At 43.3% G+C, this 116,193-nt stretch overlaps 1 protein-coding gene across 2 annotated transcripts; it reads right to left on the bottom strand.

Moving 5' to 3' along the window:
• Positions 1 to 9,742: 9,742 nt before the first annotated feature.
• Positions 9,743 to 54,068, bottom strand: PAQR8 (progestin and adipoQ receptor family member 8). Of its 2 annotated transcripts, XM_007972266.3 has the most exons (3): positions 53,893 to 54,068; positions 49,629 to 49,810; positions 9,743 to 12,737 (listed from the first exon to the last, which is right to left on the bottom strand). In XM_007972266.3, exon 3 carries the CDS (start codon positions 12,683 to 12,685, stop codon positions 11,621 to 11,623), a length of 1,065 nt encoding a protein of 354 aa, XP_007970457.1. In that variant the 5' UTR covers positions 12,686 to 12,737; positions 49,629 to 49,810; positions 53,893 to 54,068; the 3' UTR covers positions 9,743 to 11,620. The 2 variants fall into 2 exon arrangements, with proteins under 2 accessions (XP_007970457.1, XP_007970453.1); XM_007972262.3 differs by lacking the exon at positions 49,629 to 49,810 and having other exon boundaries at positions 53,893 to 54,067.
• Between the last annotated feature and the right edge of the window lie 62,125 nt (positions 54,069 to 116,193).

The raw sequence follows: 116,193 nt of genomic DNA, 5'->3' as shown, positions 1-116,193 counted from the left end.
AGCAGATTAGGTCCTGAGAGCCACATTCCTGTCCTGTTAAGAATATTTATGTGAGTTTGGACAATTTACTTACCCAAGTCTCCTACTTTTCTTTTCTTTCTTTTTTTTTTTTTTTTTTTTTGAGATGGAGTCTGGCTCTGTCGCCCGGGCTGGAGTGCAGTGGCCGGATCTCAGCTCACTGCAAGCTCCGCCTCCCAGGTTCACGCCATTCTCCTGCCTCAGCCTCCCGAGTAGCTGGGACTACAGGCGCCCGCCACCTCGCCCGGCTAGTTTTTTGTATTTTTTAGTAGAGACGGGGTTTCACCGTGTTAGCCAGGATGGTCTCGATCTCCTGACCTCGTGATCCGCCCGTCTCGGCCTCCCAAAGTGCTGGGATTACAGGCTTGAGCCACCGCGCCCGGCCGTCTCCTGCTTTTCATCTCTAAAATGAAAAGCCAGGACCAGAGCTAATGATCATTGATTGTTTGAGGGTCATGGGATCATTTTTTAAAATCTTGTAAAAGTTTTAGACTATGGTTCCCTAAAATGCACATATTCACATGTACTTATAATTTCATGTAGTTCATGAAAGCTCCAGTGAGTCTAGAAATCACTCCATTGAGTTTTCCCCTCTCTAAAATCTATGGAATGAAAAGTCTACAATATAGTACCCCAAAGGCAGAATGATATAGCGGTAAAGTGTGTGGACTGTAGGAAACTCTTCAGACAAATGATTCCGTTTTGCCAACAACTGAATTGGAAAGGAGTAAAAAGACTGAGGTAGAAGGGAAACCTATAGATTAAAAAGAGATCTAAGTAAAAAGTCAACCAATTGCAGTGTGTGGGTCCTACTGGGATCCTGATTTAAACTAAATACTTTAAAATAATTATGACATGAGACCATTGGGAATTCAAACACAGGATATTTGATGGTAAGGAATTGTTCTTCAGTTTTTTAGACATGATAATGATATCATATTCTTGTTTAAAGACTCTTCATCTTTTAAGGATACATAAAAAGCATGTGTTGTAGAAAAAATTATATCTGGGATTTGCTTCAAAATAATATGGACAGAAGCAAGTGAGTAGGGATATAGATGAAACTAGATTCCCTGTGATTTGATAATTGTGTATGTGATTACATAGGAATTCATCATACAATTCTATCTACTTTTGTATATGTTCAAGGTTTTTCATAATAAAAAATATATATAAAAAAAGTATGGACTGCAGAGTCAGACTGCAGAGGTACAAATCCTATCACTTACCAGCTCAGTGACCCTGCAGAAGTTTCTTAACATTTTAATAGCCACAAACAGGAATAATAATTGTTATTCCCAGTTCACAAGGTTGTTGTGAGCATTAAATGAGTTCATATATGTTAGCACTTACTGCCGTGCCTAGCATGTAGTAAGCGCTCACTGACTGTTTGCTATTATCGTTGTCTGGGGGAGCATGATAAATGGACAGTTTGGTCAGTGACTAGGAATTGGAAAAATCATGGAAAATTAAAGACAGATTAAGGTAAAAAGAAAGGAGAAAGGGGGAAATATGTTGGGTACTTTAGAGAATGCAACATGTAGAAGGGTTTGGTTTGTGTGACTTAAGTCTTTCTTTCCTTTTTATGCACGCCCCCTACCCACCAACTCTGAATAAACATCTCTCACATACACACACACACACACAGGGCATCTAATCTCTTTTCAACATAGAGTTTATGAAAAGAGCACAACGGCTTTCTGGTGGGCCACAGAGGAGGCTAGATGGCTGGAGCTTTCTGCCGAGCCATGGTCTTTTCCCTATTTGTTTGGTTTACTATTTTTTAAAAAATCACCACTAGAATGCGAGGCAGACGGTGAATATAAAACCTTTGCACCCAAAGATGAAGGTGCTTGCAGGTAGATGAGTTGGTTGTGAGTACCAAGAGTAGAGGCAAAGACCCAGGTGGGAAGTTGCCAAGGTGCAACCCAGGAGCACCTGCTTACACAGGGTAGACTCAGATGGGAAACACAGCCACACTGAACCTGGCTGTTCACAACGTTTTCTCTGTACTTAACTCCCTACCACAGAGGTTCTATTGTATTCCTACATGTGATAAGCTTCCCATCTGTATCTCTTCTGAGATCTGCAAATCCCATTTCTCCCTTAAATAGGGTATAGATGGGGGGGAAGGAGTTGAGAGACCAAGAGCTACTTGTTAGGAAAAACTGTGTCAATTTCACAGGGAGGTAAAACTGAGGTTGGCCCTGGATGCTGTATGAAGTTTTCTAGGGTCATCATAACAAAGTACCACAAGCTGGGTGGCTTAAAACAGAATTTTTTTTCTGTCACAGTTCCAAAGGCTAGAAGTCTGAAATCAGGGTGCTGGCAAGGCCATTCTCTCTCTCTGCCTGCCCCACCACCCTAACCCACACACTCCATCCCCTAGCTTCTGCTTATTACCAGCAATCCTTGGCACTCTTTAGCTTGCAGACACATAACTCCCATTTCTGCCTCCATTGTCACATGGTGCTCTCCCCTGTATGTGTCTCTGTGTCTTCACATGGCTGTCTTTCCTCTGTGTCTTCTCCTCTTCTTATAAGGACACCAATCATATTGAATTAAGAGATAGTCCAGTGTGACCTCATCTTAACTGCTTACATGTACAACTACCCTGTCTCCAAATAAGGGCACTAATTGAGGTAGCAGGGTTTAGGATTTCAATATATCGAAGGGACACAAACACATAATAGATGGGAATCAAGAGGTAGAAAAAATGAGTACGTGGACCCGTAGGTTTCTTCTGTAGTCTGAGAACACTTGGGGCCATAGTGAGAAAGGGCGGTGCTGCCAGAATGTCTGGGTGGTATGTGTGAGTACCAATGCAAGGTTCTTCCTAATGCCTGGGAGAGTCTGTGATCATGGAGACTGAATGTCAGGGAAGGAATGTGGAGGAAAGCAAGAAATCCCCCATTTCCCGGGGGAAGATAAACTACATCTTATTCTGTTGTGGGTGGAGAAAAATCCCTCTCAAGGACACAGAGCTCCTGTTCTAGTGAGACGTCTGGGAGCCCGTGGAGAGTGTGGATGAATTTGTGCAGGATTCACAACAGCCTGCTCAGCGTGAAGTGATAGAAATAATGACTGTGGGCTGGGTGTAGTGGCTCATGCCTGCAATCCGACCACTTTGGGAGGCTGAGACAGGTGGATCATCTGAGGTCGGGAGTTCGAGACCAGCCTGACCAACATGGAGAAACCTGGTCTCTACTAAAAATACAAAATTAGCCGGGCATGGTGGCACATGCCTGTAATCCCAGCTACTCGGGAGGCTGAGGCAGGAGAATTGCCTGAACCTGGCAGGTGGAGGTTGCGGTGAGCTGAGGTTGCGCCATTGGACTCTACCCTGGGCAACAAGAGCAAAACTCCATCTCAAAAAAAAAAAAAAAAAAAAAAAAAAGAAAAGAAAAAGAAATAATGACTGTGTGATTACCACTAGCACTTTCTGAATACAAATTTTGTGCCAGGTACTGTGTGCAAAGGTATTTCTCCTAGAGTAAAATCAGTCAGATTCTAAGATAATTTGTCCTTGTTTAGAAAAGAAAAAACACTAGATGGAGATATTTTGCATGTTCCCATTGTTGTCTTTAAGAAATTGGTTTAGCCTGGAATCATGCTCAAATTTATTTTAATGAGGAATAAGATACATTAAAAGGTCCTAAAGATGAGAAAGTATTCACTAGAGTCATTTTATAAACATTAGAGAAGCATGCGAAAATAATTTGAAGTCAGTGGTTCTCAAAGTGAGTTTCTGTCCTTCAGATCCTTCAGGTCATTACAGAGGGCTTCTGAGACTGTTTATAATGTGAGTAGCTCCATGTTGTATTCTAGCACAAAATACACTTAGGAATCTCAGCCTTGGTACTATTCAGCAATAACAGTATAAGGACTTTTGCTTGGTTAAAGTGTCTAGAAATAAAATGAGAACTGCATCCTTAGGTTTACTTCATTTATCAGGGGTGGGGAGATGGAAATCTATGTTACACTTCCCTCTTAAACTTTTTCTGGTTCGCACAAGTGACAATGTGAGAAGTTAGACAAAAGAATCTTCTACACTCACTTAATTTTGGTGGCTAAGAATATAGACTCTGGATTCCAAGGCCTGAGTGTCTGTGAGATGATTCCATTACTTAAGAGCCAGGTAGTTGTGGGCAAATTTACTTTATGCCTCAGTTTCCTCATTTACAAAATGGAGGCAATATTAGTGCCTACCTCACAGGGCTACTATGAGGGTTAAATGAAAGAATCTAGGAAAACAGCTCGGCTCAGTTCTTGGCAAGTGGTGAGTACTAGATAATGTAAACTGTTATTATCCCCAATTTACAGGCTCTGCCCTAGACATGCCATTCCATTTCTGCCCAGAGGATTGTCCAGAGTACAAACTAGTGTCCAAAGAATGAGAAAACATTCAAAGACTATGTCGGAAGCAGAGGTCAACATTCTGGGCACTTTAAAAAGGCCCTGGGAGGAATCTGGGAAGAATTCTGCAAGCATAAGAGTGTGGCCACAGGAACACAGTTTGCTGGGCCAGGCCTACACATGGAATAACTTGATGCCAATCTGGTTTTGTGCATATTGCAGGAAATAGAATTTGCTCTGTTTTCTAAAGGCAAAGTAATGTGCAATTAGTAACTAATCCGTATCGATAGATAGCTACCCTGAATTTCCTTGGACAGAATTCTTCCCCACATACCCCATTCCCAAAGTCACAGTAAAAGCAAAAGTCTTCACAAGACCTATACAACCTGTTCTCTTCTTCTGCTGTACTCTCCCTCTCTGTTCACACTGGCCTCCTGGCCATTCCTGGCATGCCCTGGGCTCAGAGCCCTTGAACTTCTTCCCTTTGCCTGGGTGAGAAACAGAGCTGGCTCCATCACCTTTCTTGGTATTCTTCCCTGATCCTGTTTAAAATGGTGCACTTACCCACTCCTCCAGTCTCTCTTCCTTGCTCTCTGTTTCTCCTTGGCACCATCACCTTCTAATATATAATTTATTGATTTGGTTCACTGTTTCTCCATAAGGGCAGGAATTAGTGTTTTGTTCATTCCTGTATCCCGGGTGCCTAGAACAGAGGCTGATACCTAGTAGTGCTCACTGTGGAAGGGCTGTCAATGAATCTACATACTCACCGGTTCAATGGACCAGTCCTTACCTCCAGTGAAGGTATTTCTAGCACAGTCCTCTCTGAGAGCTTCATTCAGGAGAAACATTCCACACAATTCTTTCAACATGAGCGATAATGTATCATTGGCTTGGATTAATGAGACAGTATCAGCCACAACAACATCAAATTACCTATATAATGTAATGTCAGAAGGGAGTGTAATGTCACTATCTCGGTGCTCCTGTAAACTGAGCCAGATGGTTGATTTTGTAACTTAGAGAATAAAGTACTAACTAGGCTGCTTAAAATTTCTAGTTTACGGCCGGGCGCGGTGGCTCACGCCTGTAATCCCAGCACTTTGGGAGGCCAAGGCAGGTGGATCACAAGGTCAGGATATCAAGACCATCCTAGCTAACACGGCGAAACCCCGTCTCTACTAAAAATACAAAAAATCAGCCGGGCATGGTGGCGGGCACCTGTAGTCCCAGCTACTCGGGAGGCTGAGGCAGGAGAATGGCGTGAACCCGGGAGGTGGAGCTTGCAGTGAGCCGAGATCGTGCCACTGCACTCCAGCCTGGGCTACAGAGCGAGACTCCCTCTAAAAAAAAAAAGAAAGAAAAGAAAAAAATTTTCTAGTTTATTTTTTTTTCCAGGAATCTTTGCATGACACTGCTATACCTTTTACCATTGACAATATTTTGACATAAGTCTTATTTTTCCCTAACAGGGATTTTAGTTTACTGATGGGTCCAGGGATTATCTTTTCTTCCTACTTTTCTAGTTTCTTTAATAAGCATATATTGCTTTAAGAAATAATTAACGATTTTTTTGTGCTTTCTATTAAGTCTGCAAAACTCTTTCATATGGCAGAGAAACATTTTTAAAATCCCATGTTCAAGTTCATATCTCTTGTCAAAATCCCTGGGAAAGCTGACTGTTTAAAGAACTGACAATCCCATCAAAAGATAAAAGGGAGGATTTGAGATTTGGCAGGACTTTCTCATCCAAGGATCCAAACATATTTTCAGGAAACTGACTGGAGAGTAGGACTTGACTTTATAATCCAGCCACCAAGGGTCCATGGACAATGAACTTTGGGGTTCTGAGAAGCCTTTGTGATGCAATGAATGCTTTATTTTGCATCCAAGGATGTGAGTGGAGTGAAATCGCTTTAACTCAAAAAGAAATGATGCAACCCTGGCTATGCATGAGATATTAGGATCAAAAGTTAAAAGATTATGTCAAAGTGTACACAATGCATAAAAGTGCTTCATTTGCTGTAAAAAGCTCTGCAAGTATTTGGTGCTGATGTTTCTGATTGGCTGGACCATGAATTTATCTGAAGGAAAAATGAGTTTAAACGTTATAACTAGTTGTGTGGCTTCAAACCAGTCACTCTACCTTTCTAGTGTTTCCTAGTTCAATGGAGACCTGTTTGGCCTTACTTACCTCGTAGTTTAGAAGCTCACATAGATGTGGAAATGTTTTAGAAATCATAATGCACAATAAAATTTGAGCTGTTATTCTGTAGCCTTCCATATGGTCTGGACCTCCTGCAATCTTAAAATATATTGAATACCTTTTCCAGTGAGAATCCTGTTATGTAACAAAGGCCCTTACCATAGATAGATATGCTCCCAAAGTTAATATTTAAATGAATTATCTTTTTAATGCAATGATTTTCCTTCCATATTAAATTACTTCTATAATAATTCCACAAAGGATATGGTTGTTACTTTTTAAAGGAGGTAGCCAGAGTGCAGCATGCTGTTTTCAACTTACCAAGTCAGGAACCTGTACTCAGGTTGGAACCACACATCCCCTTCCTTGAAGGATGGGACTATGTACCTGGGAAGTCTCTACTGCTTGTGGAAATTTAGGGCTCCTCTCTCTGTTTGGATGTGTCAAGGATCCCCAGGACTGAGTTAAAACAAGTAGAGGGCAGTGAGAAGGGTTGGAGAAGTAGCAGGAGTAACAGGAAGTAGAGGCAGCTTTAAGGTGACTGTCTTGCTACAGGGGAAGAGGTTTTCAATCTCTGGAGGTAAAGGGGAGAGACAGCTTAATCCTTATGAAGAGGTTCTGGCCCAAACCAGGTCCCAGCTTCTTGGCCCTCAGGCTGTGATTGGAACCATGATCTAGAGAGAGGGACCCTCATGGCCCAAGGAAAAGATGCCGGCACTCATTTAGCAGACGGCAGACTCTGCCCACAGGGTGTGTTTTCCACACTGTGGTGTCTCCAGAGCCAATGTGGTACCTTTCACCAATAGGTGCTCAATAAATTCTTGCTAAATTAATAACTGAAGAGTGGTTAAACTAGTCACAGTAACAACAGAAGCATTTTCAAACTGCCTAGGGCCCCCCTGCTGGTGACAAACAAAGGGTTTGGGCAAGAATGACAACCATAATTCAACCAGTGGAGCCTCCAGCCATAGAAATGCTGTTTTCTTAGTGATTGTGATGGTACTATAGCCTGAAGCTGCAGTTGCTTAAAGAATCACCTTTTACACAGCTCTTGCAATCTGTGAAGGCTACAAAATTAGTTGATAGATGCCACATTTCACAACTCGTACATTGTAGTACCTGCTATAGTTGAATCATAGTATAATTCATCATTTTTACATTTATAAAATTGTAGCCAATGACTTAAAAATTTTGAAATCTTTTACACTATTATCTATGAAACTAGGAGTATTTATTTAATTACACTGAAATCTTCAGAGAAATCAACTTCATAGCATTTTGTGGGGAAGCAATTTGTTCTACTCACGAGTAGGTGTTAGGGTGTGTGTGTGTATATGTGTATGGGGGATGGGATATATAGTTTTTTTAAAGTTTTTATACTTTCCTCCTTCTTGGTGGAGGTAAAGTGTCCTGACCTCCTTTTCCTAGCAATGTTTGTATAAACAGAACCTTTTAGAGGGGGCCTCTTCAAGGTAGTCCTTGTTAGGACCTTGTCAAAGAAACAAGGTGGCTGTTGCTTTAAACTGCTGACACTACAACAATGCATATACAAAATCACTTTAATGGTTACTCATATAAGAAGATTTATATAGACAGAAAATAGCTCCATTTTTACTTTGCCAAGCAATCAAGAAAAACACAAGACCACTAGAATTAGTAGGCAGAAGCCTTGGGGACAATGGCTGTGCCCTTTCTAAGACATGAATGCCATCTGGAGGATCCATTTGAAACTACAGTGCAGTAACCAAAGAACCTAATGTTTTCAAGCATAAAGGTACTTTTTGTGAACAGGTGGGCAACAGAGGCAGGAATAACTACCTTCATTCTATGGACTTCAACTCCTATTTCTTTCTAGCTTCCAGTAGAAGACTCTTGAGAATATTGTTATTGAGTGAAGTACTTTCCGCTGAAATGGGAAATGAACCCCTAGAGTCTTACTAATATTATTAGCTCATCAGTAAATACAGGTCAGGAAGAATTAGGCAAGAGAGAAGCAGGCAAATGAGTCCCCAGTTTAGTGTGTCCTGCCATCTCCTCTCCCTATACTGCATTTCATTCATGAGAAGATGTAAATGACTGATAGTTTAGTTTTTTCAAAGGCATTTACATTTTCATAGGTTGAAAGTCTAAATTAACAGAGAGAGAAAGAGAAAGTTAACTAGCAGAATTTCCAGTAGACATGTTGGAAGGGCTATGGTGGAATAAGACAGCCATCTTCTTTATAAAATCGTTAATTATTCCTTTTAAATTAGGTCTGTTTTCTTACTGATACACTAAACTTTAACAAAAATGTTTCAAAAGGAGTAATTCCTCAAAAGTCTGAGTAGTTAAAAACAACTGCATTTCCTAGTTGATTTCTTAGAAGATTCTGATATTCTGAGGGCATGTCATAGAGTCTCCTACCTCAATGCCTCTCAAATATCTCCTATTAAAAAACTGTTTCTAGGGCGGGCGTGATGGCTAATGTCTGTAATCCCAACACTTTGGGAGGCTGAGGTGGGCAGATCACTTGAGTTCAGGAGTTCAAGACCAGCCTAAGCAACATGGCAAAACCCTGTCCCTACAAAAAATGCAAAAATTAGCCAGGTGTGGTGGCATGCACCTGTAGTACCAGGTATTTAGGAGGCTGAGGTGGGAGGATTGCTTGAGTTGGGGAGGTCGAGACTGCAGTGAGCCGTGATTGCACCACTGCACTCTAGCCTGGGCGACAGAGTAAGACCCTGTCTCAGAAAAAGAGGTTTAAAAAAAAAATTTCCAACCAGTTGAGGGGCCAATACTTGTATAAATTAAAACTGTATGGCAATATCTTAATGCCTCTTCCTGTGCTCTTCATGTCACAGGCCATTAACAACGTTCAGAGTGGCACTGGTCTGTGCACCCATCTGATCACTGCTCTATCTCCGGTTCTCTCTTTTTAAAAATACGTGGATTTGAACTAAAGATCTCTGCCCACAATACCACCAGTTATATTCAAGAGTTTGACTTACACCCTCTTCCCTTCTGCTCTCTTCCCTCCCTTCTCCTTCCAACTTTCAAAATAATACAGTCTTTGAATCCGTAATAAAGAAAACTTCAAACAATTTCTAGTCCTTAGTTTAAATTGACCATCTACTAACAACGTATTTGCACAATTCCCCCATCCTCTTGTTCAGTTCAACCCAGTTCAGTTTTGCTAATTTTATTTGCCATAAATTTGTCCTAGACACCAGAAGCTTGTATAAGACACTTGGGTAACACAGAAGTTCAGATATTTGAGGATTAACAGGAGAAATCCATCTAAGAAAACAATGTAGCTGACAAGAAGCATGCTTTCTTGATATAAAGATTATTGGAAAGCTTCAGTTGAATATCTGTTTTTGTTTGTGGCCGAAATACAGGTTGAGAAAGTCTTTTGATTAATAAGCAATTCTAGCTTTCTGAAGTTTCTTTCATTCACTAGTTGAAGAGCAATATATATTTTTTCTTATCCCAATAACCCAAAACAGAAAATTCTACATGGGCATATATTAAGTGTTCATACATTTCCATTTATAAGGCACAAAACCCACAAATCTCAGAGAAAGGAAGAAAACAGAAGATTTGAAGACAACAATGTAAACTCAGAGGAGGTTCATCAAACTGGAGTTAAATCATGTCCCTTTTTAGTAGATAAGGGACCTCATACTGACAGGAATCATTGCCTCTGAAAAGAGGGCTTCTGAGCCCTTCTTTTGCCACAGCCTCCTTCACTGGATTAGTGCAGAAGTCAATCCTCAGGGAGGGCTGCATGGCCAGAACACATCAATCCCAAGCACCACCTATCCCATAGAAACTTCTGGGCAGCAATGCTCCAAACAAACCAGGGTGCCTGGTTCACACGTTCTCACCCAAAGGAGGTTTCAAGGACAAACCCACAGTAAACACACATGCTTGCCTATGCCAGTACTTGAGTATTTTAAGGGTTCTGCTCTAAGCTGACGCAGAACTGCCTGCCTGAGAACCCTGAACTGGGTTAGTTATGTGGGTCCTTTGTGGGACAGCATCTATGTAGGAGACTGGACCTTGGGTTCCTCTTGAAATAATGAGGTCCCTAGAGGGATCCTTAGAACCAACTAATATTACCAAGAGCTTTTAAAACATGCTGGTCAAATATGGAGATTCCCTGGTGCAACCCCCAGATCTCCTGGTCTGTTAGGCAGCCCTGATAACTCCCAAGTAATCCTGCTGTCCACCGGTATAAAATAGAACGGGTCCCATGACACCATGTAGTATCTACGCTTATTGGCTGGGCCTCCTGGTGGCTCTTGGCACTGTAATTTCTAGTACTGTTTACATTAGTATTATATGAGAATAAGCTTTCTGAATGTCCACATGAATCCAAGCATTTCCTGGAAGTATGACTGCTTCCTAGTCCTTTATATCACCATGCAAGGTAGGGATGGGAGTGAACAGCACTTCAGAGAAAACTGCCAGGTAGACAGTTATCCTGAGAAAAGAGTTAGTATTATAGTTGTCGAGAAAGGAGAGACCAGAAATCAGATGAACTGAGTAATTAATTATGTCATCTTGAAGGCTTTTCCACTCTGGACAATTTGAAATCCAAATGAAATTGGGTCCTTGGGTCAATTTATTCCATTACCAAAGAACAGCATAGTAGGATAGCCATTCCAACAGGGTGAGGACCAGCCACCTACTTACTTTCCAGTCCGATTTTATTATCCATTCAGCTTTTAGGAATTGCCCCTGGAGGCCATAGTCAGAATTTTGCTAAATTTTCAGGCATGAAGACGATTCTCCTTATTTCAATGTCTCATGAATCTTATGAGAGATCCCTTCCCTTCCTGTGCCTTGTTAAGCTATGATCCAAAAGGAAAAGGAGTATTCCTTTCATTAACAACAACAAACTCTTAAATCCTTTGGCTTTCAAACACTGCAGCTATAACGTATCCTTGGATATATGTATTAATTTAAAAGCCAATCCTTTCAAAGTCAACTTCTATTGTATCAAGTTTTCTCCAAATTATGAGGGGCTTCCTCCACACGCTGCCCCACTTGCCAGCCTCAGGAATCTTTCTTGGTCAGTCTGGCCTTGACTTTGTGCCTCAGCAGGGCTGCGGTGGCAGCACTGCAGGCAGCCAGAAAGAAGAAGGAGAGGCAGGCCATGTGGACAGATAGGGGTCCATGGCGCTGCAGGAAGATCTCCTGCCGCCCCTGGTAGTCCAGGAGGATGGCCTCCAGCTGGGAGAGCGTGCAGATGGACAGAAAGGCATGGAAGATCTGATGCCCATGGCCTACGATGTCACAGGAACCCGGGAAGTACTTCTCAGGCACTGGGCAGGAGAAGAAATAAGCGCTAACCAGGAAGAAGAGGATCTGGAGGGTGTGGTACCAGGCTGCTTGCTCCTGGCAGCCAGCCAGGTGGCAGAGCGCCACACGGTGTGCCACGGGGCTGATGTCTAGGATGAAGGCCAGCCCTGCCGGCACCACTTGACAGATCTTCCTCATGACTGGGTAAGGCCTCCGGTAACGATATTTGGCATAGCAACAGCCAGCACAAGATAACCAGCCACAGAAGGCAGCTGCTGGCAAGAAGAAAAGCCAGAACCGCTCATACCAGGCCTGGTCAGAGCTGTAGAAGAAATGAGCCAAAGCGCTGCCATATTGGTAAACGCTCACGCCAACATAGTCCACAAAGTAGAAGGTGTAGTGGGAGAGCTCTGACTTGGACTGCAGCAGGTGGGCCAGAAGGCTGCAGGTGAGGTAAGTGATTGACGACAGGATGAAAAGGAGCAGGGGCAGGGAGTGGGTAGACGCCCATGGCAAGGCCTCAGCCTCGGCAAAGGCCCAGAATCGCAAGAGGACAGCCAGGGCTGCCAGTAAATGGGTCCAGACGTTGACCACCTCATTGTGCTTCTGAAAGAGGCTGAAGAAGTAGTAGCGCCACTCATGACCCGTGGGGCGGTAGCCGGTGCGGATGTAAGGCTCCCGGAAGAGCTGGGGCACATCCGTTTCCGGGACAGTGCAAGGCATCTTGGGAAGCCCATCCTCCAGGATCTTGGGCAGGCGGCGCAGCTGCTGCCCGCTGACCGACAGGGTGCTCAGGCGCTCCAAGATGGCGGTCGTCATGGCTGCGGCCCACCTGCGCTCCGTGCCACGCACTCAGGACAGGGGATGCAACCTGCAGAAAAGAAAGGAAAATTGGCAAAGCGGCAGTGAGACACGAATGCAGCTAAGATAGACAAGGAACTATGGCTGTTTTCTTTTCTTTTGAGACGGGATCTCATTCTGTCGCCCAGGCTAGAGTGCAGTGACACGATCACAGTTCACTGCAACCTCTAATTCCTGGGCTCAAGTAATCCTCCAGAGTAGCTAGGACCACAGATGCTCGCCAACACGCCGGGATAATTTTTTGTTGCTGCTGTTGTTGTAGAGACGGGTGTGTCGCTATGTTTGGACTGGGTCCAAACTCCTGGGCTCAAGCAGTCCTCCCTCCTCAGCCTCCCCAAGTGTTAGTACAGGCGTGAGCCACCAGGCCGGCTAGGATCTGTGGTTATTTTAATGGAACGTGGCTCTCTGGTACAGTAGAGGAAGCAAGGAGCTGCAGACAGCTTCTTTGAGCCTCCTTTTCTTCATCTGTAGAATAATGGAGTTGGACCAAGATCTCTTACTGTCCCAATATATTTTTTTTCTTTCTTTCTTTCTTTTTTTTGAGACAGAGTTTCACTCTTGCTGCCCAGGCTGGAATGCAATGGCGCCATCTTGGCTCACCACAACCTCCACCTTCCGAGTTCAAGCGATTCTCCTGCCTCAGCCTCCCAAGTAGCTGGGATTACAGGCATGTGCCACTACGCCTGCTAATTTTGTATTTTTAGTAGAGATGGGGTTTCTCCATGTTGGTCAGGCTGGTCTCAAACTCCTGACCTCAGGTGATCTGCCCACCTCGGCCTCCCGAAGCTGTTTTTTTTTTTTTTGAAACAGAGTCTCGCTCTGTCGCCCAGCTGGAATGCAGTGGCGCAATCTTGGTTCACTGCAACTTCCGTCTCCCGGGTTCAAGCAATTCTCCTGCCTCAGCCTCCCAAGTAGCTGGTATTACAGGCGTGCACCACCATGCCCAGCTAATTTTTGTGTTTTTAGTAGAGATGGGGTTTCACCATGTTGGCCAGGCTGGTCTCGAACTTCTCATCTCAAATTATCTGCCCGCCTCAGTCTCCAAAAGTGCTGGAATTACAGATGTAAGCCACCATGCCTGGCCTGTCCCAATATTCTATGTTTACTACACTTAGTGTGAGGCAAAGTTACATCTTGTAAAATGGAAATGTTAGCTACCCTAACATAATTTAGTGATATCAATGACTTAATGATTATCAAGATTTAATTATATCTATAAGTAAGGTAGCCTTTAAAGGATATGGGATTTTCTCAATATTAAAATGTAATAGGCTTTAATAGCATGAAATATCGTATTGAAATATAAGAATTACAAATCTTGATATCGCTAATGATAGACTGTATTTCTTTAGCACCTACCTAATCTTAAACTATCCACTAATTTCACTGGTACTTTGAAAACATGAGGTGAGCAACTGACTAAGCCTCATATTTAAGACAGGCAAATTGACTTATCAGTTAGGTTGGTAAAGAACAATGCACATTCTAGGATATCCTAACAGTTAAAATTAACATGTGACCTAAATTTAACATAAAATCTAATTGCAAAGACTGTTGTTCATTTTTTAAAATTATGCTCTGAAAAGCAAGTAGCTTTAGATTTGCCTCTCTTGGGTAATTAAAACTGTACTCGGTGATTTCAGGCTTCAGAAATGCTTAACTTACACTTGCATTTCTCGGTGACAGACGAATACAGCAATTATTTCATAAAATATTTCATAAAACTGCTACAAAATTTCATGTGAAGTTGCTAGGTAAAGAAATAGATTTTGAGCATTTCTAGTTACCTTATGTAATTATGTTTCCCAAGCTTTTTTCTTCAGAAAAATGCAATATCTGATTTATCTAAATGCACCCCTTCTTTCAAAGACCCTCAACTGGAGCACATACAGCAAGTACTGTTCAAGGTGCTTACTAATTTTAGCAAAGAAAATGTAATTCCTACTCATACATCTCAATCAACATTGAAAGAGAAAAAATACCTAATCAGGTAAAAAAGTGTAGGGCATGAAAATTAATAAAATGTAAAGAAGTTCAGGGAGACCTGGAGTCAAGCTCCAGTTTTGCCACTTACTGGGGTGACCTTGGGCAAGTTATAGAATTCTGTCAGCCTCAGTTTCTTCATAATTCTATATATTATATGGGTTGTATGATAGTTAAATGAGAGGGTCTAAAAAATGAAGTGCTTAGCACTTTGCCCAGCCCAAGATAAGTACGTAGTAAATGTGAAGTATTATTGTCATTTTTATTGCTATGAGCTGGGCTCTGTACTAGGTACTAGGGATACAAAGACTGGTAAGATACACTTCCTGCCTTCAAAGAGATCAAAGTTTACTGGGGAAACAGACATGTAGGGGAATCAACACAAAAATGTGCAATAAGTGCTCCATTAGAGACAAGTACTGGTTCACAGGGGTCTCAGCAAACAACCAAAACAGGGAAAGGATGGGGGTACAGCCCTCTCGAGGTGACCCTGAACTGAATCTTGAAGAAAAATCAGAATTCCTGAGAAAAGATAAAGGCGGAAGAGACTTGTAGGCAGAGAGCAAGGTCAAAGAACTTCTGCCAAGATAAGGGCTTGGAAAGCCTGGAGCATCTGAGGTCACTGTAGTTTGCAGTTATGACATTGGTGCCAGAGAGACCTGAGCGCACATCCTGAGCCCCACCATCAACAAGCTGCATGAATCCAGCCTGAGCTTTGTTATCTGTGGAGTAAACAACAGAGAAGCTCCCTTACAGGGCTGAAAAAGAACTATGTGACATAATGCCTGTAATGTGTTTAACAAAGTGCTTGGTTCCAAGTCTGCATAAGTACTTGCCATTATTATGACCATCACTGATATGAGATGCAGGAATCATTCATGAGGTCAGGGCCTAATGTCCCCTCCATACCTTGAACGTATTTCTATGGTAGCCCCTATAACCCTGTATTGAGGCATTCATTTAGCCAGCACCCATCAGACAGTGGTCTTCTACCAGGAATGAGCTATGAACTCATGCTCAATGTAGGAATTAAAGACACCAAGAGAAATGTATTAAGGATTACAGAGTCGGCCAGAAAGAGAAACACAGAAAGAGGGAGTGTGGGAGAGAGAAAGAAAATGCTAATTAGAATACCTGAATTCATTTAAAAACAAAAAGAAAAGAAAAAGCTAAGCAGTGCTTCTGCTATCAGCCAGCAGAGGGATCCGAGTGCCTGAGAGTTCAGTTCTGGATGGAGGTTTCTCCAACTGACCTTGGTGGACGAACTACAGGAATGGGCCCGGGACGTGGGATAATTTCTCAAGTTGTCCTGTTGCTGTTAGCAACATATAATCTGGAGGTGCTGGGCTTGTTGGAGTTCTGGGGAATTAAAGTGCTCTATTGTTTAGATATAATCTTCTACTACCCTCTTGTGAAGTAGAGAGCAAACCAGATGACATTACCAGTCTGATTTTATGGCTGGGAGAAATCAAAGTGAGTCACTGGGGTTATAAAGCTATACAAGAAGGAATCCCCAAAGATGCTCCCAGTAGCCCTGTCTGCATGCTGTCTAAAATCAAGGCTATTTCTCTCATCTTTGGCAACCCAAACCAATCAGACGATTCTTGCATCCAGAGTTAAATAATATATAACCACACAATTCCTACTTATTTTCATATCCTTAAAATAGCATATCCATCACATAGCAGGTTCTTATAAACTGACAACTCAACTGAATTTCTAAAGACTAAAACTTAGGGTTTTAGTAGTTTAGTGATCGGAAGAGAGCACAATTCAGATCTGAGAACTGGCATATCTATCTGTTCTGAGGGAGAAAGGACAGAACATGATACTGCCTTATTGTTGGTCTGCAGAAGACCAAGACTGCAGAGCTCTGACAGTTCCTTCTAGTTCTCACATCACCAGCCTCCCTCATGACTTTATGTTGATAAGTTCTTTTCTGGAAATTATTTCTACTTCACTCTTACAGAAAATAAAACTAGGAAGAGATTTATAGAACTAAGAAGCAGAGAGGTACAAGTCCAAAAGGATATTAACTTTAACTTCAACAGAAAAGGTGCACAGGGGAAATAAATTGGCAGAATCATCATTTCCCTTACAAATGAGATATTTAAAATGCAGCCACCGAGATCTCAGGGTCTTCTTAACAGCTCCACCTCCTGGAGTGTGTAACTCAATACCCACAAAGGAATCTGAGAGTCCAGGTATACAAATACCATGGCCTGTAACTCAGAATATGATTCCTTACCTCTCTCAGGAATGAGAGGGTCGCAAAGATCTGTCATCTGAGGGTAAAAAGGACTTAAATTTCCCAGCCAAGGGCAGTGGCTCATGCCTGTAATCCCAGCACTTTGGGAGGCCGAGGCGAGTGGACTGCTTGAGGTCAGGAGTTCGGGACCAGCCTGACCAACATGTTGAAACACCATCTCTACTAAAAATACAAAAATTAGCTGGGCATGGTGGCCGGTGCGTATAATCCCAGCTACTACGAAGGCTAAGGCAGGAGAATCACTTGAACCGAGGAGGAGGAGGTTGCAGTGAGCCGAGATCGTGCCACTGCACTGCAGCCTGGGTGACAAAGCGAGACTTTGTCTCAAAAACAAGAACAGCAACAAAGGACTTAAATTTCCCTTTGGTAGTGCGAGGTCGTGAAAAATTCTAAGGTTGGGCGCAGTGGCTCACACCTGTAATCCCAGCACTTTGGGAGGCCAAGGTGGGCGGATCACCTGAGGTCAGGAGTTTGAGACCAGCCTGGCCAATATAGTGAAACCCTGTCTCTGCTAAAAATACAAAAAATTAGCTGGGTGTGTTGGCAGGCTCCTGTAATCCCAACTACTCAGGAGAATCACTTGAACCCAGGAGGTGGGGGTTGCAGTGAGCCAAGATCACGCCATTGCACGCCAGCCTGGGCAACAAAAGCGAAACTCTGCCTCAAAAAAAAAAAAAAAAAAAGGAAAGAAAACTTCTAAACTTGTGGTCAGAAAGAGGGTTTGGGTTGTTTTTCTTTTTTCCCCTCTTTGTCATTTCCTTAGCAACCACCTCTTCCCCTGCCATGAAATTCTCCCTTTGAGAGCAGCTAACACAGCTACAAAAATGGTACCATGAGTTATAATTCTTTTATCCTCATTAACTTCAGAAGCCACTGTGAAGTGGGGTCTGCCCCCCTCCCTCTTAGGCCTCACTTTCACCAAGCAGGAATGGGCAATGCTTCCATGATTCAAAGGACGAGTTGCAAAGTTTGAGCCCGTTTTAGAGGAAACCACATACTGTCATCATGATGTTGAATCCTCCCAGCCTTCCATGTGGCTGCACTGAGTAAAGAGCCCCTCCCTCACTTCTGACCTCTGTTCCCACGCCCTCCTACCTAACCTGATGTGACTATCAGCTGACCAAGATTCTACCTTAGAACAATCTCCTTTGTACAGGGTTCACTCCAACTCCTGGACAGCTGAAATTTAAATCTTCCTCAAGAATTTTTATGAACTGGATAATTTCAAGTCTTATAATTTTGATCAACCAGAAATCTTTTTCAGAGCGAGGATTATCTGTTCAACACTATTCTAAGCTACAAAAGCCGCAGAAGAATACAATAAGACCCTTTACCTCAAGAAGCTTGGAAGAGTCAAACTTCATGCATGAATCAATAGCCAACACCAGATGACACACATAATCAAGTGTAAAGTAGAGTGAAATACAAATAGATCTATAGAAGAGAACACACTCGGAGTATGCTGGGGCAGCCTTGGGGGGAAGTCGGCTTGTGTTAGCCCTGGAAGGCTGGATAGAGCTCAGACAAGTGAGAACTGGGGCATTCTAGCAAAGAGGCAAAATAAGAGCATAGGAAGGCCAGGCGCGGTGGCCCAAGCCTGTAATCCCAGCACTTTGGGAGGCCGAGACGGGCGGATCACGAGGTTAGGCGATGGAGATCATCCTGGCTAACACGGTGAAACCCCGTCTCTACTTAAAAAAATACAAAAAACTAGCCGGGCGAGGTGGCAGGCGCCTGTAGTCCCAGCTACTCGGGAGGCTGAGGCAGGAGAATGGCATGAACCTGGGAGGCAGAGCTTGCAGTGAGCTGAGATCCGGCCACTGTACTCCAGCCTGGGTGACAGAGCAAGACTCCGTCTCAAAAAAAAAAAAAGAGCATAGGAATGGTATGACTTCCTGGTAGGTCTATGAGCAGAGGGCTACTGGGGAGTAATGAGGAAGGGAGTGGGCTAGGTGCAGTGGAATTAGTGAAAGTTTAGGTTTGATGTCACAGAGGAAATGGGAGTCATTTCTCTCCCCTGAAACTATTACCCTGTTTCAGTGCTCATCTCCCCTGAGCTCTGCAAGGATTCCCAATGCTAACCAATGCCTCCTCTCTTGGCTTAAGTGACAATGACACGACCTTCTCTGGCCCCACCTTGGCTTTCTTCTCCCACCATCCCTATCAATTGTGGTATCTGCCCCCTTTTCACCATCCACAGTGTCTCTCGGATGGGCACTTCTGCGAGGCCCTTAGCTTCAGCCAGCACCTGTATCCACTGATTTCCAAATTTGCCTCCAGCTAGATCTTTCCTGAGGTTTGAATTCAAATATCCAACTGCTCTAGATGTGTTCAAAAGAATGTCTCCCATGGGCACTTCAAACTCATCTTCAGACATTTCCTTCAACCCAGACTTGACTCATTCCCTACATCTAATCAGAATCAAGGTTTGCTGATTTTATCTTAACATTTCTGGAATCCATTTGCCTTTTCCATTTCTACTGCTCTCCCTTAATTTAGGCCTTCAAAATTAACTTATGTTAATGATGACAATAGCAGTCTCATAACTGACCTTTCTTCATCAATAATGGCTCTCCTAACTCACATCCCCAACCCTCATTTCATTCAGGGCAACAGTTTAAAAATGGAAATCTGATTATCATTCCCTCCTCAAAATTCTTCAACAGCTCACCATTGTTTGTTTACAATACAAATTCTAAGCCCTAATTATTCAAACAGATCCTTTCTCTGTTGACCTTCCTATTCCAGCCTCCTCTCCCAGAGCCCATACCTCTAAGGCCACTTTGTTGGCCCAGATCTTAATACTCTGAATACTGGGAGCTCCTGACACTGTATCTCCCATGCATGCAAACACAGTACGCTCTAGCCCAGCAACTCTGGCTCATTTTCAACACTCTACCTGGAAGTCGGCTCCACCAGGAAGTTTTTCTTAACTCCCAGACTGGCTTAGGGTTCTCTCCAGCCCTCATTAGACTCCCAGTTTGCTTCATTCATGGAGCTGGGTTCATTCATTTACTCCACTTACTTTCCCATTAGCCATAAGCTGCTTACAGGCAGGAACTGTTAGGTGCAGAAGTCCCCATGTTGAAAATAATATCTGGCATACACAGGACACCTTACAATTATTTACTGAATGAACAGTTCTTTAGGCCCAGGCTCATGGCACCAATTTCCCATACTTCTGCAAAGGTGAAGAAAAAAAGAAGTAATGGATTGGGAGTCAGGAAGTCTGGCTATTAGTATTTGCTCTACTCAGGTGTGTGACTATGCCTAAGACAATCAATTACTCAGAGTCATTGTCCTCATAAAAAAGGGTGGGTGGGAGGAAGTGATTTCCTGTCTATCCATTTTTAAGAAAGAAAACAGAATGAATAATAACAAAATGGTCAGTCATGGAACAGTACTTTCAAGAGGCAAAACATGCACATAAAGTCCTAGTAATATTTCAAATAAAGAGCCCACTGAAGGATATAACTTAGTAAAAATAAATCTATCCACACATATTTTCTACTTTATAATTGATTTTAATGTACTTTTTTAAAATCAAAAAGGAGTATTTTTTTTTTTGTAACACTTCTGGGAATCGTCATAATACTGCCTCCCTGGGTCAAGTCTGGGCTGAATGACATGTTTGAAAATGTTGAGTTTGAAGTGCCCATGGGGGACATTCATTTGGACACATCTAGAGCAGTGGGACATTTGAACTGCCCTATCTCCTTTAAGGATTTTTAATTAGATTCAGATTACAATGGAATTGGAATTAAAAGTTCTATTTACTGAGTATATGTACCATGAATTCACTTAATGTTTATAAGAAAGTGTTAGAAAATGTTGAATAATGCCTTGCGTTATGTAGGGATCAAATCTTTTTTTTTTTTTTTTCTTTTTTGAGACGAAGTCTCAATCTGTTGCCCAGGCTGGAGTGCAATGGCGCGATCTTGGCTCACTGCAACCTCTGCCTCCCGGGTTCAAGCAATTCTCCTGTCTCAGCCTCCCGAGTAGCTGGGACTAAACTACAGGCGCATGCCACTATGTCCAGCTAATTTTTTGAATTTTTAGTAGAGACAGGGTTTAACCATATTGGTCAGGCTGGTCTCAAACTCCTGACCTCAGGTGATCCACCCACCTCAGCCTCCCAAAGTGTTGGGATTATAGGTGTGAGTCACTGTGCCCAGCCAGGATCTAATCTTAAAGATTTATCTTAGAAGAGCCCTGCAAATTTTTTTTTTTTTAATGGAAAGAGAAAAATGGGGTAAAAATCCCAATTCATGGTAATAATTTGACATTTTAGCCAAAAATTGTGCATTTAGGTGTTCTTTTTAAAAGAAAATCACAGAACTAAGCTAAATACAGATGTTCATTGACATATGATGGGTTATATAGCCCAGTAAACTCATTGTTAAGTTGAAAATGCATTTAATGCACCTCATCCACTGAACCTAACCACTCTTAGCCTAGCCTACCTTAAATGTGCTCAGAACACACATTAGCCTACAGGTGGGGAAAGTCATCTGGCAGCAGAGGACACTGTAGGGTATTGGTTGTTTTGAGATCACATGGCTGACTGGGAGCTGCAGGTTACTGCTGTTCCCCAGAATTGCTAGAGTATTTCACCGCCTATCACTAGCCTTGGAAAAAATCAAAACCCCAAATGCAAAGTATGGTTTCTACTGAATGTGTATCACTTTCACACCATCCTAAGTTGGGGATCATCTGTATTCTTAAGGTTTGGTTTTGTTTTCCTAGTTCTGACTGATGGAAACTACCTAACATGCATTTCCTTTTCAGTAACTTTCAATAAAACAATGAAATGACACGTTTTTGGTGATAGTTGTTATCCCCTGAAAACACAGCAAAATATGTCAAGTACCCATAAGAGACCATTTAACCTCCAGAGAGGAACTTTATGGATAAGCAGAGCAGCACCTGGGCACATCTCCTATCACCTGAGAAACAGGTGTAACCGTGTCTAACAGGTATGCCCACTGCACTCACTGCTCCTGGCCATCTCCTCCATCTGCTGGATTCCCTCTCACTGGCCCCTGTCTGAATTTGAGTCCTTACTATCTCTCACAAGAACCTCTGTAGGATACAGGAGGCCTTCCTGGTCCCTACCTGTGTGTCTCTTTAACTGTCCCCAAAGCATCTCCCACTCTGCCACTTTGTGTTCCAGTTATTCTGCCATCCTCTCAGGACTCTGTCCTTCTGTGCATGCCTGGAATGCCCACACCACTGATGTCCACTGGCCAACTCCTACTCATGCTTTATGTCCCATCTCAAATGGCCCCTGTGAAGCCTTCCCCTCAGGTGCTCCTTCACCTAACTGCCACTGCACTTATAGTCCTTCATTATAGGACTTTCCTTACTGTATGCCTACATGGTTTGCATATGTCTCTGTGACCACTAAACTGCAAGATCCTTTGAGGGCTGAGAATATTTTTATCATTAGCATTGTGCCTAGCACATTGATATTCCAAGAAATCGCTGTTGAATGAACGAATGAATGAATGGATGGAATGAAAGTGTCCAAATCGACCAGGTACAGTGGCTCACACCTGTAATCCCAGCACTTTGGGAAGCTGAGTAGGGAGTATAGCTTGAGCCCAGGAGTTCAAGACCAGCCTTGGCAACACAGCAAGACTCTATCTCTACAACAAATTTAAAAATTAGCCAGGCATGGTGGTGCACACCTGTAGTCCCAGTTACTCAGGATGCTGAGGTGGGAGGACCACTTGAGCCCAGGAGGTTGAGGCTACAGTGAGCCATGGTTATGCCACTGTGCTCCAGCCTGGACAACAGAGCAAGACCCTGTCCCAAAAAAAAAAAAAAAAAAAAAAAGAAAGTGTCAGAATAATAGTATCAAACACTTACATGATGTCTAGCACATACCAGACAGTGTTTTGGGTGCTTTGAAAATATTAACTTATTTAAACTTCCCATCAACTACCTGACACCAGTACTATTATCATTCCAATTTCACAGATAAGGAAACAGAGTCACAGAGAGATTATGTAACTTGTCCGAGGCTACACAGTATGTGATAGATCCAGGAGGTAACTAAGCAGTGGACTCTAAAGTCTGGGTTCTTAACCACTATGCCTCAAAAAAACGCACTCTATGACTAAACCCCAGTATTTTTTGAAATACAACTTCAAATATGCTGCTGCAATACTGCTTTGCTTCATTAACAAAGATAACTTGCAGTTGGCCTTACAAAAACAATCAGTACTGCAAAGTTTCTCAGTGCTTTGACACTGAGTTTACTTGTAAATCAGATTCCAATGCTCCCTAAGAGAATAAAATGTGACTTCCACAAAATCTGAGTGGAATCTATCAAATAATCCAAATAGGTCTATTAGCCCAGATAAATATGATCATAAATCTGATGGGCCTCTTTCATATTAAAGAGACACATGGTTCATTGTGGCTAGCTTTACAGAACTGGTGGGGTGAGACATTCCAATCATAAACCTGAGGTCATTTATCAGCCTACTGGTGGAACGCACAATGGCAATGAGATCACTAAATCTGCTATGCATATAGCAAACTACCTAAAAAGCCTCTCCCAAATTAACAAAGTGGGGGAATTAAAGAAAAGCTCCATATTTGGGAACCTGGCATTGTCTGGTACTGAAGACATTTTATCTGGATGCCAAATAGAAGCACTCCAAAGCAATAGTGTTTCCTGACCTATTTATTACAAGGATGCTATGTGAATCTACCACAAACTTGGAATAGCTGATTCCCTGAAAAGAACGCTGGGCAAGAAATTAGAAGTCCCAATGTTTAGTTCTAGGCTCTACCACTATGTGACTTTTTTTTTTTTCTTTTTTGAGACAGAGTCTCGCTCTGTCACCCAGGCTGGAGTATGGTGGCACGATCTCACTTCACCGCAACCTCCACCTCCCGGGTTCAAACAATTCTCCTGCCTCAGCCTCCCGAGTAGTTGGGACTACAGGTGCATACCACCACACCCAGCTACATTTTTTTTTGTATTTTAGTAGAGACGGGGTTTCACCGTGTTGCCCAGGTTGGTCTCGAACTCCTGAGCTCAGGCAATCTGCCCGCCTAGGCGTCCCAAAGTGCTTTAAGTGACTTTTAAGCAAATTACTCAACCTCTCTATGTCTTGCTGCCCTTGCCCATAAGATGGGGGTGTAATCTATATAACCTCTAATAATGTAAAATTCCACAATTCACCTGGGCTATGTTTTGCTTTGTATTGAACATCAAGCAGCATGCTGAAATCACCAACAAACAGATCCTGTGACATCACTTCATGTCACTGTGTGTGGGACTCACACAGATGGCAGGAAAGTGACCTGCTGGTTGTTGGATAGAGGACAAACAAGCAGCAGTTCCTATCAAAGGCAGAAGAAATGCTTCCAGAATTCACAGAAGCCCAGCTTCACACATCACTGCATAACTATAAATGGCTGCAAAGGAATAGCAGCCAAAATGACAACCTGGTGTCCATTTATAAGGACTGGAACTGTGCTTTAAGCAGCCTTTGAGCCAGAGGTAGAGTTGGAAACAGCCTCACATGCCTCCATAGTCATTAAGTGAGAGACCTCTGGGCTCATACTGATCTTTACAGCCACATCTTCCAAGGAGCATATCACTATTTGTAAAGTGACATTTGAAAGAGTGGCACTACCAGTGCAATCCTATTATTAGCAGAGATCATTGGAACATCGGTTCAGATTCACCAATGGTCAGTGCATATTTCCCCCCTATATTTAACAAAACCTAACAAACAGAATCTCGACATCCAAAAATGGAGTATTTGATTGAGTAAATTAAGATAAATCTATACAATACTCTACACTTATTAAAATAACTAGCATATTGACATTCATTGTTATACAAAGATACATGATATGTGTGCTCCATTGGTTTTTCACTGTAGTCTCCACTGCACTTAGAAAAGTGATGGACTAGCACATTGTACATTCTCAAAACAGATTTCTTGAATGAATAAATGAGTCAAAGACATGTAAAGGAAAAAACAGACTTAAAGTATGTGTCCCACCCAGCCCTATTTTTGTAAATATACAAACATGGTACAGATGAAGTATGGAAGTGCATATAATCAAAACAATACAGCTATTAACATGAGAGGATTGTGGGGAATTTTACTTTTCTTCTGGAAATACTATCATTATAGTATTTTTTAACAAACATTTTATGACTTTTGTAATTGGAAAGCAAATGTTAGTACTACTCTGCAAACAGGAATATTTGACATAAATATGCAAAAATTGGCAAAACATAAGTTGGTAAAATATTAAGACCCTCCCCAATAAACACCCCAGCATTATAAAGGAATACATGCATACTTGCATTATTCTGTGAGTTCAACTAGTTAGCATACCATATTAATTATGAGGAGTAACCTAACTATACTTGCCATAGTGTAAGCCATTGGTCATGGGGGGTTTAAAGGGAAAAAAATATGTAACATCTACTGTTAATGCAGCAAAGATGTTCTCTTGGATTGGAAAAGCCAGTATACACGATATTGTCAAAAGACTTTTCCCACAACACACAAGCTCAAACGGCATTAGTAAGTGAGTCACTTCCTGACCATGTGGGTTTGTGGTACAGCTGAACCATGCCTATAAAAAACAAGTAAGGTACACCTTTTTGCCACAGATGTGGCAGCAAGATGTGTCCTTCTGGGCTCAGTGACCTCTCCACTTATGAATCTTTTCCTCTGTGGTGTCCTATAATATTCCTAAGAGGAGAAAGAAAAGACAGCCTTAATTTGTTGCTGTGCCCTGGGGAAGATGAGCAGAGCATATTTCCTCTGAGCGCCTTTTTCTCTTTGTCCAACTAGAACTCTCTAAGCTAGAATTTCTCGCTGTTCTATCACTTCCTATACTTTCCACATCTCAGCTAATCTCACTTGAGAAAGTACTGGTTTCAAAATGCATCATTACAGACACAGAATGCACCTGCCACATGGAACAAATAGTATCTGTGTTTAATCTGTCAAGTGGGAGAAGTCAGAGGAGCTGGGAACAATTTACTAGAACACACTAAGCAGTCTCCGGCCAATCAACAGTTCAGGTGTGAGGATCATGTTCCTCTGAGACTTCTTGTTTGAGTAAAGGTAAACTGCTGTCTGAAACTCCCACTAATTAAAGCCTAGGGACAGGTGTCTCCCTGGACTTTCTACATGAGTGTAACCATCGGCTTCGTTAGGTGTGGTTTGGCTTCAGTCAGGCAACCTCTCAACTAGATCTAGCTTCTCACCGGCAGGAAGCTTCATCATGATCTGCAAACCAGCTGGGACCTAGGCCAGCCCGGGTGAACATGAAGAGAGCTGCTCATTTCCACTGGCAGGAAATCAATCTTGGAAATGTCCTTTCCATAGCAGAAAAATCAGATAACAAGTTGAGCTAGGGTTTGGAGCACCATATAAAGAAAGCTGTGTTCCCTAGCAATTAAACATTAACTCTTCTGCAGTGACAACAGTACACTCCTGGTGGTTCTAAGACCCAGCATTTTTATTTGCTATAAAGAGTCAAGCAAGTCACTTTATTCTCCATTTCCCCTTAGATATCCCCAAGGCCTTAGTTCAATTCCAAATCACCACAAAGCCTTCTCCAGGCCATCTTGATTCCTTCCCCACACCCAATGCTTATCTATCTATTCCACATATTTTCGTAAGTAGAACATCGGGCTTGCCCATTACTTCACTACTGTGTGTGTACAGAGCCTTCTCTCTTCTGCTTATTGAGTTGCAAGCCTCTGGAGACAGGAACACTGGCTTACCTATGCTTTATTTCTATCAGCAAACAGTCAGAGGAAAGATGCCCCAGAATGTGTCAATAGATCATTGTTCAAAAACAAAGTGAAATGACTATCCTTTGCCTGCTTCTAAAGGTAAAAACCAGTGAGATCTAAGATAACGAAAATGTGAGTTTTCAAAAGAAAACACCATTTGAATTGGATCTTATTTATGTGGTTCATGCACTTGAGAGGTATCCACACCAATATTTAAATTGCTGGCCGAATTTCTAACCATCAGCTTGTTTTTGGTCTATCATCTCCTACCATTTGTCACTTTTATGACCAAGAATGCCTAAGCAAAGATTTAGGAAAAGGAGGGGTCAGGCAGAGAAACATAATGTAAAATAACACTGGAGCACTGTTAGAACTCGTTTTTATTCTTGTTACATACAAAAGGGCAGAACAGACTGTCCTGATTGCCTGAACAAGCCACACACTTGACATCGCCAATGTTATTGTAGCCTGCTGTGCCTGGCAAAACCCACTTCTCTCTCAAATTCAGGCTCAGATATAACCCCTCCCCTGTGAAGCTTAGCAACAGCCTGAAGTAGAATTCATCATGTCTTATTAAACCCTCTGTCTTTGTCCATTCACTGGTGCTGTAAGGAAATATCATAGACTAGGTGGGCTTATAAACAACAGAAATCTATTTTTCAGTTTCTAGAGGCTGCAAAAGTCCAAGATCAAGGCACCAGCAGTTTCGGTGTCCAGTGAGGGCCCACTTCTGGTTCAAACACAACTGTCTTCTTGCTATGTCTTTACATGGCAGAAGAGCCAAGGGAGCTCTCCTGAGTTTCTTTTATAAAGGCAGTAATGCCCTTCATCTAGGTCAGTGGTCCCCAACCTTTTCTGCACCAGGGACCAATTTCATGGAAGACAATTTTTCCATGTACAAGGGCTGGGGGTTGAGGAGTATGGTTTCAGGATGATTCAAGTCCATTACATTTATTGCTTTTTTTTTTTTTTTTCCCTGACACAGGGTCTCGCTCTGTTGCCCAGGCTGGAGTGCAGTGATGCCATCTCAGCTCACTACAACCTCCACCTCCCAGGCTCAAGCCATTCTCATTCCTCAGCCACCCAAGTAGCTGGGATTATAGGCATGCGCCACCACACCTGGCTGATTTTTGTATTGTTAGTAGAGATGGGGTTTCGCCATGTTGGCCAGGCTGGTCTCAAACTCCTGACCTCAAGTGTTCCATCCACCTTGGCTTCTCAAAGTGCTGGGATTACAGGCATGAGCCACTGGATCCAGCCTATTTCTATTATTTTTACATTATAATATATAAGGAAATAATTATACAACTCACCATAATGTAGAATCAGTGGGAGCCCTCAACTTGTTTTCCTGCAACTAGATGGTCCCATCTGGGGTGATGGCAGACAGTAACAGATCATCAGGCATTAGATTCTCACAAGAAGAGTACAACCTAGATCCTTTGCATGTGCAGTTCACAATAGGGTTGGCACTCCTATGAAAATCTAATGCTGCTGCTGATCTGACAGGAGGCAGTAAAGCCAGCAAAGCAGAGCAGCTGTAAATACTGATGAAGCTTTGCTTGCTTGCCCGCTGATCACCTCCTGCTGTGCAGCTCAGTTCCTCACAGGTCACAGACGGGTACTGGGGTTTGGGGGATCCCTAATCTAGGTGATTACCTCCTAACAGCTATACATTCTAATATCCTTACATTAGGGGTTAGGATTTCAACATATTAATTTGGGGAGACACTTCAGTCTATAACATCCTCTTAGCATTATGCTATAACTGGCTGTACATATGTCTTCCTTTAAATTGTGAAATTCATTGGGTTGCATAAGGAAGTTATTCAAAATATTTTTTCAAAGATTTTAGCTTGTGTTACTAGATTGTGAGAATAACTGAGGTACAGTGAATTTAAGTGACCCTATTCAAAGCCCTAAACCAAATCAGCAATAATGTATGGGCAGACCCCAATAATTCTGACCCGTGTCCCAAGAGTCCAGCCAACTGACTGTGTCTTTGGAGAAGAAGGTCTATCAGCTGTGAATGAAAAGGAAGTATTAGATGAGAAGATAGTGTTCGTCCATCTCTGAGCTGCTGATGGACTCGGAATCCCGACTCACTGTAGTGACCCAGGAGCACTATCCAGAGCCTCCTCTCCCAAGACATCCCATCAGGACTCTTCTCTAAGGGCACCCCTGAAGACCCTGCTCCACTTCCCAGTGTGGGCTTTTCTGTAATTAGAAGTAGTAACTCATAATCAGTAGCAGATCTGGTTAAAAATCATTAATTATTCCATAGAAGAGTTTCATTTGAAAAGTCAATCTACTCAGTTCAGATCAGTAATTGTAAACTATCACACAGCTACAGCTTTCAGCTCCATGATATTACAATTACCTACCCGCCTAACCTGTAGTATCTACGAAGGTAGTGATTATTTATCACTCAGAATTACTTCATTTTTAAAAAATTTCAACTTTTATTTTCTATTCAGTAGATATATGTGCAGGTTACAAGAGTATATTGCATGATGCTGAGGTTTGGGGTACGACTGAGTCCATCATCCAGGTAGTGAGTATAGTACCCAACAGGTAGTTTTTCAACCTTGCCCCAGTCCCTCCTCCCTTCTTGTAGTCCCATATCTATTTTTCCCATCTCTATGTCCATGTATACCCAAGGTTTAGCTCTTACTTATAAGTAAAAACATGTGGTATTTGGTTTTCTGTTTCTGCACTAATTCACTTAATATTGCTGCAAATTCCATTTTATAGCTCCATAGTATTCCATTATGTATATATACCACATTTTCTTTATCCAATTCACTGTTGATGGGCACTGCAGTTGATTCCTAGGTTGATCTTTGCTATTGTGAATAGTGCTGTGATGAACATATGCATCCATGTGTCTTTTTGGTAGAACAATTTGTTTTCCTTTGAGTACATACCCAGTAATGTGGTTGCTAGGTCAAACGGCAGTTGTGTTTGGTTCTCTGAGAAATCTCCAAACTGCTTTCTACAGTGACTGAGATTAATTTACATTCCCACCAACAGTGTATAAATGTTCCCTTTTCTCTGAAGCCTCACCAACACCTGTTACTTTTTAACTTTAAATAATAGCCATTCTGACTGGTGTGAGATGGTATCTCATTGTAGTTTTGATTTGCATTTCTCTAATGATTAGTGATGTTGAGCATTTTTTCATATGTTTTTGGCCACTTGTCTGTCTTCTTTTGAGACGTGTCTGCTCATTTCCTTTGCCCACTTTTTAACTGAGCTGTTTTTTGCTTGTTGATGTAAAGTTCCTTATAGATGCTGGATATTAGACTTTTGCATAATGTATGAATATTTTCTCCCATTCTGTAGGTTGTCTGTTTCCTCTGTTGAAATTTTCTTTTTTGTTTTGAGACAGGGTCTCACTCTGCCACCTAGACTGGAGTGCAGTGGTGTGATCATGGCTCACTGTAGCTTCAACCTTTCCGGGCTCACGTGATCCTCCTACTTTAGCCTCTCGAGTAGCTGGGACTACCAGTGCATGCCACATGCCCAGCTAATTTTTGTATGTTTTTATAGAGAGGGGGTTTCACCATGTTACCCAGGCTGGCCTCAAACTCCTGGGCTCAGGCAATCTACCCACCTTGGCCCCCAAAGTGCTAGAATTCCAGGCATAAGCCATGGTGCATGGCCAATAGTTTTCTTTTGCTGTGCAGAAGTTCTTTAATTAGGTCTCAGTTGTCAATTTTTTGTTTTTGTTGCAGATGCTTTTAAGGACTTAGTTATAAATCTTCCCCAAGGCCTATGTCGAGAAGGATACTTCCTAGATTTTCTTGAAGGATGTTTATAGTTTGAGGTCTTACATTGTATTAGTCCGTTTTTATGTTGCTGACAAAGACATACCTGAGACTAGGTAATTTATAAAGTAAAGAGGTTTAACTGACTCACAGTTCCACATGGCTGGGGAGGCCTCACAATCACGGCAGAAAACGATGGAAGAGCAAAGGGATGTCCTAAATGGCAGCCAGCACAGACAGAATGAGAACCAAGTGAAAGGAATTTCCCCTATTAAACCATCAGATCTTGTGAGACTTATTCACTATCATGAAAATAGTATGGGGGGAACTGCCCCCATGATCCAATTATCTCCCACCGGCTCCCTCCCACAACACATAGGCATTATAGAAGCTGCAATTCAAGATGAGATTTGGGTGGGGACACAGCCAAACCATATCATACATTTAAGTCTTTAATCCATTGTGAGTTAATTTTTGTATATGGTGATAGGTAGGAGACCAGTTTCATTCTTCTACATATGGTTGGCCAGTTTTCCCAGCACCATTTATTGAATAGGGTATCCTTTCCCCATTATTTTTGTCAACTTTATCGAAGATCAGTTGATTGTAGGTGTGCAGCTTTATTTCTGGGTTCTCTATTCCAGTGGTCTGTGTCTTTTTTTGTACCAGTACCATGCTACTGTAGCCTTTAGGTTACTATAGCCTTGTAGTATTTCGAAGTTGGGTAATGTGATGCCTCTGGCTTTGTTCCTTGTGCTTAGGATTGCTTTCACTATTTAGGCTCTTTGTTTCCACATGAATTTCAGAATATTTGTTTTCTAACTTAGAATTATTTTAGCTCCAAGATTTCAAGTTTGAAATTCCTCCTCCTTGATTAAAACACTCCTAAATTCCACCTGTAATATTTCATCACACCTGCTAAAGATACTTTTTGGGTGTCTCATAACCTCCAGTCTTCCAACCCTTCTTCTCTCAGTGCACCCATTGCATTTGGACTCACTGCCATCCCAACACAAACCCAACCCAGTGCTAGCCATTTCACTCTGCCCTAGCCAGCACTCCTCACCCTCCACCCGCCACACCTTTGCTAGGTCTGCCTGCCTTGCCCCACCTTGATTACACCTTCCATTTTTTCCCTCACCAGGTACTGTATACTGCTATAGAAAGCCATAATACATTGTGAAACCATTATGCATTCCTTTTAACCTCAGCCATGGCTTCACTACATATGTGTAGATGTCCCCCATCAGCACCTTAAATATTGTGTTTAAAACCAAATGTCTCCTGATATACATAGTTGTTATTGATGTAACCAATCTCCCAGGCATCGAGCCTTCAAATCAAGAGTGAAATTTATCTCATTTCCCTCTGGCTTCCCTGAAACCCCAGTCATCAAATCCCTATTATCAGTATTATTTTTAATCATAGCAGATGCTAAACCTGTCCCTTTTTTTCACTTCCCCTGCAGACCCATATCCTGTTCCAGTTACATTAATGGTGACAACCTCCTGAATGATTTTGGATCTTCCAAGCTCTGGCCTGTTCCATCTTTTTTTGATTTAGCTAAAGTTTAGCTCACATAACATGCCCCAAAGCCACCAGTGGGCCTTCCCTCGTTGCCAACTAAAGCTTACATTCCTGAGCCTGACCGTCAAAGCCTTCCAGGACCTAGCCTTTATCTGCATCTGTAGGCATCACCCACTGCTTGATATCATGCAGAATAGAAGAGCAAATAGAACATGTTAGAGTACATCCAATGTGTTAAGGGTAAGTCCTGTCATGGAATTTCTGGTTTCTAAAATAAAATGTATTTCTTGCCAAGGGTCAGGTTAAAGTTTGAGAATCACTGTTCTATACCATTTGCTGTTCCTAAACCTGAACTGTGACTTACTCCTTCATTTTTGTATTATGAAATATTTCAAGTGTAAAGAGAGGATAATGTAATATTTATCACGTTAACATGTGATGTTTACTTTAGATCTTAAAATATATATGTACATAGTATATGTGTTTATATGTGTATAAAATATATTAGTGTATCTATCTGTTTATCCTCTTCTCTCTAAAATAGATACAATTACCTGGGCGTAGTGCCTCCCACCAATAATCCCAACGCTTTGGGAGGCTGATCACTTGAACCTAGGAGTTTGAGACCAGTCTGGGCAACATAGGGAGATTCTGTTTCTACAAAAGACTTTTAGAAAATTAGCTGAGCATGGCCAGGCACTGTGGCTCAAGCCTGTAATCCCAGCACTTTGGGAGGCCGAGGCAGGGGGAGCATGAGGTCAGGAGATGGAGAGAGACCATCCTGGCTAGCACGGTGAAACCCCGTCTCTACTAAAAATACAAAAAATTAGCCAGGCGTGGTGGCGGGCACCTGTAGTCCCAGCTACTCGGGAGGCTGAGGCAGGAGAATGGCGTGAACCCGGGAGGCGGAGCTTGCAGTGAGCCGAGATCACGCCCCTACACTCCAGCCTCGGCGACACAGCCAGATACCACCTCATAAAAAAAAAAAAAAAGAAAGAAAGAAAGAAAAAAGAAAATTAGCTGAGCATGGTAGTATGTGCCTGTGGCCCCAGCTAAGGGGGAGGACTGCTTGCTCCTGGGGGATTGAGGCTGCAGTGAGCCATGATAGTGACACTGCATTCTAGCCTGGGTGACAGAGTGAGACCCTGTCTTAAAAAAAAGTGGATTCAACTGAAATGTAGCTTCGTACATCTACCCATTCCCTACATCTTCCTACATGAAAACATTATGAAATTATAGTTATATCTACATATAACGATATAATAAAGCCACAAAGTTTGTACCTAACATTCTTCTGCCTTTCATTTAATCTATGTTTTGTGTTTTTCCACATTAGTTGCTATATGATTCTCTAGTTGAGTCATTTTCTTTGCTGACTACTTCCACTGTGTGAATATACCACAATTCTTTAGTTCATCCTCCTGTGGATGGACATGGAGGTTGTTTCTAGTGATTTGCTCTGACACACTAGGCTGCGGTCTAGTTTGCCCATGTCTTCTTGGATATGTATGTGACTAGAAGGGGATTCCTTTACAGACTTTTGCCCAAGCTGTTCCCTGTACCTGGAATGGCTTCCTATCTCAGCAAACCTTATCTGTCCCTGAAGACATGCCAATTCTCACATGCCAATTCTTCCATGCCTTCCAACTTACCCGGTCAAAGTAATATCTTCTTCCATCCGTTCTCCTGCATCCTCCAGTTTGTATCACTTAAATGATGCCACCATATACAACCTTGTTCTGTAGTTATCTGGGTACTTGCAAGTAGGCCATAAGTTTCTTATGGGCAAGTACTATGTTGTATGGTACTAACTTCCCTCACCTCCCTGCTTAGACCCTAGCACAGATGTTTAGCAGAGTGGCCCCTCAGTGAACATCTGTTGAATCCACTAAACTCTCCTTTTGCTACTAAGTACTGCTATCATTATCTAATGATATGTATCTCATGACAATAATATACACCTAATGGCTGCTACATTCTCATGTGTTATTGTTTCTGTACTCTCATGGGGGTCTCCATCAACACTGTATGTTGGGAGAAACTAAATATTTAGGGTATACCCTGAGCTCAATGACCAGTTGGGGCTAAACGCCCATATAGAGCTGTGTATGCATAAAGATAAAGGAAAAATATTTCTCCTCCTTTATTGTTAAATCACCCAAAATACTACATTTTTATGCCAGTAATTTTATAAGAATTGTGTTCAGAACTAAAAGAAATCAAACATTGGGGGATAAGAATGTTACCAAAATTTGGAGAAGGGGGCAATTTCTGAGATTGGTGCTGAGTTTTTTTTTCTTTTCTTTTGAGGTAAGACCTCTCTCTGTCACCCAGGCTGGAGTGCAGTGGCGCAATCACAGCTTACTGCAGCCTCAACCTCTGGGCTCAAGCTATTCTCCCACCTCAGCCTCCTGAGTAGTGCAGACTACAGGCACATACCACCACACCTGACTAATATTTGTACTTTTTGTAGAGCTGGGTTTCACCATGTTGACCAGGCTGATCTTGAACTCCTGGGCTCAATCATTCCACCCACCTTGGCCTCCCAAAGTATAGGGCCTACAGGCCTAAGCCACCACACCCAGTCGTTGCTGTGCTTTTTAAATCCACCAATGCTTGTTGCCATTAGTGTAGAAAGGACCTATAGAGAGAATCCGTTTCCTTTTCCCCCACCTACCTGTCACCTTAACAATTATTCTATAAATGTGGCCTGGCAAGAGTTACAAACAGCCATGTGTGTTCTGAATGGCTGCTAGTGTGTGGCTTTAGAATTCTTGACCAGAAGACAGGATTGGGGAGAAGCAGGATTGGGGAGAAGCAAAGGGGCCTGTCCATCCATAGATATTAATTTACCCACAAAGTTCAGTGGGAGGAGGAGGGTGGGGGAGATTTCTTGCTGATTCCAAAGTCGAGATTTATGCTCAGTATACTTCTTTTTATTAGATCTAGAAAAATGAGATTAAGAAATTATATGTGGAAAAATCAGTTCAAGTATCCAAGGATGCAAACCTCTTTCAGTTTGTTTGTGAGTATAAAGTATTGGCTTAAATGATAGCAAGTTGATACCTGTTTGTACCAGCCTTATAAATTTATAATAAAACATGTCCGGGTCACAGGATTTTTATAAGCAGCTCACCATTCCATGCCATATGATCCATCAAATAAAGAATACATGAAATAAGGATTTTTAAGCTGCTGTCTTAGACAGGAAGGTCAGTTGAAGCCTGGAAAATCCTGGTCTAATGAAGGTGTTTAATACTCATATTGAAAAGTGTATGTTTTCTCAGCTCCCAAGGCACCACTTCTCAGGGCAAACAACAACATGCAAATTTTGGAATAACTAAAGAAATCAAACCCTTGGTGTTTGTTTCTAGGTTATAGGTTGATTTTAGAAAAGGTCACATATAAGAATAACCATTTGTCTTTACTGTAACATAACCTCAAGTCTCAGATGACATCTGATTACAATCTGTGAAGTGCTACCTGAGTGCCTGGATTGTTTTTCCAAATGAGTTGAAATGTCCACGTCCACAGCTGCCCACCAATATGTACTTGAACAGATATATACCGCTAGATTATTGACTTGCATTGCCATATCACAAGTGGACCCTGGCAGATGTAGACACAGATTTTAACAGCAGCCAAGAGACAAACAACTACTTCCAGTCTTTGCTCAAATCTCACCTCTTCAAGGAGGCTTCCCAACCACCCTATTGATTTAATACTGCATTTCTACTCTCCCTGGCACTCCACAACACCCAACTCTGCTCTACTTTTTCTTTGTTTTCCATAGCACTACTTATCACCTTGTGACTTAACATGTTATTTTCTTGCTCACACTTTTAAAAAAAATCCGGGCCAGGCAGGGTGGCTCATGCTTGTAATCCCAGCACTTTGGGAGGCCAAGGCGGGTAGATCTCAAGAGATCAGGAGTTCAAGACCAGCCTGGCCAACATGGTGAAACCCCATCTCTACTAAAAATACAAAATAGCTGGGCATGGTGGTGCATGCCTGTAGTCCCAGTTACTCAGGAGGTTGAGGCATGAGAATTGCTTGAACCCAGGAGGCGGAGGTTGCAGTGAGCGGAGATTGCGCCACTGCACTCCAGCCTGGGCAACAGAGTGATACTCTGTCTGGAAAAAAAAAAAAAAAAATACAAGTAAAATACACATAACATAAAATTTACCATCTTACCATTTTAAGTGTACAGTTCAGTAGTGTTGAATCCATTCACAGTGTTGTGCAACCAATCTCCAGAACTCTTTTCATCTTGCAAAACTGAAACTCTGTACCCATTAAACAACTCCCCATTGCTCCCTCTTCCCAATCCCCTGGCAACCACCATCCTACTTTCGGTCTCTATGAATTTAGAGAACACTACTCTAGGTCCCTCATATAAGTGGAATCATACAGTGCTTTCCTTTTGTGGCTGGCTTACCTTTTTTTTTTTTTTTTTTCTGGAGAAAGAGTCTTGCTCTGTCACATAGACTGGAGTGCAGTGGCACAATCTCAGCTCACTGCAACCTCTGCCTCCCGGGTGCAAGCAATTCTCCTGTCTCAGTTTCCTGAGTAGCTGGGACTATAGGCACCCACCACCACATTGTATTTTTAGTAGAAAGGGGGTTTCACCATATGGGTCAGGCTGGTCTTGAACTCCTGACCTCAGGTGACCCACCCACCTCAGCCTCCCAAAGTGCTGGGATTACAGGTGTGAGCCACCATGCCTGGCCAATTTTCTTCCTTTTTAAGGTTGAATAATATTCCACAAAATGTTGTTGTATCTGGAATGGGGTATATTTGATGCCCACTTGATAGCTCTACTCAGCTGTAACAAAGACACCTCAAATGAACACTACCAAAACAGAATCAAGCTTCTCCCAGTAACCCTACCTCTGTCCTATGCTTCTTGTTCCTATCTCAGTAAATAGCTGCACCCAGGTGCTCAAGCCAGAAACCAGATATATAGCATTCGTTCTTCACTGTTACCGTTCTTTACCCAGTTGCCAGTAATAATTACTAAAATGACTCACATATATTGAGCACTTACTCTCTACTACATATGGTTCTAAGTTCATTGCATGTGACTTAAATAAAACATTTATTCCTCTTAATTCTATGAAATGGAATCTACTATTTTTAGCTATTGTGCAGATGAGGAAACAGGTGAAGTCCCTTGCCCAAAATCCAGACAGGAAATGGTAGAGCCAGAATCCGTGCCCAGGTAGTCTGGCTCCAGAGTCCATGCCCTAAACTTTTACGCTATTCAGGAAATGCTTTCTGTTTCAACCTCGTTTATTGGAAATCATTCTATCAGTGTATTAGTCCACTTTCCTAAATGTGTAAGTGAACATAATTTTGTCCAGGTCCTTTGTTTCTTTCCATATGCAGTCTGGCTAATGGAGATACCAATGCAAAGAAGATAGGACTGTGTCTGTGGTAAGCCTAGGAAGTTTTGTTTAAGAGCTAAACTTAAGGGGGAAGTTAAGTTTCCCCTTTAAGTTTTGCTCTTAACCAAAACTAAGTTTCCCTTTTAAGTTTTGTTCTTAAACAAAACTTCCTAGGGTTTTGGGAAGTTGCTTCTTAAACAATTCCCAAGGATGTTCTCCCTGGGAAATTGCTCTTAAACAAAAGTTCTAATAGCATTTGATTTTCCTGTGTTTTGGTATTTTTTTCTCCAAAGTGGAGTATGTCAGCAAGTCAGTTTACTTGAAGACTGTGATTAATCAAAGTTATAATGTAGCAGATACAGTTATTAATATCAACAAGGTACATCAATCATAAGTACCATTAAAAAAAACTGACAACTTTCCTTCTTTGAGGCTGCATTGATCTTGGAGGCAAAGTGGGCTGGAAAGCAGACAGCCCCAGCCTGAGTCCCATCAGATTAAATGAATCACATACTTAAAATAAACCACAATCCTTCTGGTACCAGTAATGCCATCTGTAAACTGAAAAGAATAATAAAGGCCAACAACTTAAGATTTCTGAATTAAAGTTAAAAAAAAATAAACATGAATGCAATTACAAGCAGTAAGATGAATGCAGGTCGAGAAAGTGTCACTTTTGCATTTTAAGCTTATTCAGTGTCTAACACCCCATGTTATATAAGTTTGCCATTGAGTTAACATTCAAATACGGCACTTTAAAGCAAAAATATGCATTTTGAAGTCCCTAAGGTGCCTTTAGAAAACAGAGGATACAGTACCAGCAAGAAGCTATTTGGGCAAGTCCATAGATCATATAGGCTAGGAAGAGACAAGCACTCAATGTTACCAGAAATTCAAGGTCAGCACTTGTAGTTTCATTTCCGTCACCCCAGTACTTCCTTTGACAAAGGATTATAGTATCTACTGAAAAGTTGCATTCATTTCCAACTCGCTATTTCAGCGTCACCCACCACTCACCCCTCCAGAGAATTCAATTACTTTCGCATTCCCAAATAACAAGCAAATGATGTTTGGGGGGGGGGGCCTCTGTTTATATGACATCCAAAAAGATGCAGAAAATAAAGAACAACAGTAAGCCAGAAGTGATTTCGGCTTAAGTATGATTGTTACATACACATTACTAGATAAACGTATCCAATTAATGGGGTGGGGATAAGCTCTAAATCTTATCTAATTTTTAGAAAATACTTTTAAAATATTTGGCTAATCTAATGCTTTATCTAACCTATATGGGTTTTCCTTTCTGCTTTTCCTCACCCCATACCCAATATTCAGTTGAGGTTTCCAAAGTGGAAAAGTATCTCTGCCTGTCCTTGCTCTGAAATCCAAAGCATTCCAAAATGAGCCTCAGTTTGACTTTTCCTTGCAAAAAGAATGTACTGTTGAATAAAACAAGAGAAGACCACACCAGTGCATACACAGCCGATCTTAACCACCCAGAAAGCAGCCTGGCATCCTCTGTCAAGCCTCCTAGAGACAGGCAGGCCTGGAGCAGCCCACACAGCTTCTGCCTGCACAGCCTACCAGCTCATAATTTTGGTGACTCTGGACTGGCCTAAGCCATTACTGCTGTCCAACACATTGTCTATAATATGGTCATGAACACTTAAAACCTCGTCAAGGAAGTCTTTTTTTTTTTTTTTTTTTTTTTTTTGAGACGGAGTCTCGCTCTGTCGCCCAGGCTGGAGTGCAGTGGCCGGATCTCTGCTCACTGCAAGCTCCGCCTCCCGGGTTCACGCCATTCTCCTGCCTCAGCCTCCCGAGTAGCGGGGACTACAGGCGCCCGCCACCTCGCCCGGCTAGTTTTTTGTATTTTTTTAGTAGAGACGGGGTTTCACCGGGTTAGCCAGGATGGTCTCGATCTCCTGACCTCGTGATCCGCCCGTCTCGGCCTCCCAAAGTGCTGGGATTACAGGCTTGAGCCACCGCGCCCGGCCCTCGTCAAGGAAGTCTTGATGCGTCATAGGTATTATCTTAATACTGTCCAAATGTCTTCAAAAGTAAAGAGAATTATTAGGTGATAGCAAGTTAGTTATAACCAGGCACTGAGTTTTTTGCTTTCCCATCTCATTAAACTACACATAATCTAGATTCAGTTTAACACAACTACTATACCAGAGTAGGAACTCCTGCAGGACAGGCTCTGGGTTTCAATTCCTCTTCTTCCCCTTCAGCAATGCATTAGCATTCTGTTTCTTCCATAAGAATGATTTGATTTAGTCTTACTGACAAACCACTGAAGGACCTACTATAAGTTGCAAAGGGAGAGTTGTGACTTCCAAATCTTCCATGAATCATCAGTGTTTAAAGCATCCCAACTAGGCATGGTGGCTGACACCTGTAATCCCAGTGCTTTGGAAGGCCAAAGCAGTAGGATCACTTGAGCCCAGGAGTTCAAGATCAGCTTGGGCAACACAGACCCTGTCTCTACAAAAGAATAAATAAATAAATAAAAATTAGCCAGGAGTGGTGCCATGCACCTGTAGTCCCAAGTACTCGGGAGGCTGAGGAGGGAGGATCATTTGAGCCCAGGAAAGGAGGCTGTAGTAAGCTATGATCACACCATTGCACTCCAACCTAGGTGACAGAGCAAGACCCTGCATCTTAAAAAAAAAAAAAATTAATTAAAAAAATTTCCCTTTCTCATCTGTTTTCCAGAGAGGGTTTGGCATCTATGTGGTAAAATCAATGAATGAGGAGACGTGCTCCCTAGCTGTTAGGGACCTAATATGACCACAGGCTAAAAAGCTCACTGAATTTTAGTGTGGGAAGGGCTTTATAGACTACTTATTTAGGAGACGGCAAATAGATTTCACTCGTCATGCCAACCTCTATTGCTTGGTAATGGCTTCCTGGAGTCACGTGTTGAGTGGCATTCCAGGCCTGGACTGGATGGAGCTTAGAAGGCAAGGTGTTATGGATTTACAATGTTTGCCACAAGCTCTTGAGGGAGGTGGGGCTCAGGAGGGAGAAGTGGCACAGAACCACACATTTGCCACCCCTGAGCTGACTCTACTATAGACAGCTAAGTGACTTGTGGTCTACTGTTTTCCCTCTAAAACTATTTTAAAAAGTAGTGATCATATCAATAATAAAAAACTATTTCAAAATATTTGCAATAACATCTTTAAATATTTTCCCTGAAAATGTATTCCCCTCATTATCTCTAATAGAATTATTATATTATATTATATATATTATATTACATTATATTATATAAACAATATACTTATTATAATTAAATATTATAATTATTATCTCTAATAATAATGAGGTCCTCCTTGGCATGTGCAATAGGGAGCCAAAGGTGGAATTTGTAGGCTTTTCTTCAATTGCATCCTGACAACTACCATCTTCTAGAACTCCATGGGTAAGATGGTTAAAAAAGAGCTAAGAAGTTCTCCAGCAGTTATATGGCTTCTGTGATGGGACAGGACAGGTAAGGGGGAAGGAAAGGAAAGAGAGGTTTAGGAATCAAGAAAATACCTACAGGCTCATACCTATAATCCCAGCACTTTAGGAGGCCAAGGCAGGAGAACTGCTTGAGCCCAGGTGTTCAAGATCAACCTGGGTACCCACACAGCAAGACCCTACAAAAAATTAGCTGGGCATGGTTGTATGTGACAGTAATCCCACCTAATGAGAAGGCTGAAGCAAGAGGATCACTTGGGCCCAGGTGCTCAAGGTGACAATGAGCTATGATTACACCACGGTACTACAGCCTGGGCAACAGAGTTAAGACCCTGTCGAAAGAAGAAAAGAAAAGAAAAGGAGAGGCAGGGAGGGAGGGAAGGAAGGGGAAAGGAAGAAAGGAGGAAAGAAGGAAAGAATCAAGTAAATATCAGTGCAGTGATCCCAATGACAAAGAAAACTATTAAGCAGTCGATGTGATGTTTTGATAGGAAAAATGGAGAACCAATTTCTTGGACTTGACTAGTGTATTAGCCCATTCTTGGACTGCTATAAAGAAATACTGGACACTGGGTAATTTACAGAGCAAAGAGGTTTAATTGACCATGGTTCTGCAGGTTGTACAGGAAGCATGAAGCTGGCATCTGCCCAGCTCTTGGGGAGGCCTCAGAAAGCTTACAATCATGGCAGAAGGCAAAGGGGGAGCAAGTACTTCACAACACTGGAACAGGAGTAAGAGAGGGAAGGGGGAGGTGCCACATACTTTTAGATAACCAGATCTCATGAGAACTATCAGGATGACAGCTTCAATGAGGATGATGTGAAGCCATGAGAAATTGCCCCCATGATCCAGTCACCAGGCCCCACCTCCAACACTGGGGATTACAACTGAACATGAGATTTGGGTAGGGACACAGATCTAAACCATATCAACTAGCAAAGCTACTTGATCAATTAATCAATACTATTTCTTGCTGTCTGCTCTGTTCTTAATGCTGTTATGGACCATGTGGACACATCTGAGGCAAAAAAACAGATCCTTTTGTAGCCAGCTTATCCACTCTCTCCCTCTACCCTAAGGCAACCTTGGACACCCAGGCCAGGTCAGATCTCTAGAGAGGCAGAATCAGCCTCCCAGCATCCATTCAGTGTTGGCAGCCAACTGGCTCCCAGGTGAGAACATTTCTGGCAGTAAAAGCAGTACACAGCAGGCAAAAGACCCTAAGAAAGGGCAAGGGAGAGGAGAGAGGCATGTGATTCCAGAGACAAATAAACACAATTAGCTGTGCTAGAAACAAACTGAAAAGACTCAGTGGGATGGCTGATTCCTTCCGCCAAAAGAAAACCAAAGGATAATTCATTTAAAAGAAACCTTTTAGTTCCCTTGGCAGTTATGGCCCAATGACAGTCATATTTTCTATTAAGTCCTTTTTCATTGTGGATTTCTCCAAGATTTAAAACACTATCACAAGAAGGGTTTGACTGCTTTATCAGTTTTGTTGCCCTAATAGAATCCATTAATATTTCAGACTGGTTCTTTCTTTCTTTCTTTCAGGCAGGCCTTTCACAGCTATTCTGTCCCTGTGTACCTAAATGAACCCAATTTGCAGCAATGGGAAAATGGTTGAATTCACAGAAATCAATAGTCATGTCTGTGGGAGTTTGTTAATCCCAGGATCCAATTCTGTAATGCAAAGATTAGCTACAACAGTGGAGTCTGGCAGCAACCATATAGCATGGTAGTAAACAAGATGGGCTTTGGAGTTAGGCAACTTGGATTTGAATCCTGACTCAGTCAGTTACAAGTTAGGTGACCAGGGGCAAGTAATTTAAATTCCTTGTGTCTCAGAGCCTTCATCTGTCAAATAGGGATATAGTGATATCTAACAGGGTTATTGTGAAGTTTAAAGAATTATAATAAAAGGGTTCTCATCTTTTGGAAACACATTTTGGAATGTTCACAAATAATATGACATCTGGGATTTGCTTCAAAATAATCTGAAGATATATATGGAGTTGGCCATGAGTTAATATTTACTGAAATTGGTTGACGGGCACATGAGGATTTATTATACCATATTGTCTACCTCTGCCTGTTTGAAATTTCAATAATAGAAAGTTTAAGAGAGAGAGAGAAACAGAGAGAGAAATACATGTAAAACTCTTAGCACACAACATGTGCTAATTAAATGTAATCTGTTGTAGATCAGAGGTTTTGAGGGCATTGTTTCCAGGTTACAGAGGTGCCAAGAGACCAGCCTGCCTCTCTAGAAACATGGGTGGGCTCTGGGGCCAACATGAGGGAGTTAAACACATAGAGAATTTCACTGTCACTCTAGATCATCCATTACTGCCCAAACTTTTCACTATCAGTAACAATAGTAAGTTGATTATTGTTGGCTCTCTATGCTTTGGAAGTTTACTAAATCTCACATCCTTCCAATATTCATTACCTAGATCTTTTACAGATATACAGAATCCCAAGTTAGACTTCCAAGTCAGCTTTAGTTGAGCTGTTGGTGGCTCCAAACTGAGCTGCTGTCATCCCCAGCCAAAAGCTAAGCACTTCCAAGTTTTAATGGCACATGCAGCTGCTTGACAGACATGTATGTGGTTTCACAGGCATACGAAATAGTGAAAAAATGTTCAATGCACTCCATGCCTGCAATGGGTTCAGGGAACCACTTACGTCAATTCAGAGCCAGCCCCAGAAATTCCCAGCTTCTAGGATTTCTTAGATAGGATGCTGAGCTGCACAGACAGGGAACTCCACCCTTGAGTAACGCCAGGCTAGGTATGCACTCCAAGGAATCCCTTAATTACACCAGCATTTCCAAACTCGATTCCATGCCCCCACACAAACAAGGAATCTGCCATCCTTGCTCTGACACTAACTGTAATAGCCTTGCACTAGCCACTTCATCTGTTTCCTCATTTGTACTGGGATATCTCCCTCCTAAGGTTGTTGCAGGGACCAAAGGTAATGCAAGTAAAGTACATTGCACAATGCCTGGCACACAGTGATTGCTCAATACATGGTAGCTATTTTATGTCTTTGTATGCTTTTACGTATGCATGGATATATTATCACCTCCTTTGAAATTTGGTTAACCAGTGGTTCTCCAGGCCATGAGATGTATCAGCCACATAATTATAAACAGTTTAATATTTTCTTTCTTTTTCATGTAACAAAATTTTGTTGCAACTGCATTCAATCTTCTCTTCCAGAGATGATATATGGATCACTGTGTTATTGTCAACAGTACCTATGTGATTCGTGCTTCTTCTGTAAATGTCTTGTGACAATACATTTTAAACTTAAAAACATTTTATAGAAAGTAAAAAGGAGAAAAAAGTGCTCCAATTCAAGTCTAGCAAGACCACTGTTATTACTATTATGAAATACTTGCTGAATGTCCACTGTATATATATTGTTGAGAGGGTCAATGGACAAGACGAGCATAGAATAAAGCTGGAACTCCATTAGCAAAGACTTTAGTGGTCTTTGGCTTCTCTAGGGAAGCTAAGAGCAAGCTAATCTAAAATTTTACCCTTAACTTACACCCTTACCTAAAACGGGCACTCTCTTTCCCCTTATCCTGATTTATTATACTTCATAGCATTTTTCACTACCTAAAATCATACATTTCCTGATTTACTTGTTTATTGTCTGCCTCCCCCAAGAGAATATATGTTGCATGAAGGCAGGGACCTTGTTCATTTCTGTATCTCCTGTACCTAGAACTGTGCCAACCAAGCACATAGTAAAGTAGACCCTTGAAAAATGTTTTTTAATGAATGATTTAATTTTTTTCCTTTCTGCAAACACCCAGTTGCAAAAAGGTATCTATATCTGAGGTCCTGCTCTATGTATTCCTTATGTAGCTGACCACTGCAATCCAGTGCAGAAGATAGGGAATAAACACATACACACACACACACACACACACACACACACACACACACACACACACGTCAAGTGGTGCCAAGTGATATGAAGAAAAATGAAGCCAAATAAAGTGATTTCCTCAGGGCCTTACATACCATGTACTATTCTGATTTTTGCCTCTGTGCCATTGCAATAGGTATGTCTCCCACCATAAATGTCCCCCTTTCTGGATATTATTCTTTCAAGATCTCAGTCAGGTTGTTTCTCCTGAATTACACTCAAACCACAAGAGCCCCCATTGACTTTACCCTGTCTCACACTGAGCAGTACTGCACATACTACCAGTGCCTCAGAGTCCTACACACAACTATAAACATTCTAAAGTTTTCTCCTTCATGGAAAAAAAAAAAAATAGCAGACCCTTCAAATGTGTTAGGCTCCTTAAGCACAGAAAGACATGCTTTACACTTCTCTTACATCTCTCAAGGAATCTAACAGTGTTGGGTACTTATTAAGTGGACAAAAATATCCCTATAAATGAACTGACAAATTTCCTATTTGAACCCCACCTCTGCTGCTCCAGCCTTATTTCATTTATGCCCCAACATCTATTGCCTTTTTCTCCCCCTCCTTCCCTAGTGTCCCTCTGAGTTAGACTGATTCTTGAGAGCTACAAAAATCTGAAATATTGACATCCCATATGAGACAAAGACATTGTCTGAGACCCTCAGACCAGAAGTTTCTCAGAAGGTGGCAATAGTTCCAGAGATGTAAGTCATAAACAAGTCATTATTCAGTATGTTTTAAAGAGGGGAAAAAAAAAAAAAAAGGCCATGCAATCCAAGAAACACCTATAGCACTTCATGAATTAACCTGAACCTTTTCATCAAACCAATATTTGAGGAATCGGTTTCTACTTTCTTGAAATGCCACCCAGTTTCAATGACATTCTTGAACCTATCTGGGTAACATTTTAGTACTGCAGGCAATTGAGTATTAGCCCGTGAAACTAATTCCACTTTCTAAAGTGCTCAGGGTCTCTGACAACTCAAGGGAATAATAGTAATGCCTTTATCTTGCTTAAGTGCAGGAATCAAAAAGCTAAGATGGGATTTCTGGAATGAATTCACTATGGAAAATATAAATGTTCTAACGTGAGAGCCATTAAACTCCACCACTGACTATATACTATCTGCTCTTTTCATCCATATTTTATACAGATTTACCAAATTCTCTTTATACTTTTCACCAACAAAAAAGTCATTTCTCCCAAAATTATGATCCACAGACATTATTCAGCAGAGTATGTATATTTTATTTCCATCTTCACCTGGTTTGGGTAAGTGTAGCTCACCTCCAGTTTCCTGACTATAGATTTATTTTGAATCTTTTGGTATTTTCTTGGACTCAAAAGAGTAGGTGTTAAGGACATGGCAAATACAGAGTTTCACAATATTGTCGGAAAGTACCCAATTCTCCATTCTTTGAGAATAGAGATTTTTTTATTCTTCTTTGCTCCTTTTAATCTTGAACCCTAAAAGGATAAACGTCACCACCTCTACTGTTAGCTGTGTCTCAAAATCAACAAAAAGCTCTTAAATCAATAACCTTAGCTCTGGTCTTTCTCAAATTCTTACAGCCCTAGGAACTGAGGTCAGGAACCAGGTCACCCTGGAAAGAGAGGTGAACCAGCCTTGGGTCTTCCCTAGGTGTACTTGTCTTGAAATTTTGAAGTGCCCTATTACCTCCATTGTATATTAACATTCATCATAATTATTAATTTACTCATTCAACAAATATTGCTCTGATATGGCATTGCATATCCTTCACATAAGAAAATATGAAGTTTATTTGCCACCTAGATGGTTTGGAAGCCTATACCCTCCAAGACATTGAGAAAAGAAAAATCTATCCCTCAGGAGAGAGAATGAGTGCTGAGCAATGGGAGAAGCCCCTTATAAAACCATCAGATCTGGAGAGAACTAACTCACTATCACCATAATAGCAAGAGGAAAACTGCTCCCACGATTCAATTATTTCCACCTGGTCCTGCCCTTGACACGTGGGCACTATTACAATTCAAGATGAGATTTGGGTGGGGGGGACACAGAGCTAAACCACATCACTCTTCATCTGTTAAAAAAAAATCGGTATATTTGCTCTTTATGCCTCATGGGATGGTAGCAAAAGTCATATTTGAGAAGATATATAAAAGCACTTTGAAAACTGTCCAGCAGATGTGCATGCAGAAATACTGAATGAGGTAAATTTATCAATATTAATTAAACACCCCTAAGGTTCTAAAACAATGTTTTTCAAACTTTGACCACAACCAATTAGAAGTCAGCATACACCCAAGACTAAACAAAAGTTTAGAAAACAATACTTATGTTACTTAGATATTTTTATTCCCTTTTCTTCTTTTTTTTTTTTTTAAATGCAAGTCATGCATTTCACAAGGCAGTAGTCCTTGACCCTCAACTCACAATGGGCATCAGAATCATCTGAGAATTAAAAAAATTTGATACCCAGGAGCTACTCACCTTGACTCACAAACAATGGCCTGGGGTGGGGCTCGGGCAACAATATTCTTAGACAGCCCCAGGTGATTCTATTCTACAGCCAGGACTGAGAACCACAGTACCAATGGTTTCTAGATCACAGCTAAGAAAACACTGTTACTTATTTACATCCTTGTCTGCTAAACATTCTCTGTGCCCAGAGTTTGCTCCACCATGCCCATCCCCCAACCCATTTTGCTGAAGATCTGCTTGTTACTGAGTTGATTACTCATGTGGCTCCGGTGTGTGTGTGTGTGTGTGTGTGTGTGTGTGTGCACGTCCCAAGTAGCTGGGACTACAGGCACGTGCCACCACGCCTGGCTAATTTTTGTATTTTTTGTAGAGATGGGGTCTTGCTATATTGCCCAGGCAGGTCTTGAACTCCTGGGGCTCAAGCGATCTTCCTGTCACAGCTTCCCAAAGTGCTGGGATTACAGGCATAAACCACCATACGCAGCTAAAGAAAAGCAAAGGGAAGGGGAAATGGCCAGACCCCCTCACCTGCTCACACAGCAAAGGTAACTCTCTGATCATGCCTAGACAGGGGACTGAGAAGAGCCTTCAGAAGCCTGGGAGATAAGTTCAATCAGAAGGAGCTTCCTGGCCTGGCTATCTCCTCCTTCCAAGTGTAGCCCAGAGGGAAGAGAAAGCTCCTCCATCCTCATCTTTCCTCTACACAAGTCTAGGGGACTGTCCTGTTTGCTTGGTTGATCTGCAGACTACACTTAGCTGTCTGGCAGAACCTAGGCCAGAATGCAGAAGGTACCAGGGACGCTGGAGGCCCTACATCTGTGCCCCTGCCCTATCCTTGGGCACACAAATGGAAACAAGAAACTTGAATTCTTTCTGTACATAATAGGTTAAGAAACAAAATCTGTGTCTGTTTAAAGCACAGTCTTTGGATTTTGACCTAGATCTACTAACCAGTCATGATACTAAGAGTTGACACTTATTGCGATCCTTCTGTGTGCTAAGCATTTCTTTTTTTTTTTTTTTGAGACGGAGTCTCGCTCTGTCGCCCAGGCTGGAGTGCAGTGGCCGGATCTCAGCTCACTGCAAGCTCTGCCTTCCGGGTTTACGCCATTCTCCTGCCTCAGCCTCCCGAGTAGCTGGGACTACAGGCGCCCGCCACCTTGCCCGGCTAGTTTTTTGTACTTTTTTTTAGTAGAGACAGGGTTTCACCGTGTTAGCCAAGATGGTCTTGATCTCCTGACCTCGTGATCTGCCCGTCTCGGCCTCCCAAAGTGCTGGGATTACAGACTTGAGCCACCACGCCCGGCCATATGCTAAGCATTTCATACACACTCTAATTCACATCTCTTCAGATATGCATTCGATGGATACTCAGATTAAGTAACACACCCAGGGTGGCACAGTTAAGAAATGGTGATGTCAGGGTGCTAATGTAGGTTTATTTTTACTCCAAATCCCATGCTCTAGCCAAGGACTTCTCAGCACTACTGATATTTTGAACCAGATAATTGTTTGTTGTGAGGGGCTGTCCTGTGCATTATAGTATGGTTAGCAGCATCTCTGGACTCCACTCATTAGATGCCAGTAACATCCCTCCCCCTCCAGTTACGACAATCAAAAATGTCTCCAGACATCGCCAAATTTCATCCTCTGAGGGAAAGAGGGGCAAATTCACCACCCCCTTCTCCCCATTAAGAATCACAGCTCCAGGCCGGGCGCGGTGGCTTACGCCTGTAATCCCAGCACTTTGGGAGGCCAAGACGGGCAGATCACAAGGTCAGGAGTTCAAGACTAGCCTGACCAACATGGTGAAACCCCATCTCTACCAAAAATACAAAAATTAGCTGGGCTGGTGGTACGTGCCTGCAATCCCAGCTACTCAGGAGGCTGAGGCAGGAGAATTGCTTGAACCCGGGAGATGGAGGTTGCAGTGAGCCGAGATCACGCCATTGCACTCCAGCCTGGGTGACGGAGCAAGACTCTGTCTCAAAATAATCATCATCATCACAGCTCCAGTCTAAGCCACAACGTATGTTGTTTCCTTGTCCTTTACAAGTACATAAACCGCTACTCAGAAGACAGAGCAAGAACCAAACACAACATTCCAGGAAAGTTTGGTAAAGCAATAATACCACCCTATCCTACAGATATATAACTTTGTAATTCACTAATTATAGCTATTATCTCCTTTTATGGCCTCTGAGTGCATATCGGGATCTAATTTTGAAAGAGTTAATCCACCTCAAAAATACGAACACTATTGAGAGATCCACCTATTTACCTGTCTTTGAGAAATTGAGGGAAAAGATCATGTAGTAAAATCCATATTAATTCTTAGCTCCACAGGCCATTAGGAGAAGAAACTTTTGTTCATGCATCGTTGTAAGAGAGCACATGATGTGAAAGAACTTCTGAAGGGCAAAGCCTGTGTCTCAAGCCTCTCCATCTCCAGCACTTGCTTGCCTAAAACAGAGAATTCTCACTAAACGGTCAACATTTCATGAAACATTAACTATTTCATAGCAGCCCCTAATCACCTGATTAAAATTAAGATGAAACTTTCCCATCTTTCTAATATATGGACGTACATATATTAAATAACACTTATAAACTTGAAAAAAAAACTAGTGTTGACATTTACAGAAGAGCTGAGATTTCAGTGCCAGGCTATTCTTCCCTATTGTTTAAAAAACACAGCAGAGCAAAACTCACATTTGGAATGAAGGGAATGTTTACCAGAATCATCTCTTTCAATACATGCCAAGAGAACTGTAGCTGTTTCGTTAGAATAATATTTTCATTGGATGAAGGAAAAAAAATTAGAGGAGAGGCTTTTAAACTTTTTTCTTTGAGATTTGCCTTACCACACCAAACTGTTATACCTAATATACAATCATAACAGGAACGCTCATTTTAAAAAATCTGAATTCAAAAGAAAGTAACTGGGAGCACTGACCCCATTTATTTGGAGTCTGTATTTCCTCGTTTCTGAATAAATAAAAAGTAAGTAGTTGTGGTTGCTTTTAAAGGTTACCCTTTAAAAATTCTTAAAAGACCACCCATTAAAAACTCTTAAAAGAACAGGAGAGCAAAAACCAAAATGTTCTATTTGTAGTTAGTTGCAAAACCTAACTGAAGGGAATATCATTACCTGGGAAATGATAAATTTCCACATGGCTTCAAAGGAATTTTAACATAAGACTATCAATAAATAATATTCCTAACAAGAATAGCTAGACTCTATTGAGCACTCATGTGTTGGGCACCGAACTCAAGTGTTCTACATGCATCAATGCTATTTCATCTTCATCACAGCCCCATGAGGTACATGCTCATTGATATCTTCATTTTAAGGTAAGAAAACTGAGGCCAAAAGAGAAGAAACTTGCCCCCAAACCACAGCTAGATCAAAATTCAAGCTGTGGTTGTGTGAAGCTTTATGCAATACAACCTGAAAAAAAAAATGCGGATTTTAAAAAGGGATATGTTCAGTTCATTTTTTATACTGTGTGCCATGAAATCTCAAAGTTGAAATTAATTTTCAGAAATCATTCTCTTCCCTTTACTTCTGTAGATCTTTTCACATCAAAAATCAAGCACCAGGCATTACCTACAGCTGGGGCAAATGGCTTTCTGGGTACCTCTTTTTTTGGTGAGACAACAAGTCTTTTGTATTTCTGTTTTGCTTTCTGTAAAAATCCACAATGATGGAGACTGCCTAGTAACAAATATCAGGAGGGGAAAAGAAAGGCTTACTTTTTCTAGCCCAATATGCCATAAGCTATAACAATAAAGTGACAGGACCAATTACTTTACACACATACCAGAGCATAAACACCAAAATGAAGGTTGTGCTTCAAAGTAGTTAAGTTTTTGAGGAGTTAAATGTTATACTCAAAATTTCCACTGTGGAGATGATGGGAACCCCTAACCCCGGTGTTGTTCAGGGATCGACTGTAATTCCTTCCAATCCTAAATACACACTCCATGCCATTACTGAATGCCCCTTTTAGAACTGCTGGTCCTTCAAGAGAATTTTCATTATTTTAATGAGCATACTTCTTATTGACAACCTCGATTCCCCACCTCAGAAGCCCAAGTTGGCCCTGCACAGTGCCTGGCTGTTTCCCAGCTGAAGAAGGTTTGCCATCACTGAGGCAATCAGGAAATGTGTTGCAAACTCTGAAGGCAACTCCAAAGCAGGAGCTCCAAAATTATTCTCAGTAGTGACAGCATCACTAGAATTAGTACACAGCTTGCCAAGAGCAGGCTTTTGAAGGGGAGAAATACTGATTTGAATGTATAAATACTGGCATATTTATTTTAACATTTGGATAAAGAACTGGAAGCATCAGCAAGTGTTACGTCCAAGTGAATAAGTACACTGCTGCAGGAATGATAATGCAGATTTTGATGCAAGGTCCTGACCACTCAGTAAGGTATACACACACCCTTAATGGAAACATGCTTGTCCTGAAATGATTCTTGCAAAATGAATAAATCGCTTTCTATCCTGTTAACTTGCATAACTATTAAATATTTCCTTTTCATGAATTGAAAAACAGACCCAACAAATGCTAGTTGCCAAAATAATCCTTGTTTCTCCAATGAAGCTCAAATCTCAGTGTGTGTCAGAAGATGGACCTATATGCACCAGAAGGAAATCTGGTGCACACACACCCGCAAAGAAAAGAAAAACCCAGGTATCTTTCAATGGATATATCCACTTAATAAGATTCCTCTACCCTGGGTCTTCTAGAATTGGTTGTTACGCCAAATAACTGAACTAATTACCATACATAATTAACAATACAAGATGGGTTAATGTAAGATAGTCAACATTTAACTAATAATTGAAGGACATGCACCCAAGGACAAACAACAGAAATAAAAAACAAGAACAAAAAACAAAAGCCATGCCTTGGTCTCTTGTTTTTAGATACACACTTGGATACTCATCCACTGAGGTCCTAAGCAGTCTGGCTCCCTTCCAGTTGACCTGGTCAAGGGTGCAGCAGCTCAGGGCTGGGTACACGCTGTGGATGATCTTAACAGGGCAGTCAAGGGCAGTCCACATTCCATGCAGGAAACACCTATTAACTTCACTAACAGGAGTCTTCACTGACAAGCAAATACTCCCAAACTGCACAATACTCTCATGTTTAACTCGACTGGAATGCAGTGCGTTTGTGGGCATTGTTTGGTGTGTGTATGGGTAGTGGATTTTCCTCGTTTTTACGCAGAAACAGCTTCTCACAGAGTACTGGAACAAGTAGTACACACGTGGGTCTAAAAATCACATATACGGTGTGTTATATGAGTTATCCCTAAGGCGCGCACACACACAGGTAGATATTACCTGTACATTTGAAATCTCACTCCATAACTATTCTTTTTAGCCTAGGCTCTTCTCATCGGGTTTGTGGACAAAATCATTTCTAACCCAGCTAAGAAATATGGGATGCAACTTAGGTCAAGACAATGAGTCTGCCAAGGCCCCTGTACCTCCCGCTAGTCTGCCAGTGCCTGGCGCACCTACAGCTGCACAAGAAGCTGCGGTGCCCGGCTGCCTCCAGGTCCCCGCACCGGGTCGGCGAGGTGCAGCAGCCCCCCAAACCCAGGCTCCGAATATTCCCCAAGCGCGTTGAGTGCGAGGTCCCCACCGGCCCCGATATGCCCGGTGTTGCTGCCTAGAGTAGATTCCCTTTCGAGTTGTCTACGACCCTGTTCCACCGAGGGCGCTTCGTTCCCATAGCCGAGACAGACGCTTCCAGCGTTCCAGCCCCACCAGCCACCTCCGACACCCCACCGCGGCGTTCCCATCCCGCCAAGCCCCAGCATCTGCCCATTAGCCAGCTGCCGGCGGTTCTCATCACAACTCCGCTCCTCGCGCCAACCCTCTCACCCTCTCAGAGAAGCCCCCTCCATCTTTCCCGGGAGAAAGCACACGCCTAGCCCCACCCTACTCTTTCCGGGGTTCCCCTACCTCGGGCTCCCCATCCTCGGGCTCCCCCTCCCACCCCGGGCTTCCTCCCCTTCGCACTCCCCTCCCGGGTTCCGTTCCCCTCCGCCCTGCGGAGGGCGCCCCAAAAATGCGGACAGGGCGCCCCTCGTTCCGCCCTGTCGGACTCCCCCATGTCGCGGTCCTGAATCTCCCGCCCTATGGGCTCAGGCTTCCCAACATCGCGGTCCCCACACCCCCGCCAGCTCTCCAGGCTCGGGCTCCATGACTCCCCAGCATCGTAGTCCTGGCCACCCCCCTACAGTCGTTCAGAGCTCCAGGGCTCCCCAACATCCTAACCCGTCGTCCCCCCTCTTCCGGGCTTGGATTCTGAGACTCAACATAGGGGCCCTAAACTCCGGCCCCTGGCCTCAGGTTTCCAACGCTGCGGCTCTGGACCTCCCCTCCGAGCTCGGGGTGCGAGGACTCCCCAAAGCCGCAATCCTGACATCCCCGCCTCCCGATCTCGGACCCCGGGGCTCCCCGACCTCGCGGTCCCGATACCCAACTCAACCCGCTCCGCGCCTCCCGCGGCGGGACTCACCGGCAGGGGCGGCGGCCGAGCCCGTGCGCGCAGCCCAGCCCGGCCCAGCCCGCACTCCCGCCTCGGGTTCCCGGCCACTAGCTTCCCGCAGGCGGCTGCGACCGCGGCGGGCTCGGCTTGGGGGAGCGGCCGGGAGGAGGAGACCGCCGGGGGCGGGTGACGCCCGGCTCCGCCCCTTCCCAACCCGGGGGCGGGATGCGCAGATCCGCGCGCTCCGCCGCTGCCCGCGCCGCTGCCGCCGCTGCGAGGAAGTTGACTGACGCCGCTTCCTTCCACCCAGGACGCAGACCCTCGCAGTCCCTGGTAGCTGCAAAAAAACCGGACTTTGAGACAGGGACGCCTTAACCGCCCTCGTATTCTTTCCAAGAATTCACTTCCCAGGGGGCCATTTCCAAAGTCCCTCGGGAAGGGCGGAAAACAATAACAAACTTCATCTGCGCTGTCAAGACTGATTTAAATCCTGGCCTTCTCTCTCACCACTCTCGAGTGAACGTTCAGGGTCATGCCCATGATATAAATAATGTGATGACATACTACGGAGGCCCTTGCAGACACTTCCACACCCCTAAGATACACCCGCCCAAGACTCGTGCCTCTCCCATGATTACATCACACAGACACATCTGACACTGCCCTGCAGAGGATCCCTCTTCTACCCTGTGCCCTCAATCCCCAGCCCTCGTGAGTCCTAGCAATAGCGACCCACACACACAATCTATTGGGGGTGGAATGGCGGGGGTGGATTCCACCTCCCGACTTGCTCCTCACCCACAACGTTCTCTGTATTTTACCATGAGAAAAAGATAGTTAAGAAGTTGGATGATCAATTAACAAATCAAGTTGGCTTTGCTTTTAAAAAGCCTTCTTCACTATCTGGAGAAAAGGCCTGGGAAGATGGCCTGCTTACTGTAAGATTTTATGGTCTGCTTACTGTAAGATTTTCTCAGATGGCCTAATTCTGGTCTGCTTACTGTAAGATTTTCTCAGGCCTAATTCTGGTCTGCTGGTTCCCAAAACTTCTCTTATACCACCGTGTTTCAGTGACATGTCGCACAACATCTCGCATTTGTACAATGTTTCTCTTTTTCAAGACATTTTAGCCGCGTGATGGTTCACACCTGTATTCCTAGCACTTTGGGAAGCTAAAGTGGGCGGATTGCTTAAGTCCAGGAGTTCGAGACCAGCCTGGGCAAAAAGGTGAGACCCTTTCTCTGCAAAAAATACAAAAATTAGATGGGTGTGGTGGCACACGCCTGTAGTCCCAGCTTCTTATTCTCAGGCAAGCATTATGAAGCAAAGAAAGTAGGTAATCTCAGCAGGATTATTTCAGTTCCATAAATGAAGACATTTAGACTGTGAGCAGTTACATGGCAGGTTTGAAGCTGAGTCAGAGCCAGGAAAGAGCCCAGGGGCCTGTCTTCAGAGCCACTGCTCTCCCCAGGGAATCATAGTCCAGCACTTACTTATAGGTGGATACTAGTGGAAATGTCACAAGAGGTCTTTGGCAGCTTTGCTCCCTCCATCTCTTCTTCACCCCAAACATGTCACGGAACTCTCCCTTATCCTCAAAAAGCTATAATAGGCCAGAGGTCACAGCTGTACAACAGGGCTTATTGAGAGGGGGTGAAAACTCCTTCCACTTTGGGCCACTCTAAAAACAAAATTACAGGTTAGCAAATCTAAAAGCCTATCCACAGCCTTCATCCAACTAATGTGAACTGTCAGCCAGGAGCTGATGAGCCTCCAAAATGCTTTGCTGATTGTTTTGGCAGTGTTTTTCTCCCTAAGAGTTACTCCATGTGGAATGTGAAGAAGTTTTAAAAGAAGACTAACAAGTCTTCTAATTCTTTCTCAATGGTCAATGTTCCTTTCTTGCCCTTTATCCAAAAGGCAGATGTGAACGTGCATGTAAAGTGTAATGGGTGTCAGGCATTGTTATCTGTGCATGAGGCAGTTCTGTTTGCAAGTGACGCTGTCCAGAGTCACTAGATAAGAATGGTGGTTCTCATCCTTCATGCCTTTTAAAACTACCCCTGTCTCATGCTAGCTAGCTTCTTTTATTTTCTACTGTGAGGTAATGGCCTACTTCCATTTGGGCAGTAAAAGTGATGTTTTGGTAACACTGAAAAAAGTCCTAGGGTGACCTGGCTATTTTTGAATTATAATAAAAGCCTGTTGGGTCCCTCATAAAAGACTGTTAGGATGGCCTTTGGTATATGGAAATTCACAGCCAACTTTCCTCTATGTAATAACCCCATCTGGCAACAAAATTTTGACCTGAGATTTTTCCAAAACCTGGAAACAGCCAAGATCTTGGATATTGCAGTATTTCCTTAACAAGGAGAATGCTAAACTGCTAATCCAATCAGCATGTATCAGACCTAGTTCCCTTTCAGATTGCCCTTGAAAGCCACAGAGACAGGCAATATGCAAAATGATGAAAGAAATAGATAAGATTAAAGAGCTATTTTTGTCCCAATCTCTATAAAATGATTTGATCTATTTTACATTGGATACATACCACACTGACACTGTTTTTATAAACCTTCCACTTTGTGTTTACATAGTATCACTTTTCCAAGGAGCTCAAAGTGTGTTTGATGACATCATATTACTCAACTTCATACATTTATATGAAGTAGGAAAGGGGTAAAAACTGGTAGTCTTACTGTAACACGGAGAAATGGAAGCATGAAATAGTTAAAACCACTTGCCTGGAACATTCTGGTATACATACTGGTTTATATTAAAAGTAGACCTATTTGTGAAAACTGCTACAGTGAAGAGTTATTTAAAAGCTCTACTATTTTTGTTTTCTTTTTACATCTTATGAAAGGACTGAGGACTATTAATTTCTTCACTATCTTGGCAGGGAAAAGGAGAGGCACTTTGCACAGTGGTTAAAAGTGTGGCCTTGGGAGTGAGAGCCTTCAGTAGGTAACTTAACTTTTCTTCTTCGTTCTTTTTTTTTTTTTTTTTGAGACAGTCTCACTCTGTGCCCCAGGCTGGAGTGCAGTGGCATGATCTCGGCTCACTGCAACCTTGGCCTCTCAGTACCTCAGCCTCCCGAGTATCTGGAATTACAGGCACACACCGCCACGCCTGGCTAATTTGTTGTATTTTTGGTAGAGATGTGGTTTTGCCATGTTGGTCCCAAAGTGCTGGGATTACAGGCGCCTGCCACCATGCCCTGCTTTTTTTTTTTTTTTTTTTTTGGATTTTTAGTAGAGACAGGGTTTCACCATGTTGGGCAGGCTAGTCTTGAACTCCTGACCTCAGGTGATCCACCCTCTTCAGCCTCCCAAAGTGCTGGGATTACAGGTGTGAGCCACCGTGCCCAGCTTAAGTGGTTGTTTATGGAATCTTTGTTTCAATACTTTCTACTTGCAGCAAAGATATACTATCCCAGTGGACTACACAGGAAGAATCTGGGAAAACTTGAATATCTGTATTTTTTTACCCTAAAGTCAAATCCATCATTCCTTGACATTCCATGATCAGATAGACATCCATACTTAGTGTTTCTATTTAGATCCCCTGCCAAATGGCCAACTGGGAAAAGTAACCACGATACTAATTTCACATACAGGATGCTAAAGAACTGCGGTTGAGTCAGATTAAAAATAAAAATCATGATTTTCTTGTACTGTCTGTCTATTTTATCTCATTTAATGGTGGAATGGTAGGGGCTCACTAAAGCTAATTTGATTTTCATTAGGAATTGCTCATGTCATTTTTTCCTTTTGTTTGTTTATAATAATAACAATTCAGGGAGCAAATAAATTAACCCATGCAGACAAAAAAGAGAAGATGTAGAAATTGCTCCTGGGCCCTCAGTAAGCCCTGGGCACATGTGAGATTTTGAGGCCTTATATCTGATCTCTCATTCTCTAAGGTAACTAGTTCCTAGTTGAAGAGTTTCAGATGGCAAGCTATAAGAATAAATGATAAAAGGACTGAGCAGGAAGCTTTAATATTATTATTATTTTAAAAGTCTTATCTAATATATTTATTTTTAAATTTTTAATTGATACTAATAGTTGTAGGTATTTATGAGGTACATGTAGATTTTGACATATGCACACAATATGTAATGATCAAATCAGGGTATTTAGGGTACCCATCACCCCAAACATCTATTTTTTGAAAAATATTTTGAAATTAATTTTTTATTTCAATTTACTTTTTATTTTTATTTTTATTTTTTGAGACGGAGTCTCGCTCTGTCGCCCAGGCTGGAGTGCAGTGGCCAGATCTCAGCTCACTGGAAGCTCCGCTTCCCGGGTTCACGCCATTCTCCTGCCTCAGCCTCCTGAGTAGCTGGGACTATAGGCGCCCGCCACCACGCCCAGCTAGTTTTTTGTATTTTTTTTAGTAGAGACGGGGTTTCACCGTGTTAGCCAGGATGGTTTCGATCTCCTGACCTCGTGATCCACCCGTCTCGGCCTCCCAAAGTGCTGGGATTACAGGCTTGAGCCACCACGCCCGGCCTTATTTTTATTTTTTTGAGACAGGGTCTCACGCTGTCTCCAGGGCTGGAGTGCAGTGGCACGATCATAGCTCACTGCAGCCTCAACCTCCTGGGCTCAGGTGATCCCCCCACCTCGGCCTCTCAAGTAGCTGGGACTACAGGTGCACACCACCACGCCTGACTAATTTTTTGTATTTTGTTGTAGAGACCGGGTTTCACGATGTTGCCCAGGCTGGTTTCAAAATCCCAGGCTCAAGCGATCCTCCTGCTGTGGCCTCCCACAATGCTGGGATTATAGGCGTGAGCCACCATTAGCACTTATTGGTGTTGGGAACACTTCAAATATTCTCTTACAGCTGTTTTGAAATATATGATATATTGTTGTTAATTATAGTCACTCTACTGCACTATTGAACACTGGAACTCACTCCTTCTACCTAACTGTATGTTTGTGCTTATTAACCAACCTCTCTTCAATTCCCCTTCCCTTTCCAGCCCCTGGTAACCATCATTCTACTCTTTACCTCCATGAAATCAACTTTTTAAGTTCCCACACATGAGTGAGATCATATGGTATTTGTCTCTCTGTGCCTGGTTTATTATACTTAACATAATGACCTCTAGTTCCATCTATGTTGGTGCAAAGGATTTCATTTTTTATGGCTGAATAGTATTAATAAAATAATATGAATTCCTAAAATCCAACAACATTTGATGTGTGTAAATGTTCGTTTTAACACCTGTTCCTAAACAAAACCCTGATTTAGGAAATACAGTGTATAATTGGATCGTGGTAATTTAACAGCAAATAAGAGTTTGGATATCAAAGCACGAGGCCTTTCCTCATTCTCCAGCAGAAATTTGTAACTAAAAAGCCTTAGGGTAAAGGGACTTGGTTTCCCTCCTCTTTAAAGGGTCTGACAATTTTGTTTCTTCCGTCCACTTTGCTTCTGATTCTCAGTCATTTTATCCTGGGGCAGAGGGGGAGATGGGCAATTCCTGAGCACTGGGAAAATCAGAAAGATTGAACTTTAGACTGATACCAAAAGTTTCGAGAAGTAAACATTTTTTCTTTTCTTTTTTCTTTCTTTCTTTTTTTTTTTTTTTTTTTTTTGAGACAGGGTTTCACTCTGTCACCAGGCTGATGTGCAGTGGTGCAATCTCAGCTCACTACAACCTCTACCTCCCAGGCTCAAGCAATTCTCCTGCCTCGGCCTCCCAAGCAGCTGGGATTACAGGCACCTGCCACCATACCCAGCTAATTTTTGTATTTTTAGTAGAGATGGGGTTTCACCATGTTGGCCAGGCTGGTCTTGAACTCCTGACCTCAAATGATCCACCCACCTCGGCTTCTCATAGTGCTGGGATTACAGGCGTGAGCCACTGTGCCCAGCCAGAAGTAAACACCTTTCACTCTGCCCAACTTCAATTCAATTTGGACTGTGTTCTAAAAGATTTTGGAGAGAAACTTCTCAGGCTTAGGACTAGAAAAAGAAAGCCATGTGAACTCACCCAGGATGAAAAACTGAGGCCTGAACCTCTGGACTTTGTCACACCCCAGCTGGTATACTCATAGCAGCCTGGAAGTGGACAACTCCCTATAGCTCATTTCAGTCTCTCACCTATCATCTAAGTTAGGCTAATGAGCAAAGGCACAGACCCTCCTCTATTGGACAGCTGGGGGTCAAAATCCCAGGAAGTGACAGAGTGTCCTGTCCACAGCTCTTTAGCTGAAGCCTTTCTCAGGGATACTTATCTTGGCTCTCTCTTTCTTTAAATAGGATGGGACGGTGAAAACGGCAGTATTGGACAAGATGAGTAGCAACTGCATTATTCACGCTTGACTCTGGCTTGGTTTCAGGGTTTAATGATCTAAAAAGAAAAAAAAAAAATCAATGCAACAATTAACCAGTTTAATTCAGCATGTGTTTACTGAGTCTGTTTTCACTACAGAGGAGTAAGTCAGGGGGCCAGAACTGGCTGTCCACGTGTCCATCTGGAAGGCCTCAGGATAGATGAGACCTGGGCTATATCTCAGCCCAGACTGCAGGGCAGGGCAGATAAATTGGAGTCCTTTCCAGTCCATATTTGTACCCCTGGGGACAGGGCACTGGATGTTGGGCCAAGTTTAAAGTTGTGGTTTGAGTCAAGGGTGACTTCTGATCTGATGGAAATAGCATCTTGAGCTGACCTCTCTTGTGATACTTTCATTTTGCAAATCTCTTTTTACTTCTTTGGCTCCTCTGCTAGACTGTAAGCTCCTACGGAGAGAGGTTTGTATACATGATAATCATTGTCCTACCCATATGACATAGCAAATAGTATGTGTTCAACATATATTTGTTAAATGTGTAAATCAAATAATGTAAATTGTTGGCACACTGAGAATCCACTTAGTCCAGGAGTCTATCATCATTTACTGTAGAACCCTTAGAGAAGGCTAGAATGACCTACAAATGTACCAGAAGAGGAAAACATGCCCCAGGGGTGGAAACAAGGAGGACAAGAAGAAGCAGTTAAGGGGAAGCATATATTCCAATCTGAGAGGAAGCGAGAGAGAAAGGAAACGAATGAACGGGAGTTGATTCTGGTCCCACAGGCGGTGCTATAGTAATGGACTGCTCAATTTTTTAAATTGTCGAATTGAATTAAACTGAAGTAAACTGGCCAGGCATGGTGGCTCACGCCTGTAATCCCAGCACTTTGGGAGGCCAAGGCAGGTGGAGCACAAGGTCAGGAGTTCGAGACCAGCCTGACCAACATGGTGAAACCCTGTCTCTGCTAAAAACACAAAAAATTAACCTGTTGTGGTGGGGCACACCTGTAATTCCAGCTCCCCAGGAGGCTGAGGCAGGAGAATCACTTGAACCCAGGAGGCAGACATTGCAGCAAGCCGAGACCGCGCCACTGCACTCCAGCCTGGGCAACAGAGTGAGACTCTGTCTGAAAAAACAAACAAAAAACTGAGGTAAACTGAGTTGCAAGAATTTGACATACTGAAGAAGTATCCTGAGTAGTTCAAACTAAAGTAAAATTCTCCTTTGTTCTCCCTCTCAATTAAATTAATCTGATTATCCTTCCCACTAGCCTGGGATCCTCCAGCCCTGAGGACATCTGGGAAGAACCCTGGAAGCTACTCTGAGTGTGAAAGCCAGGTTTATTGGGTCTTTCTCCCTCAACGTTCCTTGTAGCCTCCAAAAATCATCTGATAGCCTGGGGATTTTTACCAGAGACTTCAAATCCTGGCAGTGTCAATGGGAAGTTCCAGCAGGAGGCTTACAAAGCAAGTATTCCCTGCAATAAGGAATGATGACTGAGGACTGACTAAATTAACTAGGGTCTATGCATGATGTGGAATACTGTGCAGTCTTCAAAAATAACATAGACTGTATGGCACAGAGAAATATGCAGTCTGTGGTTCTTTGGTTTAGTAAAACAGAGCAGATTATAGTGCAGTGTGATCCATTTTTTTTTTTCTTTGAGAAAGAGTCTCACTCTGTTGCACAGTCTGGAGTGCAGTAGCACGATCTCAGTTCACTGCAGTCTCCACCTCTTGGGTTCAAGCAATTCACCTGCCCCAGCCTCCTAAGTAGCTAGAATTACAGGAGTGTGCCACTATGCCTGGCTAATTTTTGCATTTTTAGTAGAGACAGGGTTTCACCATGTTAGCCAGGCTGTTCTTGAACTCCTGACCTCAGGTGTTCCACCTGCCTCGGCCTCCCATAGTGCTGGGATTACAGGTGTGAGCCACCATGCCCGGCCAAGTGATCCTTTTTTTTTTTTTTTTTTTTTTTTAAGACGATATGCGGCCGGGCGCTGTGGCTCAAGCCTGTAATCCCAGCACTTTGGGAGGCCGAGGCGGGCGGGTCACAAGGTCAGAAGATCGAGACCATCCTGGCTAACACCGTGAAACCCCGTCTCTACTAAAAAAATACAAAAAACTAGCCGGGCGTGGTAGTGGGCGCCTGTAGTCCCAGCTACTTGGGAGGCTGAGGCAGGAGAATGGCGTGAACCCGGGGGGCGGAGCTTGCAGTGAGCCGAGATCGCGCCACTGCACTCCAGCCTGGGGCACAGAGCAAGACTCCGTCTCAAAAAAAAAAAAAAAAAAAAAAAGACGATACGCTGTACATGCACTGCAAAAAAAGAAAAAAATAAAGAAAAGAGAAAGAAGCTACATTTATAATATTTCCAGGAGAACATTTAAAAAAATTTTCAATATTTTCCAAATATTCTTTATAAAATAAATATATACATAAATGGCTGTCGCTAATTGCTCCATATGTACATACAATTCTAATGGGCTATAATTAGTTGTAGATTATTATAGAACAAAAATACAGTAAAGTTAACTATAGCAATTGTGATGGTGATGTGTGGGGTACTTTGTGAGCACCCTGTGCTTCTGAGCTCATAACAACAACAAATATAATATTTATCCTCTTTTAAATTAGATGTTAAAAGAGGTAACCTGCTACAGGCAACCAAAAACTGTCAGAGTCAGTTCATCATCTGTGGTACAGCAGGCGTGGGTGGCAGGGAGGTCAGTCTTGGCGTGCTCAGACTTCCAGGAACCTGAGATTCTTGGAGGGGACACTAAATGTAATAGGCAATGAGTCCCCTTTTAACAGCCACTAATGGACACATCTGGTCCTTTGACTAGCAACGTTGGATCTGAGCAGTCTGCCTTCCACCCATGCTTCTCTTTAATGGTGCATTTGACATCTCTTGTCCCCTCTATTAAATCAGGACTGGAAAAGAATTGTGCCAGCAGATCCAATTCTATTGAGATTGAGTCCAGCCAATACTGCAGCAGGATGAGACCTGGCTGCTTTAAATCTCTCTCTCTTTCTCTTTGGACAAATCCAATTAGCGCTGATCACTCCACATTTCTGACAAGGGGTCAGCAAATTGTTTAGGTCAGAAGGGAAACACCTTATTACAATGCCATGAAGACACTAAATAAAATTGAGTCTGGGGACAAAGGGGACACATGGCTATTGCTCAATATGCAATGTTCTGTTGTTAATTATTTCATCCATTCAGAATATATTTATTGAAAACCACCTAGGTGCTAAAAGCACTTTGCTAAGATCTCAGGACAAAGAAATGAACATGATGCAATCTTCACTTTCTGATCTAGTGGAGAAGATATACTTAAAGAACTGATGACAATGCAGTGTTACAAGGGCTACAAGAAAGGTACACTAGATGCTATGAAAAAAAAAAACAGAAGAGCGGTACCTAGCTCTCTAGTTACCAAGCTTTTTAGTGTTGTGAGGGTCAGCAAAAGTTAGGATGAGTTATGAAGGCTGAGACTAACAAGCAGACAAGAGGGAAGGAAAGCATTCCAGGCTAAGGAATAGCAGGTGCAAAAGCACGGAGGCATACAGCAGCATGACACTTGCAGGAAAAAAAAATATGGGTGCAACCCCCGCTTATACCCCTCAGCATGGAAGAGAGAGATATACAGTCCGTGACCAAACAGTTTGACTGTTAGTCACTTCATCACACACATGGAGTATAAAAGAAAGTAAACACAGTCCTTTACTTTGGGTTCCCATGGCATGCTTTGACTCATATAAAATCCTCAGGGGAACAGATATTCAGGAGCAGCCCCTCTTCCTAGTTCACTCACCCTACCAGTTCCTCTAACTAGCACCAAGATTTAGTATCAACTTTCATCGTGGCTGTGTGGTCAGCACCTTGTGTAAGCAAGGGCAGGAGAGTCATCTCTCCTCTGGGCTCTCTGCTTCCTCTCTCCTTCCCCATTTCTTTGGCCCGCTTAAACTTTTTCATTCCCTCCACTCCCTGCTCTGCCCAGTGTTGTTGCTGTCCTCTTCTCCTCCTCCTTCTTTCTTCCTCTTCCTCCTCTTGTCTTTCCCTTTCCCCTTCCTTCCCTTCTCTTCTCTCTCTCTCTCTTTTTTTTGTTTTGCTTTGTTTAGAGATTGGGTCTCTTTCTGTTGCCCAGGCTGGGGTGCAGTGGCACGATCATAGCTCACTACAGCCTTGAACTCCTGGGCTCAAGCAGTCCTCCTGCCTCAGTCTACCAAGTAGCTAGGACTACAGGCACATACCAGTACATCTGGTTAACTGTTTGTACAAATGGAGTCACCATATGTTGCCCAGGCTGGGTTAAAACTCCTGGCCTCAAACAACCCTCTCACCTCAGCCTCCTAAAGTGCTGGGATTATAAGTGTGAACCACTGCACCTGGCCTCTTCTTATGTTCAGTCTTAGGTACATTTTAAGTCACTCAATTTCATCCACTGCTGCTACTGGACTGAGTCAGGAGTTTCAAATCAAGTAGGTGGGGAGATAGAGCCCATGAACTGGCCTTAGGCTCAAATATCTGAAAAAGATCATCAGGACTTTCATGTGGTCTAGTTTAGCCACCTGATAACTTAGGATATTAAAAGAAAATCTGTCAACTTCTTTGCCTTAGAGAGCATTCTCAGCTTGGTGATGTGCAAACCATGGATCCTGGGAAAGGTTAAGGAGAAAGAAAATCTATCCCACCGAATGGGAGGAACCATTGCAAGGTATGAGACTGGAGAAGTAAGCAGGGATCACATTTTGAAGGACTTTGCATATCCTGAGAAGGAACTTGAACTACACAATGATTCTCCACCAGAGCAGGGGAAGAGGGGTCAACCCCCTTCATGTCCTCAAGCTCTATTGATGTGGACCTCTGCTCTGATGGCAGCAAGTTATAGCCCAAGGTGCTGGGTTGCTTGCTATAGGAGATAAAAAATTATGAGCAGGGGGCCAGGCACGGTGGTTCACGCCTGTAATCCCAGCATTTTGGGAGGCCGAGGCGGGTGGATCATGAGGTCAGGAGATCGAAACCACCCTGGCTAACACGGTAAAACCCTGTCTACTAAAAATATAAAAAATTAGCCAGGCGCAGTGGTGGGTGCCTGTAGTCCCAGCTACTCGGGAGGCTGAGGCAGGAGAATGGCGTGAACCCGGGAGGCGGAGCTTGCAGTGAGCTGAGATTGTGCCACTGCACTCCAGCCTGGGCGACAGAGCGAGACTCCGTCTCAAAAAAAAAAAAAAAAAAAAAAAAAAAATTATAAGCACGGAATTCACATGAAGAGATATTTTGTTTTTGAAAAATCTTGCTGGCAGCAGTGTGGGAGAAGGGTCTGAGATTTAGCAAGGCTCCAGGCATGAGAAACTGGGACAAGGACACTGGTTAGAAAGCAACTGTAGGTGCGAGATGCTAAGAGCTTGAAGGAAGGCAAGGTTATTGTGGCTGAAGAGCAAACACCAGATCCAAGACGTATTTATAATTAAAGGCAAAGTCAATAGCATTTGGTGGCTAATTATAGGTAGGAAGCTGGATTCTATGCTGTGCATTCATATAGATTTCCATATTTTCCATATTGTAGTTTTTCATCTATGTTGGAATTTCTTACTAAAGCCTTCTCTATGACAGCTAAAACCATGTGAATCTTGTTCACAGCTATGCTCCCAGGACAAAGCACACTGCCTGATAGATACAAGTCTTTTAAAAAGTTAGCTAAATGTATCAACAAACAAATGAATAAATGAGATGAAGTACCTGCACATAGAAGGCCTAAGTGACTGGTGGTTAGGGGAAATTACCAAATAACAGAGGAAGTAGAGGAGGAAAAGGAGATTTGATTCAAAAATTGCAGTTTCATTTTTGTCATGTTTTGTTTGGGGTATCTATGGGATCACCAGGGAAAATATTCAGCTGCAACTGAAGACTCGGGGGAGTTTTGGTCTGGTATGATAGATGAGGAGGTTGTCAGTGGATATTCATAGCACAGGTATAGGTAGGACAAGTACAGGTATAGAGAGTAAAAAAAGAGGACAAATGACAAATATTTCTTTTTTTTTTTTTTTTTTTTTTTTGAGACGGAGTCTCGCTCTGTCGCCCAGGCTGGAGTGCAGTGGTGCGATCTCAGCTTACTGTAACCTCCGCTATAGGTTGCACACAGGTGTGTTACACACAGGTGTGTGCAGCCACACCTGGCTAATTTTTTGTATTTTTAGTAGAGATGGGGTTTCACCGTGTTAGCCAGGATGGTCTTGATCTCCTGACCTTGTGATCCGCCTGCCTCAGCCTCCCAAAGTGCTGGGATTATAGATGTGAGCCACTGCGCCCAGCCCAAATAAGTTATTTCTTTTTTTTGAGATGGAGTTTCACTCTTGTTGCCCAGGCTGGAGTGCAATGGCACAATCTCGGCTCACCGCAACCTCCGCCTCCCAGGTTCAAGCAATTCTACCACCTCAGCCTTCCGAGTAGCTGTGATTACAGGCATGTGCCACCACAGCTGGCTAATTTTGTATTTTTAGTAGAGACGGGGTTTCCCGTGTTGGTCAGGCTGGTCTTGAACTCCCAACCTCAGGTGATCCACCACCTCGGCCTCCCAAAAATGCTGGGATTACAGGCATAAGCCACCATGCCCAGCCGTTTTTTTTTTTTTTTTTTTTTGTATTTAGTAGAGACAGGGTTCCACCATGTTAGTCAGACTGATAACGAACTCCTCACCACAGGTGATCCATGTGCCTCGGCCTCTGAAAGTACTGGGGTTACAGGTGTGTGCCACCGCGCCCAGCCCAAAGAAGTTATTTCTAATCAGAAGGCTGGCAAATTATTTTGGTTTTGTCACTTTTTATTTCTATGGAGTTATAATTCGCGTACCATAAAATTCACCTTTCTTTTTTCTTTTTAGAGACAGTCTCACTCGGTCGCCCAGGCTGGAGTACAGTGGCGCAATCACAGCTCACTGCAGCTTTGATATCTGGGGCTCAAGGGATCCTCCCATCTTAGCCTCATGAGTACCTAGAGCTAGAGGTGCACACTACCACACCCAGCTAATTTGTTCACACAGATGAAGTCTTGCTGTGTTAACCAGGCTGGTCTCAAACTCCTGTATCAAGTGATCCTCCCGCCTTGGCCTTCTAAAGTGCTGAGATTACAGGCATGAACCACCATGCCCAGCCAAAATTCACCATTTTTTAAGCATCTAAGTAAGTGGGTTTTGGTATAATTAGAAGGTTGTACAATGGTCACCATTATCTAATTCCAGAATATTTTCGTCATCCTCAAAAGAAATCCCACATCCATTAGCAGTCACTCCACGTTCCCTGTTCCCCCTAGCTCCTGGCAACCACTAATTATGTTTCTGTGTCTGTGAGTTTGCCTATTCTGGATATTTCATACAAATGGAATCATATGATATGTGGCTTTTGTGTCTGTCTTTTTCCACTTAGCATAACGTTTTCAAGGTTCATCCATGTTGTAGAATGCATCCGTACTTTATTCAGAAGACTGGTGTTTAACTTTTAGCAAAAGTTTTTGCATTCTCATCCTTGACTTAGAAGGCTCTCCCAGACCTTTTGAGTACATCCTTCAAAATCCAAATGGAGGAATGTCTCTTTATTAATCCATATTATTTGGAAAATCTTTACGCTGAAAGGAGCCGTAGAAAGCATCCTCAGCTACTCCCTGAAGGCGTCCCTGACTAGTCTAGCCACAGGAAACTCTTTTTCTGACTCCTGGGGCACTCGCTGTGTAGACTATATAATTAAATGCCTGGTTCTGTAAATGTTCACTGTGTCTGACTTCTCCAATCAGAGTGAAAACTTCTGGGGGCAGAGTGTAAGAGGCATCTCATGCTGTATTTTTCCTTTGTTTGCAATACTTAGCACACTATTGTATGGAACTCTTACCTATAATCAAATAAAAACCAAAATGGCACTTAATCCCTCTATTGCTAAAAAGTTTCCAGGAACATTGTTACTTCATTTTTTAAAAGGGTTGGCTGTTTCTTTCTTATACTCCGTAATGTACTCTGGGATTCTTTCTTTCTCTTTCTTTCTTTCTTTCTTTTCTTTCTTTCTTTCTTTCTTTCTTTCTTTCTTTCTTTCTTTCTTCCTTCCTTCCTTCCTTCCTTCCTTCCTTCCTTTTCCTTTTCCTTTTCCTTTTCCTTTTCCTCTTTCTTTCTTTCTTTCTTTCTTTCTTTCTTTCTTTCTTTCTTTCCTTCCTTCCTTCCTTCCTTCCTTCCTTCCTTCCTTTCCTTTCCTTTCCTTTCCTTTCCTTTCTTTCTTGTCTTTTCTTGTCTTTTCTTTTCTTTTCTTTTCTTTTCTTTTCTTTTCTTTTCTTTTGAGATGGAGTCTCGCTCTGTTGCCCAGGCTGGAGTGCAGTTGTGAGATCTCGGCTCACTGCAAGCTCTGCCTCCCGGGTTCACGCCATTCTCCCACTTCAGCATCTCAAATAGCTGGGACTACAGACGCCCACCACCATGCCCGGCTAATTTTTTGTTTTTATTTTTTAAAGTAGAGTTGGGGTTTCACTATGTTAGTCAGGATGGTCTCGATCTCCTGATCTCGTGATCCACCGCCTCTGCCTCCCAAAGTGCCGGGATTACAGGCATGAGCCACTGTGCCCGGCCCGGACTCTTTCTTATACTCTTGGATTAACTACTCAATTCACAACAATTATTCTCCATTTTCTGAAAATCAGTCCTCATTTTTCCTCATCCCAGGCTGGTATTTAGCTAGAATGTCCTGGTCTGGCTCTGGAACCAGTGGATTGTTAATGGCTTGTGTCCATCCTCAATGATTCTGCCCATACCATACCAATTGTTAAAACTGTGAATATCCTTCCCATGCCACCATCCACATAGTAATATCAATAGGATCCCAGCCTTGTCACAGTTAGATTGTCCAAGTAAGGTTACCTGACCCAAACTTTGCCAATTAGATCCCCTTCATGAGGAATTTGGATTAGGTTCATCCTTGCCATGTAATATTTTGAACAACAACAAAAAGTAAAGTCGGGAGATGTTGGCAGCATGCTAACTGGAAAACCAGGTGAAGTTTGCCTCAGCAGATGATAGAGATAAGAGAGTGAAATAGTCCTAAAGAGAAGAGCAGCTACAAGAGATGAATCTAAAGTCTTAGGGGCATTCAAGCCCCTGCTTCCATTCATTCTGGCAAGCTGGCTGCATCTCTGCCCTTGACTTCCATTACATGCCCATGTATCTTTATGTATAGAGCTAATGTATTGAGGTACCCATATTCTTGTTTATCGGAGGCAAAGAATCAGAAAGGAGACGAGCATTTGTTTTATCCATTCTCCTTCACTGCCTCCTCTGACCATTTCACTAACTCCCAAACCCTTTCACCCAGACTTATGTTCCCCTGGTACGCATCTTTCTAGTTATAGCAGTTGTTAAATACTTTGAATAGCATCCCTTCTCAACCCTTGACCCCTACATCTGCACACACCCTACCCTACATGCTCCTCCCAGCACAACAAGGTGGAAGAACAGAATTAGATCTTGTTTGAGCCAAAGAAAATTTACTAATGTCCCATTCCTTGCACACTAGAGTTTCTAATAAATATCTCTTTTGATCTTTAGCTAGCTCGAGTTCATGTTGCCAATAACCAAGAGTTAAAAGCATTCAGAATGCCTTTAATATAGGCATAAAGATTTTTAAAAATAGAGTGGGAAGAGACGTTAGAAGTCACTTTGTCATTTGACAGATGAGGAAACTGAGATCCAGAAAGCTAAAGAACCTGGTCTGATAGCACACAAATGTGTCTGAGTGAAGACTGAAGGGTTTCTTATATTCATTCTAGGGGCCTCTCCCTTCAATACTCCGTTCTTCTTAAGTCTCACGCCCCCAGCATCATGGAAATCTGGAAGATTCTTGCATTATTTAATGACAAATATGAATTGGTGTTTGTGCTATTTACCCTGATTATTGTCACTAGTAAGGAGGGTATAATTGCATTTTAGGGAGTGTGTGTGATTTTTTGAATCAAATCTTGTTGAATTTTTAGGAGATTTTGACTGTGGCTGACAAGTGAGAATTTCTACATGCTGTGGCATAGTGGTTTAATTTGGTAATTGTTAAATAAAGACAACATTGAACTGGATAGGACACATTATGAGGATTTTCTGCTCTTTGTTTTGTTATTACCAAGTCCTCTGACCATCTCTACCTAATAACCCCACCTTAATGTGACATACTTAGCAACTATCTTCTCTTTGCCTTATGGTTTCCACTGCCACTCACCCCATCCCCTGTCCTAGTCTAAACTTGGCAAAGGAAAAAGAAGAAACCTAGAATGTCTTGAGTCATGAAGGATGTACTGTATTACTGGTTGTGAAATGGTTCTTTCATGGCTGAGTCCCAAACGGGCTGCAGATAGCATGTGTCTTGCCAGGCACAGAAAACAGCTAATGTCTAGCCAGATGCTTTGGGCACGCCAAGGTAAAACATGATCAGTCTGTAGGGACTCCCTATGTCTGCCAGGACAGAGTACCTCTCATCTAAGAGCCTGTTCGAAAAACTCCAAACCGGATGAACTCAGGAAGTTTAATCAATCCTTCCCAGGTAAGAATTCTGTATTTTGACCCAACCTGAATCATGACTTTCAGTGCACCTATAGATACATCATTTAAATCTTCTCTGTTTCAGTTTGTTTTTGCAAAATATACTTTTGACTTCTGAGTCCCTGTTATTCAGAATCTCATGGCTTTGTCTATGCTATATCTTTTTCTTTTTTCTTTTTTGAGACACGGTCTTGCTCTGTCGCCCAGGCTGGAGTGCAGTGGCGTGATCATGGCTCATGGCAGCCTCAACTTCCTGGGCTCATGCTATCCCACCTCAGCCTCCTAAATAGCTGGGACTACAGGCACATGCCACCACACCCAACTAACTTTTTGTTTTTTGTTTTTGTTTTTTTTGTAGAGATGGGGTTTTGCCACATTGCCCAGGCTGGTCTCAAACTCCTGAGCTCAAGCAATCCCCCTGCCTTGGCCTCCCAAAGTACTGGGATTACAGGCATGAACCACCATGCCTGGCCATTATTTTTCAATTGTCACCAAAATAATTATTTCTAGCTAAATAACCATTGTCTATTCCAGGCTGTATACTTCTTTTTTTTTTTTTTTTTTTTTTTTTTTTGAGATGGGGTCTCACCCTGTCGCCCAGGGTAGAGTGCAGTGGTGCGATCTCAGTTCACTGCAAGCTCTGCCTCTTGGGTTCAAGTGATTCTTCTGCCTCAGCCTCTTAAGTAGCTGGGGCTACAGGCACATGCATGCCTGGATAATTTGTTTTTTGTATTTCTAGTAGAGATGGCGTTTCACCATGTTGGCCAGGATGGTCTTGATCTCCTGATCTCGTGATCGGCCCACCTCAGCCTCCCAAAGTTCTGGGATTACAGGTGTGAGCCACCATGCCCAGCTGGCTGTATACTTCTTGAAGGCAAATACTATCAATTATTTTGTATACAGCCCAGAATTCTGCCAGGATAGCAGTATTTAAGAATCCATTAAAATCTTGCATATAGCTACTTCATTATCATACTTCAATTTAATTTGGCAAAACCATATTGACTCCCTTCTGGAGTACATATTTGTTTCTGTCTGGCACATTTTCCTTTAGAAACACACCCTCCCTCATACTACAGCACTGACAATCACATCCCCTGGCTTATGGGGAGGGAATAGACCCAGGCTAGCCAAGCACTGTTTCTTATCCCCTTGGCCACAGGGATGGGAATGTAACTCAAACTGGACCCTTTGAACTGGACCACCAGGACTGGCAGGGATCATTAGTAAAGAGATAAACTTTTTTTTCTGCTTCATTGCTAAGTGAGGACCACAGAAGCCCAAGGCTGCTGTGGCATGCAGATCACCATTTTGAGAGACATTGAGCATTAAGCCACGGACCCAGTTCTGGCCCATGTGACATAAAGAGAATCTGCTGGTTATGGCTCCGGAAAAACAACTGTTAGTAAAGGAGACAGTCTATGGTCCCTTCTATTTTATCCTCCCTCCTGAACTGAATGCAAATGTTAAGATTGGATTTGAAGCAGTTATCTTGAGACCACGAGGGAAAGACCAAGAGAATCACAGAATCACAGAGATGTCAGTCCTGATATCTTCAAGCTACCCAAACAATAACTAGCAATCACTTGCTGTAAACAAGGATTGGCAAACTGCAGCCCCCATGGCAAATCTGTTTATATGCCTCAGGGGCACGACTGACCAGGCTAGCACTGGGAGCCAAGAGACTAAGCCAAGGCATCCTCTGCCCCTACTTTCCCTTCTGCTCCCAGCACTTGCCCCCAGGCCAGTAGGCAGGTATACACTGCAGTGCCCAGGGCCCAGCTGGTTGCCTCCAACACATTGGGGACTCCATTGTTGACAGCTGTTGGGCACTGAGTGCTGGAATCTCACTCTGGAAGTTGGTGACCATGCAAGCCACCTTGCCTCTGGTTAGCTGCCCAAATTGATGTGGCTGGGCTCGCCAGGAGTAAAGAAGAGTGCACAGGCACTGGAAGTTACCAGGGTGGAGAGTGAAACTGACCATGGGGGGTTGTCAATATTTATTACACACCTGGCTAGCCAGCCCCCTCCTTGGGCTGACAAGCTCTTTCTTCCAAGACTGTCTCCAGCAGAAGGCAACTGGATGCAAAGCATGCCCACCTCAAGCAAATAGGACAGGGAGGACTTTTATTTTCTGTTGTATAAGTGCCTACACAATATCTTCAATTTTGCTGCTTAGTCTGCAAAGTATAAAATGTTTACTCTCTGGTTATAGAAAAAGTTGTCAACCTTGCTCTAGGCAATACTTGTTAGGGCAAAAGAAAAACCTCTTTTTTTTTTTTTTTTTTGAGATGAAGTCTCGCTCTGTCGCCCAGGCTGGAGTGCAGTGGCCGGATCTCAGCTCACTGCAAGCTCCGCCTCCCAGGTTCACGCCATTCACCTGCCTCAGCCTCCCGAGTAGCTGGGACTACAGGCACCCCCCACCTCGCCCGGCTAGTTTTTTGTATTTTTCAGTAGAGACAGGGTTTCACTGTGTTAGCCAGGATGGTCTCGATCTCCTGACCTCATGATCCACCCGTCTCGGCCTCCCAAAGTGCTGGGATTACAGGCTTCAGCCACCGCGCCCGGCTGAAAAATCTCTTCTTTTCCCACCCTCCCTCCCTCCTTTTCCTTCCTTCCTTCCTTCCTTCCTTCCTTCCTTCCTTCCTTCCTTCCTTCCTTCCTTCCTTCTTTCTTTTCTTCCTCTCTTCTGTTTTTCCTTTCTTCTTTTCTTTCTTTCCTGTATTAGGCTGTTCCTGCAACGCTATAAAGAAATACAGCCGGGCACGGTCGTTCACATCTGTAATCTCAGCACTTTGGGAGGCCAAGGTGGGCCGATCACCCGAGGTCAGGAGTTCAAGACCAGTCTGGCTAACATGACGAAACCCCATCTCTACTAAAAATTAAAAAATTAGCCGGTGTGGTGGCAGGTACCTGTAATCCCAGCTACTCGGGAGGCTGAGGCAGAAGAATCACTTGAACCCAGAAGCCGGAGGTTGCAGTGAGCTGAGATTGCACCACTGCACTCCAGCCTGGGGAACAGAGCAAGGCTCTGCCTCAAAAAGAAGAAAAGAAAGAAATACTTGAGACTAGGTAGTTTATAAAGAAAAGAGGTTTGATTGGCTCATGGTTTTGCAGGCTTTACTGGAAGCATGGTGCCAGCATCTGCTTGGCTTCCAGGGAGGCCTCAGGAAGTTCACAATCATGGCAGGAAGGCAAAGGGGGAGCAGGCAGGTCACAGGGCAGAGCAAGAGAGAGAGTGGTGGGGGGAAGGTACCACACACCTTTAAAGAACCAAATCTCACGAGAACTCACTGTCACAAAGAGAGCACCAAGCCATGAAGGGTCCACCCCCATATCAAAACACTTCCCACCAGGCCCCACCTCCAGCATTGAGGATTAAAATTCAACATGAGATTTGGCCAGGGACAAATATCCAAATGATATCAAATACTTTAGTCAACCTTTTTTGTGGTTTGTAGCCAAAAGCATTCCTAACTTATATTAATAAGTAAGACTTCAATAGCCAAAGATGCTTCAGGGAGAGAATTTTTGGCACAAATCACAGCCTGAACAGAAGCACAGAAATAGGGAGCCTAAGGGCCATGTATGAGGAAAGCAAGACCTCTAGTGTGGCTTGAAAACAAGGTTACTACAGCCAAGTAACTGAAAATATTTTTAAAAAATTGCAGGTCAGGCCGGGTGTGGTGACTCATGCCTATAATCCCAGCACTTTGGAAGGCCGAGGCAGGTGGACCACCTGAGGTCAGGAGTTCGAGACCAGCCTGGCCAACAAGGCAAAACTCCATCTCTATTAAAAATACAAAAATTAACTGGGCGTGGTGACAGGCATCTGTAATTCCAGCTACTTGGGAGACTGAAGCATGAGAATTGCTTGAACCCAGGAATTGGAGGGTGCAGTGAGCTGAGACTGTGCCACTGTACTCCAGCCTGGGAGACAGAGTGAGACTCTGTCTCAAAAAAATAAAAATAAAAATAAAAATGTAGGTCATGCCCATTCATTGGCCATGAAATCAATTTAGTGGGCTGCAACCAGCATTTGTTTAGTTCTGTTATCTACACGAATTTTTAATAGCTTTATTTATAATAGCATCAAAGTGGAAACAACCCAAATGTCCTTCAACTGGGAAACAGCTAAACTGTGTTACATCCATGTCATAGAGTACTACTCAGCGATAAAAAAGAATGAATCACTGATACAGGAAACAACTTGAATGAATCTCAAGGGAATCATGCTAAGCAAAAAAAAAAAAAAAAAAAAAGGCAATCTTAAAAGGTTATTTACTGAATGGTCCATTTTCACAATTTTCACAATATCATTGAAATAGCAAAATTATAAAAATGGAGAAAAGGTTAGTCCAATGGTCCCCAAACTTTTTGACACCAGAGACCAGTTTCGTGGGAGACAATTTTTCCATGGATGGGGAGTAGGTGTATGGTTTTGAGATGAAACTGTTCCACCTCAGATCATCAGGCATTAGATTCTCAGGAGGAGCATGCAACCTAGATCCCTAGCATGCACAGTTCACAATAGGGTTCCACTCCTATGAGAATCTAATGCGGTGGCTGATCTGACAGGAGGTGAAGCTCAGGCAGCAATGTTTGCTCAACGGCCACTTACCTCCTGCTGTGCAGCCTGGTATTGGAAAGTGGCCGGAGGTTGGGGAGCCCTAGATTAGGAGATGCCAAAGGTTAGGGGAGGAGGAAGAGCAGGATGTGGCTGTGGTTTTAAAAGTGCAGCATGAGGAATCCCCAGGATGAAACTTTTCCATGTCCAACTCTTGTGGTGGTCATACAATTCTACACCTGTGATAAACTATATAGAACTAAATGTGCACGCACACACACGCACACACAAAACTGGGTGCATGTAAAACTGGTGAAATTTGAACAAGATGAGTGTATTGTATCAACATCAACTTCCTAGTTGTAGTATTGTAGTTAAACACGATGTTACATTGAGGGAAACTGGTGAAGGGTATAGGAGATTTCTCTGTAACATTTCTCACAATTGTGAGTCTATGAGTATCTCAAAATAAAAAGTTAAAAAAATGTGAAACACAACATGGTGGCTGGAGGTTGGCAAGGTCTATGAGAAAAGGATACAAGATGTTACTGAAAGATAGAGGAATGTGTTCATAACAGAGATTGGGAGTGCTGAGAATATCAATGTTCAGCAAGCCAACTCCTTTCAACTGAAACTTGTTATATCAACACTAATGCAAACTTCCTTTTTACTCACTTAATTCTATTTCAAGTGACTAAAGATCTGCTATATTTTAGGTAACCTGACAGAACATTTTCTACTGGCTTCCCTTCAATTAAATTTTTAAAAATGAGCTCTTCTTGGGGGAAACTTTGAATGTATAAACACTTTGATTTATATTGAAAATGCTACTTACTTCATTTCCTGTTCATATATGTAAAAGACAAAAAAACATGACTTTTCTTAAAATATTCAATATGTCACTAAACAACTGATTCTTAAAATTAAAGACAGAAAGAGGCCAGGTGCGGTGGCTCATGCCTGTAATCCCAGCACTTTGGGAGGCCGAGGGAGGTGGATCACCTAAGGTCAGGAGTTCGAGACCAGCCTTGCCAACACAGTGAAAAACACAGTGAAACCCTGTCTCTACTAAAAATACAAAAAATAACTGGGCAAGATGGTGCATGCTGTAATCTCAGCTACTTGGAAGGCTGAGGCAGGTGAATCGCTTGAACCCAGAAGGCAGAAGTTGCAGTAAGCAGAGATCATGCCACTGCACTCCAGCCTGGGCGACAGAGTGAGACTCTGTCTCAAAATAAATAAATAAATAAAATTAAAGACAGAAAGAAAACCTTATTACTATCATGCATCTCAAGGTAAGGTAGGAGCTCTTAATATTTTTTTAACAATTGAATATAAAAGTTTAAAATGCATCGTGCCACTGCACTCCAGCCTGGGCGACAGAGTAAGACTCCATCTCAAGTTAAAAAAAAATAAAAGTTTAAAATGCTTGTATATACAATATTTCCTATTGTGAGTGATAGTCAAAAGTGAAAAGTTTAAGAAACACTGTAATAGAAAATGTTGAAAACGTAGGCTGTGGCTAGATTGTGAATGTCAGTCTGAGGAATTCTGGTTTTAAGCTGCCTTCCTTGAGGAGCCCTGGGGGCTTTTCAGGAGGGAAATGGCATAACCATACACAGAGAAAGAATGGACTAAAGGGTGAGAGAGACCAACTAATGGGCGATACATTATGTCAGCTGGCTGTGGACTCTAAAGGGGCAGAAAAGAAAGTGCATTCTTGGGTTACTTTCAGTGCAAGTGATAGAAATACAGCGCAACCTCAGGTAAGCAAAAGAATGCATTTATTAGTTGACATAGCTGGAGAGAATGTGAGGTTATTTAAAAGAACCAAACAAAATGAGCTACAGGACACCAAAGCTTCAGTGACAGCATGGCGACTTATTACTGCTATGTCTCTCCCTCTCTCCATGAGTTTGGCCTCATTCATTTCTGCACAGAGGCCCTGTGAATGTGGTGGTAAAGACAGTGCCCGTTAGTTTGGGATTCACTTCCTTCTCCAACTTAGCAAGCCTAAAGAACTTTGTCCAGAATCCGGACATCAATCAACTCTGAGAGGCCCTGTTTTGGTGACATGCCCATTCCTTGCTCTGAATCTTTTACAAGGTTTCAGTTAGAGTGCTTTTGGCTGGGAGCTACTGATACCCATTTAAAAATGGCTAAAATAATGAGGACGATATACTATTTTACTTACAAGAAGTTATGAGGTTAATACAGTGACTCAGGCTGGGCGCAGTGGCTCATGCCTGCAATCCCAGCACTTTGGGAGGTGGAGGCGGGCAGATCACAAGGTCAGGAGATCGAGACCATCCTGGCTAACATGGTGAAACCCCATCTCTACTAAAAATACAAAAAATTAGCCGGGCGTGGTGGCGGGCACCTGTAGTCTCAGCTACTCGGGACACTGAGACAGGAGAATGGCATGGACCTGGGAGGTGGAGCTTGCAGTGAGCCAAGATCGCGCCACTGCACTCCAGCCTGGGTGACAGGGTGAGACTCCACCTCAAAACAACAACAACAAAAAAGAGATCAAGATCATCCTGGCCAACATGGTGAAACCCCATCTTTACTAAAAATACAAAAATTAGCCTTGTGTGGTGACACGTGTCTATAATCCCAGCTACTCAGCTGGGTTCAAGCAATTCTCCTACCTCAGCGTGGCGGAGGTTATAGCCAGCCGAGATTGCGCCACTGCACTCCAGCCTGGAGACAGAGCAAGTCTCTGTCTCAAAAAAAAAAAAAAAAAAAAAAAAGATAGATAGATAGATAGATAGATAGACAGACAGATATATATAGTGACTCAATAACATCAGGGTCCCTGGTAGGCTTCTCTGCTGTTCTCTTAACTTTCCCTTCAAGCGCAAGATGGCTGCTGTATATCCCAGAATCATATCAAGTAGCAAAAGTCCAGGGCAGGAAGAAGCAAGTCTTTGACTTGCCTCCATATTAAGGGTGAGGAAAGTGTCCCAGGAAATATCCTCTTAAATATGAATTAGGATACACATGCTGGCATAGCCTGTCGTTGGTGAGGCAAATTGGATAAAATATGGTTGGCTTGGACCAATTAATCCTATACCCTCCTAGAGTAGGAGAGTTGCTCTCAAAGTGCATGGGTTTCCAATATCTAAAACATTATTAGTATTCTAACGGAAAGAACATAGAGAAAAATGGTCAGTATGTATGCAACTAACGTATCTTCCAGGCAATGAGAATGGAACATCGTATTTGTTTCCTATTGCTGCATAAAAATTTATCACTGACTTAGTGACTTAAAACATGATGCATTTCTTTTTTATTTTTTATTATCTTTATTTTTCTATATTTGGGGGGCACAAGTGCAGGTTTCCTATGTGCATATATTGAATAGTGGTGAAGTCTGGGCTTTTAGTGTACCCATCACCTGAATAATGCACATTGTAACCAATAGGTAATTTTTCAACCCAAGATGCTTTCTTATCTCACAGTTTCTATAGGTCAGGAGTACTGCTCCTGGCACAGCTTACCTGGATTTTCTGCAAGGCTGAAATCAAGGGGTTGGCCAATGCTGGGTTTTCACATAGAGGCTCAATGGCAAACGATCTTATTCTAAGCTCACTGAGGTTGTTGACAGAATTTATTTCCTTGTAGCTGTAGGACTGAGGTATGTGGATTCTTTTTTTTTTTTTTTTTTGAGACGGAGTCTCGCTCTGTCTCTCAGGCTAGATGCAGTGGTGCGACCTCAGTTCACTGCAAGCTCCACCTCCCGGGTTTACGTCATTCTCCTGCCTCAGCCTCCCGAGTGACTGGGACTACAGGTGCCCGCCACCGCACCTGGCTGATTTTTTGTACTTTTAGTAGAGACGGGGTTTCACCATGTTAGCCAGGATGGTCTCTATCTCCTGACCTCGTGATCCGCCCGCCTCCGTCTCCCAAAGTGCTGGAATTACAGGCGTGAGCCACCGTGCCCAGCCGGTCTGTGCATTCTTGCTGGCTGTTGGCTGGAGGCTGTCTTCACCTCCTAGAAGCTGCCCACAGTTCTTTGTCAGGTGGGCTTTCCCCAACATGGCTACTATTTCATCAGAACAGCATTTAAAGTCTCCAGAGCAAGTCTCCTAGCAAGATGGATCTCATACAATGTAATGTAATTATGAACGTGACATCGTCTCACCTTTGCCATAGTCTATTGCATATAAGGAAGTTATAGTTTCTGCCCACACTTAAGGAGAGAGAGTCACACGAAGGCGTGAATGCCAGGAAGTGGGGATCCAGTGGGGGTCACCCTAGCGTCTATCTGCCACATACACTATGAGCAGCCAGGCCTGGGTCACATACCCAGCTCAGTTACCAGAAGAAGAAAGATAAAAAAGCTTTCTGGAAAATTAAAAATATAATTCCTTCAGTTCACATAAAAATGGAAGAGACATTCTGAATATACAATTGCCATGACTTGGCAGCCATTGAGTATGGTGTAGGGAAGGGAGGAAATAAAGATGACTCAGAGCCTGAAAGCCAGTCAGACTGGAAAGAGGACAATGCTATTACTGAATCTGAGGACTTAAGAGAAGGGAGAAAGATGGAGATTTATCTGAAGTTCCCATAGGAAATCCACATGGAGTTGCCTACCTGGAGCTCAGGACAAGGCCTGAGACATAGATTGGAACATAATCTACCTAGAAGTGGAGGAGATTTACAGCTGTGGGAATGGATGACACATTCGTGTATGCAGCAGTAGGTGACCATTTCCTCCTACATGCCTGCTCAAAGCCTTTCAAATTGCCACTGAAACTCCTTAAGCTTACAAAGTCTTTCATGGTTTAGCTCTTGCTTACCTCTCTAGATTCTTGATTGACCTTCTCCCTAGAACACTATTACACTCCTTACAGGTCTCCAAAAATGCTGTGTGCTATTTTCTCTAAGCCTTTGCTTACTATTTCTCACTGCATGAAACACTCTTCACCCCTCCCCTTATCATTGCCCAGCCATGTATCTTTTGGGTCTCCATGTAGATTACACACTCTGGAAAGCCTTCCATGACACCAACTTAGATTGTCCCCTCTATGGGCTTTAGTAGCGTGTGGTACAGCCCCTTTCTGTAGTTCCATCAGCACGGTATTATCATTACCTACTCACTTTTCTCTTTTGAAACGATAAGCTTCTTGAAGATAGGGATGGCATCTAGCCACTATTATATCTCCAGTTCTTAGCACAGTCTTTAGTACATGGAACATGCTTAGTAAGCATTTGTTAAATGAATGAGGAGTGAGTGTTAACTTATTTCTCTCTCAGTTCAAGCTCCTTTGCTTGTAAGTGTTAGAAAGCCCAATCCAAAGAGCTTAAGCAAAAAGAGGAATTCGTGGCTCACATAAGCCAAGAAGTCTAGAGGAGTCTCGTGCCCATCACTGAATGAATCGTTGTTCTTTCAGGAGAATGCAAGGCTCTGATTGGCCAAGCCTGGGTCACATGTCACTCTAGTTCTGCTCTCCCAAGACCACTCAGGCTGGGGATGAGGGATGGTGCTGGAAGTGGGAAGGGGCGGGGTCTCCAAACTACAATCCTGAACTTTCCCTGGAATTTTGGTGAGGGGATCCTGGGTAACCCGTAAAAACAAATTTCTATTAAGTAATGCCTACAATTCAGGGGGATAGGGAGGACACAGATCCAGCAAAGAAATTCTAGGTTAAGCAGTCTGAGAAATAGGCAAAGAGCTAAGAATGTATAGTGTCATGAAAGGAAAAGTGACTAATATTTGTTTAGCACTGACCATGTGACAGCTTTTCACGCAACATATCATTTAACCCTCACAATAACTCTCAAATACATAGTTATTTCCAGTTGATAGAATCTTTGGGCAAACCGAGTCTCAGAGGGAATATGTAACCCACTTAGGCCACACAATTCCTGGTGTCAAAAAAGGTTGGGGACTGCTTCATTACAGGAACAAGGCTTTCTTCATTTTTGTCTCAACCTAGGAAAGGGCCTCACTCATACAGTGCATCACTAAGTGCTTGTTAAATTAATGAGTGAATGATTAATTGCATGAGCAAAAGATGAAAAACTGTATCCCAGGAAGAAATTAAGGTGGAGAAAGAACAGTAAGGGTGGGTTAGATTCAAACATGTTTTTCGGGCAGGTGGAAAGAGGTTGAAATGAAAGAAAATGTTGATGATGAAGCAATGTTCCCTGTGAGGTTCAAATTCTTGGAAAAACCTTTAGATAAAAATTTTAAATTTTTCTTTCCCCAGAGCGAGAGAGAGAGAGAGACAGAGAGAAAAGTATGGCTTTGAGAGAGTCTGGGGTAGAGGGGAGGAAGACCAAAAGCATTCTTGTCAGCTTCCTTGGTCTTCACTGTGAAACAGTAAATGTTCTCCTTTCTACAATTCTGTCGAGTGTACGCTGACCTGATATTTTAATTCATGCCTCATCCGCACAGTGCCAAACAGAGAATAGATGCTAAAATAAATGTATAAACTCACTGGGTTGAATTGAATGAAATCAAATTATCTCTTAGAAAAAGTTGAGGCTGGGCGCAGTGGCTCAAGCCTGTAATCCCAGCACTTTGGGAGGCCGAGACGGGCGGATCACGAGGTCAGGAGTTCGAGACCATCCTGGCTAACACGGTGAAACCCTGTCTCTACTAAAAAATACAAAAAACTAGCCGGGCGAGGTGGGGGGTGCCTGTAGTCCCAGCTACTCGGGAGGCTGAGGCAGGAGAATGGCGGGAACCCGGGAGGCGGAGCTTGCAGTGAGCCGAGATCGCGCCACTGCACTCCACCCTGGGCGACAGAGCAAGACTCCGTCTCAAAAAAAAAAAAAAAAAGAAAAAGTTGAATGTAGCCTACAGAAAGGGCAGTTACCTATAAGCCTAATTTGATGGCTTGCCAGGACTTTGGTAGGTGCTGTGGGAAGCTGGAGGAAGGCAGTACAATGTATCCATGTCATCTGTTCTACAGAATGTCTTTGCTGGGCAAATACCTCCTTATCATTTTCCTTTTTCAATGCAAGCTTACACCCTACTTCTTCAGGACACCTGGGCTTGGGCAGTGATTATTAGGTTGAGTGTTTGTAATAACAGGTCTATCTTGGGAAATTAGAGGCTGTGAGGTCTCAGAGGTTAGCAATCAGAAGAGATTTACTAAGCCTTCTCTGACCAGTTCCAGGGCTGTATTTCTTAGCAGACTGACTCAGCCAGCAGTGCCATGTGTGAAACAGGTGGCAAGGCTGGTCACACTGCCTCTGTTCACATGCTATTCTGTCCACTCCCTAAGGGTCCCTGACACCAGCCGAGAGAGTGAAGACTTGGCCTGCTGGGGATGCCTCCAGCTGCAGAAGGCAGCCTGACCTTGAATTCGAGCAGGCTTTAAATTCTTCGCCTCACAGAATGCGGTAACAGAAAGATGGATGATTGCTGATTAGAACACTGTGACCTGAAAAAATTAAGTAACCCACAGTGAAAACTCATTCCCCTGTCTCTGTTTAGTCTCTGACAGGAATAAAGGATGGGATAAAGGGTGGGGTAGGGAATGGGGTGGTGGCATCAGGGGGCCCCCTTGGGCCACCAGTAGGTGCCTTTATTGATGTGTTCCCATGAGAAGGAGCAAAGAAAAGGGGTTGGAATAAAAAAGAAGAAAATCCTGTCCTTCATGGCATAGATGAGCCTGGAGGACATTATGTTAAGTGAAATACACCAAGCACAGAAAGACAAATACTGCATGATCTCACTCATGTGGGAGATAAAATAAATTTTTTGAGCCCATGGAAGTAGAGAGCAGAATTGTAAGTATTAGAGGATAGGAAGGGTGGGTGAGGGAGGGGAGGAGGGTGAGAGTTCTCGTGCTTTGCAGCACTGTAGAGCGAATGTGGTTAACTATAATTTATTGTATATTCTCAAAAAGCTTCAAGATGATTTTGAATATTCACAACACAAAGAAATGGTAAGTGTTTGAAGTGATGGTATGCAAATTACCCTGATTTGATCATTACTCATTGTATGCGTGTATTGAAATAGCACTCCAGCTGGGCTTGGTGGCTCACACCTGTAATCCCAGCACTTTGGGAGGCCGAGGCAGGCGGATCAAAAGGTCAGGAGATTCAGACCATCCTGGCTAACATTGTGAAACCCCGTCTCTACTAAAAATACAAAAAATTAGCTGGGCATGGTGATGCGCACCTGTAGTCCCAGCTACTCGCGAGGCTGAGGCAGGAGAATCACTTGAACCCAGGAGGCGGAGGTTGCAGTGAGCTGAGATCGCACCACTGCACTCCAGCCTCGGCGTCAGAGCAAGACTGTCTCAAAAAATAAAAAAAAGAAAAGAAAAGAAAAAGAAATAGCACTCTATATCCCACCAATTTGTACAATTATTACATGACAACTAAAAATAAAAGGAAAAGGCCGGGTGCAGTGGCTCAAGCCTGTAATCCCAGCACTTTGGGAGGCTGAGACGGGAGGATCACGAGGTCAGGAGATCAAGACCATCCTGGCTAACACCGTGAATCCCCGTCTCTACTAAAAAATACAAAAAACTAGCCGGGCGAGGTGGTGGGCGCCTGTAGTCCCAGCTACTTGGGAGGCTGAGGCAGGAGAATGGCGTAAACCTGGGAGGTGGAGCTTGCAGTGAGCTGAGATCCGGCCACTGCACTCCAGCCTGGGCAACAGAGCGAGACTTCGTCTCCAAAAAAAATACAATACAATACAATAAAATAAAATAAAATAAAATAAAATAAAAGGAAAGGAAAAAGAAAAGCAAAGAGGCCGGAGAGAATGGAGTGTAATTCCACCCCTTTGTGGTACTGGGGGGCCAGGAGGAGGCTGGGCTAGGCAGGGAAGCAAGGAACTCACTTGCCCAACTCCAGGGATTTCAGATCTTCCTGTTTGTACAAGCCGGTGGTTTATTTCTAAATAAGCTATTTTGGATTCTTACTTTGCATAGCGTTTGTACATGTTTTCTGCAAAAGCCCAGGCAGAGGCCTCTGAGCAGGGGGTTTGGTGATGAAGTCGGTCAGAATGAAGTTTTTGATACATGGAACTTTTGCCCAATTTCAAGCAATGTATCTTCTGTTCCCTTTACTCCTTCCACTTTCTCAGCTCCACCAGCCACATGGTTTTCTTTTTTATCCAACAGGTATACATGAATCAACTGCCTGTCTATGGTAGAGTGTCTACTTTTCTAACAAGGGCCAGTCCCAGGAAAAACTGCAACAGTTGAAGTTCAGCTTCTCCTCTTCCTCCCTACCCTATCAACTCTGTAGCACAACCTAGTTGTCAAGGAACCCAGAAAATTTGTGGTTTAAGGTATGACTTTTCTCACGCGTATTTTCATCCTGATAATAGGCCTATTACATTTTGCTTTCCTGTACATTTTCTCATTTGGCCAGCAACCCTGTGAATAAAACACTAGTGAGCATTGTCTCCCAAAAGGTATTTTGGACCACTTATGAAATGAACTGCCATCTTCTGAGAGCTTGCTACCTGCCAGTCGCTGTGCTGAATGCCTTACATACCTCAACTAATCATCATAACCACTGTGAAGCTGATACTCTTATCCCTAATTTCCAGAGGAGAAAGCTAGGTATACGTAACTTGCCCAAGGTCACACAGCTAACTAGGGGCAAAATCAGGATTAAGGCCTGGGTCTGACCAAGTCCAAATCCTGTGCTCTTATCTCTTTCACCATTCTGACTGTGCAGAAGGCAGGACAGGTATTAGTATGCCTGTTTTCTTTGTCTTGTCTTTTCTTTCTTTTTATTTTTTTATTTATTATTATTATTTTTTGAGACAGGGTCTCACTCCATTGCCCAGGCTGGAGTGCAGTGGCTCAATCCTAGCCCACTGCAGCCTCGACCTCTTTAGCTCAAGCAATCCTCCCACTTCAGTCTCCTGAGTAGTGGGGACTGCAGCTATACACCACCATACCCAGCTAATTCTTGTATTTTTTTTTTTTAGAGATGGGGTCTTGCTGTGTTGCCAAGGCTGGTCTCAAACTCCTGGGCTCAAGCAATTCTCCCACCTTGGCCTCCCAAAGTACCGGAATTGCAGGTGCGAGCAACTGCACCTGGCCATATGCCCATTTTCTAAAGATGTTTTTCTCTTTTAAAATGGAAGTTCAGAGAACAATTTCACAGAACTCCCAGTGGCAGAGTTGGGGTTAGAGCCCCTTTAATAGATGACGACAGAAGAAAAATTCCTACCTCCTGATTGGGCCACCATGTCGGCTTCTAGGCACACTAATAGGAAATGTAAAAACCTTCCTGTACCTCTCAAATCATGTAGTCAGCACCTGACTCTTACTTCATAAATTGAGTCCAGGCCAGGCACGGTGGCTCACGCCTGTAATCCCAGCACTTTGGGTGGCCAAGGCGGGTGGGTCACGAGGTCAGGAGTTTGAAACCAGCCTGGCCAACATGGTGAAACCCCACCTCTACTAAAAATACAAAAATTAGCTGGGCGTGGTGATGCAGGTCTGTAATCCCAGCTACTCAGGAGGCTGAGGCAGAGAATTGCTTGAACCCGGGAGGCGGAGGTTGCAGTGAGCCGAGATCACGCCACTGCACTCCAGTCTGGGCGACAGATCGAGACCCGTCTCAAAAAAATTAAGTCCAAATAAAATGGGAGACTCTCCTAAACCACCTGCAATATGGCTTCCTCCTCTGTTACTCCATGAAATGGTTCATTTCCACATCATCTGTGACTTCCTGGCTGAATCATTTTTACTTCGTATTTGTGTGTATCTTGGCCTCTCCGCAGTGTTTCATTGCTTATTGAAACTCTCTTCTGCCTTGATTTTAGGGTAGCAGCCTGTACTGGTTTTACTGCTACTTTTCTGGCTTCTTCTCAAGCTTTTTCTCAAAGGTTCAGGTTTTTCTGACTACACTGGTCATGGTTCAGGTGCAGGAAGCATAGCCTACCCTAGCTAGTTTAAGCCAAAAGGATTATTGCAAGGTATTAATTGGCTTACACCATCAGTGGGAGAGCTGAAGAAGTGGATTTGAGGCTGAATTACTAGGAACAAAGTCACACTCAGAACTGAGTTGCCAGGGGATTTGCTGCTTCTGCCACAGTTAGGGAGTGCCAATGAGCTAGCAAACTCACAACCTAGAGTTGCTCTGCTCCACACAAGCAGAATAGATGCTTCCTGTCCTGCCCCTCTTGCCCCCCAACAACTTATTCAACTCTGAAATTGTAGTCTTATGTCAATGTGTCTAATTTTCACAACCTAAGTCACATCTTTAGAAACTCTACCTGAAGGAATCTGGAAAATGTAGTTTTTGGCTTTCCAATTCTGCGTTACGGGAAGGCATACTCAAAGGAGATTGAAATAGGCATTGAGTCACTCAGTCACTTACGTTTTATTTTTTTCCTGTTGCAATATACCAATAATGTGGGGAAAAGAAAGAAAGATCAGACTGTTACTATGTCTATATAGAAAGTGGGCCAGGCGCGGTGGCTCACGCCTGTAATCCCAGCACTTTGGGAGGCCGAGGAGGGCGGATCACGAGGTCAGGAGATCGAGACCATCCTGGCTAACACGGTGAAACCCCGTCTCTGTTAAAAGTACAAAAAATTAGCTGGGCGTGGTGGCGGGTGCCTGTAGTCCTAGCTACTTGGGAGGCTGAGGCAGGAGAATGGCGTGAACCTGGGAGGCGGAGCTTTCAGTGAGCCGAGATCGTGCCACTGCACTCCAGCCTGGGCGACAGAGCCAGACTCCATCTCAAAAAAAAAAAAAAAAAAAAAAGAAAGAAATAAAAAAGAAAGAAAGAAAGAAAGAAAGAAAGAAAGAAAGAAAGAAAGAGGACATAAGAGACTCCATTTTGTTCTGTATTTGAGATGCTGTTAATCTGTGACCCTACCCCAACCTTGTCCTTGCAAGAGACATGTGCTGTGGTGTCTCAAGGTTTAACGGATTTTGGGCTGTGCAGGGTGTGCTTTGTTAAACAAGTGCCTGAAGGCAGTATGCTTGTGAAAAGTCATCACCATTCTCTTAATGTCAAGTACCCAGGGACACGTACACTGCCAAAGGTCGCAGGGACCTCTGCCTAGGAAAGCTAGGTATTGTCCAAGGTTTCTCCCCATGTAATAGTCTGAAATATGGCCTGGTGGGAAGGGAAAGACCTGATCCTCCCCCAGCCTGACACCCGTGAAGGGTCTGTGCTGAGGAGGACTAGTGTAAGAGGAAAGAAGGCCTCTTGGCAGTTGAGATAAAGAAAAGCATCTGTCTCCTGCCCGTCCCGGGGCAATGGAACATCTCTGTGTAAAATGATTATATGTTCTGTTTACTGAGAAAGGAGAAAACCGCCTTAGGGCGAAAGGTGGGACTTGCTAGCGCAATGCTGCTCTTTATGCACTAAAAAGGTTTATGGAGATGTTCACATATGCATATCAAGGCACAGCACTTTTTCTTAAACTTGTATCACAGAGATCTTTATTCATACGTCTTACTGCTGACCTTCCCCCTACAATGATCCTATTATCCTGCCACTTCCCTTTTTCTAAGGTGGTAAAGATAATGATCAATAAATACTGAGGGAACTCAGAGACCGGTGCCGGTGTGGGTCCTCTGTATGCTGAGCGCCGGTCCCCTGGGCCCACTTTTTCTTTCTCTATACTTTGTCTCTGTGTCTCATTTCTTTTCTCAAGTCTCTCGTTCCACCTAACGAGAAACGCACACAGGTGTGGAGGGGCAGGCCACCCCTTCACAATAACAGATAATATTCACATGCATTACTCACTTCCTTGACTTAAATTCTGATGCAGTTTCCTAAAATTTAGCTGGAAAGTTAAAGCATAGACCACAGACATAGACCACAGGGAAGGGGTATCATATTCATAAAAGCATATTATAAACATGTAAGTAAAATATTCATTTAATGATATACCTGTCTTATGAATGTTTTCTTCCTTTATGTTTTTTCTCTTTTTTAAACTAAAAATGTAATTATTGGAAAAAATAAAGAGAAATTGGAAATAAATATAAAATTATAAAGAAGCACTACAATACTTAAATCTGCATTGGTATTAGAGGTTACACAGCGTTCTAGCTAGGACAAAGATAACCTGGGATGTGAGTTATATGTGCTGTTTCCTCAGCTCTGGCATTAACACCATTCAAAATAATATTTAAAAGCAAGTAGCAGGCCAGGCTCACGTCTGTAACCCCAGCACTTGGGAGGCCGAGGCAGGTGGATCACCTGGGGTGGGGAGTTTGAGATCAACCTGACCAACATGGAGAAACCCCGTCTCTATTAAAAATACAAAAAATTAGCCGGGCATGGTGGCGCATGCCTGTAATCCCATTTACTCGGGAGGCTGAGGCAGAAGAATCACTTGAACCCGGGAGGCGGAAGTTGCGGTGAGCTGAGATCGCACCATTGTACTTAGGCCTGGGCAATAAGTAGCTGAGAGTGCTGTTATTAAAGGCATAGCCTGGTAACTACTTTAGTTTATGAAAAGCAAGTGATTCACAGTTTTAATTCTTTATTATTTTCCAATTTTAAATGCAATGTATATAGAAACAATCCCCATGTATGGGTGTGATTACCACTGTACCTCGCCATGCTGCATGCAAATCTGATTACATCATGCCTTGCTAAATAGCTTTCAGAAGCTCCACACCCCACTGAGATAAAGAGTAAGTTCCTCCAACTAGCATTTCACACCCTGTGTGAAGTGGCCCTTGCTCCAGCTCCTGCCATATCTCCATATCCACACTCCATTCCAGCCGAAGCAAACCAATGACAAGCTTTCCAACGCACTATGCTCTTTTCTGTCTCTGGCTCTTTGAAAATACTACTCCATCTAGAGGGATTATCTTTCTTCCAATCTTGCCTTCTGAAAGCTCTAAGAATTCCCCCAAGATACAGTTTATGTGTCACCTTCTCCCAGAAGCTCTGCCGGAAATCACTCTCAGCCCATACCTAACTCCCAGGCTGAATTAGGTGCCCTCTCCACGCCACCCTCTCCTCACCCTTCGCTTTCTCCGAGGCTCCCTCAGCACCCTCAGCCATAGCACACTATTGTTAACTGTCTATTTACATATTGGTTCTTCCCATTAATGGGTCTGAATTTTAAAGTTGGAGGTTGATTTTACATAAATGTATTACTCCAAAATAGTAGTGCCTAAACAAATATTTGTAAAACGAATGAGTAATCAACAAATGAACAAATGAATGAATAAAAATGTTGGCTTCTTTAGTACACAATCTACATATGCTTTATGCAATTTATAAAGACTATTCACTTGCCAATAGTCTTTTGCCAGAAAAAAAAAAACATGATTTTGCATCCTGTTGCAGGCATCTAAGTGTGTATTAGGTTAGCTAAAATTTTGGCATCAAAAGCCAGGTACAGTCACTCAGGGCTGTAATCCTAGCACTTTGGGAGGCTGAAGCGGAAGGATCACTGAGGCCAGCCTGGCCAACAGGGTGAAACCCCGTCTCTACTAAAAATACAAAACTTAGCCAGGAGTGCTGGTGCATGCTTGTTATCCCAGCTACTTGGGAGGCTGAGGCGGGAGGATCACTTGAACTTGGGAGGCAGAGTTTGCAGTGAGCTGAGATTGCGCCATTGCACTCCAGCCTGGGAGAGCGAGATTCTGTCCCAGAAAATAAAAATAAATAAAATCTTGGCATCAGAATTTCAGGAACTGAGAGCTTGTTAGGCAAGAAGACTAAATAAGTGGTCTTTAAATGGAGCTTATCCAGGGGTCCATGAACTCACTGAAATGATATGCAAATTATATTTATGTATATGCATAAGCCTGCACCTCACATTCATGTGTTCTCCTTTATAGGGCAGGTCAACAGGACTTCTTTGAAAGGGGGTGTGGAGCCTGGTGTGGTGGCTCACGCCTGTAATGCCAGCACTTCTGGAGGCCGAGGTGGGTGGATCACCTGAGGTCAGGAGTTCGAGACCAGACTGACCAACATGGAGAAACCCCATCTCTACTAAAAATACGAAATCAGCCAGGCATGGTGGCACCTGCCTGTATTCCCAGCTACTTGGGAGGCTGAGGCAGAAGAATCATTTGAACCTGGGAGGCAGAGGTTGCGGTGAGCCGAGAGAGCGCCATTGCACTCCAGCCTACGCAACAAGAGCGAAACTCTGTCTCAAAAAAAAAAAAAAAAAAAAAGAAGAAGAAGAAGAAAAAAGAAAAGAAAGGAACAGTGGAAAGTAGTCAGGTCTATTGCAGACAAAGCACCATGGAAACACTTTAATAGACAATGAGGAGACTGAGAATGGGGTGGGTGATCATAAGAATGAGATGGCAGCTGCAAAGAAGGGGCAATTCAAACATTTTAATTTATTACTGGGTTCTCACCTGGTGAAGTGTGCCACAGTCAAATATAGCATTAAAAATATATTTACCCATCCAAGTGTGACAGGATCAAACTTTACCTTCCCCCACACACTCCACTCTATTAAGGAGTCTGTGTTTGCCCTTTGTGTGATGTTTACTATGAGGGAAGGAGAATTGAAAGTGCAGAGAAAGACAAATTTAATTTACGCACATTTTTTTTTTTTTTTTGCATATATACTTGTAAAGGAAGGAATACACTCAGAAGGTAGATGAAAGGGGCTTTTAGGGTTTGCCAGCAGCAGATAAGAGAGATTTAGAGAGCAGCAGCTTGGATGGAGGGAACTCAGGAATGAGCCGTCCAAGTAGGATTTTTTTTTAAGTATATATTTTTTTATTAAGTGTGATAAAACTTCCTTTTCACCAGGTTTCATAAAGACATAAATTATCTTTCAAGGTCTTGGGAGGCAGATTCGTGTGTCTGATTAGTGTGGGTTCCACATGGCAACAGGCCTCAAAGCAGAAGCTTTGATTTATTTGTTGGGGTTACACAAGCTTCCCTGCCTGTTCTGCTGTGGGACAGCCTGGATAAAACTTCCTTTTCACCAGGTTTCATAAAGACATAAATTATTTTTCAGGGTCTTGGGAGGCAGATTCGTGTGTCTGATTAGTGTGGATTCCACATGGCAACAGGCCTCAAAGCAGAAGCACACAGGCCTTGATTTATTTGTTGGGGTTACACAAGCTTCCCTGCCTGTCCTGCTATGGGACAGCCTGGAGTCCACACCCACACTAGCCTATTTTTGGTCGGGGTTGGGTAGCTTACTAGGAAGGTAAGAGGCCAATTGACCCCTTATCAGTAGTTTCATTAACCAAGCCACCGCCAGATTTTTATTTGTTTTGTGGGAGGTCTGGGTCATCAAGTGGGGAAACTTCCCCAGAACAAGCTACTAAGTCTCTGAACAAAGGAACACAAAAGGCGTTACCATTTTTTCCTGAGCAATTAGTGTGTGTGTTTTTTTTTTTTTTTTTTTTTTACAGAGTCTTGCTCTTTTGCCCAGTCTGGAGTGCAGTGGCGTGATCTCAGCTCACTCTACCCTCTGCCTTCTGGGTTCAGGTGATTCTCCTGCCTCAGCCTCCTGAGTAGCTGAGATTACAGGTATGTACCACCACGCCTAAGGGAGGAGACCACCCCTCATATTGTCTTATGCCCAATTTCTGCCTCCAAAGAAAGAAGTAAAAACTAAAAGGCAGAAATGAAATCCACAGGCAGACAGCCTGGCGCCACACCCTGGGCCTGGTAGTTAAATATCAACTCCTGACCTAATCGGTTATATTATCTATAGATTACAGACATTGTATAGAAAAGCACTGTGAAAATCCTTGTCCTGTTCTCTTCCGTTCTAATTACCAGAACATGCAGCCCCCAGTCACGTACCCTCTGCTTGCTCAATCAATCACGACCCTCTCACACAGACCCCCTTAGAGTTGTGAGCCCTTAAAATGGACAGGAATTGCTCACTTGGGGAGCTCGATTGTTAGAGACATCAGTCTTGCTGAAGTTCCCGGCCGAATAAAGCCGTTCCTTCTTTAACTTGGTGTCTGAGGGGTTTTGTCTGTGGCTTGTCCTGCTACAGCCCGGCTAATTTTTTTTTTTTTTTTTTTTTTAGTAGAAATGGGGTTTCACCATGTTGGCCAGGCTGGTCTTGAACTCCTGACCTCATGATCCGCCTGCCTCAGCCTTCCAAAGTGCTGGAATTACAGGCATGAGCCACTGTGCCCTTTTCTTGCAGTTATCTTCCTATGAAGATAGCAACTTCATTCAAGGTTTGTTCCCCCTCCTAGGGCAGGCTCCATTCAATGACTGGTCAATGTCCCCAACTTGGGGACAACTGTTCAGGGTCATCCCAGTTCCAGAGACCCATGTGGTGCAAGAAAGCAGGCGCTGAAGCTGGTCATCGACCAACTGGCTGGAAAGAAGGAAAAGAAAATCTAGGGACGCAATTCACTATGCCAAAAGAAAAAAACATTAAGCTGAAAGCTGAGTCATGGAAGAAACTGCCTTTTCCTTTTGTTCCTAAGCAAGTAACTACAAATACAAGGCTAAATATCTCCACAGGAGATATTTAATAAAAGGCTAAATACCTCCACTCTATGTTCACCTTATATAAGGTGCTGATTCACCAAGCACAACAAGAATACATCATTGACTACCCCCCTACCTGCTCCTTTTCCCTTGCAACATGTAGATTACCATACCCTCCTTCTTTCACCTCCAGCCCACTTTCCCTCTTTAAATACTGAAGACCTGGAATCCATCTTTAGAGAAAGGCACAGACCACAGATTACTTCTGTCATTCTGTGTTCCTTTCTTCTGGGCATGTCCTTAACTTTGGCAAAATAAACTTCTAAATTGATGGAGCCCTGTCTCAGATACTTTCTGGTTGACAGAACCATCACGGGTGGTTGGTACAGCATGGATAAAGCCTTGCACACAGTAGCAGAGTGATTGCTAACACTTTCTGGAAGGACATATCTTTGGAAGGGAATGCACTGGCTGGGGCAATGGAACCAGTATTTGAGAAGCATGAGGAAATTAGCAGTTGTAAGGACAGTAGGATCAGATGACTGTTGCTGAGGGCAAAAGATGTTCTGGAGAAAAACAAGGAAAGACTGAGGGTGATCAACCAGCAATTAAATCAGCTAAACATAAAAGTCAGAGGGCTTTCTTGTCAGTACAACGAGACTCTCATCTCCTATAGCTGGAGGACAGACAAGGTTGAAGATCAGGCTAGGCACTGAAGCACAAAAGTAGCAAGGTTCCAAAAAAAAGAGATTAAATTCTCAGCAGCTAAAGGAGGAAAAGGACTATAGGCGTTGCAGGACCTGGTCAGTCTGCACCAGCAGAGCTGAAAGAGATTGAGGCAGGAGAATAGGGTCTGGAGACAGGGAACTGAAGGCCACTTTGTGCAGACTTCCTAAAAGAGAAAACGCCAAGGTCTGGGGGCAGGAAATCTAAGGACAATTCATGCTAACTTCCCAAAGTTGGATCAAAAGGAAAACACCTGGGGCTGAAGGCAGGCAACCTAAAGCCAATTGACACAAACTTCCTAAGGCTAAACTAAACGGGAAAAACTCCATCTCCCCACTCCGAGTAACAAAGGATCAAAGGCTACTCTCCCTGTAACCCTCCCTCTTCCACCACATACCAGATGGAAAGGGAGAGTGCCTTGGATTAGCTGCAGGCCTAGCACGGGCCATCCCTTTTATCTTCATAGGGCCCCAATTCACCTCAGTCTTTCTTTCTTTTTGTTTTGTTTTGTTTCTTGAGATGCAGTCTCACTCTGTCTCCCAGGCTGGAGTAGAGTGGCATGATCTTGGCTCACTGCAACCTCCACCTCCCGGGTTCAAGCGATTCTTCTGCCTCAACCTCCTGAGTAGCTGGGACTACAGGAGTGCGCCACCATGCCCGGCTAATTTTTGTATTTTTAGTAGAGACAGGGTTTCACTATTTCGGTCAAGCTGGTCTTGAACTCCTGACTTCGTGTTCCGTCCGCCTCAGCCTCCCAAAGTGCTGGGATTACAGGCATGAACCACCACGCCCGGCCCACCTCAGCCTTTAATTAGCCACAGGCCCAATCCTTCATCCAGGTAAGGGGTATCCGATAAGAACTTCAAATGGGGTACTTAAAACCCAGAAAAGTTTGTAACTGGGCCCTTGAGCTGCTTGCTTGGGCCCACTCCCACCCTGCGGAGTGTTTTCTTGCTTTAATAAATTCCAGCTGTCAGGGACTGGGCACAGTGGCTCACACCTGTAATCCCAGCACTTTGGGGGGTTGAGGCAGGGGGATCGCCTGAGGTCAGGAGTTCGAGACCAGCCTGACCAACATGGTGAAACCTTGTCTCTACTAAAATTACAAACATTAGCTAGCGGTGGTGGCGGGCACTGGTAATCCCAGCTACTCGGGAGGCTGAGGCAGGAGAATCACTTGAATCCGGAAGGTGGAGGCTGCAGTGAGTCAAGAGCCTGCCGTTGCACTCCAGCCTGGGTGATAGAGTGAGAATCTGTCTCAAACAAACACACACACCAAGGATCTGGACAAGTCCTTGTAGTCAAGACCCTCCACTGCTAATAAGATGATGTATGGGTTTAGATTCATTCTGAGATTATAGGATGAAGAGGAAGAGGCTGAAGGAGAGTTAATTGATATGGGAGCATTCTCCTGGGATATAGGATTTAATATCCTGGCATGGACCCCAGTACACTGCTAGGATGGCTCTTTACACATTTGGAGAAAGTGGTGCCCACGTGAAATGAGAAGTGAATATCAGAACTTCTGTTGCAAACAGTGGAAAAAGGAATCAAATATCTCATAGAAAGGGGCATGTTTGAGTGGGTTTGTTATGTAAGGCTGGAACACCCACCAGATGACTATTTCCCATGGTGGAGTCCAGAGGACATTTCATTTACCAAAACCATAAAGAAATCTCTGATAAGAGGGACAATTCATCTTGACTGGAATCGACAAATATTCCAGCTTTGCCCCTGTCTTTCCTGTTTACAAGGCCCCAGACAGCACCACTGTCCAAGGCTTACAGAGTGTTTGATCCACTGGGAGGAGATCCTTTACAACCCATAAGATGTGACAGTGAGTACATGGGCATGGGACTCAATGGCTCTATCCATACTGTTACAGGTAGATAGGCATGAGCGGGGCAGGAGAGGGCTCTCTGCGCACCCACTAGAAATGTCAAGTGATGGCTCAGCAATTATGGCATTGCTTCTCTAAAAATGATAATTTGGAAGCACCAGGGAAAGGCCAATTCCTGATGGTCCACACCTCTTAACATCAAAATGTTAATTGAATGCAGGCCCTAGGGAGAAGCAACTTCCTGGGCTTGCATGTTAAGAGGCAAAAATGGTGATGTATGATCTTCCAGGTACACTCCACTGGAAAAGGGAAGAAAGCCTCAGATGGGCATGCATATAACTCCCTACACACACGGCACCTGCTCAATTCCAAAGGGTAAGGAAAGCACCACACATGTGGAAAGCCCACCCTAAGGGAAGAATTATGGGAAAGAGGTGAGCCTGTAAGTCCTAGGATCAAGGTTAAAGATCCCCTTTTTGCTGTCTTCCTTTGCTCCCTTTTCTTTCTTGGACATTCAGGTGTCCCCTTGAGTCTCTTTCAAGAGAATTTTCCATTCTTTCTTGTTCCAAAGACTTTTAAATAAACTTCCACTCCTGCTCTGAAACTTGCCTGGGTACCTTTTTCTGCTTTATGCCCCTCAGTCAAATTCTTCCTTCTAAAGAGGCAAGGACTTAAGTTGCTGTGGACCCTATGGATTTATTGCTAGTAATTTGTGGTAACTCAGATCTCTTCCATCACTAACAACACTGCACGACATAGTACAGCAGAATGGCTTGTCGAGGTGCAAATGAGAGGCCAGCTTGAAGGTGATACTTTACAATGTATATTCTTCTGTTTTTTTTTTTTTTTTTTTTTTTTCTTTTTTTAGATGAAATTTCACTCTTTCACCCATGCTGGAGTGAAGTGCCATGATCTCTGCTCACTGCAACCTCCATCCCCTGAGTTCAAGTGATTCTCCTGTCTCAGTCTTCCAAGTAGCTGGAATTACATGTGCCCACCACCACGCCCAACTATTTTTTTGTGTTTTCAGTAGAGACAGGGTTTTGCCATGTGGGCCAGGCTGGTCTCAAACTCCTGACCTCAAGTGATCCACCTGCTGCAGCCTCCCAAAGTGCTGGAATTACAGACATGAGCCACCACACCCGGCCCTTATAGTGTATATCCTAAAGCAACATCATCATATGGTATGGTGTCCCAAACAGGTAGAACACATGGTTTTGAGAACCAAGGGATAGGAGCAGGAGTGGCCCTGCTTACCCACACTGCCAGGGACCCACCTGGAGAATGTTTGCGCCTTTATTCCTACGAGTCTGGGCCCTGTGAGTTTAGAGATCTCCACTCCTGCGAAGAGGATGTTCCACCAGGGTATACAGTGAGAGTCCCATTCAATTTGACGTATCGTCTGTTGAGGTTACTTTAGGTCCTTCCTGCCAAGAAATCAGCAGGCATGAAGGGATAACTGGTTTTAATCTTCTGGAGGAGGTAGCCCTGTTGTTATAAAATGGGGAAAGGAAATAATATTTCTGATCCCAGGTGATCTACTTGGTACTCCCTTGCAGCAGCCAGAGCCTGAGGAGGGCAAAGTGATCAGGAGCTCAGGCCCCTGAGGGACAAGTGTCTGGGTCATACCACTCAGGAAAGCCACAGGGTGAGGGGACTCTGTCATGAATAGAAGATGGAGATCGTGAATACAAGCATATCGTGTTTTATTGCACTTAGCAGATGCTGTGATTTTTACAGATTGAGTGTTTGTGGCAACCCTGTGTCCAGCAAGTCTATCAGCTCCATTTTTCCAACAGTATGTGCTCACTTCATGTCTCTGTGTCACGTTGGTAATTCTTGCAATTTTTCAGACTTTTTCATTATCATTATATCTTTTGTGGTGATCTATGATCAGTGATCTTTGATGTTATTATTACAATCGTCTTGGGCTCCATGACCCATGCTCATACAAGACGGTAAATCTAATTGGTAAATGCTGTATGTGTTCTGACTGCTCTAATGACTGGCTGTTCCGCATCTCTCTTCCTCTGATTAGGCCTTCCTATTCTCTAAGACATAACAATATTGAAATCAGACCAATTAGTAACCTTACAATGGCCTCTAAGTGTTCCAGTGAAAGGAAGGGTTGCACATCTCCCACTTTACAGCAAAAGCTATAAATGATTAAGTTTAGTGAGTAAGACATATTTATAGCTGAGGTGGGCAGAAAGCTGGACCTTTTGCACTAAACAGCCAAGTTGTGAATGCGAAGGAAAAGTTGTTGAAGGAAATGAAAAGTTCTACTCTGGTGAACACATGAATAAGAAGAAAGTGAAATAGCCTTATTGCTGATATGGAAAAAGCCTCATCCAGAGCAAGACCCTAACTCTTTTTAATTCTGTGAAAACAGAGAGGTGAGGAAGCTTCAGGAGAAAATTTTTTTTTTTTTTTTTTTTTTTGAGACGGGATCTCGCTCTGTCGCCCAGGCTGGAGTGCAGTGGCCGGATCTCAGCTCACTGCAAGCTCCGCCTCCCGGGTTCTCGCCATTCTCCTGCCTCAGCCTCCCGAGTAGCTGGGACTACAGGCGCCCGCCACCACGCCCGGCCAGTTTTTTGTATTTTTAGTAGAGACGGGGTTTCACCAAGTTAGCCAGGATGGTCTCGATCTCCTGACCTCGTGATCCGCCCGTCTCGGCCTCCCAAAGTGCTGGGATTACAGGCTTGAGCCACCGCGCCCGGCCAGGAGAAAATTTTTAAGCTAGCAGAGGTTGATGCATGAGGTTTAAGGGGAAAAAAAGCCATTTCCATAACTTCAAAGTGCAAGGTGAAGTAGCAAGTGGTAATATATTTAGAAGCAGTAGCAAGTTATCCAGAAGATATTTGATAGATAAGATCGTTGATGATGGTGGCTACTCTAAACAACAGGTTTTCAGTGTAGATAATACAGCCTTCTATTGGACGAAGATGCCATGCAGGACTTTAATAGCTAGAGAGAAGTTAGTGCCCGGCTTCAAACTTCAAAGGACAGGCTAACTCTCTTATTAGGCGATAATACAGCCAGTGACTTGAAGTTGAAGCCAGTGCTCATTTACCATTTTGAAAATCCAAAGGCCCTTAAGAATTATACAAAATCTACTCTGTATTTTTTCTATAAATGGAAAAACAAGGCTGAGATGACAGCACATATGCTCACAGCATGGTTTACTGAATTTTTTTTTTTTTTGAGATGGAGTCTTTCCTGTTGCCCGGGCTGGAGTGCGGTGGCCGGATCTCAGCTCACTGCAAGCTCCACCTCCCGGGTTTACGCCATTCTCCTGCCTCAGCCTCCCGAGTAGCTGGGACTACAGGCGCCCGTCACCTCGCCCGGCTAGCTTTTTGTATTTTTTTAGTAGAGACGGGGTTTCACCGTGTTAGCCAGGATGGTCTCGAACTCCTGACCTCGTGATCCGCCCGTCTCGGCCTCCCAAAGTGCTGGGATTACAGGCTTGAGCCACCGCGCCCGGCGGTTTACTGAATATTTTAAACCAACAGTTGAGATCTGCTCAGAAAAAAGAATTCCTAATGGAAAGCACACTTGACTTGGAGACTTGGAGTTAGTAGAAGCAGCCTCAAGTTGTGGCTCAGGTCAGTTACCATCTGTGGTTTTTTTTGTTGTTGTTGTTTTGGTTTTTGTTTTTTTTTCAGATGGAGTCTCGCTCCTTTGCCCAGACTGGAGTGCAGTGGCGCAGTCTCAGCTCACTGCAACCTCCACCCTCCACCTCCTGGGTTCAAGTGATTCTTCTGTCTCAGCCTTCCGAGTAGCTGGGATTACAGGTGCGTGCTACCACACCTGGCTGATTTTTGTATTTTCAGCAGAGACAGGGTTTTACCATGTTGGCTAGGCTGGTCTCGAACTCCTGATCTCAGGTGATCCACCCGCCTTGGCCTCCCAAAATTCTGGGATTACAAGCATGAGCCACAACTCCTGGCCCCATCTGTGTTATTTTGAAAATGTTTTATACTACTAAAAATTTGAGAGACCTCAAAGTAGGCCAGACCCCATTTTGATTCCTTTTTTTTTTTTGCAAAGAGGGTTGGAAATGACATAAAAGAAACATACAAGGCTGGGCGCGGTGGCCCACACCTGTAATCCCAGCACTTTGGGAGGCCGAGGTGAGCGGATCACGAGGTCAGGAGATCGAGACTATCCTGGCTAATACGGTGAAACCCCGTCTCTACTAAAAATACAAAAAATTAGCTGGGTGTGGTGGCAGGCGCCTGTAGTCCCAGCTACTCGGGAGGCTGAGGCAGCAGAATGACATGAACCTGGGAGGCGGAGCTTACAGTGAGCTGAGATGATGTCATTGTACTCCAGCCTGGGCGACAGGGTGAGACTCCGTCTCAAAAAAAAAAAAAGAAACCTACAGACTGGTCAGAATGATTTCAGTCCCCCTTTATGCCCTACAAAATGATGTGTCAAGCTGTACTCAGAAAAATCCACATTACTTCTGCCCTCTACCTGAAGGTTGGAGTCTTCAACTCTCTGGGTTGTCCAGTGCACTGAAGCTGCCCAGCACAGTTCACTTGGTCTTGGGCAGATGGTGTTTGGTGATAGAGAAAAGTTACTGGGTATCTAAAGCAGATACTCTGTTGGCAGAACTGAGAACTAGGCTGAGGTAAGAATGAGTTCTGACCTAAAAAACATATTATGTTCCATGGTCTCAAAAACTTTGAGAAATGAGGCTTGTTGACATTAATACCAGACAACATTAGCAGGCACTGTATAAATGATAGTTATTTTAACCTATTTATGGTGGCATTATTGGTTTTTCTTTAATTTTTCAAAAAACCATTTGTCAAGATTACTAAGCTAAGTGCTGGGGACATGAAGGTGAATAACAGTTCCTGCCCTCCAGGAAGATCATAATTTAATAATGGAGACAGCCACTTGAAAGATTGTAACTACAACATATAATTATAACTATAAAACAAGGTAGTAACTACTGCTGTAAAAATGGCTTTCTTGGCTGGGCACGGTGGCTCATGCCTGTAATCCCAGCACTTTGGGAAGCCGAGGCAGGCGGATCATGATCAAGATCATCCTGGCCAACATGGTGAAACCTCGTCTCTACTAAAACACACAAAAAATTAGCCAGGCCTGGTGGTGCGCGCCTGTAGTCCCAGCTACCTGGGAGGCTGAGCCAGGGGAATCCCTTGAACCCGGGAGGCGGAGACTGCAGTGAGCCGAGATTGCCCCACTGCACTCCAGCCTGGCTGAAGACAGAGCAAGACCCTGTCTCAAAAAAAAAAAAAAAAAAAAAAAAAAAAAAAAAAAAAAGTTCTCTTGTTGTAAATTACATGTTTTAGATTTTTGGTGTTGTAAAGTATCTTGTACTCAATTTAAGCAAAATTTTAAAATTAGAGGCTTAAAAAGTGGAAAAGAAGAGGCAAAAATTTTAGTACCTACAAGTGATGTAACTGCTATTTGACAACTGTAAGAAAAACAACTAGGCCGGGCGCGGTGGCTCAAGCCTGTAATCCCAGCACTTTGGGAGGCCGAGACGGGCGGATCACGAGGTCAGGAGATCGAGACCATCCTGGCTAACTCGGTGAAACCCCGTCTCTACCAAAAAATACAAAAACTAGCCGGGCGAGGTGGCGGGCGCCTGTAGTCCCAGCTACTCGGGAGGCTGAGGCAGGAGAATGGCGTAAACCCGGGAGGCGGAGCTTGCAGTGAGCTGAGATCCGGCCACTGCACTCCACCCTGGGCGACAAAGCAAGACTCCGTCTCAAAAAAAAAAAAAAAAAAAAAAAGAAAAACAACTAAAAAACTGTCAATGATAAGAGAATACAGCCTTAAGAAGGACTAGTGGATCCAGAAAAAGGGTTCAAGAGAGAGGGTAGGCCTTTCAGGGAACCTGCAGTGTTGGAGGCTCTCCCGCTCCAGAAGGAGACAATGAGAAAGGGTAGAGTTAGTGCAGGATGGCCTGAGCCCAGGAGGGGAATCTCCCGGGCTTGAGAAGAAAGACCCTTCCTCTGCCAGGCCTAGGGATAGGAGCAGAGCATGCAGGGATGAGGGCCCAGAGGGAAACCATAAACCCAAGCTGAGTCAGAGGGGACTTTGCGGGGCTCCTTCTGTCAGACAAGCCAAGAAGTAAGTTCCAAATATATCTTGGAGTTGAAGTTTCTATTCCTTTTTGGTCTTCTTCCTGGCGGCCAGGGAATTGGCTGGAAGGAACGGCTCAGGTCCCGAACAACCAGAGGTAAAGCCACACCAGACAGCACTACTAAGGCTACACTCCATTTATGAGATACAAACTCAGAGCAGACGGAGCAGGAGGTTGCATAGCAGCCTTTAAGAGAGTGCTTAGCTTAGGCCGGGAATGGTGGCTCACACTTATAATCCCAGCACTTTGGGAGGCCGAGGTAGGCAGATCACCTGAGGTAAGGAGTTCGAGACCAGCCTGGCCAACCCTGTCTCTACTAAAAATACAAAAATTAGCTGGGTGTGGTGGTACACGCCTGTAATCCCAGCTACTTGGGAGGCTGAGGCATGAGAGTCACTTGAACCCCGGAGGTGAGGTTGCAGTGAGCCGAGATTGCGCCACTGCACTCCAGCCTGGGAAAAGAGTGAGACTATCTCAAAAAAAAAAAAAAAAAAAAAAAGAGAGAGAGAGAAAGAGAGAGTGCTTAGCATGATAATTTCATCATTCTGTGGCTGATTCTTTGAGAGTCTAGTAAAAACATACTAATAATTAAAGTCCTGGGGTCTTGCCATGGATTGACAGGCAAGAGAGGTCTTGCCATGGACTGACAGGTAAGGAGTGGAGAATATTGAAAGTCTGCAGTCCTGGTCAGAAAATGGGCAAAGAAGGAAAGAAAGCTAGAGGATCCCACAGGAAAGATGTGAGGTGTGGCATGGTGACTCGGAACACCAGCTTTGCCATCATACAAACTGGATTCCAGTCCCAGGCTACCTCTGGCTATTTATGTGTTTATCCTTGAAGAAGCTGCATAACCTTCAGAGCTTCAGTTTCCTCATTTGTAAAATGGAGACATAGCAGTGTCTTCTGCACAGAAATTCTTGCAGGGAAGAAAGGATATAAAGCATCTAAGGGCTTGGTACAATCCCAGGCACATAGTGTATGCTCAATAAATGCTAGAAATTTTTATTATTATCAATCCTCTTTCTTCTTATCTTGAAAGTAGTGAGATTGTGCAATAAAAGAACTTCAGTGGGCCATTTCCTCTTTCACAAGCAGCAAATAACTATCAGACTACACTTCCAGGTGAAGTCCACATTCCTTGTGGACATCGTCCTGAAATGCTGGTCCCAAAGGGCATGGTGAAAATCGAGGTGTGGGTGTTGAAAGACCTTTTATTTCTCACTCTATCTTTCTAACCTTGAAATCAGCCAGAGTTAAGGCATCTGGGTGACTCATAACAAGCATTTCTAGAGAAAAGTACTTTCTGCTCTGGTCAGAGGAAGAATTAACAAGCCCTTTGGTATTGCAACCTTCTCAGTCATAATGCCAGGACTGGCTTCTTGCCCGGTGCCTGAACTGTCGCCAATAATCCATTTTAACTCCTTTTAAATTCTGAATAGTGGCTTCAATGACTGTGAGAGTTTGGGGTGGGGTTGAAGGGGGCAATTTTTTGAGGCTTGAATATGCACAAATAAATTAGGTGGCTATTTAATATTGGGTATGTTAATCTGTATTTGTAATACAACAGATAAGATACATGCATTATTTAAAATGTCCTGTGGTTTCAATTTTGTAAGATTGATGAGAAGGTGGATGTATTTGCACTTGAATTAAATTAGAAATATTGGTCATCATCTGTCATGTAAACTAAACTTTAGCCTTAGGCCATGATTTCCCAGTTTTATAATCAAGAATGCCTTTAGCCCTCAAGGGCATGCCAAAGTCACCAAATTGTGCCTTTGCTCAACCAGGATGTTTAGTTTCCACTAGAGAGCTCCACTTTAAGACTACAGAACTTAAACTTCCTCAGGAGTGTCAGTTTTGCGATGTGGCCTCTAAGTCAGGGTGTTCACACCCTGGAAAATTCTATGATTTTCCCAATACTTTATTTATTTATTTATTTATTTACTTACTTACTTATTTGAGACAGAGTCTCACTCTGTCACCCTGGCTGGAGTGCAGTGGCACAATTTCAGCTCACTGCAACCTTCGCCTCCTGGGTTCAAGTGATTCTCCTGCCTCAGTCTCCTGAATAGCTGGGATTACCGACACAGGCACGCACCGCCACGCCCAGCTACTTTTTGTATTTTTAGTAGAGACGGGGTTTCACCATATTGGTGAGGCTGATTTCGAACTCCTAGGCACAAGCTAAACCGCCCGCCTTGGCCTCCCAAAGTGCTGGGATTACAGGCGTGAACTACTGCGCCTGGCCCCCAATACTTTTAAAATAAATATTTTTTGTGCTTAAATTAGCTGGAGTTGGCTTCCATTGCTTACTGCAGAGAGCCCTGATTGACATACATTTTCTGTGCATCAGTTTTTTCATGTGACATGTTGGGACTATTAATTATATATTATTAAACTGGGCATGAAAATGTTAAATAAGTAGTCTGAATATTTTTTGTGCAAATAATTGCCAAGAAAATTATTTCACATTTAAAAATAAAATTATACCCCTTGCTTTTTTTCTTCATTATTCCATTTTCTTTCAAAGACATACACAGGTATTAAAATAAGTAAAAACATGTTCTTGAGTGTGTTGGAAAGTGGTTGGTTTTTAAAACAACTGTAAAGTATCTTGGTGATAGAAATATTATAATACCTTGAACATTATGAATATTGAAATTTTGCTTAATGAAAAGTGTTATTTTTGAAAACAAACATTTTTGAGCTTCTAGGAAGAATAACAAGATGAGTTATAAGACATTCTTATTTAAGCATATTACATGTCCACATCCAGCTGCAAGAAATGGCAGGACCAGCTCATCACAGGGGTTCTACTATATGAACCAAAGGAAGAGTGGACATGAGGGTCTTTGCCACATGGGTTTCTTCCGCAGCAAAAAATACAAACAACATTATCATTTTTAACAAATTCATAGACATTTATATTTCACATTCTCTTTTAATTCAATGTTGTATTAGTATCAGCTTTATGTTTTACATGGAGTAAACATGTTTCTCACTTGATCAGGTCTGTATTTCAAACAGAAACTTGAAAAGAACCAGATAAGATGAGGAAATATATGTAGACACCCAGTCACAGAGGCCAATAGTCAACCCAGTGGCAGTCAGAGCCTCCGTAATTAGAGATTTGTGCTTAGTAGGCAGATGATGCTGTATTGGGCAGCGGGAGAAAAATGGCAGCAATATTTGGGCAGCAAACACACAACATAGTCCTGATTTTCTCTATCTGTGTCCCTGTTATCCATCTATGCAACGAAGATTGAATAATTGTTTCTTTTTTTATTTAGAAAGAAAAAATGTAAACTCCTGCTTTAATTATCTCAAATACTTAATGATAAAAAAAAAAACAAACACAAAATAAACCCATGGTTCAGACTGTTCTGAAGTTTCAAGGTAATTTATGCTTGTGTTTTCACATTTTTCCTACTAAGTATTATTTAGTGAATGAATGTCAGATTTTGTTTTCTCGTCTATGTCACTTATGGTTCAAACCATAGAGTACATAGAATTTAATATGGGATAGTGATGGATATAAAAGAATTTAAAAAATAGGATCCCTGCTTTCAAAGAGCCCTTAGAATCTCAACTACAGGGCCCAGCATGGTGGCTCATGCCTGTAATCCCAGCACTTTGGGAGGCCGAGGTGGGCAGATCACTTGAGACCAGGAGTTCGAGACCATCCTGGCCAACATGGCGAAACTCTGTCTCTACTAAAAATACAAAAATTAACCAGGCCTGGTGGCACACGCCTGTAATCCCAGCTACTCGGGAGGCTGAGGCACGAGAATCGCTTGAACTTGGGAGAGGGAGGTTGCGATAAGCTGAGGTCGCGCCACTGCACTCCATCCTGTACTACAAAGCGAGACTCTGTCTCAAATATATAAATGAATGAATGAATAAATAATCTCAACTATGAGTAACTGCAAGGATCTGCTAGTTGATCTCCCCGAACACTGTCTCTGTTCTCTGTTCAGTTCACCATCCACTCTGCAGTTAATCTCTCACTGCTTTTATGATGTCTCATCACTATCGTCGATGGCTTCCCATTTCTCTTAGGACCGCTTTCAAAGCCCTCCACAATATGGCCTGAATCTACTTGTCTGATGTGGTCTTCTACCACCTGGGAGAATGAATCAGGCAGCCAGGCCAGTGTTTCAACTGTTCCCTGACTGGCAATCCAGGCTCTTCCTCACGCTGTTGCCCCCAACTCAGCATACCCAGCCTCCTCCTTTCCATCTGTCCAGGTCCCAGCCATCCTTCCTCTTCACTGAAACTCTCCCAGGCCGGGCGCGGTGGCTCACACGTGTAATCCCAGCATTTTGGGAGGCCGAGGTGGGCAGATCACGAGGTCAGGAGATGGAGACCATCCTGGCTAACATGGTGAAACCCCCTCTCTACTAAAAAATACAAAACTTAGCCAGGCGTGGTGGCGGGCGCCTGTAGTCCCAGCTACTCGGGAGGCTGAGGCAGGAGAATGGCGTGAAGCCCAGAGGTGGAGGTTGCAGTGAGCCGAGATCGTGCCACTGCACTCCAGCCTGGGCTACGGAGCCAGACACTGTCTCAAAAAAAAAAAAAAAAAAAAAAGAAAAAGAAAAAAAGAAACTCTCCCAACCCCTCCCTTATATGTCCATATCTTGCTTCTGATTTCCTTTTCATTCTAGGCATTTTCACAATGCTATTTAACTGCTTTAACAGTGTGTGCCCTTCGTTTTTTATTTATTAAACAAATGCTTAATGAACACTTACTGTCTGCCAGACGATGTGATTAGCACTTGATAGACAGCAGTGAATAAAACCAACCTTTTCTCTACCCTCATTCTACCCTTAAGTGAGGCAGGATAAACTGTAAATAAATAAGCAAGCATAAAGTAATTCCAAATGCTAAAGGCTACAAAGCTTCCCAAAAACATTTGGAAGCTATGAAAGAATAACAGATAGAACCTAAATTAGATGGCTTAGCAGGTGAAGGCAGGGTGTGGTCAGGGAAGATCTCTGAGGGAGTGGCATTTATTTTTATTTTATTTTAGTTTTTTAAGACAGAGTCTGCTCGGTCACCTAGGCTGGAGTGCAGTGGCACGATCTTGACTCACTGTAAACTCTGCCTGTTGGGTTCAAGTGAGTCTCCTGCCTTAGCCTCCCATGTAGCTGGGACTACGGACACCCACCACCATGCCCGGCTAATTTTTTTTGTATTTTTAGTAGAGACGGGGTTTCACCATATTGACCAGGCTGGTCTCGAACTTCTGACCTTGTGATCTGCCTGCCTCAGCCTCCCAAAGTGCTGGGATTACAGGCATGAGCCACCGTGCTTGGTGGAAGTGACATTTAAAATGAAGAATGGATAGGAGTTAGGAAGTTGAGCAAATGGTAGCAGGAAAAGTATTCCAAGGAACAACATCTGCAAAGGTTCTGGGGTAGGAAGGAAGAAACTCAGTGAATTTGAGGAGCTGAAAGAAGCGAGCAAAGGCAAAGGAAAGTGGGGAAAGATGAAGCCCCGTCTTACCAACTAGACCTTGAACTCCTTAGGTCCAGGGCCCCCATTTTATCTTTGATGACTCACCCCTCACTCCCACCCTAAGTACTGAACACAGTACTTAACACACAGTATACCAATATGTTAAAGGATTTGACTACCTATTAATTCATGATCCTACTAAATCATCAAGAATGATGTAAGAAATTAGAGCAAAGTATAAGGTAAAACAATTAAGCAGAGCAGTTTTAAGACTCTGGTAGGTCCCAGGCATTTCCAATCTCAGAGGCTCTACTACACCCACATATTACAAAATATATTAAAATGAACCCACATTTTACATCAAACGCCATAAATATCACCACATAATCAGAGTAGAATTGAGTTGCAGTTAATTAATTTTCATCATGTTAAATTTATGGACATTTAAAGATACATATATTAATTTTGATTTTGCACACTTTTTTTTTTAAGGTCATTCTCCCCTCGTCCCTGAAAGTCTCAGACATTTTTGTGGGCCCTAGAAAGAACTGTAGGTCCAGGAACACTCATTCTATTTTGTAGAATGAGATGTTGCCTGATTCCAGATTTGCCAACAAGAGCCAATTATAAAAAAGAAGAACTGTAGGTCCTGAGCACTTTGCCTGATGGATACAAGCCCCAGCAATCAAGGGCTAAACTGGAAGGAATAAACAACAAATGCTAGAGCAATTCAGGGAAAGGAGGTATCACTAAGGGCAGGAAAGCTTACGCGTCATATCCATTAACCCGTTGATTTGCCTGGCCAAGAACTGCAGCTCCTAGGAAGCCGAGGAAGTAAGAGGACACTGTAGTCTGGGCATAACTTGGACCCAAAGTTTCTCCAAGCAGAAACTAGTGGGGTCAACTCGAAGGACTAGAAGCCTAGGTAAAAGTATCCATGCCTTCTTTCTTTTGTTCACTATGCCCTAGAACTGAGCAGATCTGTATCTTTTTAAATTCTGGAGTACACAAGAATGGACACTGTCAGATGTTATGAAGGCAAATGTCAAGCTATTCAGGGAAAAATCACAGATCTGATTACATGGCCTGAGACACTAAACAGGAGAATGTCTCCAGAGAATAAGAGAACTGTCAAAAACTGAACACTGAGGATACAATGAACAATGGGGAAGGCAGGAAATTGAGAGCTGGAGAGACCCGTGAAGCTGAAATGCAAACTCATTAGTCAGCTCAGATTTGAAATATGCCACACTAAGAAGAGAGAATGTAGAAGCAATGAAGGTGGCTTAGTCTGCTCAGGCTGCCATAACAAAATGCCATAGACTTTTCGATGGCTTAAGGCACAGAAATTTATTTCTTACAGTTCACTAAGCTGGGAAGTCCAAGATCAAGGTGCTGAGAAGGCAGGTCTCATCCTGAGGCCTCTTCTCTTGGCTTGTAGGAGGCTGCCATTACTGTTTACTCACATGACCTCCTGTTTGTGTGCTGGGGCTATGGGGCAGTGAGCTCTCTGGTGGCTCTTCTTATGAGGGCACTGACTTCAGTATGACAGTCCCGCTCTCAGACCTCATCTAATCCTAAGTACCTCCCAAAGGCCCCATCTCCATAGACCATCACATTGGGGATTAAAATTCACATCGACATATGAATTTTCGGTGGACACTATTTAGTGCATAGCAGAAGGATACACCTAAAAGAGAGACACTTAAAAGACAGACTTTCAGGACAGCTGTCAAAATGAATAAAGCCAAGAATGAGCTCTTTGAGAAAAATAAGCACTTTTTTTTTTTTTTTTTAAAGGCAATGTAATATTGCAGAAAAGATTAGGAGCATTGGTTACAGACAGACCTGGGCTGAATCCTGTTTGTTAACTGTGTAGCCTTAGCTAAGTTACTTAATATCTCTGAGCCTCGGTTTCCATAGCTGTAAAACGAACATTAAAAATGTATCACACAGTTGTTGTAACGATTAATGAGATAAAGGGTTTAAAGTACTGGCACAGAGAAAAGACCTTCTAAAGGTTCTGATGGGGCATGGAAGGTACAGGCATGTTGTTACGGTGATAGGTGACACAGAGAAGCTGGTTCATGCTGAAATGTGCTGGCTCATGAGTACTGCTCTCACTGAGTAGGAGATAGGACTGGGTGACTTCTCTAGTGCTCTCCAACTCTGAAATCCTATTAATCCCTGTATCGATGAGGGAGCAGATCTGTTCATCTCATCTGCTTTGTTGTTACTATCCATTCATGCTCTGCATTTTTACAAATATTATATTATTCAATCTTTACTACAACCTGAAATCTAATGGTAATAATAATAGCGATTATTATTCCTATCTTACAGATGAGCAAACTGAAGTTCAAAGAATTGGATAACCTAGCCCAAGATCAGACCTTTGCAGAATGAAAGAATCTGGATTTGCACCCGGAACTTACTGGCTTCCACCTCTAAACACCAGCTTCCCTGTTCCAACTCTTCTAAAGTTGAATGTGCTTCATACAAATATCAGTAGGAAGACACTGAAGCACAAAATAAGTGGGGTATTGTATGAGAATGCCTAGCTTTCAATGAGCTTATGTCTCCAAGCTTGGACAAATTCCGACTGGGGTACCAACAGCATTTATATATGAGAAGACTGTTGGCAGCTTTTCAGGGACTGTGGGGCCAGGGAGAGATGCCAGAAGACTGTGGCTGGGTACACACTGTTCCATTTTGTGAAAAGGGGAAGAAGGTTGATTCTGCAAACCATAGATGCCAGAGTCCTGGGCAAAGTTCTTGAAGGGCATCCTATAAACATAAAAAAAGGGAAGTCATTGCTAGGCACCGGCAAGTTTTCACCGAGAAGGGATTATTCCAGATGAACCTAACTTCCATTTCTCATGAGGTAAAAAATTGGTATGGCTTTATTTAGACAATACATTTTGCTCATTTTCATGAGCCAGTTGGAAAATCTATTTTGTAAAAAAAATTAATAAAACATAATAAGACTATTTCCATGAGAAATATAATTTTTTGGTTATTCATTTTAAAAACTTGACATAATTATAGATTTACACATGCTTATAAGAAATAATACAGAGGCCAGACACGGTGACTCACGCCTGTAATCCCAGCACTTTGGGAGGCTGAGGTGGGCGGATCATGAGCTCAGGAGATTGAGACCATCCTGGCCAACACGGTGAAACCCCATCTCTACTAAAAATACAAAAAATTAGCTGGGCGTGGTGGCACACGCCTGTAGTCCCAGCTACTCGGGAAGCTGAGGCAGGAGAATCACTTGAACCCAGGAGGTGGAGGTTACAGTGAGCCAAGATCGCGCCACTGCACTCCAGCCTGGGCACCAAGAGGGAAACTCCATGTCAAAAAAACAAAAAAACAGTATACCACCTAACTCTTAGAAAGTGTTCAGATATGGCCGGGTGTGGTGGCTCAAGCCTGTAATCCCAGCACTTTGGGAGGCCGAGACGGGTGGATCACGAGGTCAGGAGATCGAGACCATCCTGGCTAACACGGTGAAACCCCGTCTCTACTAAAAAATACAAAAAACTAGCCGGACGAGGTGGCGGGCGCCTGTAGTCCCAGCTACTTGGGAGTCTGAGGCAGGAGAATGGCATGAACCCAGGAGGCGGAGCTTGCAGTGAGCTGAGATCCGGCCACTGCACTCCAGCCTGGGCGACAGAGCGAGACTCCATCTCAAAAAAAAAAAAAAAAAAAAAAAAAGAAAGTGTTCAGATATTCAGCCCTGTGGCTAATGATACAAAGAGGCATCAATATTAAGGCACTTACTGTTCCTCCTGCATACAACACTGTTCTCCAGATACACTTAGTCCAGGTCCATCTCACTATTCAGCTCTCAGCTTAAAGGTCACCTCCAGGCTGGGCACGGTGGCTCACACCTGTAACAGTTTGGGAGGTGGTGATAGGGGATTGCTTGAGGCCAGAAGTTTGAGACCAGCCTAGGCAACAGAGCAAGACCCCTTGTCTACAAAAAAATATAAAATTAGCCATATGCAATGGCATGCACCTGTAGTCCTAGCTACTTGGGAGGTTCAAGTGGGAGGATTGCTTGAACCCAGGCGTTCAAGGCTGCAGTGAGCTATGATTGTACCACCACACTCCAGCCTGGGTGATAGAGCAAGACCCTGCCTCAAAAAAAAAAAAAAAAAAAGAAAAACTCACCTCCACAGGGAAGCCTTCCCTGATCACCTATCCTGCCTATCCTAGAGTGCTGCCTCTGTCTCAGTTCCCTGCTTTATTTCTTCCATAGAACTTATTATCTTTTTTTATAAAAAAAAATATGTATTTGTTTACTTTTTTATTATTTCTCTCCCCCCGCTAGCACGGAGTTAGAGCTGAGGAGGAGCAGAACCCCTCAACCCCAAATGCCTAGAAGGATCTGGCAGGTAGCAACGTGTGAATCTGGCTTGGTAAGGACTGTGTCTATGTGTCTAATAACGGTCTTTTGCTGATATATGGGAAATATAGGCCCAGCGTTGACAAAAAGCATATTTTTTTTTCAAAAGGCTGGAAATCCGGATTTTTTTTTTTTTTTTTGAGACGGAGTCTTGCTCTGTCGCCCAGGCTAGAGTGCAGTGGCGCGATCTCGGCTCACTACAACCTCCACCTCCCGGGTTCAAGCGATTCTCCTGCCTCAGCCTCCTGAGTAGCTGGGATTACAGGAGCCCGCGACCGCGCCCAGCTGATTTTTGTATTTTTAGTAGAGACAGGATTTCACCATCTTGGCCAGGCTGGTCTCGAACTCCTGAGCTCGTGATCCACCTGCCTCGGCCTCCCAAAGTGCTGGGATTACAGGCGTGAGCCACTGCACCCGGCCAGAAATCCAGATTTTTATAAGCAATCTCCTAAAATTTAATGTTAGCAACTAATTTTAAAAATTACGGCAAAACAGGTACCCTGGCAGAATTGAGTCCACAAGCCATGAGCTTGCCCTGTGAGTATTCAGTGTTGCAGGTGCCAATGGTCTCCCAGTCCACATGCTCCCTTACAGAGAAGGAAGGGGCTCTGGAGGCCACACAGCTGGTTGTAGAAGCAACAGGTCAAGAGGCCTGCTGACAAAGCCAGAATAATCTTCTTGCAGGTCAGATTTAAGCATTTATTTCTCTACCAGTCAAAGTCTTCTAGCAGCCAACTTTCCACACCAAGGACTATCAGGTCCGTGAATTTTGTTTTGTAATCACTCAGGGTAATCCTTACTACAAAAAGAGGAAGTGGAAAGCCAGAACATGTGGGTTTAAGGGTTTGCTGTTGTTTTATTTTCGTTTCTTAGATTGGATACTTTTTTCTTTCCTTCTCTGGTCTCTTCCTTTCCCCTGCAGATCAACTCCTTTGTTGCAAGGATATGCTTTCAGCTAAGAGTCAGCTTGAAATAAGTTTGCTAAACTCATTCATTGTAGTTGTTAATAGCAGCAAGGTCAGTAGCCCAGGTATCTAAGGTCCAAAAATGATAGCCTGCAGTCATGTTACCTCCTCTGGGGGACATTTGCAGCTGAATATTCTTTTTATTTCCTTCTTCTTTTTAAAAAGTTCCCAAGAGCTATAAAGCAGTTTACAATTCTTTAACTCTAAAGTCAACTTTCTGTGTCTGGAAGTGTAGGCCCGTCAACAACAGATGATGCGGAGAGATCCTTCGGGTGTCCGGGGGAGTGAGAGAGGGACCATCCCTGAGGTTATTAAAAGCGCCTGAATATGGGGAGACAGGAAACAATTGGTGAATCTGGGAAAAGGGCAGATGGGAGTTCCCCCGACCCTTTTGGAAACTTCCGTAAGCTGGAAATCATAGAAAGAGGGGGAGGGGAGGGGCAGGGAGAGAAGCGGGGAGGAGGAGGAAGTTACTTGAAAAAGTGAAGGAGGCTTGGAGGAAGCTAGGGGAAGGGAGCTGAAGAAGGAGCGAGAGTGGGGAGGCGGGGAGAGGGAGGGAGGTGAGCGGAGGCCCGGGGCCAGTGCGGTGGCTGCTGTGCGACGCGCTGTGGCTGGAGCGCTGCCTGTCTGTCCATCGGTCCGTGGGGCGCCAAGCGGCCAGGGATGCAGGATGTGCTTGGGATGGGAGTGAACACCTGGCAGGCCCTGGCTCACAACGCCCTCGTCGGGTTGGGGTCGGGGCAGGGGACGGCCACCTCCTCGTCCCTGAACCTGAAGTTCAGGTTCCGCGAACGGAAACGCTTCTCCCAGGTGAGCTGGGAGCCAGGTGAGCAGACATTTGGGGTCAGTCCTCGGTTCATCCGGCCCCGGACACATCAAGTCCAGCCCTTGACATACCGAGGTTTTCCAGTTTAAGAACATTTTTTTTTTTTTTTTGAGCTGGAGTTTCACTCTTGTTGCCCAGGTTGGAGTGCCATGGCGATCTCGGCTCACCTCAACCTCCGCCTCCTGGGTTCAAGCGATTCTCCTGCCTCAGCCTCCCAAATAGCTGGGATTACAGGCACGCACGACCATGCCTGGCTAACTTTTTTGTATTTTTGGTAGAGACAGGGTTTCTCCATGTTGGTCAGGCTGGTCTCGAACTCCCGACCTTAGGTGATCTGCCTGCCTTGGCCTCCTAAAGTGTTGGGATTACAGGCGTGAGCCACCGCGCCCTGCCAAGAGCACACTTTTTCCTATAAAAATTGCAGGGAGTAGCCGGGCGAGGTGTACTTTATTATTATTTTTTTTTAAGGTGTTGGGGGCGGGGGTGGCAGTGTGAGAGGAGGGCAGGGGCCAAGATCCCTTATTTTTCTTCCTCTTTTCTCCAACCAATTAACAGATGGAAAGGTCTCAACCAATGAACAGATAGAAAGCAGCAGCAGGCCTTGCTCCTAGATAGAAAATGGAGTGGGGAGGGATCAGGCGGAGGCTCCCCTCCACCTCCACCTCTCCTGGTGGGGTCCAGTGAGAGCAGTCTAGGACTGCTTGGAGGGACTTTAAGTGGCTTTATGAAAAGGCCTGCCATCTCAGATGGTAACTTGAGTTAATAACTAAGGAGGAAGCAAAGGAATTCATGTAGCACAGAGTTGTGAGCCTGATGAGGAGGCGGTATTGCTAAAGTCGGATCATGAAGATGTCTTACATCAAAAGAAATCATAAGGCAAAGAAAGGAGAACAGAAACTCTCATTTCCTCTTGATCACTGGTGGTTGGCTAAGTTATCATTTTTAAATGGAAGGTGCCAAAAAGTCCAGTAATAGAGTAATTTTTCAGACAAGTAGACAGGAAGCATACTATTACAATGAGACTACAGTAAGTCTCAAGGTGATGGCAGTGACTCCCACCCAGATAGAATGTTAGGAAATATGTTTAATTACTACATGAAAAGATTTATGGAAATCATTGAAGTCCTAACTGCCAGAATATGCAGTAGAGCCCACGTCAAGAATTTGCTGTCAATAACAAGCACAGACTTTCCAGTTACAAACAGCTACCTAGAAAGAAATGGCAATGTACTGATGGTTTCTCCAAGCTGCTGATCTGATAACCAACATGAGATTTAGTATCTATAATGGCTGTCTCCCTTGATCTCCTGTGCCTATCATAATTCCTAGCACATTAAAAAGGCTCAATAAATATTTGTGGAATGCATTGCTGAGTTCATAATATTTACCATGTTGTATTTATTTTACTACCTTAGAAACAATCTCTAAGATGACAAGTTATAGCCATCTTAGCAGACATCCTGTGAGATCTGGTCTTTTGAATTAACTTGAAGATGTTACAGCAACTAAAGACCTTAGTTAGGATTAGGTGAGTCCAACATGCTTGTTTTATAAGGAGAACACTTGAGACACGTAAAGGGAAGGTAACTTTCCCAAGGTCACACATCCTTTGGAGCTAGAATATGCATGCATCTTCTGACTCCTAGCCCTGCCTAGGATGGACACCGGCTCTTAGAGAAAAAGCAGCTCAAAAATCACATCATGATATTAGGAAGTAGATTTTCATTAAGTAAGAAACAGCAGGAAAGCACTGTAGTATGAAAGAGAAAGCATTGCAGTGGTGTGTCAACAACGCTTTCCAGTCTCAGTTCCTCCATTAGGCAGCTGATTAGACATTCCAAGTGACTTGGCAATGCGAGAGCTCTGAGATCTAGAAATATCCAATGCTAATGTTAAAGTCTATTCTTCCATGTGGTTTTTCTTTCTGAAAACTTTAAGGAATGATTGATTTTTTTTTCACTCCTGTCAAGCAGGTCCTTCCTCATAACAAATTGAAATATAGAGTGACCTTTTTAACTAAAAGGCAGGAGCCCGAGATTGAAAGAGGTCTTGCCTTTTTGTCTTGAAACAAAACAAAAAACTAACCATCTTCATGTGCCTGCTTGTGAGGGACACCAGATGATCAGGGCAAGTAAAACTGGTGAAGCAGTTTGGTTTTTCAGGGCACTCTTTGAATTTAGTGTGTGGGAGGGACTTCCTGTAGAATTTTGCCAATAATTTTATTTATTTTATTTTTTAAAATTTCTTTGTTTTTGAGATGGAGTCTCACTCTGTTGCCCAGGCTGGAGTGCAATGGTGCAATCTCGGCTCACTGCAACCCCCGCCTCCCGGGTTCAAGTGATTCTCCTGCCTCAGCCTCCCAAGTAGCTGGGATTATAGGTGTGCACCACCACTATTTTTTTTGTATTTTTAGTACAGATGGGGTGTCTTCATGTTGGTCAGGCTGGTCTCCAACTTTTGACCTCAGGTGATCCGCCTGCCTCGGCCTCCCAAAGTGCTGGGATTATAGGCATGAGCCACTGTGCCCGGCCCTTATTTTGGTTTTTCAGGGCGCTCCTTGATTTTAATGTGTGGGAGGGACTTCCGGTAGAATTTTGCCAATGTGTTTGCTTGGTGAAGAGAGTCAGAAGGCCAGGAAAAATGAAAAGTCCTTTAGAAGAGGTCATTAAGGAGAGGAAGTCTGTGTGAGGAAAATAATGCAAACTGACAGCCACACTAAGAATGAGTCTTATTTTCTCTGAGCTGTTTTACTTTGGCTCTTGTATTGCTGACTGATTCTGTAAGAACGTGGATGGAAGATACTGATGTGTGGTTACACAAATATAATTTCATTCATACCCACAGTCACTTCATAATGGAAGGCCTGATATTCATCAGCTAACTCAACCCTTAGCTTCCATAGTTACCTGGGGGAAAATTTTATTGACTTTTATTAGGAAAGGCACACACACTCACACATCACTGTACCCAACTCAGCTCAAAGGCCCCCACCACCCTCAAAGCATGCTTTCAGCATCAAGCTCAGGGAGGGCTGCAACATCTTGCACAAGCTGTCCTGCGAAGGAGAGCCATTGCTGCTGTGCTTGTGACTGAGAGTGAAGAGGCTGAGCAGGTGGCTTCCCTGGCCCAGACCATTCAGGTCAAACTGAATCAATATTGGAGAACCAAAGCAG

This window comes from Chlorocebus sabaeus, chromosome 17 (assembly GCF_047675955.1).
Source record: "Chlorocebus sabaeus isolate Y175 chromosome 17, mChlSab1.0.hap1, whole genome shotgun sequence".
NCBI lineage: Eukaryota > Metazoa > Chordata > Mammalia > Primates > Cercopithecidae > Chlorocebus > Chlorocebus sabaeus.
Note: the sequence above shows the minus strand (reverse complement) of the source record. Positions and strands in the feature narration are given on the sequence as shown.

Excerpts from the sequence above, each read along its gene's own strand:
- PAQR8 (XM_007972266.3), bottom strand. The coding sequence starts at position 12,685 with ATGACGACCGCCATCTTGGAGCGCCTGAGCACCCTGTCGGTCAGCGGG.